This window comes from Triturus cristatus, chromosome 1_1, assembly GCF_964204655.1.
Source record: "Triturus cristatus chromosome 1_1, aTriCri1.1, whole genome shotgun sequence".
In the NCBI taxonomy this organism is placed as follows: domain Eukaryota; kingdom Metazoa; phylum Chordata; class Amphibia; order Caudata; family Salamandridae; genus Triturus; species Triturus cristatus.
Window position 1 is genome coordinate 775,047,825 of NC_140579.1, and position 144,179 is coordinate 775,192,003.

General features: G+C 44.3%; 1 long non-coding RNA gene across 1 annotated transcript; it reads left to right on the forward strand.

Moving 5' to 3' along the window:
• Positions 1-21,384: 21,384 nt before the first annotated feature.
• LOC146871059 (uncharacterized) lies at positions 21,385-116,401 on the forward strand. The gene is made up of 2 exons (XR_014959497.1): positions 21,385-21,523; positions 115,968-116,401. It is a non-coding gene; the product is annotated as an uncharacterized LOC146871059 (long non-coding RNA).
• The last annotated feature ends 27,778 nt before the right edge of the window (positions 116,402-144,179 follow it).

Consider the following 144,179-nt stretch of genomic DNA (forward strand, 5'->3'; position numbering starts at 1 on the left):
AACAGAGTGCGGCTCATCCTTGAGCCCTACTCTGTTTAATGTCTATGTCCAACCACTAGCAGATATCATAATAGGGCATGGTTTTTCAATGGTATCATAAGCCGGTCATACCCAGATAACCAACTCCCTAATAGCTCTTCCCATCCAGCTTAACGCATGTCTCAGAGATGTCGCTGACTGGATGACCAGCAATAGCCTTAAACTCAACGGAAATAAGACTGAGGTACTGGCGGTTGGCAACAATTCCTCCCTTTGGAATGAATTACAAATTCCCAGGATGCTTGTTTCCGGTTCAGGGAAGACCTGGCTTGGCAGTTTGGTCTGGACTGTTCCCATGAGGCACAGGGTCAAGACTGATTTGCATATGGCTGGGTCTGAACTAGGGTGGCAAAGTGAGCTAAAGAATGATGATGGATTCAACCCAGATCTGTGACCGGGGAGTGAGTGTCTGAAAAGTTTCAGTGCTCCGTCCATCATCTCCTTGTGTTTGCATTGTTCACCCTAAGTTTGCAGGGCACACCCAGACGTGGGTCCCTTGCTTACTTTGCCACTGGATTCAAGCTAGCCTGGCTGATGAGGAGTGTTACTCTGAAACCGGTCCCAGGATGCTTGTTTCCGGTCCAGGGAAGACCTGTCTTGGCAGTTCGGTCTGGACTGTTCCCATGAGGCACAGGTCAAGACTGATTTGCATGTGGCTGGGTCTGAACTAGGGTGGCAAAGTGAGCTAAAGAATGATGATGGATTCAACCCAGATCTGTGACCGGGGAGTGAGTGTCTGAAAAGTTTCAGTGCTCCGTCCATCATCTCCTTGTGTTCGCATGCATTACAATGCCCCAACTACTTCAGAGGTCTACCCCCATATTCTTATCTTGGAGATCCAAGCCAAGAAACACACAGCTTGCTGCTTTGGTTTACTCAGGAATCAATGGTATCAACTCCCAGTTTTATCAGCCTCCAGAGTTGCCAAATATAGATCGAACAGCCTCCTGCTACTTCATTGACTCTGATGACTTTGGATTCATCTGACCCACCACTACTCCCTACCTGAGGTAGACTGCGTGGAGTCTACTTTTGGCTGAAAAAGACATACTTCATCCCACCTTAGCTATACATTTAGATTATAATTTCATTACTTTCCCTCTTTATAAGGATTGGTTTTGTGACAGTCTTTTTCTTGATTCTGAATGGATACTATCTCCCAGACCGTTCTACTGTGAAACTGGTGAACTTGGTTTTAACCCCCCATTCTTCATCACACAAAATGTAAAGAGACCTTTCCCTGGTGAACATTTGTGCGGTTCCATTTACTGTGTTTGGGATAAGTTATCCTACTATATATTTGGACCAACTGAATTAATTCAAATTCCACATGCGTTGAAAATTTCTTTGTGTGACTTTATCACTCCTACTACCATCTATGATGATTGGGACATTGATACAGTGCATGAAATGCTAAATAATTTACAACATTCAACAGTTTTTGAAGAAAATTAAATGTATGAAGGCACAGCTAATTATGATTAAATGTTCTGCATTCATCCTTTTGGTCACCATTTCCTACATAACACAAGTACTCAATGTGCAGTATTTAGTTACACTCAGTAGGAGCCCTACACCTCTACAGGTTAGCTTGGTATTTTCAGAGAAGTTTGCATAATTTTCAAGTTATAATCTAGCTGACCCAGAGTCTTATAAACTTACACCCTCACGGTCTAAAAAACTATGCTAACTGACACTAAGTTGATTTATTCTGGATCTTTCATTTCCCAGCTGTAAGCACATGGGTTTGACGTTTGGAAAGACTGTTAATTTGAAATCCGTTTAGGGAACTAAAGATTGGCAGGTTCACGAGAATGATCTTTATTTAGAGCATGCCTCATACGACAACTAATGATTTTCCTGAACAAAACTGTGCACCAAACATCCTGTCTTGGCCTGGCCATGATAAACAAGTTAAGCATACCAAACATTCCCACATTTGCATGATTTGCAAAATGGCAACACAAATTAAATGGAGAAAACATTAGACACCATTCTTTGTAATGGCTCCTACAATTCTTAGGTACCAATCAAGAGGGATGGTTAATGTGTCTGTTAGAGACTAACGGATGTCGGGCTCGAATTCTAGGTGAAATCTATAGGTTTGTGATCAGGAGGCCCAACTCACGATTTGCGCAGACACAACACTCAGGTGTGGTAACAGCTTACAGTGTCGGATAGTTGTGCCTTGATCAGCTCAGCCAATCTAAACTGTCTCAGGTGAAACAACACTTTCCCCTTCTGTCTGATGACATGGAATTACAGGACTTTTTACTAGGTCCTCAAAGACCACATCAAAAGCGCTTTGGTTGTATGACGTTACAACACATTCCGTTGCAACGCATGCCTTTACCACGCATGCGTTGCAACGCGAATGCCATTACCACGTGTTACTTTTACCACGAAAATACCTTTACCACGCATACCTTTACAACGATTTACGTTGTAAAATCATGCATGGTAAGAGCGTATTCATGGTAATGGTTATCTCATACCCCTGCCCCTATTCCCATAACTGCCCCCCTTGCGCCCTCCCCCCTCAAAATATTTATTTTCAATTACCCCTCCCCTGTACCCCTGCGCGACCCCCAGCCCCCAATCCTTCTTGGAAATACCCATGCCCGGAACCCTAAAAATGTTGCCCTGCGTGATTCCCCCACCCCGAAACCCTTCTAACAAATACCCCTCCCCTTCCCTGAACCCTAAAAACGGACCGCTGCGTGACACAACCCCCTCAGCCCTGAAATTATTATGTTTTTTAAATTAAAAATCCCCTTACCTCTCCATGACTTCTCCTCTCCAAGCTCTTCCGAGGTGTGGTGCACGTCGTAAAGAGGAATCGGAAGTGTCTTTCCGTTTCCTCTAATGACACCGATAGCCTCCACATCTTTCATCAATAAATGTTTTGTGTCTGTGAAGGCAACGGAAAGAGGTGACAAGATCATATTGTGAGGATATGATTAGAAGGGATTATTTAAAAACGTATCTAGAATGCTGGTGAGTGCGTTTTTTTATTTGAAATTCTTTTTAATGATAATTTTGAAGTGAATGAAAGTCTGCATTTTTTTTCCATTAGCGTTAATCAGGAAGTGAAGGTTAGGGGTTACATTCCAAATGAGGGCGAGTTGATAATTAGAGGCAATCAATGATTTTGTGCTGGTAGGCACCATTCATTTGTTAAATGTCACGAGAGCTTGTACCTTTACCACACATGCCTTTACTACGTATCTCGTAGTAAAGGTGTGCGTGGTAAAGGCTATGCGTGATTTCACTGACTGACTGGCTATGCGTGGTAACCACGCATGCGTTGTAATGCATGCGTGGTTAAGGGTATGCATAGAAACGGTTGCGTTGTAGTGGCTGTTTACCAAGGGCATTCTGTATGCAATATACAATGAAGTGTGGAAGATTTCACAGCAGGAAACTGCTGAGAGACTGTGAAATTGACATTTGGAAAGGGCTCTGGTTGGAGTTGATAATGGTATCCACCAGAATTAACTGTCTGGGTAACATTGTTTTGTCTGCAATTGACATCATACAGAGTGACATGTCTTCTTTACAACATGGGCAGTCCAATCTTATTGCTATAGTGTTACTGAGTTGCACTCTACAGATATTCCGGGCTGGTTGCATTCCATGAAAACATCTTAATGCCACTATTTTGTTTCTACCATGCAATCTTATGAAACAACAAACCATCATGGCCAAGGACACAACATACACCATGTTACAAATAGAGAAGTTAGAGAAATTAACATTCACTGTTGAAAAAATACCTTCTGTGGATTGGATAATCCACAGATTTATTTATTTTCCAACTTCGACATTTTACTTCCAATACTGCCTACAACACAATCAGGTGGGCAGATAAGAGGTGCTAGGGAAGGGCTACGTACACAAATCATGGATCTTACCTTCCATATTCTTATGTTGGAGTAGGGAGACTGAGATTTTTTTTAGTGGGACTTACTGTGAGCATACCTTGGCACATTCCTTAGTTTGCCGGGAAGTTTCGCTTCATGGTGCAAGTAATGCGTCTAAGGCAAACATGTCATGGTTTTTTTTAGGGTTCTCCGGCCACTGTGATCCGTCAGGCTTTGAGATTACTCTTGAATGGGAGTTTCTCGATGCTGAATGATCAAGGCTGCTGTGGGATGACACCGGGCATTGCCTATCTGATAACAGTCTCTGTGGTCGTGACATGTTGTACACAAGTACTGTTTCCACCTGCCCGCACAGTTAGGAATGCAATGCTCTGGCCTTTAATAAAACTTACAAAAGTGCGCTTTGTTGCTTTGAGCACACTGAAACCTTTATTGTTACAGAAAGATATGACCTTAACATCTGCAAGGGAGATGTTTGATCTTCAAGTTGCAAGGTCCTCTTCTGAGATACAGTTGCTACTATGCACTGATTTCCCACACCATAAAAAGGAGCGTGTGCACTGCATTTTTAACATGTCTAGTACTACGGGGTAGCACACTTAAAGACAATGGCTCTAGGTTGGTTAGCAACTTCCAGATGGTCTTCTGAGTTATTCTATCATTCATACACTCCGTGCTTGGAATCATTTTTCAGAGGCTTACTGCTTGTCCTGTTCCTAGTTGTCGGGAATGTATATACATTTTTTCTGCTCGGCAATGGATGTCCCATCACAAGACCAAATGGGGATAGCACTATCACACGTGCTCCTTTGTTGTGAACACATGATACAGTACTTTGATGCACCCTTACATCAGGAACTTAATGAACACTGGTTCTTGTCCTTTTGACCTGTCTGGATAAACTGCATGCAGCCTGTATTCCTCTGTCTGCTGTGCACTTTCAAGTGTGCCCTGGACATACGCTTGTTAACGCAACTGGTTCAATCTCCACACATTGATCAACTGGTGGGTCCCCTAACAGCTCACTTGTACCGTTGTCCTTCACTCTTGCCATTGCTCCTAAATGCATATATGAGCCCTCCTGGGATGCTTCAGCTCCTGGTGATCTGGATTCTAGCTTGTCTTCTGCAGAACCAGCGCCAACTGTTCCTCACTTGGTGGATGCTGAGGGGGATGGACTGAAACATTTTTGCTTTATAGACCTGATGAGTTGGGTGCCTCTGGGAACATCGTCTGCGGTTGCCGGTAACAGCAATGTTTTGTTTACTCCTCGGAACACATAAACAATCTGTCAGTTTTGAGATGTGGGAACTTTTTAATTCAGACATGTTTTTAAACATCACAAATTGTTTTTTAAATTTGCACTGCTTTTTAAATTGCCTTTTAAATTAGCTTTTATATTTTAAAAAATGTGGCTTTATAAATGCTTTTAACTTCAAACTAGCATAGAGCCTTTTTATCCTTTTATGCCTTTATATATATGTTCAGTATTGTATTTAGGTAACTTTTTAATTGTCTCAGGTACAAGGAGTGAGTGGCACGTGGTTACACTAGTGCCGGTTAAAGCACAACATTTTCCATGCTCATGTTCTTAAGTTGCCTTTTCTCCCTAAATACACTACTATTTTGACTCACATTAGGTTATGTGCACATGCAGGATAATATTCTTCAAACTCAGTTTTATTTACAATACCACTTTGTAGGCAATTTGTCAAAACACCATTCTGTACAAGGGCTATGTTCATCACGCAAGATGTTATTTGTTTTGGCTACTCAGTCATGGAGCTATCACAATAGAATAAACAATAGAGGACTGGCTGGGGCTTCAGCATGGTAATGTGGGTGATATTATATATATGACCCCAAGCCTTTGTTTAGACAGAGGAACATTTGGCTGGCACTGAGAGTTCAATCCATGCCAGAATTACGGTTCAGATGATTCCTGTTTACCTCATGTGAGAGATGCTGTCCAGCTCTACACCAAGAAAGGCAGCTTGATGACACTAACCCCAGTGATGGGGAGTTAGATCACCCTTCAGGGATTTGGCAGATTCACTCACCCTAGACCTGATCGGTTAGGATGCACTAGGTAGGAGTACAATATATAACAGCACTTCTATGCAATATATATTCTCTGTAATCAGCAAAATGGTTGAATTGCTTATCTTTTTCACCATTCTAGTAATGCTACTCACATTATTCTGTTTCCTTCTATTTATTATTGTAACACAAGTATTTCACTCAAGAATCACAATGCTTCAATAAATATGGAAACGCTTTACTGTGTATTTCTTGTGTATCTCTTTGGGTATGCATAAGTAACTAAGCAAACGGGTTCTAGATTTATTACCACTATTTCCTTGGGGCGTCAGAGTTGTCATGTTCTGAGGTTGCACATCCATTTGTTACCCTGTAAGGTTGGGGGTACAGATGGCGCATTCTGAACTAGCAGGACTTCGATCAACATATTTGGATGGTGTGCGTGGAGTCAGTCTCACACAGTTCTGATGTTTATGTAGTCCAACAAATGCACAGTTTTACTTGAGGAAGTATAGGCAGTGGGACTGTGTGTATTCCTCCTAGACCATCACACACAATAGAGAGCTTAGGTGTGCCTAGATGAGCCATCACTGGCAGGATGGGAGTGCAAAGGTAGGCTCAGTCCCACTTACACATGACACATGAATAGGCTTTGTCCTGCCTTCACAAAAAGGATTGCATACACCATGTAGTTAATCTGGAGCCAGGGAAGGGGAGACAGGAAACCTCTGCACTTCAATGGGAAACCTCTAGCTGAGTTTCCCACTTCAAAGGAGGCACCAGTTATAAATATTGGACCTCGGACACCAACTCTTCAGTACACTCCTGCACCTGTAGATAGTACAAAAGAAGGACTGCTGTACTGCTTTGCTGCCCTGCCGAGAAGGAAGATTGGACTTTCACTCTTCATGCCAAGCTGAAGTGACTCCAAAAGTCAGCCAGCCGACCTCCTGTTCTGAGCTATAGGGACATAACAAGCTCCAGAGACTCCTTGCAACTTCCCAGCAGACCTACTACTTGGACCAGCAACTGGACTTGCCTGAACCCTGCTGGCCTTTCATGGAGTGAGTTCCTGACCCCCCCAACTGCTGCCCGTCAGGTCCTGGACCCTTGGGGTGGCCTCAGTTGAGCTCTTCCTAACTCCTTTGGCTCTTTATCAATGCAAATGTGCTAGTTTGCACCAAACCAAGTCACCCACGCCAAACACAAAAACCTGCAAACCAACTCTTCGCGTTCCAGCCCCAGACTTACAGTCCATGTAACAGGCTCTTTGTGCTACAGCAACAGCACCAGGGCGGTTCTTTGCGCTACTTCAAAGGAAACCTGCAAAGCTCTCCCTACTCCTCGCAGCCCCTTCCACAATGAGCATAACTCTTACTGTTGGAGCGAGAAAGAAATTCTTTTAGCAGGACTAACTTGTCCCCTGAACTTGTGGCTTTCTTCTGGTCTTGAGCTACCAGGTAGCTGCAAGGGGCGCTCTGGGCTTTTTGGTGCTTTTTTCACCTAAATCTTAAATAATTTATAACTTTGGTTCTACTCATTTGATTCTTGTCATTTTGGTATCAATCATTTACTAAATTCTACTCTATTTTTCAAAAATGACCTGGAATTTTCCTTGTGTTGTGTTTTCACTGTATTGCTGTTTGAAGTGCCACATAAATGCTTTACAAATTGCCGTTAAGTTAGACTGCTCTGTGCCAAGCTCCAGAGGTTTGGGCACAGGTTAATTTAGGGTTTGCTTGTGACTTCACCCTGACAAGGATTGTGGTGGCTGCTTCAGTAGGGTTTCACCCCCTCATCCAGTTACCCACTTCCTTACAGTCTGTCAGAGTGGCCGTTTTTCCTCAGGATCTGCACACTACACTACAAAGGCCAACCTCTTGGTACCTCCAACTCCAACTGCTATTATAGCACAGAGTATTAGAGTGGCCAAGCAGGGGGAAGGAAATGGGAAGGGAACAGCAGGGAAGGAGACCTGTAAAATAAAAGCATAACCACAAAACACTACATGAAATAACATTGATAACTTTAGACCTTAGGTATATTCCAAATTACTGTAGAATATCCGAAGATAAGAATCACCTTTCATAGAGTATAGTCTTATTAGTTGCAACACTAATAATCTTTGGAGATTCTAGCATCTCTAATAAAGTCAGCGTAAATCGGAGGGAATTCAGATGCCATTTATAAGAGGTACTCATTAAATCATGAGCATGAATAGTGCCTTTTTGCTTCTCTTCAAAATCAAAATTTCCAATATTACAACTATTCCTGAATACTTAATATTAGAATGGGTCCAGAACTGTTTCACACATGCTTATAATGCAATACACTCTCAGACTGCAATCACCCAAAAAAAAAATACTATCAACCTACAGCCACAAGATGGTATTTTACAGCACAGTCTTACCATACAGAGTAGGACTGTGAGAAGTTGGCCTGGTATATGATGCTCACTAGTTAAAGTGATCACCTTGTACCATGCCAAGCAACCCTTATGGTGTGGTTGTAAGTCAACCTTTTCGGACTAGCTGCCCTAGTGGTAGCGTAGGCTAAGCAGTCTTTGAGGCTAAACTCGTGAAGCGTGTTAAGCCAGCTGTTTTACCAAATGTAACCCCCTTTTATACCAATGAAAGGACACCACACAGATATATATGCAAAATATATATGTATTTATTTCTCAAAGTAACCCCTAGTCTCTTTATGAGCACAGGAGCACAAATCGTCAAACAAGATTATCACAGAATACACAGAAGTTGCACGTTATATGGATAGGCCCTGGTGGCCACTCAAACCATATACTAAAATAGTGGTATAAGTACCACGAACAGAAAAGGGAAAAGGCCTAGGGCCTCTAGAATCGCTGGGCCTACAAGGAGCTAACGTCAGTTAGTGACCAGGAGGTCCACGGGTGGCGTGTGCAGAGCAAATAGTCACACGCGTGCTCCCATAGGTTTCAATGGGTGCGTAAAAAGTACAAAGTTACTGCAAAGAGGATCTTCCGGATGGACTAGGAACTCAAGATTTTGAACACAGGCACTAGAGATGTAATACTACACTTGGGCACAGGTGTGCCAGCTTTACCTCACCCACAGGAAGCGGGTGCATAGGCCTCGAAGTGCGTCGGGTTGCTTCTATCTGTTCCGTGGAGCTTGAAGACAAAGATGCTGCAGGCGGTCGGTCCGGGAGAGATGCAGTGGATCCAAGAGTGGATCGGAGATGTTGAAGACCTGTAAGCAGAGGGGACAGTGTTCACAGTCACTAGCCAGTGACCAGCGTGGCACCAGGTGGGTACCAGGCGATGTCGGGTGCAAACAGGTGATGAGGGGTAGCTTGTCTCCGCAGCCGCGTGGTCCCTGAAGGTCGACGACGTCCAGGAGTCGGCTCACGAGCTGTCCCACGCAGGCTCTCGCTGTCGGCGGTGTCGGCGACTTGATCGAAGCAAACAAGCCTTGGCAAAAGCAATTGTAGGAGGATTCGGAAATCAGCTGTTGGTTCTGACCCGCAAGGTCAGAGGGATTGCTCCTTTGGCGGGGAGCAAGGGCCAGTCTGGAGCAACCAGACCAGCAGTGTATTTCGTAGAGTTCGTCGCCAAGATGGCCACTAGCCAGCGGGCCAGCAACCGGTTAGGCGCGTCGAGTGGCAAAATGCAGAAGGGCCCCACGCAGATCGTGGAGATGCTGGAGGGCTCACCTTTGGTGCAGATGCTGCTCGGGGGTTGGGCTTCTCAGATCCCAAAGCACAACTTGGAGGGAGCCTCGGTTGTTGCACTTGTCAGCTTGTCGTAGTCGTTCCAAGATGGCTGGCTCCACGTGTCTCGGTGCCTCCACGGGTCTCCTCTTTTCAGGGACTGTGGATCGGGCGGTGAGAGGTCTGGAGGTCCAGGTCTTGTCAGTCTCTGGGCTCGGGCTCCGGCGGGAGGCGGCGGCAAAGCAGACGGTGATTCGCTGGATGGTGCTTGCGTTAGCAAGGTGGTCACTCCCTGACCACAGGGGAGATTTTCTTCAGTCTTCTGTGCAGCAGAATGTCGAAGTTCCCGTCTTCTTCTTAGTTTCAAGTTGATTCCAGGATGTCTGAAGTCTTAGGACACAGCTCCTACCTTTAAGCGGATTCTAGGGGCCGGACTACCTGCTAGGTCCCTCCCTATGGGTGGGACCAGGAAGGGGGGTGGTTACACCCCCAATCCTTTGTCCAGCTCGCCCCAGGCCCGGGACTGGTGAGCCCCAGGACCGGTTTGAACTGGCATATGCACCGAGGCTCCTTGTGAGCCACAGGCATGTCTGGTTTCTTTCAAGCCCTACCTGACCAATACACAAAATCCTGTCTGGGGTGGTGCATGCACCTCCCCTGGCAGGAAACCCTTTGTCCACACCTCCCAAGCTGGAAGGACTCCCAGCAGCAGGAGGGCAGACTTGTGTCTGTGGTGGCAGCATCCATTTTGTGGAGCTGAGGCTATGTCTGATGTTACCCGGGTTTCAGGCACTGTACATGTCGTGTCCCTCTAGAAGGGTGGAATGCTAACCCCGTCGCCAGAATTGGCGAGGGGTTAGTATTCCAATTCGTATGACACCTTACTCGACATGTTTTGATAAAGCCAAACCAAAGATAGCATTTAACCGCGAGGTTCATAATGCACTTAAGAGTATATGGTATGACGCCATCTGGAAACAGTAGAAGGGAGTTGTTCCGACCACTGCAGACAGGCTCAGCTCATGCCAGAGCACCATCTCACATGGAACCAAGCACTCTGCCTTCAGGATTGTTAAGGCCTGCCATAGGAGTGACTTATAGGTTTCCAGGTGTCCCATTTAAGGTTAGGTATAGGTATACTACACCTAAGTAAGAGGTGATTACACCAACTTACCCCAGCTGAGTGATCAGCCAGTTGTGTCAGATTGTTAGGCCAAGCCTGGGGTGGCATAATACATGCTGCAGCCCTTGGCAGGCCTTGGGTACACCAATGCCCTGGGTACCTAGTGTACACTGGTACAGGGGCTGACAGGGTGATCCACTTCCAATTGGTTATGCACCTAGGGTGCATAGTTTTAATTTAGTAGAGAGAACAGCAGGCTGGGGGTCTGATTGGCAGGCCCACAGCCTCAATATGTCAAAAACCAGTGAAGCAAAAAGCAAAAATTTGGGGTGACCATAGGATAGCAGACCCTACTCTCCTACAAGGACCTACTCTGATTGGGCATTCCTGACTGAAGATAACCAAGAATGCAGATATCACCAAGAACTGTGGGAGCCAGCTGCTTTGCCAAAACACGGAATGTCATCGGAGACTTGCGGGAGTTGGCTGCTTTACAGGAACAAGAGACGTCACCAGAGGCTTGCGGGAGTCGGCTGCTTCTTCCAAGTAAACGATGCAGCAAAAGAACACCACAGAAGATCACGCTCCCAACCACGGGAGAGCCATGAAGCAGAACCTCAAGCACAAAACCAGTACATGAAAATGCTCCCCCTGGAAGATCTTCAGCGGAATAGTGAGTGCTATAGCTAGGGTGTGGCTTGCTTTATAGACCTGACACACCCAACATGGCTTCCACCGAGGACCATGGGAATTGGAGTCTAAGGTCTACAAATGTGAAGAAAAAAAAAAGAAAAGCAGACCAAACATAACTATGCATGAGAGCACAATGGGAGCACAGGCAGGCAATACAACACCACAGCAATGTACCTTGTAAGAACACAGTGTATCAGCATAAACTAATGTTGATACGAACATTGGGACCACCGAGTGGAGAGGGCCGCTACATGTGCCTTACCACACAGTGACTTGGCACAGAGTGGGAGGAGCATACAGGTACTCACCGTGGAGATGTGTTGTGCAGACCCTTTCCCCAGCATCACCTTTAGTCTGACACAGTCACATTCATTTTTTAGGCCTGGGGAGATTAAGTGATTTGCACAGAATTACAGAATGTTAAACGCATGCTGAGACTCGTACCTTATTCCCCAGGTCGAATGTCGGTAGCTCTGGCTGTAACGCTATAACCTCCCCAATTAAATTTGATTTTTAAGTTGGATTTTAAATTACTACTAAGTTGAGTCCTTGAACCATTTTTCTGCTATTCCCAAACTGGGTTTAGCATTCACTAAATGTAACAATGTAAACCAGTGTTAACCTATGGGTCAGCCAGCCGTTCCACAGTGAAAACGTCTTTGGAGGCATTTCACTGCTAGGACATGTATAGCATTAAATATACATGCCCAACTTTTAAACAATATGTACACTGAACTATTGGATATTTAAGGCCTAACTTGGAGGTGAATTATAGGCATTGAAATGGAAGGTTTAGGCCTGGCAAAAGTTTTTGTTGTTGCCAGGTCGAAATGGCAGTTTAAAACTTTATACCCAGACTGCAGTGGTCAGCCTAGAAACATGTTTTGCAGTGCTACTGTAGTGGGTGGCACAATGAGTGCTGCAGCCCTGGGGTAGCATTTAATTTACAGGCACTGGCTACACATTTTACCATATGCTAGGTATTTAAATTAACTGTGCCAATTAGTTTATACCAATTTTAAGAAAGGGCAAATTTCCAACCACAGCCATTATAGGATTCGGGAACATAGTCCCTATAGAAATTCATTGTAGTGAAATCCTTTTTTGAGGGTCACAAAAAGGAATGCGCAGGAAGGGTTATAACAGATTTTGTCCCAATGTAAAATGTTTGTTCGTGGTAACATGCTAATTTTAGAAATGTTTTGAGTTCTAAGGTGAGGTTTACCCTATGACAAATGCTGATACTCTGCTGAGATTTGAACAAACACAATTTCTCTCCTGATTTTCTTATAAACGTTAAGGTGATAATACATACTTCCTCAGTCATGTGAGAACAAACTAATTTTCTGAGTACAACATGAACTTCCATGAGCAGTAGCAGCATGTCAACTGATTTCTCAGTGTTCTACTGCAGCTTCACCGCAGTGTTCTAATGGACAACTAGAGTGATATCATTCTGTGTTTGAGAAAAGTCACATTCTGTGCTTGAAAAAAGTGTGGCACACTTAAACACCAGAATCAAAGCTCTAAAATTGAAATTGTTTCTTACAGAGGATACTTCAGTAAAGGAAGACATGAGGGGCTTATGTTTTTTATGGAAATTATGGTTAGTGCTCTAGAAGCCTACTAAGGGCTCATATTCTATGAGTTGCTAAATATCTTCCCCATTCATGTCAGTAAAAGATTTTGAGATGCAGAGGGAAACATACAACAGCAACAACAGTTCATAGAGATCAACTGTTGCTTCACCTCAAAGTTATAGAAAACAGAGTGATAACATTAAGCATTTAAGACAAAAGTGAAGCACTACTAAATGCAATTTCGTTGGAATAGCAACTAACAAATTCAAAGCCTCTCCTGAGGAGCAGGCTGAATTAAATGAGCATTGACCTATTAAGGAAAGTATGAAACTAGCAGGTTAAAAGTGTGAGGGGAGGTTTGGGTTTTAAGTAATGCAGATTTTAAAGGATCTTGAAAATAGTTAAAGAGGGAGATTTCTGCATGGGTACAGCATCCCCTTCCCACATCTGCTTACACGCCCTACCCATTTTCTCAGTCGCTTAACAGCTCCCTACTTTTAAAATAGTAAAACCTTTGGTACACAAACTTTGTGCGCAATTGTGAGGCCAGCCTCTACACCCAATCCTCAGTGCACATGGGCAAAGGACATGCCCAACACAGATCAGGTGCCAGCAGTGTGTTTTGGGCAGGGCCTGATCGTGAGGGCAGCAACTATGGCCAGCCTCTGCTGCGCACAGTCTAAGACCTTGCACAGCGAGGGTTGGGTGCTTGCAGAGCGTTGGGAACTGGGCTAATTTAGAGTATTATCCCACAAAAACTGAAAGTCATTGAAAAAAATCAATCGATAAAGTGGATTTTTGTTATGTGTTCAAAGACAAGAACTAACATTTAAAAACCCATACGCCAGTTACACTTTAAACTAAAACTTGTGCCACCATCATGGACTGCTTGTGACCTCATATAAGGTCCTCCCATTTAAATATAAATAATTTACTGCATGGAATACATTCTACAGTGTTTTCTTTCGAGTCACACTTGCATTACCTCACACTTGCTATAACCGGAAATGCCCTTAAATGGCTATCCTCATTTCTGAAAAATAGAACTTTTCAGGTTTCAGAGGATCTTCCTGCATTAAACAGAGTGCGGCTCATCCTTGAGCCCTACTCTGTTTAATGTCTATGTCCAACCACTAGCAGATATTATAATGGGGCATGGTTTTTCAATGGTATCATAAGCCGGTGATACCCAGATAACCAACTCCCTAACTCCTGACACAACATCTCTTCCCATCCAGCTTAACGCATGTCTCAGAGATGTCGCTTACTGGATGACCAGCAACAGCCTTAAACTCAATGGAAATAAGACTGAGGTACTGGCGGTTGGCAACCATTCCTCCCTTTGGAATGAATTACAAATTCCCAGGATGCTTGTTTCCGGTTCAGGGAAGACCTGGCTTGGCAGTTCGGTCTGGACTGTTCCCATGAGGCACACGGTCAAGACTGATTTGCATATGGCTGGGTCTGAACTGGGGTGGCATAGGTAGCCAAAGAATGATGACAGATTCAACCCAGAACAGTAACTGGGGGTGAGTGTCTGAAAAGTTTCAGCGCTCCTTCCATCATCTCCTTGTGTTTGCATTGTTCACCCTAAGTTTGCATGGTATGCCCAGACGTGGGTCCCTTGCTCACTTTGCCACTGGATTCAAGCTAGCCTGGCTGATGAGGAGTGTTACTCTGAAACCGGTCCCAGGATGCTTGTTTCCGGTCCATGGAAGACCTGTCTTGGCAACCCAGATCTGTGACCGGGGGGTGAGTGTCTGAAAAGTTTCAGCGCTCTGTCCATCATCTCCTTGTGTTTGCATGAATTACAATGGCCCAACTACTTCAGAGATCTACCCCCATATTCTTATCTTGGAGATCCAAGCCAAGAAACACACAGCTTGCTGCTTTGGTCTACTCAGGAATCAATGGAATCAACTCCCAGTTTTAACAGCCTCCAGAGTTGCCAAATATAGATCGAACAGCCTCCCGCTACTTCATTGACACTGATGACTTTGGATTCATCTGACCCACCACTACTCCCGCCCGAGGTAGACTGCATGAAGTCTACTTTTGGCTGAAAAAGACATACTTCATCCCACCTTTGCTATACATTTAGATTATAATTTCATTACTTTCCCTCTTTATATGGATTGGTTTTGTGACAGTCTTTTTCTTGATTCTGAATGGACACTATCTCCCAGAACGCTCTACTGTTGAACTGGTGAACTTGGTTTTAACCCCCCATTCTTCATCACACAAAATGTGAAGAGACCTTTCCCTGGTGAACATTTGTGCGGTTCCATTTACTCTGTTTGGGATTAGTTATTCTACAATATATTTGGACCAACTGAATTAATTCAAATTCCACATGTGTTGAAAATTTCTTTGTGTGACTATCACTCCTACTACCATCTATGATGATTGGGACATTGATACAGTGCATGAAATGCTAAATAATGTACAACATTCAACAGTTTTTGCAGAAAATTAAATGTATGAATGCACAGCTAATTATGATTAAATGTTCTGCATTCATCCTTTTGGACACCATTTCCTACATAACACAAGTACTCAATGTGCAGTATTTAGATACACTCAGTAGGAGCATTGCCCTACACCACCACAGGTTAGCTCGGTATTTTCAGAGAAGTTTGCATAATTTTCAAGTTATAATCCAGCTGACCCAGAGTCTTATTATAAACTTACACCCTCACGGTCTAAGAAACTATGCTAACTGACACTAAGTTGATTTATTCTGCATCTTTCATTTCCCAGCTGTCAGCACAAGGGTTTGACGTTTGGAAAGACTGTTAATTTGAAATCTGTTTAGGGAACTAAAGATTGGCAGGGTCACAAGAATGATCTTTATTTAGAGCATGCCTCATACTACAACTAATGATTTTCCTGAACAAAACTGTGCACCAAACATCTTGTCTTGGCCTGGCCATGATAAACAAGCTAAGCATACCAAACATTCCCACATTTCCATGATTTGCAAAATGACAACACAAATTAAATGGAGAAAACATTAGACACCATTCTTTGTAATGGCTCCTACAATTCTTAGGTACCAATCAAGAGGGATGGTTAATGTGTCTGTTAGAGACTATCGGATGTCGGGCTCGAATTCTAGGTGAAATTTACAGGTTTGCAATCAGGAGGCCAAACCCACGATTTGCGCAGGCACAACACTCAGGTGTGGTAACAGCTTACAGTGTCGGATAGTTGTGCCTTGATCAGCTCAGCCAATCTAAACTGTCTCAGGTGAAACAACACTTGCCCCTTTTTCTGATGACATGGAATTACAGGACTTTTTACTAGGTCCTCAAAGACCACATCAAAAGCGCTTTGGTTGCATGACGTTACAACGCATTCCGTTGAAACGCATGCCTTTACCACGCATGCGTTACAACGCGAATGCCATTACCACGTGTAGAAAAGTCCAAATTAAGTTAACAGGAACCAGGTTTGATGTAAGAAGAGTTGAGTTTATTGCTGAGGAAATAAGATCCCATCCATCCAGTCCATTGAGTCAGGTGCAACTGACTTTCCAAACCCCCAGAGTATTCCGTCTCCATGGAGCTATTCCAACCATTACAACTTCACAGTAGCTAATCCTTAAAGATGAACTAACAGTATGTACAAGATAGATTTATAACAAATATACACATTACTACACATCTTCCTCCTACATAACAAAGGACCAAAAACTAAAAAAACAAAAGGGAAACAACGAATTAACCTTTAACATAGTCTTTGAATTTTGATGGGAGTTTTATGATCCTTCTATCTCTTACTCTCACAGAACTAGGAAGGGACTTGCTATCTGAGACCACAGTGGTTTCATCCTTTTCTTTGCTTGCCCTTGTATCATTGATAACAACCACCCTATTGAGATTCCATATTCTGGAGTCTTCAGTCTTGATAGCGTTGGAAAAAACCTTTATCACTTTGTGGCTCTTATTGAAAATCTCAGAAGCCTTCCGTCCCGGAGGCGCCCTAATCATTACAGAATCTCCTACCTTGACACATGTTTTCTTTACAGCTTTCCTTTCATCAAACCTCACCTTGCTATCAATAATTTTGTCAGACTCACGTTTCCTCCAAGACTCAAAAGGAGACTTGACTTCATTCTTCCTTCCCACCTTTTGGTTCACCCAGAAAGGTGTGATGAAGGTATTAGGCTTTCTTTTTTTTAAGAGAACAAAAGGTGTGCACCCAGTGGTTGCATGAGGCGTTATCCTATACATTTCTACAATTTTATTGACTCCTTCTTTCCAATCTGTATTGTTTTGTTTCGATAAAGAAATGGATTCCTTGAGGACCCGAACAAACCTTTCCACCATTCCATTACTCTCCGGATGATATAAAGCGCAACGTTTATGTTTAATGGAACACTTCACTAGGAACCCTTCTATCTCCTTAGAGACAAATTGGACCCCATTATCTGTAAGAAGATACCCAGGGAGACCTTCTCTAGAGAAAACGTCCATAAGAAAAGATATAACAATGCTTTTAGTGATTCTAATTTCTGGCCACCTGGAAAATAAATCAATAAGAACGAACAAATAAGTTTCGCCTTCTTTACATTTGACAGGTCCTAGTATATCAAGGGCCAACTCCTCCCAAGGCGAATTGGGTCTATCCCTAATAACCATAGGTTGAACCCTCGGTTTGAAACATTTCTCACTTAAAGTGCAAGGAATACACTCACGCACTAACCTCTCAATATCTAGATCCATTCCAGCCCACCAATAGTTGAGTCTAACACTCTCTTTGGTTTTAGAAATGCCTTGATGGCCTTGACGAGCTAAAGTAATTAACTCTTCCTGAAAACACCTAGGGGGAATCAATCTGGTGCCACGAAACATCAAACCGTCAAACATGGATAATTCACCCCTCACATTCCAATACTTCTCTGACACACCTTGACTTTTTTAACCCATCCTTTATTAATGAGCGAGGATAACTCTTGAAGTTCCTTGTCAGTACTACATTCATCTCTCCACTTATCTTCTTTAATGCCACCACTCTCTATCACACACACCCATTCAAGCTCCTCCTCTTCTTCTTGATCTAGATAAACATTATCTTGTGTGACCAACCTGGACAAAGCATCAGCAGTATAATTGCGTACTCCTGGTAAATATTCCACCTTGAAATTATAGCCTTGCAAATCAACCACCCATCTAGAAATCCTGCTCGATATGGCATCAGTACCCTTCTTATTAAAGACTTCAACTAAGGGTTTGTGATCCGTGCGAACCACAAACTTAATTCCCCACAATAGATTCTTTACTTTCTTAATAGCCCAATGAACAGCTAGCGCTTCCTTTTCAATTACCGAGTAGCGAGATTCAGCTCCTCTGAGACTTCTTGACAGAAAAAGAATTACTTCAGTCTTACCACTACACTTTTGTTGTAAAACAGCACCCAAACCTTTCATGCTTGCATCTGTAACTAGAACTGTTTTAGCAGCAGGATCAAAACTCCCTAGTCTAGGTGTCTCCTTCAAATACCCCTTAATCTTGATAAATTCCTCCTCACACTCCTTGTCCATGATGAGTACGCATGTGCACACATTTTTCAGCAAACCTTTTAATGAACATGCTAAAGTACTCAGCCATTCCCAAAAATTTCATGAGTTCCTCTTTACATTTGGGTGATGCAAAATTTTCAATAGATCTAATTAAACCACTCTTAGGTTCTATACCCTTCCCAGAAATTGTGTGTCCTAAATAGTCAATAGATGGTTGCCTGAACTTGCATTTGTCAATCATAACTGTGAGATTGTGTAGACTAAATCTCTCCAAAACCTCCTTAACTCTTAAGTCATGCTCATCTTCAACTTTCCCATATATCAAAACATCATCCTGGTATATTTTCACTCCTTTCTGACCTTTTAAGACTTGTTCCAATGCCCTCTGAAAAACTGAGGCCGCAGAGACGAGTCCGAAAAGTAGCCGCCTGAATCTAAAAGTTCCAAAAGGAGTAATGAAAGAAGTGTAATCTTTAGAGGCCTCATCTAACTTGATCTGGTGGTAAGCCCATTTGAGGTCGACCGTGGAAAATATCTTAGCTCCTTTTAGGAGCATGAGCATGTCCGATATTTTAGGAAGCGGGTATTTATCTACCACAACTTGTTTATTGAGTTCTCTAAGATCAATGCATAGACGGAGACTTCCGTCTGATTTCCGGGCAGCAACGACCGGGGCCAACAACTGTGTTCCTTCAACTTCTTCTATTATGCCATCTATTTTTAACTTCTCTAGTTGATCCTTCATCTCCTCTCTAACTGACAAAGGAACCCCCCGTACTTTGCTGGCAAACGGAACAGCTCCAGGTTTGAGTTTGATCCTATGGATGTAATCATTCAAACAGCCTAAATCTTCCTTGAAAATTTTAGGAAACGCACTCTTCAATTTCAAGGTATACTCATCACTACAAGAATGCAAATCAACTTTGTTAATGTTGAAATTATCTTTCAATAAAATCGGTGGGTCACTATTTGGATCTAACATTACACCTAGATCCCTTTGATGCAACCAGCTTAATAAACTATCTCCCTTATGAGAAACGTAAACCTTGCCTGATATATATCTCCCTTTGTATTCAATTAAACCATTAAAGTAACCCATTGATTTTATGGGTTCTCCACCATAAGAATAGGGATTTATATCGGCTTTCAACAAACTTATTTTGTCCATCAAATGACATTCATAGAATTTTTTAGACACAATGGTCATTTTGGCACCGGAATCAAAAAGAACACTTTCTCCACAATGTTCTATCATAACCTCATCAATTGGACCTTTCCTTTTATCACTAAACTACTTGAGAGACAATTTGTCCACAATCAATGTCAGAATTAGATGCACTATCACTTTCATCATACTTGCATATCATATTGACCTTTGGAATACCCTTTTTGAATTTACAGCAAGATGAATAATGCCCAATCTTATTGCAAGTGTTACATTTCGCTTTGAGGGCAGGACACTTCCTGTCATTGGCTAAATGGTTTGGGTTCCCACACCTATAGCATTTAAAATTAAATTCTTGATTCTTGGTCGCGAGCAAGGGTTTCCTATCGGAACTAGAACTTTTAGGTTTTTTATCATTCTTATCTTTAATACTTAACCCTTCCTTTCCACGTACCTTTACTACCTGAACATTTTCATTTTTATTCTCATTCTTGGTTATAACCTCAACACATTTAACAGAGTGTTCAATTTGTTTTGCAATAATCAACACCTCTTCAAGAGTAGGATCATCCTTTTGCCATATGTCATCTCTTACTTTTTGAACATCGCAGCCTAACATAAACTGATCCCTTATTCTTTCTTCTAAGAGGCCTCCAAATTTACAGGATGAACCTAACTTCCTGAGAGCAGTGACGTAATTTTCTACAGATTCACCTTCATTTTGAGTACGCCTACCAAAATGATACCGCTCTAAGATGGTGCTGACTTTAGGTAAGTAATGACGATCTAGTTTAAGTATGCATATCTCGTATTCATTTAAGCTAGAGTCATCTAAGTCAGGTAGATGGTCAAAAACCTCTTGGCCCTCAGACCCTAGGCAGTGAAGAAGTAAAGCAGTTCTTTTTTCTGCGCTTAAATTAGTTCCACAAACCTTAGCATATCTCTCAAAAACTTTTTTCCATTTTTGCCACCTAATCGGTGAGTCACCAGGATTAGACAGAAAGAAAGGAGGAGTAGCAACGTTCTGCATGTTGAATGATGTGAGATAAAGGAAAAAGAGATACTCACAAAATTAAAGAGCTAGCTACCTTTGAATTAGCAACAAAGTGGGGTATAAATCATAACGTTATTTAAACTTCCTCCTCTATTATTATTATTATTATTTTTTTTTTTTAAAACAATGAGTATAATAGAATGTACCTGCAATTGAAAAGTTCAAGTCTATACCCACTTTGAATGCATAAAGTTAACTATCACATCCATGCCAATCCCCCAAAACCAACACACCCCATAATAATCACAAATGATAGATAAAATGTTTTTCAATATATCAAACACCTCTTAATTAACACTGAAGTGTTGTATTAATAATCCCCTAGATGGCGCTGTTGTGAGAAAATCACTTGCCCAGAGAAAACGCAAAATGAAAGTACCTTCGTTGTAGTATGAAATTGTAGAAGTCACGTATAGAATCTTCACTAACTAATATAAAGATAGAAATATTCAACAATACTTTTTTTTTTCATTTAAATAAACCGCAACCAAAATTGAAAGTCATCGTAATGCGTTTAAATGCTGAAATCCTGAAGTAAATATTGAAGTGTAAATTCAAAATGGCCGTGTTGTGACGTTCTTTTGCGTGAGGACGTCAGGAACAGCTATGGAATCCGGAGTTGTCCAAACACGGGCAGAGCCTTCGAAGAGGAATGAAGCTGAGGAAGATCCCTGTAGAGCGAGGCTTCTCGGTGTCATACAAAGCTGAAGCGTCAGCAGAAATAACGCGAGGTAAGGTTCGAAAGGCAACAATTTTTTAAAAGAGAACAAATGATGAAACCAGCCAACTGCAAACTTCGCTCGATGTCAATGAGTCAGTCGAGAGCCCACACTAGATGAGCACAGCCAAATCACTTGCACTTTAGCACGTCACCGCTCCATGCATGAAAACTTTCGCAGAAACAAAACAACTTGACACAAAAAAAATTGAGTACACGCATCCAACAGCATTATAAAACTGCGAGGGCTCCTCAACGGAGAAATATCAAAACCGAAGAGTGATCAGACGTACTTAAAGTAGCGGTACGCTTCTTTTAAAATAAACTACTTGATATCCAGTTCAGAGTTTTAAAGAAACAACCAAAATATGAATACTTACTTCGTGGACAACATGTATTCCTCACATAAAGTATAATACATGTGTACAGAGCGAAGTTTACAGGATAAAGTTAAGCCCACATTGAGATTCTCCCAGCCCTCGATTAAATTTCTTGATGTTAAAAGGGGTGAGAAATGTGGCGAAGCTTAAGTTTAATGTAGATTATAAAAGCACTTACACAAAGGTCCAGTGCAGATCTAATAACAGATGTTGGGATCTGTTTCAAAGTTTCAAAGTTCCTCATATGAAGAAAAAAAATATGTAGAAATTACACCACTGTGTAAGGATGAGTCCCACGCTAGTCGCCAGTGTAGAAAAGTCCAAATTAAGTTAACAGGAACCAGGTTTGATGTAAGAAGAGTTGAGTTTATTGCTGAGGAAATAAGATCCCATCCATCCAGTCCATTCAGTCAGGTGCAACTGACTTTCCAAACCCCCAGAGTATTCCATCTCCATGGAGCTATTCCAACCATTACAACTTCACAGTAGCTAATCCTTAAAGAGGAACTCACAGTATGTACAAGATAGATTTATAAATAATATACACATTACTACACCACGCATAACCTTTACCACGAAAATGCCTTTACCACGCATACCTTTACAACGATTTTCGTTGTAAAATCATGCATGGTAAGAGCATATTAAGTGGTAAAGGTTATCTCAGACCCCTGCCCCAATTCCTATAACTGCACCCGTGCGCCCTCCCCCCTCCAGGCCTCAAAATATTTATTTTAAATTACCCATCCCCTGTACCCCTGCATGACCCCCAGCCCCCAGTCCTTCTTGGAAATACCCCTGCCCGGAACCCTAAAAATGTTGCCCTGCGCGATTCCCCCACCCCCAAACACTTTTAACAAATACCCCTCCCCTTCCCTGAACCCTAAAAACGGACCCCTGCGTGACACAACCCCCTCAACCCTGAATTTTTTTTTTTTTTAAACTAAAAATCCCCTTACCTCTCCACGACTTCTCTCTAATCTCCTACGAGGTGTGGTGCACGTCGTAAAGAAGAAGCGGAAGTGTCTTTCCGTTTCCTCTAATGACACCAATATCCTCCACATCTTTCATCAATAAATGTTTTGTGTCTGTGAAGGTGACGGAAAGAGGTGACATGATCATATTGTGAGGATATGATTAGAAGGGATTATTTTAAAACGTATCTAGAATGCTGGTGAGTGCGTTTTTTTATTTGAAATTCTTTTTAATGATGATTTTGAAGTGAATGAAAGTCCGCATTTTTTTTCCATTAGCGTTGTTCAGGCAGTGAAGGTTGAGGGTTAGGGGTTACATTCCAAATGAGGGCGAGCTGATAATTAGAGGCAATCAATGATTTTGTGCTGGTAGGCACCATTCCTTTGTAAAATGTCACGAGAGCGTGTACCTTTACCACACATGCCTTTACTAAAGATGTGCGTGGTAAAGGCTATGCGTGGTAACCACGCATGCGTTGTAATGCATGCGTGGTTAAGGGTATGCATAGAAACGGTTGCGTTGTAGTGGCTGTTTACCAAGGGCATTCTGTATGCAATATACAATGAAGTGTGGAAGATTTCACAGCAGGAAACTGCTGAGAGACTGTGAAATTGACATTTGGAAAGGGCTCTGGTTGGAGTTGATAATGGTATCCACCAGAATTAACTGTCTGGGTAACATTGTTTTGTCTGCAATTGACATCATACAGAGTGACATGTCTTCTTTACAACATGGGCAGTCCAATCTTATTGCTATAGTGTTACTGAGTTGCACTCTACAGATATTCCGGGCTGGTTGCATTCCATGAAAACATCTTAATGCCACTATTTTGTTTCTACCATGCAATCTTATGAAACAACAAACCATCATGGCCAAGGACACAACATACACCATGTTACAAATAGAGAAGTTAGAGAAATTAACATTCACTGTTGAAAAAATACCTTCTGTGGATTGGATAATCCACAGATTTATTTATTTTCCAACTTCGACATTTTACTTCCAATACTGCCTACAACACAATCAGGTGGGCAGATAAGAGGTGCTAGGGAAGGGCTACGTACACAAATCATGGATCTTACCTTCCATATTCTTATGTTGGAGTAGGGAGACTGAGATTTTTTTTAGTGGGACTTACTGTGAGCATACCTTGGCACATTCCTTAGTTTGCCGGGAAGTTTCGCTTCATGGTGCAAGTAATGCGTCTAAGGCAAACATGTCATGGTTTTTTTTAGGGTTCTCCGGCCACTGTGATCCGTCAGGCTTTGAGATTACTCTTGAATGGGAGTTTCTCGATGCTGAATGATCAAGGCTGCTGTGGGATGACACCGGGCATTGCCTATCTGATAACAGTCTCTGTGGTCGTGACATGTTGTACACAAGTACTGTTTCCACCTGCCCGCACAGTTAGGAATGCAATGCTCTGGCCTTTAATAAAACTTACAAAAGTGCGCTTTGTTGCTTTGAGCACACTGAAACCTTTATTGTTACAGAAAGATATGACCTTAACATCTGCAAGGGAGATGTTTGATCTTCAAGTTGCAAGGTCCTCTTCTGAGATACAGTTGCTACTATGCACTGATTTCCCACACCATAAAAAGGAGCGTGTGCACTGCATTTTTAACATGTCTAGTACTACGGGGTAGCACACTTAAAGACAATGGCTCTAGGTTGGTTAGCAACTTCCAGATGGTCTTCTGAGTTATTCTATCATTCATACACTCCGTGCTTGGAATCATTTTTCAGAGGCTTACTGCTTGTCCTGTTCCTAGTTGTCGGGAATGTATATACATTTTTTCTGCTCGGCAATGGATGTCCCATCACAAGACCAAATGGGGATAGCACTATCACACGTGCTCCTTTGTTGTGAACACATGATACAGTACTTTGATGCACCCTTACATCAGGAACTTAATGAACACTGGTTCTTGTCCTTTTGACCTGTCTGGATAAACTGCATGCAGCCTGTATTCCTCTGTCTGCTGTGCACTTTCAAGTGTGCCCTGGACATACGCTTGTTAACGCAACTGGTTCAATCTCCACACATTGATCAACTGGTGGGTCCCCTAACAGCTCACTTGTACCGTTGTCCTTCACTCTTGCCATTGCTCCTAAATGCATATATGAGCCCTCCTGGGATGCTTCAGCTCCTGGTGATCTGGATTCTAGCTTGTCTTCTGCAGAACCAGCGCCAACTGTTCCTCACTTGGTGGATGCTGAGGGGGATGGACTGAAACATTTTTGCTTTATAGACCTGATGAGTTGGGTGCCTCTGGGAACATCGTCTGCGGTTGCCGGTAACAGCAATGTTTTGTTTACTCCTCGGAACACATAAACAATCTGTCAGTTTTGAGATGTGGGAACTTTTTAATTCAGACATGTTTTTAAACATCACAAATGTTTATTTAAATTTGCACTGTTTTTTAAATTGCCTTTTAAATTAGCTTTTAGATTTAAAAATAGTGGCTTTAGGAATGCTTTTAACTTCAAACTAGCATAGTGCCTTTTTATCCTTTTATGCCTTTATGTAAATGTTCAGTATTGTATTTAGGTAGCTTTTTAATTGTCTCAGGTCCAAGGAGTGAGTGTCACGTGGTTACACTAGTGCCGGTTAAAACACACCATTTTCCATGCTCATGTGCTTAAGTTGCCTTTTCTCCCTAAATACACTACTATTTTGACATACATTAGGTTATGTGCACATGCAGGATAATATTCTTCAAACTCAGTTTTATTTACAATGCCACTTTGTAGGTAATTTGTCAAAACACCTTGAACATTCTGTACAAGGGCTATGCTCATCACGCAAGATGTTATTTGTTTTGGCTACTCAGTGATAGAGCTATCACAATAGAATAAACAATAGAGGACTGGCTGGGGCTTCAGCATGGTAATGTGGGTGATGTTATTATATATATGGCCCCAAGCCTTTGTTTAGACAGAGGAACATTTGGCTGGCACTGAGAGGTCGATCCATGCCAGAATTACGGTTCATATGATTTCTGTTTACCTCATGCGAGAGATGCTGTCCAGCTCTACACCAAGAAAGGCAGCTTGATGACATAACCCCAGTGATGGGGAGTTAGATCACCCTTCAGGGATTTGGCAGATTCACTCACCCTAGACTTGATCGGTTAGGATGCGCTAGGAAGGAGTACAATATATAACAGCACTTCTATGCAATATATATTCTCTGTAATCAGCAAAATGGTTGAACTGCTTATCTTTTTCACCATTCTAGTAATGCTACTCACATTATTCTGTTTCCTTCTATTGATTATTGTAGCACAAGTATTTCACTCAAGAATCACAATGCTTCAATAAATATGGAAACACTTTACTGTGTATTTCTTGTGTATCTCTTTGGGTATGCATAAGTAACTAAGCAAACGGGTTCTAGATTTGTTACCAATATTTCCTTGGGGCGTCAGAGTTGTCATGTTCTGAGGTTGCACATCCATTTGTTACCCTGTAAGGTTGGGGGTACAGATGGTGCATTCTGAACTAGCAGGACTTCGAGCAACATGTTTGGATGGTGTGCGTGGAGTCAGTCTCACACAGTTCTGATTTTTATGTAGTCTAACAAATGCACAGTTTTACTTGCGGAAGTATAAGCCGTACGACAGGGTGTAGTTGGCAGTGGGACTGTGTGTATTCCTCCTAGACCGTCACACACAATAGAGAGCTTAGGTGTGCCTAGATGGGCCATCACTGGCAGGATGGGAGTGCAGAGGTAGGCTCAGTCCCACTTACACATGACACATGAATAGGCTGTGTCCTGCCTTCACACAAAGGATTGCATACACCATGTCGTTAATCTGGCGCCAGGGAAGGGGAGGCAGGAAACCTCTGCACTTCAATGGGAAACCTCTAGCTGAGTTTCCCACTTCAAAGGAGGCACCAGTTATAATTATTGGACCTCGGACACCAACTCTTCAGTACACTCCTTCACCTGTAGATAGTACAAAAGAAGGACTGCTGTACTGCTTTGCTGCCCTGCCGAGAAGGAAGATTGGACCTTCACTCTTCATGCCAAGCTGAAGTGACTCCAAGGGTTAGCCAGCTGACCTCCTGTTCTGAGCTATGGGGACATAACAAGCTCCACAGGCTCCTTGGAACTTCCCAGCTGACCTACTGCTTGGACCAGCAACTGGACTTGCCTGAACCCTGCTGGCCTTTCATGGAGTGAGTTCCTGACCCCCCCAACTGCTGCCCGTCAGGTCCTGGACCCTTGGGGTGGCCTCAGTTGAACTCCTCCTAGCTTCTTTGGCTCTTTATCAACGCAAATGTGCTAGTTTGCACCAAACCAAGTCACCCACGCCAAACGCAAAGTTCCTGCAAACCAACTCTTCGCGTTCCAGCTCCAGACTTACAGTCCATGTAACAGGATCTTTGTGCTACAGCAACAGCACCCGGGCGGCTGTTTGCGCTACTTCAAAGAAAACCTGCAAAGCTCTCCCTGCTCCTCGCGGCCCTTTCCACAATGAGCAGAACTCTTGCTGTTGGAGTGAGAAGGTAATTCTTTCAGCCGGACTAACTTGGCACCTGAACTTGTGGCTTTCTTCTGGTCTTGAGCAACCAGGTAGCTGCTTTGGGCTTTTTGGTGCTATTTTCGTCTAAATCTTAAATAATTCATAACTTCGGTTCTACTCATTTGATTCTTGTCATTTTGGTATCAATAATTTATTAAATTCTACTCTATTTTTCAAAAATGACCTGGAATTTTCCTTGTGATGTATTTTCACTGTATTGCTGTTTGAAGTGCCACATAAATGCTTTACAAATTGCCGTTAAGTTAGACTGCTCTGTGCCAAGCTCCAGAGGTTTGAGGACAGGTTAATTTAGGGTTTGCTTGTGACTTCACCCTGACAAGGATTGTGGTGGCTGCTTCAGTAGGGTTTCACCCCCTCATCCAGTAACCCAATTCCTTACAGTCTGTCAGAGTGGCCGTTCTTCCTCAGGATCTGCACATTACACTACAAAGGCCAACCTCTTGGCACCTCCAACTCCGACTGCTATTATAGCACAGAGTATTAGAGTGGCCAAGCAGGGGGAATCGAATGGGAAGGGAACAGCAGGGAAGGAGACCTGTAAAAGAAAAGTATAACCACAAAACACTACATGACATAACACTGATAACTTTAGACCTTAGGTATATTCCAAATTACTGTAGAATATCCGAAGATAAGAATCACCTTTCATAGAGTATAGTCTTATAAGTTGCAACACTAATAATCTTTGGTGATTCTAGCATCTCTAATAAAGTCAGCGTACATCTTAGGATATTCAGATGCCATTTATAAGAGGTACTCATTAAATCATGAGCATGAATAGTGTCTTTTTGCTTCTCTTCAAAATCAAAATTTCCAATATTCCAACTATTCCTGAATACCTAATATTAGAATGGGTCCAGAACTGTTTCACACATGCTTATAATGCAATACACACTCAGACTGCAATCACCAAAAGAAAGAATCATATCAACCTACAGCCACAAGATGGTATTTTACAGCACAGTCTTACCATACAGAGTTGGATCTACTCTGATTGGGCATTCCTGACTGAAGATCAGCAAGAATGCAGATATCACCAAGAACTGCGGGAGCCAGCTGCTTTACCAAGACTCAGAATCTCATCGGAAACTTGCGGGAGCTGGCTGCTTTACAGGAACAAGAGACGTCACCATAGACTTGCGGGAGCCGGCTGCTTCATCCAAGTAAACGATGCAGCAAAAGAACACCACAGAAGATCACGCTCCCAACCACGGGAGAGCCATGACGCAGAACCTTAAGCACCCAAACCAGTACATGAAAATGCTCCCCCTGCAAGAGCTTCAGTGGAATAGTGAGTGCTATAGCTAGGGTGTTGCTTCCTTTATAGACCTGACACACCCAACATGGATTCCAACGAGGACCATGGGAATTGGAGTCTAAGGTCTAGAAATGTAAAAAAAAAAGAAAAGCTGACCGAACATAACTATGCATGAGGGCACAATGGGAGCACAGGCAGGCAATACAACACCACAGTAATGAACCTTGTAAGAACAAAGTGTATCAGCATAAACTAATGGTGATACGAACATTGGGACCACTGAGTGGAGAGGGCCGCTACATGCGCCTTACCACACAGCGACTTGTTACAGAGTGGGAGAAGCATACAGGTACTCACCGTGGAGATGTGTTGTGCAGACCCTTTCCCCAGCATCACCTTTAGTCTGACACAGTCACATTCATTTTTTAGGCCTGGGGAGATTAAGTGATTTGCCCAGAATTACAGGATGTTAAACGCATGCTAAGACTCGTACCTTGTTCCCCAGGTCCAATGTCGGTAGCTCTGGTTGTAACGCTATAACCTCCCCAATTAAATTGGATTTTTAAGTTGGATTTTAAATTACTACTAAGTTGAGTCCTTGAACCATTTTTCTAGCTATTCCCAAACTGGATTTAGCATTCATTAAATGTAACAATGTAAACCAGTGTTAACCTATTGGAGAGTGAGCCGTTCCACAGTGAAAACGACTTTGGAGGTATTTCACTGCTAGGACATGTAAAGCATTAAATATACATGCCCAACTTTTAAACAATATGTACACTGACCTATTGGACATTTAAGGCCTAACTTAGAGGTGAATTATAGGCATTAAAATGGAAGGTTTAGGCCTGGCATAAGTTTTTGTTTTTGCCAGGTCGAAATGGCAGTTTAAAACTTTACACCCAGACTGCAGTGGTGAGCCTAGAAACATGTTTTGCAGTCCTACTGTAGTGGGTGGCACAATGAGTGCTGCAGCCCTGGGGTAGCATTTAATTTACAGGGACTGGCTACACATTTTACCATATGCTAGGTATTTAAATTAACTGTGCCAATTAGTTTATACTGATTTTACCATGTTTAACAGGGAGAGCACAATCACTTTACCACTGTTTAGCAGAACTCAATAGCCCAAAAATATGGTGCAATACAAAGCCAAAAAAAAACAGAGTGACCCTTAAGAAAGGGCAAATTTCCAACCACAGCCATTATAGGATTCGGGAACATAGTCCCTATAGAAATTCATTGTAGTGAAATCCTTTTTTGAGGGTCACAAAAAGGAATGCGCAGGAAGGGTTATAACAGATTTTGTCCCAATGTAAAATGTTTGTTCGTGGTAACAGGCTAATTTTAGATATGTTTTGAGTTCTAAGGTGAGGTTTACCCTATGACAAAATGCTGATACTCTGCTGAGATTTGAACAAACACAATTTCTCTCCTGATTTTCTTATAAACGTTAAGGTGATAATACATTTTCTATAAGTTCACACTATCTTCCTCAGTCATGTGAGAACAAACTAATTTTCTGAGTACAACATGAACTTCCATGAGCAGTAGCAGCATGTCAATTGATTTCTCAGTGTTCTACTGCAGCTTCACCACAGTGTTCTAATGGACAACTAGAGTGATAACATTCTGTGTTTGAGAAAAGTCACATTCTGTGCTTGAGAAAAGTGTGGCACACTTAAACACCAGAATCAAAGCTCTAAAACTGAAAGTGTTTCTTACAGAGGATACTTCAGTAAAGGAAGACATGAGGAGCTTATGTTTTTATTGAAATTATGGTTAGTGCTCTAGAAGCCTACTAAGGGCACATATTCTATGAGTTGCTAAATATCTTCCCCATTCATGTCAGTAAAACATTCTGAGATGCAGAGGGAAACATACAACAGCAACAACAGTTCCTAGAGATCAACGGTTGCTTCACCACAAAGTTATAGAAAACAAATAGAGTGATAACATTAAGCATTTAAGGCAAAAGTGAAGCACTACTGAATGCAATTTCGTTAGAATAGCAACTAACGAATTCAAAGCCTTTCCTGAGGAGGAGCAGGCTGAATTAAATGAGCATTGACCTATTAAGGCAGGTATGAAACTAGCAGGTTAAAAGTGTGAGGGGGGGTATGGGTTTTAAGTAATGCAGATTTGAAAGGATCTTAAAAATAGTTAAAGAGGGAGATTTCTGCATGGTACAGCATCCCCTTCCCACATCTGCTTACACACCCTACCCATTTTCTCAGTCGCTTAACAGCTCCCTATCTTTAAAATAGTAAAACCTTTGGTACACATACTTTGTGCGCAATTGTGAGGCCAGCCTCTGCACCCAATCCTCAGTGCACATGGGCAAAGGACATGCCCAACACAGATCGGGTGCCAGCACAGTCTAAGACCTTGCACAGCGAGGGTTGGGTGCTTGCAGAGCGTTGGGAACTGGGCTAATTTAGAGTATTATCCCACAAAAACTGAAAGTCATTGAAAAAAATCAATCGATAAAGTGGATTTTTGTTATGTGTTCAAAGACAAGAACTAACATTTAAAAACCCATACGCCAGTTACACTTTAAACTAAAACTTGTGCCACCATCATGGACTGCTTGTGACCTCATATAAGGTCCTCCCATTTAAATATAAATAATTTAGTGCATGGAATACATTCTACAGTGTTTTCTTTCGAGTCACACTTGCATTACCTCACTCTTGGTATAGTCGGAAATGCCCTTAAATGGCTATCCTCATTTCTGAAAAATAGAACTATTCAGGTTTGAGAGGATCTTCCTGCATTAAACAGAGTGCGGCTCATCCTTGAGCCCTAAACTGTTTAATGTCTATGTCCAACCACTAGCAGATATCATAATGGGGCATGGTTTTTCAATGGTATCCTAAGCCGGTGATACCCAGATAACCATCCAGCTTAACGCATGTCTCAGAGAGTCTGAAAAGTTTCAGCGCTCCGTCCATCATCTCCTTGTGTTTGCATGAATTACAATGGCCCAACTACTTCAGAGATCTACCCCCATATTCTTATCTTGGAGATCCAAGCCAAGAAACACACAGCTTACTGCTTTGGTCTACTTAGGACCCCAAGAATAATTGTCCAAGGCTTAGTGCTTTCTTGTTTTGATTATGGCAATTCAGTGTATCTGGGATATGTGATGAAGCAGCTTCAACCAGGCATACACACCACCAGACATCAGTGCACACTTTCACCAGGCACACACACCACCAGCCGTCAGTGCACGCTTTCACCGGGCACACACACCACCAGCCGTCAGTGCACGCTTCCCCCAGGCACACACACCACCAGCCGTCAGTGCACGCTTCCACCAGGCACACACACCACCAGCCATCAGTGCAGCAGGCAGGCTCTTCTCAGAGTTTCTTGGTAAATATGTGTTCGATGCCTGGGAGGGAGTGGGTCGAATTTCCTTAAACCATGCTGAGTATGCAGGTGCAGTGCATGAACTCCTGTGTGAGTGAGTCACGCTGCCTGGGGCTCACTCACTCCACACTAGTAAATTGCACCTGCACCAGGCTTTTTCTCATTTGCAAAGTTCGGCGCATGGGCAGCCCCCACACCCCCGGGAATGACTGTTTCCTACAACCAGAATGGAAACAACATTCAGAGCAATGAAAACAAGTTCATTTGATGTAAAGAACTGTTAACAAAAACCATGTCCAGCTATTGTAGATCTGGCAACTTAAACAAAACAGCAACAAAAAACAAACAAGCATTGGCATAGCCAATATGTCTCGCTTTTTGTACCTTATAAATATTTAGTTATGCAGCAGAATATCCTTGGTGCAACAACACCAACTGTTGCATGGCTAAACACTTATAAGGTCCCAAATGCGAGACCTATTGGCTATGCCAATGCTTATTCAAAAAGTGACTTGTGCTGCCTTCTGTGACGCATATTGAGCTAATTTCTGATTACTGAGGGTCTTTGATGCAAAGTGACCCCGTGAACCATCCAGCACAGCGTTAAAATACGAGCCGCCATTTTGTGCTTGAGACACTTTGTTACTGGTTGGCAATGCTTTATACTGTGTTTTTTCCAACCATTCTGCCAACCACGTTTCTATTTGGCAACTTGAACTTTGTCTTCATGCAGCATGCGGCACTGTATATTTTGATTTATGATGCCTTCTGAGTCTCACAGTTTTTTTTTAAGTTCATAAGGCACAGCCTCAACCTTCTTCAAGAGCAACCAACTAAACTTCAAGGTCAGCATTTCATGGATGATTTGTTTCGTGTTTCACTCTGTATTTTCTTCTTTCGCATAGACTTAAATGGAGGGCATAATTAATTCAACAGTGCAATCTAGTGGTTTCCAGCGCTAATATACATTAACATTCAGCAATGCTTAAAATACATGAGAGCACCGTAAATTATCAAATACTGTTATTGTTTCATCCCTGCTGATTTTAATGTCATGACAAGATTTGCTATTAATGTTTACACTGCTGGGTCCTCTTCAAAGTCCTCTTCAAGTTTCCTGCTCTATTCCGGACAACGGTGACTACATTAATTTTATTTTATTGTTTTTGTGAGACTTATTTTAGTATAAATGGTCATTATAATTTCTAATCTGATTTCTAATGTTTTTTAAATACATCTGCATGATAACTTTTACGTTCATGTATTAATGTTCATGTATTATTATCATTTTATCACCTTATTTACGGCAGGAATAATTCACATAGTGTTATCAATTGAAATCACTATTATATTATGACCTTAATTTTAATAAGTTTTTCATTATTCACTGTTTATTTAATAACTTGGCATATTGTATTGATTCTACATTCCAGTTGTTCAACTCTTAATGTGCAGTTTCTATGTAATTTAGTTTCATAATGCTCTATATTGACATGTAATAGATGTGAGTAGATTTACAGTTTCTACATTTACCGGTTTCATATTTTATTTCCTGACGTCAGTTTTCAAGGTATCTATTGTTTTCCTTACATTGCGCATTGTATTATTTTCTGAATTCAGTTATGCTATTTTCAGTTTCATAATGCTGCATGTTTCCATATGTACATATGTTAACTTCTTCTAAACATTTTCTTGTGCGTAGACGTAGGCTACATGAAATTTCATTATTATTGAAGTTATTACTCATGAGTTTTGATGTTCTGTGCATGGAACGCTTTTAATTGATGATTTGAATACTATGCCAGATTTTCACGTTTCATTCATAATTAATTATTCTTTCTGGCAATGGAGCTTTTCCTCTGTTCGTGCTCCTGTTAATTTTCACCTTTCTTCTTAATTTTATTGGAAATTCTATTTGTTTTCTCTTGTGGAGCATTTCCTTTCTGCATGTATATTTCTTTGCATAGTTATACCTTTCACTTCTTTGTTTGTTGGTTCACAATTTCACCAGTCTGGTCAATTGTTGTATTTTGCTTTACTTTGTGGAAAATATGGATTTTTCTGATCAGTTATGTCCCCTATCTTGGACCCCAACGGTTTCATGTATAAATCACAAGTACATGTATGTTCCCTCCAGTTCCAGTTATGAAGACGCAAACACATGTGCGTCCACCGCCAACATGTCCTCTTTCAGATCCGCCATGAATGGGCCGGATATTCCATTCCTAAGTATGAAAGGCCACCGGCTTTATATGGTTCACTTATGCCATTTTACAGTCCAGGCAAGTAGGCCCTGATTGTGCCATCAAGCTTTTCCTGCCTTCTGCCTCTGAAAGCTTCAGTCTGAGCTCGCATCTGTATCCATGAACTTTGTCCTCATTCTCTGCGCAGCTAACGATGCCTGACATCAGCCTGTTGCCTGCCAAAAACTGTATTTCACCTTCGAAATTATCTGCTCCGCTCCCTACCCAATGCATTCCTGTCTAGTAGTTTAAGTAAACATTCTTCCAGCTACCGAGCAAAAGGCCCGGCTTCTCTGTCTTTATGCAAGTAATTCATAGCCCTGTTACTATGGAAGATTTCGGCCCTCGCATCTAGTGTAGACACTTAGACGCTTGTACACGCACTAACAGTCAGTATAGTCAGTATAGAATAAGATTCTACTCTAAGAGACCTCTCTTTTGGATAACATAGTTCTCTAAACATAGGATGTTAGATATGATTTGGGATTAGGTTGACTTGACCCTCCAGACTTCTGTCGCCACATGTAGAGCTAAATGTCAAGTCCCCTTCACCCCCTAGTTGCACGTCAATCACACGTCATGCTGCTGCGTGCGCATTTCTGCCAAGTATTTCTGCTGACATTGCGAAATTCTTTCATGGTACCACCCTATTATGACATCATACTTGATGACGTTCTCTAGTTACACCCAGTTACACCCACTTTTGCTACGCATGTATGTTTTATCTTTACTATCAATTGTTACGCCTCCTGCATTTGCTTCACTGTAATGCCTATTGTATAAAAATGATTACTTATCAATAAAGTACGGTCTTCACTTCCTGAACCTTCGTGGTGATGGAATATGGAGCTCATCGATTTAAATTGATTCTGGAATAAAGCCCGTTCCGAACCTCTAATACCACGGATTCTGCCTCTTATTTTACTGAGCTATTGTTATAGATTTTCCGCATCAAATTAAGTCCCGGTAATTAAATTATTTACCACATAAATGGCGCCCGAACAGGGACACTTTCTCATCTCACGCGCCGGCGGTGCGTTGCAGGCCCGGTCTCCTGTCACAGCTGGACGGACAACAACGCGTACCCACAGGATTTCCTGTATCTCCCTCCTGCCGAGCGGGGGTAACTGAGGCTGCGATCAACACCCAGACGAGGCGGTGAGAAGTGCGAAGTATCCCGACCAGAGCCTAGCTGAGAGCAAGATCCGAGGTATACAGAGGCCCACCAGTTCCGAAGTTCCGAGTCGAGTCCAGTCCGGTTCAAGTTCAGTTCAGTTCCGAGGCCTTCCGTTCCGAGCTACCCGGTGAGTACCATTATCGGGGAGGCGTTCTGACGTGCACATAGGTTGTGCCGGTCAAGACGGGTTTGGGTACACAAATCCGGTCTGCACTGTTTCAGCAGTGTATCTGTACTGTTTAGCAGTATATCAAGTATGTCTAGTATATAATTCAGATTTACCTAGTTAGTATCGAGTATTATGCTTAGTGACTAGTTCCCTAAATGACCATCATTGTTTATTCATTAAATGTTAAATGTTAAAATGTTTTAAATACGTTCTGTATATTGTGGTGTGAATGACTGTTCATTATTGTGTTTTATGGTATTAAACGTGTTCAAAATTAGGTATCAGATCAGTTCTCAATATGCCGCTCTTTTCGAAATTAAGACAGATCAAAACCAGAAAAGGGGTACTCGAAGAAGCTGTTCCCATTCCTTCTAGGGACACTCCAGGGTACTTCATGTATCATAAACATGGCCTAGACGCCATATTATTTCTTGATCTATGGGTAGACTACACCAAGGAATTACCAGAAAGTCAGAGGTGGCCCGCAGCTGGGACCTGGGATGCAGGTTGCATTATGAAAGTAGAAGAAGAATTATGGAAAAGGAAAGCTAGACAGTCACAGAAAGATGCCATTGAATTATGGCGTAAAGAATCATACAGACGTACAGAAAAAGCGCTCAGACAGGAAGAGAAAAGTAAGGAAAATTCAAATAAAGTTCGAGAAAGTGTATTAATTGAAGAAGGTACTCGAGTAAAGTCAGAACAAACAGACAGACAAAGAAATGCCCTTGTGAATGGTATGTATCCTCTTCTGGCCGAAGGACTACCTAAGGCTACCCCGGAGATACCAAGAGACTTGCCACCCCCATTGTTTCCGATAAAAGCACATCCCAAAGGGCATCCCAGAACCGCAGAAGATGTTTTTCTTTCCTCTTATTTAGATGACGCAGCTCCCGCGTATGCTAATGCTGCGCCACATAGACCGCCTGCCGAGGGGGTTCAACGCCAAGACCCTCCTTCGTCTGTACCTCTGCAACAGCAAACTCCGACACAAGTTCCGGCAAGCACATCTGTTTCTACATCCGCATCCACACCTATGGTTGCTATATCCCGTTCAACGAATCCTTTCACATCCAGCACCCCAGGTGGTGCTACCGGAGGTACATCAAGCATTTTTTCTACGCCACCGAGAACAAACAAATTTTCCTTTCAAGAATTAGCCCACCAACGTACGCCCAAACTAGTAACTCCCAACACGCTCAAGGAACTTCTAATAGACTGTAGATATGACCCTGTGCCCGGAAAAGGGGACGAAATGATGCTGGCATCATTACGTATCCGACGAGCTGCAATATACTTAGGGAAGCTACCAGGAATGACTGCACATTTAGAAAATATATATCATTTTGTTCAATCAGGGCGAGATCCTGAGAGTATTAACAGAGCCATGGAGTACCAAAAGGTGGAAATACAGGGGGAACTGTTACGTTTCCTCATAAACTGTGTGATCAGAAATCAAGATCAACCAGGGGTAAATCCGGAAGAAATGCAGATTCTTACCACATGGGGTAAAAATATATCAGAGGGGAGACACGATAAACGATCATGTATAGTAGCTATGAGCCGAAAGATCCGCAAAGAAATAGAACGAATACACGAGGAAAGATTAGCAGTAGACGAACCAGAACAAATCGAGGACGAGGAAGAATTAGAACTGCCCACAGGACAGTTAGAAACCATGGCCTATGTAGGTAGAGGAAGAGCTTGCAATAATGCTAGATGCTTTACTGATCCGATATGTCCGATACGTCCAGATAATAACAGAAAATTCCAAACTCCTATAATAAATATAAGGTCCTCCGAACATTCATTCCAAGCCGCTGACAAATTACTCCGAGAACGAAGGGGTTATCATATACTCGATTCTATGGACGAACAAGAATTAGCCAGGTCAGCCGTTCACTGGGTTGATAGTCCTGGAAAATATGGTGATGATACACTAGCACATACGTTTTTGAACCTCGCCCCAGATGAACAGCGTTTAGCTGGTATCTATATGATTCAACAACTCCTTATATTATATAAAAGCCAACACTCCGATCCTGGCCCCTTACCTGATATATTGACTGAATTACTCACGAATAAATGGAGAGGTTCCGGTACTAAGTTAATTAGAGAAATACTAGAATCCAGAAAGCAGTACATCCTTTTTGTATGTCCTGAACATGTCTCACTGCCCATCAAGGAAAGAACGACGCATTACATGGATAGACAGAATCCCTTACGCGAAGTGCACCCGATAAAGGGTGATGACAATGAGTTTAAACGTGTGTTTGTATACACACCCATATCTAAAATAGAACTATTAGAAATGAAGAAAGTGGTACCCAGTCATGATAAAGACCCAGCAGGTTTCCATCGTGAAATTAAAGATATGTTACTCATGGGAGAATATACCTACCCCGACATTATGACAATATTGAAGGTATTAATGCCTGCGGGCATTTACGAAAAACTCAAGGAAAAGGATTGGGAGGTGGGAGACCAGAAGATAGATTGGACAGCATTAGAAAACGAAGAAAAAGCTTGAGGTCCAGGTTCAGGGCTCGGGGACAAGATCAAAGCACTACCAGGTCTACTAGTACAGGTACTGCCACGTTTATTAACTACGAAAAAGGAAGACTGGGGTGCAATCTCAGCCTGTAAACAGAAATCAGATGAAGACACTAGTGATTTCTATTCCCGATTTGAAAAATGTTTTGGTATAAATAGTGGAATAAAAGCAAGTAGCGAGTCGTATCCACATCTGTTTGTGACAAAATTGGTTGAAAATGCCTTGCCCCAAGTTAAGAATAGAGTATTGAAGTTCGAGAGTACCTGGCAAGGTAACACTCCGTCACAAATGTTACAAATGCTACAGTACCATCACAATAGAATTAGAGAAGAACAAGAACATGAACATAGACGCATGAAAGACACGAAAATGAAAATGCTAGTTTCCCAGACAGTGCCAGTTGACGGTCATAAGAAGGGTATAACACAGTCCAGTGTTTCAACAGGTCCTGTTAAAGGGACGTGCAACTATTGTAAACAGCCAGGTCATTATGTACACGATTGTCCCGTTTTAAAACATAATATCGCCATAGGTAACACAAAAGAAAGACCAAGACCACTTAGACAGGATCAGAATGAACAAGGAACTCCGCAGCATGCACAGTCCATGCCAGCTCCGCAACAGTCTATGCCAGCTCCACCACCGCAGCCTATTGCTGCCACACAAACAACGACCCGACAGATGTATCAGACCGCACAGTATGACTATCCTGATTATCAACGATACTCATGAAACAGCCTAGAGAGGGAAGTTGGCTTACCCCTTATTGAGGTCCCTGTAGATCAAGAAGGACCTTATGTACACAGTGAACTATTAGGTCAAGATAGAAAATTCTTACTTGATACAGGGGCAAGCCGAACAACAATAAAACGTAGTGAAGTTCCAGGGGCACCCCTCTCAGGCACACAGAATATTTCCCTTGGCTTTTCAGGAAAACCTATCATTAACGAAGTAACACAGCCTCTTCCACTTACGATCGGTCCCTTGACACGAACTACAGATTTATTACTTACTAAATCATGTCCAGAAAACTTGTTAGGCATAAAAACTTTGAAAGCTCTAGGAGCTATTATATGTTGTTCTCCAGAAGGAGTAAGATTATTTTTACGTGATTTCAAAGGGCACTACGTGTCCCGAGACATGGATCACCGACTACAGACTTTACCGACACATTTATGGGCACAAGGCCCTACAGATGTTGGTTGCATGAACATTACACCATATCGAGTCACACTAAAGGCAGGAGTGGTACTTCCACGAATGCGACAATACAAGTTACCCCCAGATGCTGTAGTGGCTTTACTACAAATCATTGACGAGCTGATTACCCAAGGAGTGGTTGTGGAAACTGACTCCAATGTATGTAATTCCCCGATAATTCCGATTCTTAAACGAACCGATCCAACAGCCCCGCCAGTATATCGATTGGTTATTGATCTGCGCGAATTAAATAAATGCATAGTACCACAATACCCCGTAGTCCCAGACATTTCTTCATTACTGACAGCCATTGATTCCGAAGCAACATTCTTTACTGTAATTGATCTCAAGAATGCCTTCTTCAGCGTCCCAATAGATCCGGAAAGCCAATACTTGTTCGGATTTAGTTTAAATGGACGAAGCTTTAAATTCACACGCGCACCTCAAGGATTTACAGAAAGCCCCAGCATTTATAGCCAAGCACTGAAACGAGAACTCGACAGTATCCACATGCCAGTCAACACTGCCCTGCTTCAATATGTTGATGATCTGCTGATCACCGCTAGAAGCGAACCTGAATGTGAGAAAGCCTCACTGACGGTATTACAATTTTTGGCCGAAAAGGGGCACAAGGTGTCCCCTTCTAAGCTGCAATTCTGTGTCCAGCGAGTTGTTTACCTTGGTCACTCGCTGTCCAAGGAGGGAAGGCAGCTTACACCAGATCGCATCCAGCTAATTGCAAATATGCCGATACCCAAGACACAAAAGGAGGTGCGGGCTTTCATAGGCCTCACTTCATATTGTAGGCAGTGGATCCCTCAGTATGCATTTCTAGCAAAACCCCTCATTCAATTGACAACACAGGAGGCAGCCACATCGACTGTTCTCCCTTGGACTCAGGAACATACACAAGCTTTTGAAAGCCTAAAGAAAGCCTTATGCCAAGCACCTGTTTTAGCAACACCATGTTACAATAAACAGTTTACACTCTTCCTTACAGAACGCGAAGGTACTGCCTTGTCAGTACTCACACAGGAACAAGCAGGATCACACAAACCATGTGCTTATTTTTCTAGTACATTAGACCCAGTAGCACAGGCTTTGCCTGCGTGCCTGAAATCAGTGGCAGCAACAGCTTTAGCAATCAGACAAAGCGATGCCATAGTATTAGGACATCCATTAACAGTACAAGTACCACATGCAGTAGAGGTTCTCTTGAACCGCACACAAACACAACACTTGACTATAGCACGACTCACTGGTTACGAATTAACATTGTTTCAGCCACATATAGAAATCAGACGTTGTAGTACATTGAATCCTGCCACACTGTTACCTATAAATGGAACAGACCCACTTGCACATGATTGTATTGAAGTTATCACTATCACGACGAAACCCAGACAAGATTTGACAGACGTCCCATTGTCAGACCCAGACCTGACATTGTATGTAGATGGTTCATGTATGAGAACAGGTACAGGAGAGCTAGTGGCCGCTTACGCAGTCACAACAGACACTGAAATCGTTGAAACAAATTGCATAAATACCTTGTCCGCTCAAGCAGCAGAGCTCATCGCTCTGACACAAGCCTGTATTCAAGCCACAAATAAAAAAGTCAACATATACACTGATTCACGTTATGCATTCGGAGTTGTACATGACTTCGGCGTGCTGTGGCGAGAGAGAGGTTATTTAACTTCTCACGGTGCCCACATTCAGCACGGACCCCTTATTCATGCCTTATTAGATGCAATACATCTACCCACTGCAATATCAATTATGAAATGTAAAGCTCATACGAAAGTTACTGATATCATTTCTCAAGGCAATGATTTAGCTGACAGAACAGCTAAACAGACTGCTCAAACTCAAACATCCGACATGACAAAGACAATAGTCCCGAGACCAACACATTGCATGATGGTTAAGGATCCCGCTCTTGACGTAATCGACATACAGACACATGCTACACCAGACGAAATAAAGAAATGGACTGAATTAGGAGGGATCCAAACGGATCAAGGATGGATGACGAAGGAAAAATCTGTGTGGTTCCTTCCTGATTCAATGGTCCAAGTCGTTATTAACACTGTACATAGTCCAGCACATCTAGGAGAAAAAGCTATGCTAGACAGCATTCAACACATTTGGTTCAACAAACATTTACGAGCAGCAGCTAAACAAAAAGTCCGTACCTGTATGATCTGTTGTCAGTTTAACCCAGGTAAAAGCATTCCCGTAGAACAGGGTGGATTTCAGCCTCCTGATCACCCTTTTGAAGTCCTCCAGATGGATTATATCCAGATGGAACGATGTCGAGGATTCAAATATGTTCTCGTAGTTGTCTGTGCTCTTTCCCGTTGGACAGAGGCATACCCGGTTTCAGATTACACTGCCCCGACTACTGCCAAACAGTTAGTTCGAGAATTCTTCCCACGGTACGGTTTACCACGTGTTGTCTACTCAGATAACGGCCAGCCGTTCGCATCCGAATTAATGAAACACGTTTCACTTTTGTTAGGCTATCAGTGGAAATTTCACTGTGTCCGACACCCCGAGGCAGCAGGTCTCGTGGAAAGACATAACCAGACCCTGAAAATTAGGTTGTCCAAAATATGCAGGGAGAAAGGTGTCGACTGGGTAGTAGCCTTACCCGTTGCACTTTTTTACATGAGAATGGTAGCACACTCTCGAACAGGGCTATCCCCTTATGAAGTGATCTTCGGTAGACCACCAAATATGTGGGGGGCGCCTATACCACGCAAAATAACTGATATTGACTGTAATATGCTGACAGATTACTTGGCTTCCTTGATGTCTGCACTACAATCTTGTCGTTCACAGGTAGCTGCAGCCTTTCCCGACAACACCGAGGTGAAATCCCATGACGTAATTCCAGGGGATTTGGTTTTAGTGAGGAACTTTGATCGGAAGTCTCAGCTGGATCCTAGGTGGAAGTCGCCTCAACTCGTATTGCTAACGACGAGGACAGCCGTAAAGATCGAAGGACGAAAAGGCTGGATACATTCAAGTCATATCAAGAAATTTCATGGACTACCGTCAGATGTAAACGACACACCTTGCGTGTCTTCCCCGAGTGACTCAAAACTTCCTTTGGTTGAATTGAATAACCATGAACAATACAAACTAAAACTTAGGTCTAACAAGTCAGGCAATTTGATTGTTTAAGTCCTCTCCAAGGTGAATCGGTCGAATTTGTCTCTGACATGTATCCCTTAGACCTGTATAGAGAAAGAAACAGAAGGATAAAATTGAAACGACATGCGTACTGTAAATCACTGCGTAGTCATTGCACAGTGACGTTATTAATTTTGTTTTTCTTAAGTCTTTTAATAATTACTGCAAGTATATTGTTGCACACATATTATCCTATTTCTAGACATGTTTACAATATTACTGCTGAACATTCTTTTAGTGAATTACCTCCGCATGAATTGTCTTATAGATTTGCACTGCGCAATAACACTTTTATTAGTATGTTACATCATTCCCATCAGGTTAGCAATGCTACAAATTGTTGGATATGTGGTCGACTCCCTCCCTATCAGAACTATAAAGGAATTCTACCTCTCTTTCCATACCCGTTCACACACAATGGCTCCTGTGGAGCATGGTTTAGTTTAATTAATTCCCTGGATTCGAATTCTGCAGTTTATCAGAATAACTGGGTATGGGGAAATTTGAACTTAGTTTTACTCAAAGTCTGTCACCCTAACAAGGAGGGACTTCCCAAAAGAACAGGAACTGATCTAGAAAATGAAGTATATGGATTAGGTAATTTTACGCTTAATCTCATGATCCTGAATGTCGAATCCGAAGCTACTCCAATTTTGCCCGCCATGTCAGTATTTCCAGTTAAAGGTGAATTATGTGTAAGAAAGAATGGTTCCATACATATGGGCCATAGTAGATGCACCACTGTAATAGAATTTAGTGATCAAGGCAAGTCTACATTTAGAGCTTCCCGCCATTCCTACTTCATATGTGGTCAGACGGCATACATACGTTTGCCACTAGATTGGGATGGTACCTGCTACATCGGATTCCTTTTGCCACCTGTTTTCCTAGCTCCTCCTGATTATCACAGAAATACTCATTTAGTACACAATAGAGAAAGGAGAGATCTCCCAATAGTCGATTACACTGAGACAGCATGGGAAAAATATACAGATTTCAATAAAGGTCTCTTTCCCTATATAGGTACAGTTACCAATAGTAAGCTGATACGTAGATTAACCAGAACTCTTGAAGCAGTAGTGAACAAAACTATTTCCGCCCTAGGCAATTTAACAGAAGAGCAGTCTGCTATGCGGATTGTTGTGCTTCAAAATCGTCTTGTCCTTGACGTCATCCTGGCCGATAGGATCGGATCAAGTTGTTGCATTTTCATACCAGAAAATTCGCCATCTGTATATAAAGCCATAACTCGCCTTCATAAGATTGTAAGCCAGATACACCAGAATCCAGGCACCTGGACTTGGTCCGGTTGGTTTTGGAGCGTATTATCTACCTTTGGATGGAAGGTCCTATCCTTCCTAGGTATTGGCTTCCTCATATTATTCAGTTGCTGTCTATGTCTACAATGTGGACCAGCGATCTGTGGTCTGTGTGCCACATCGTGTATTCCACCACCAAGATTTCATTCATCACGGAAGAAGAAAGAAGAACAAATGATGCTATATGAACAGATCGATGGATTAATGAAGATTGATATCTCTTGACGGGCAAGTAGGGGACAAGGAGGGAATGTGGAAAATATGGATTTTTCTGGTCAGTTATGTCCCCTATCTTGGACCCCAACGGTTTCATGTATAAATCACAAGTACATGTATGTTCCCTCCAGTTCCAGTTATGAAGACGCAAACACATGTGCGTCCACCGCCAACATGTCCTCTTTCAGATCCGCCATGAATGGGCCGGATATTCCATTCCTAAGTATGAAAGGCCACCGGCTTTATATGGTTCACTTATGCCATTTTACAGTCCAGGCAAGTAGGCCCTGATTGTGCCATCAAGCTTTTCCTGCCTTCTGCCTCTGAAAGCTTCAGTCTGAGCTCGCATCTGTATCCATGAACTTTGTCCTCATTCTCTGCGCAGCTAACGATGCCTGACATCAGCCTGTTGCCTGCCAAAAACTGTATTTCACCTTCGAAATTATCTGCTCCGCTCCCTACCCAATGCATTCCTGTCTAGTAGTTTAAGTAAACATTCTTCCAGCTACCGAGCAAAAGGCCCGGCTTCTCTGTCTTTATGCAAGTAATTCATAGCCCTGTTACTATGGAAGATTTCGGCCCTCGCATCTAGTGTAGACACTTAGACGCTTGTACACGCACTAACAGTCAGTATAGTCAGTATAGAATAAGATTCTACTCTAAGAGACCTCTCTTTTGGATAACATAGTTCTCTAAACATAGGATGTTAGATATGATTTGGGATTAGGTTGACTTGACCCTCCAGACTTCTGTCGCCACATGTAGAGCTAAATGTCAAGTCCCCTTCACCCCCTAGTTGCACGTCAATCACACGTCATGCTGCTGCGTGCGCATTTCTGCCAAGTATTTCTGCTGACATTGCGAAATTCTTTCATGGTACCACCCTATTATGACATCATACTTGATGACGTTCTCTAGTTACACCCAGTTACACCCACTTTTGCTACGCATGTATGTTTTATCTTTACTATCAATTGTTACGCCTCCTGCATTTGCTTCACTGTAATGCCTATTGTATAAAAATGATTACTTATCAATAAAGTACGGTCTTCACTTCCTGAACCTTCGTGGTGATGGAATATGGAGCTCATCGATTTAAATTGATTCTGGAATAAAGCCCGTTCCGAACCTCTAATACCACGGATTCTGCCTCTTATTTTACTGAGCTATTGTTATAGATTTTCCGCATCAAATTAAGTCCCGGTAATTAAATTATTTACCACAACTTTCAACTTGGTGTTCTTTCTCATTCTCCTTCCTTTTTGTTTGCATTCCTTCCATTCCTTCTCTTATCCTTATGTGCTTAAACCCGTGCTTCATAATTTACCACTTTTTCATTTTTACTCTTTTCTTACTTCTTTTACTACTTTCATAATTTACCTCCTTTTCTCTTTTTTCACTATTACTCGTTTCTCACTTCTTTTATTTCCTTTTGTATTTAATTGTAATGTTTCTCCTTCCGCATAAAGGTTCCGTTCTCGGAGGAGGAGCCTAGCGCGCAACCAAGATGGCCGCGTAGGTGCGAAGCTCCCGAGGACCTCCGCGACCTCCTGAATTAATCCTGAGTATATCCTGTCTTTGATGAGGGGACTGTGTCTGTGTACCCGAGCTGAGGCGGCACCCGTTTTCCGTTTTCGAATCGGACCCCGGACACCGGTGGGAGCACCGATCGAAGATTGCGGCCTTCTCCGCGCCGGCCCCCCGGATTGGAGTTGTGGGGCGATCCGGGGACAAAGCGAACAACAGCGGCGGGCAGGGCTGGGCGACTCGCGTACCCCGCGCTTTCACTTTCGCTTTTGCGCCCTCCTTGCCCTCAAGCGAGGTAGGGTTGCGGAGCCGGGTGCGGTGGTGTGGCCTTGTCCCGGTGCCCGGCTGACCCGCCGGCTGTGAGTTGTCCTGCGGTCCAGTGGTCAACCCCCCCCCGGAACCCGTGAACTGGTTTATCGGCCCTTTCGAGGAGATTGGCACGACTTTGGGAGTGCGACATGTCCACAAAGCAAGATGGCGACCGGGCAAAGGTGAAATCGACCCGCCGTGGCCCGGCACATCAGTCTAACAGCATGGACCGCTACACCCTCCAGAAGGGATCTCCAGAGGCACCGCGTACATCCCCCGCGGGCCCGACTGAGGCGTCTGCTCAGCCCGCGGATCTGACCCTCCGGGACGTCATGGGCGCCATTGCCGAGATGAAGGCCTCGGTGGACCAGCGCTTTGATACTCTGGCGCAGAAGATAGACTCGGCCCTGGTGGATGTGGGCCTGGTGAGAGCCGACTTGTCTAAAACAAATGACCGGGTCGATTCCCTGGCCCACACTACCTCGAGTCTCACTACAGACGTGGCGGCCCTTCAAAAGGAGGTGCACCGGCTTGGCCAGGCGAGCGCCCTGATGGACCGTCGATTGGAGGACTCCGAGGGTCGGGCCCGGAGGAACAACGTTCGCATTGTCGGGGTGCCGGAGGGACGGGAGGAGGAGGCGGCAGATTTGTTTGTGGAAGACCTGATCCTCACCCGTCTCCAGCCCCGGGGGCTGAGTAAGCTTTTTGCGGTGGAACGTGCTCACAGGGTCCCCGGCGGATGACCTAAGGCCGGAGCCCCGCCGCGGCCTCTCATTGCCCGGATTTTTAACTTTCGGGACAGAGACGCTATCCTGCAGACTTCCAGGCTACAGGGACCGGTCAAGCTCGATAATATGGACGTGAATTTCTACCCTGACTTTACTCCGACGGTCCAAAAGCAGAGACTAAGTTTTCTCGGAGTTAAATGTCGCCTACGGGACCTGAACCTTAAGTACTCAATGCTTTTTCCAGCTAAGCTGAGGGTGGAGGTGGATGGTCGCACGCACTTTTTTGACCGTCCCGAGGCGGCTGGGGACTGGTTGGATACTCTGCCTGGGGATCGGGGCCGGGGGGGTGGGGGGGGGGTGCGGTTGGCGGGGAGGGCTCGCCGGATCAGAACTGAGGGGTGAATAGTAGGCCTTGCTCTGGACAACATTCCGGTTACCATTCACTGATCGTGTATGTTCCCCTCCTATGGAGGTCGTACGGGGTCCATTGGGGGCTTTCCCTCCTCCTCTGGGGGACTAGTTAGTTTTTCGTCTATGGGGCGACAGGCACACTGCACTTTGGGGGGGCTGTCTGGGCTCATGCAGGGGTGCAGGGAGGGGGGAGTTCTGTTGGGATGGGTGGGCGGGGGTGGAGTGTTGTTTGTTTGCACCGCAAGGCGAACCCTTTACTGTATTGTTGTTTTCGAGATGCTCTTTGGGGGACGACTGATGGCTTCCATGTATGATGGGGGTAGGGATTTGACTGTGTTATCATGGAACGTTAACGGACTGGGGGATAGGATTAAGCGTGGTGTGGTCCTGCAGTATCTGAAACGAATTTCACCAGATGTGGTCTTTCTGCAGGAGACACACCTTCTAGGCAATTCCTTTCATGCCATGAATCGGCGAGGCTATCGCTTGGTGGCCCATTCGGGCTTCACTTCGGGCTCGCGGGGGGTGGGCATCATGATTAAGAACTCGCTCCCATTGGAGATTGATGAGGTGCGCCATGATGAGAGGGGACGTTACACTGTCTTGGTGGGTAGAATGGAGGGCAGAGTGGTCGTTTTTGTATCAGTGTACGTTCCGCCGGGGTTGCAATCTACCACGTTTGCGGACCTGGGGCGCCTCCTCCTTGACCTCCCGGGTGGGCTCCTGGTAGTTGGGAGGACTTCAATGCGGTGGCTTCTGGGTCTATGGATCGTCATCCCCCCAGGGACCTCCCCCGGGCACAGGCGTGGCTGTCCGGCCTTTTAGATACACTAGGATTGGTGGATTGCTGGCGACTAAAGCATCCCGCGCAGCTGCAATACACCTTCCACTCGGGTGCCCATGGTAGCCTCTCGCGGCTTGATTATGTCCTTGTCCCTGCGGCCTATGCTGGGAGAGTGGGAGAGGTGCGCCATTTGGCGCGGGGTATTTCAGATCACTCCCCACTACTGTTGCACTTTGATGTCTTCCCGAGGGGGGAGGGCAGGGTAGCCCCAATCAATGCCTGGTACCTGCGCGACCCCACTATTCGAGCCGAATTGATCAAATCCTTGCAGCGGTACTTTGAGGAGAATGTGGGGTCTGTCCCTTCGGCTATCTCCCTGTGGGAGGCTTTTAAGGTAGTTCTCAGAGGGGAGGCCCTCTCCTTTATCTCCCATGCCCGGAGGCGCGAGCGGGAGGAGGTAACCCGGGTGGAGGCCGAAATTACTGAACTAGAGGGTGACCTGGGGAGCGGGGTGACGGATGCCACATTGCATGTTCTACACCTCAAGCAGGCGGCCTATAGGGCCCTCGTCACGGAGGCGGCCAGGGGCCTCAGTAGAGAGCAACAGGGGCGACTGTATGATGTGGGTGATAAGGCTGGTAAATTGATTGCGTGGTTGGACAAAAAGGAGAGAGCGAGTCGTGTGGTTCCGTTGATCGAGAGGATGGATGGTGTGTGTGTCACCGAGCCGGACGCCATTGTCTCCTGCTTCGCGGATTATTTCCGCGAGGTGTATTCCCCGGTTTCTCCCTGCTCGGAGGAGGATTCCCATGCCCTGCTTCGGGACATCGCGCTGCCCTCCCTTTCGGTAGAGGACAGGGATTCGCTGGACGCTCCTCCCACCTCGGACGAAATTGCCCTTGCTATCCGCTCGGTCGCATCTGGCAAGGCCATGGGCCCCAATGGCATCCCTATCGAGCTGTATAAGCTGCGACCGGATGTACTGGCGCCCCACCTGCGCGCGATGTTCCTGGCGGCCCGCTCGCGGGGTTCCCTTCCGCCGGACCAGCGTCTGGCCACGATCGTGGTGATCCACAAGGAGGGGAGACCCCGTGAGCGGGTCACATCCTATAGGCCTATCTCGCTCTTGAACGCGGAGCCCAAAATCCTCGCCAAGGTGCTGGCCAACCGGCTGGTCGGCGTGGTGGGCGATTTGGTCCACCAAGACCAGTCCGGCTTCATACCCCATCGCAACACGGCCCTTAATCTGCGACGCTTGCACGGGGTGCTCGCGCGTGTCCCGTTCGTGCGGGAACCGGCCATCTTGGCGTCCTTGGACGCCACCATGGCGTTTGATACGCTCGAGTGGCCATACATTTGGGCGATGCTGGCGAAGTTTGGCTTCGGACCGGGCTTCATCAGCTGGGTCAAGTTGTTGTATTCCGGCCCATTGGCGCAGGTGGTGGTGAATGGACGAGTCTCGGCCCCATTCGCACTGGGACGGGGCACGCGACAGGGTTGCCCCCTGTCGCCTCTCCTGTTTGCATTGGCCCTGGAGCCCCTGGCGGAGTGGCTGCGGTGGCACCCTTCCATCCGTGGTCTCCGCTGGACCCCCGAGCATGAGGACCGTGTGTCCCTCTACGCTGATGATATCCTTCTATATCTTGCCTCCCCGCGTAAATCACTGATCGTCCTAGTTGATGTTTTGCGCTCATTCGGTCGCAACTCAGGCCTCGTCATCAACTGGGCGAAATCCTGTGTATATGTGCTTGCCGGGGAGGCTCCGGTCCTACCACGGGACTGTCCGATCCAGATTGCCTCCCAGGGGTTTCGGTACCTGGGTATATACATTACTCTGGACCCGGAGGCCCGCTACGAGCGGAATTTGCTGCCCCCCCTCCAGCGCTTGAAGGAGGACGTGGTGCGTTGGCGGCGTCTGCCGCTTTCGCCGCTCGGCCGAGCGGCCTTGTTCAAGATGATGTCGTTGCCGCGCTTTCTGTACGCTCTCCAGAACACTATGGACTTGGTCCCGGCGCGCTACTTCCGTGAGGTGGAGAGTTTGCAGCGTCGCCTGTTCTGGGACGGGAGGCCACGTATTGCCTTGGCTAAATTGACGCTCCCGTGGTACGACGGTGGGGTTGCCCTCCCGGATATTAAACGGTATTACTGGGCCTCCCAGCTAGCTGCGATTAATCATGGCCTTTACGGGCCCGCCCTGAACCCGGCATTTGAAATGGACAAGATGCTCCTGCCCGGTGGCGACTACAATCGAGCGCTCTACTCTGGCGCGCCGGACCCTCGCCTGACGGGACCGACGCGTGTCATGGTGCGTGTATGGCACGCGGCTAACGCAGCTATGGGGTGGAAGGACCGTTTGACCCGGGCGTCACCGCTATATGCGTCTGCGAGGTTGGGCTCCCTGTGGACCTCGAAGGGCTTCGAGAAGTGGGACACGATCGGCATCAGCACAGTGGGAGATCTCTGGACGAGGGGGGGATTCAAAACTTTCGAGACGCTGCAGACGGAGTTTCAGTTGCAAGGCAGTGAGTACTTTCGGTACTTACAAGTCCGCCACGCGCTGGGCTCCGTCTTCCCGGATGTCGCGTCCATTCCGGAGTCTTCCCCCCTGGAGGACAGAGTGCTGGATGGCCATGTCCCAGACAGCACGATCTCCCTTATATATAAAAAACTGATCAACGACCGATCGGGCCTGCTGACTGGCCTCCGCGAGGCCTGGGTTGCCGATGGGCTGGAATTGGACGACGAGGACTGGACTTCCGCGGTGGCCTCTCCGAAGGAGGTGGCCATCCCGGCTCGCCTTCGCTTCGTCCAGCTTAAGATCCTCCACCGGGTTTACGTGACGGGGCCAAGGCTTCTACGTATGGGCTTCGCTGAGGATGGACTGTGTAAGCGTGGCTGTGGTGCTTTGGCAACTTTCTTGCATATTCTGTGGGAATGCCCAAAGGTGGAGCGATTCTGGCGTGGTGTGCACGAGGTCCTGCGAGTGGTTACGCGTGTCGCGCTGTTGCCTGAAGCAAGGAGATGCTTGCTGAATGTGTGGGAGCCAACTGACTACTCGGTTCCGCAGACGCGGTGGGTGACTCTGGGATACATGATAGCCAAGCGTGACATTGCTCAATTGTGGGGATCCCAGAGGCCCCCGGCGGTGTCGGCCTGGAAAGAACACATGGATTGGTGTATGTTTCGTGAAAAGGTGGTGTATGTTGCGAGGGGCAAGCCTGGGGCGTGGGTGAAAATCTGGGGCCCCTGGAACGCCTATCGCGGGGGTATTTGCGAGCCGCCATTGCTGCCGGCTGCCTCACCAGCTCCGTCCCCCTAGCCGACCCCCTCCCCCAGCCACGGGCACGTGGTTCCCCAGTCCCTGATCTGTTCTCATTCCCCTCTTCAGAGTTTGGCGATTGGTTGGGGTCCCCCACTTAAGGAGCGCGTGCTGTCACTTGGGATTGCGGGTTGCCTTGCGGGTGTGGTTTTTTTGTGTTGTTGTGTTTCGACAAAAGGAAACCGTATTGTGGGTTTGGAGTTATGTGGCCTGCACTACTGATATCTCCTGATTTACCTTTTTGCACCGCCAAGAGATTTTTCTGTATATACGTCATATGCTTCTGCCACTCTAGCGGCCGGCCAGACGGTTGTAGGCCCATACCTGTAACTATTTGAGATTGCAATAAACGGTTTCAAAAAAAAAAAAAAAAGGTTCCGTTCTCTTCTTTTTCTTACTTACCTGGTTGCTACTCTTCCTTAATTGTTCATTGTTATTTTATTGTTATTTATATGTTTCCACCTGATACTTCTTTTTAATACTGTTGTAAAAAAGGGAGATGTGTAGTGTCTTTACTGCTTCCTTCACTGCCTCTGACGTGTCCCTGTAGAATGTTCATATTGTTGTGATGCATTAGAATGTTCTCTGACTCCCTGAAGTCAGTTGAGATCTGAGGCTGAGTGGGTAGGAACCTGCTCCTAGTGGGGTTCATTGGTTTTCAGTGAATTCTTATCTATTCATCTTCTTCTAATGTACTTACCTGGAATAAACCTGATTATCTACCACTCGGACTGACTACGTGATCCTTTATCCACCACTACACTTTCTTTATGTCTTGGCTGGTGACTGTATCATCAAAGTTTTTGGGTGCAGTGGAAAAGTTATTTAGATAATTTGTGGTAAACCTGACTTTGGGATTACTTTAGAATCACCCCTCTCTGATACGGAGCATCTTTTTGTGAACTTATTCTCAGAATGTAGATTTTGGAGCAATCAATACTGCTTTTCCTCATTAACAAAGGTACTGTGGTGCATGCTGTGAATAGGAAAGGTCTGTCCCTGACCAGAAGATAAACAGTATTTATACTGTAAAAAATTATTGTTTGCTGCAATGCAAGTGTATATGGTGCTGACCCTGGTTCAGATTCAAACTGGACATAAAAATATAAGCATACGACTCACCTTGACTAAACCAGTGTGGATCCTGGGGCTGCTAGTTTTCTCTATGCATGGGCTATGTCTGATGCCTTGGTGAAGTCATTGTTTTAGAACAGTAAGGATCCCTCCCACCAGAAATTGTAAGAGGGGTTTCCTAGAAGCATTTTTACAAGTCCAGATTCGCGGAGTAGTGACTGTCTGATAAACACACCACTGTTTAATCTTGGTGGAAACATCTCCCACTCAGCATGCCTTCCTAGTTACCCACTAGTGATAACCTTCCTTGGTATTGAGCATATATACCTATGTCCAGTATCTTAATTGCCTTCTGGCTAGCCAGGTTCAAAGCCAGAAGAGGGTCCTTTGTGGATCAAGTGTGTGTGCGAGCATTTTGTCTTTATGGGTTTACTCGATAATCTATCTGATCCCCTTCTTTGGCAATATCGATCATTCCTAGACTTCCAAGCATTGACCAGGTGTTTGTAACTTTTTGCTACAAGTTATCCAGACGGTACAACAAAACCTTGACTTCTAAACCAGTAGGCAAAGCAGGTTACCAAGACAAAAAAGACTCTGCAAATGTATTATCTGTTGTAATTTTACTAATGATTATTGGTTAGTAATTGCCAACAGTATTATTCCTGGACCTAGTCTGTCTTTAGTTTCCTCATTTCCGTGCCCTGGTTCTTCCTCTCTTTCCGTCACCTGCATTAATTGGCATGTGGCCCTCTCACATTCCCCCTTGATAACTCATGGTCCCAAAAGGACTCCATGCTCCCAGTCAGCATTTTTGGCGCATCTCCTTTTTTGGGCTGATTCAAGCCCCATTAAGGAATCTGGCACTCAACCTTAAAATACAGACCCCTACACGCTGAATGTGCTTCCCACTGCAGGCTGATTGGAGTCCCTAATGGGTATCCAGCTTATTTCTAGCTCTGGTCAGTTCCTCTCATACTACTTCACGCTCTCTCCTTCACCAGTATAACCAGTGGCGGTGTCTCATTAGGGCTCTGAAGCTGCGTCTCACTGAAACTCCTACACATTCCTGCATAAATATTAAATAGATCAATTTATTTAGAGATAGAATCATATCTCTAAACAAATCTATGTATTTAAGTCTGGGCTGTCTGTCCCAAGCTGCCGCCCTGCCTTGCTCTGAAGCAGGAGATGGAAGCCAGGCAGGCAAGTCAATATTCTGAACTGTGATGCACAATGCAGTGCTTACCATTCTAAAGCCCTTCTCTGCATTGGAGTTTATGGTAGTATCCACTGTAGGCCAGTGACGCTTTTAACATCACTGTTTTGGGCATCGGAGTCTCCATCCCTGTGTGGGGGGAGCAATCCATCATTTACAGGCATACATCCCACCCTTTCCCATTCGTCACACGCAAAAGTGGATGCAAGCACATGTGATTTGGTGCCTTGTTCTCCATAATGGTAAGTGTTATAATACTGATCTTGTATTATGTATATTGTGCTGAGACCCCTGGTCACGCTAACCTCCCCCCGTGACACCCCATGCCCCGTCAGCATGTTGCTGGCCCTGTTAGTACGATGCTGACCACGTTAGCACGACGCTGACCACGTTAACACGTCGCTGACCACTTTAGCACGTCGCTGGCCCTGTTAGCAGTGGAGCTGATGTATTTGTTCCCCTGCAAAAGTGATCGAAAAGACAAGCAGGATTTTTGTTCCCTTGCAAAGTTGATCCAAATATCCAAGTCAAGCGAAAAGGGAGCAATATGTTCTTACAGTAAAGCCAGTTGTCTGCTGGATGGTGATAAAACTGTCCCTATCTTCATGCTCTTAACATTAATGCCAAAAACATGGGATTGTTTTACGAACAATGAATGCTAAAAACATTAAGGCAATGCATGTCAGCAATTGTATTCCTTTCTAATTTCACGTTTTACTCAATATTGCATTCACCAAGAGTTAGCTATTTGTTCATATTGTATTTCTGTATTTTGCCAGGAGTGTATGAGGGGCTTTCATTGTGAGCTGTGATGCTGTGGCTGAAGCCAAAGCAAACTGCCTCTCAGATGGTTGGTCTCTCTGCAGAGCACCCAGAACAATGGCCATGTATTCGAGCTGCAGTTGAAATTCTGTGGAAATGTGGGTGAAGAGGGTACACAGATGTCAACATATTTACAAGGCAAAAGCAAACAGAAATGAATTGCTTAACCCCTTCGCTACTAGGCCTTCTCCCCCCTTGTGGTAAGCATTTTTTTGGCTAATTGGGGTAGTTTGCGCTTAGGTCCCTGTAACTTTTTGACCACATAAGATATCCACACCAAATTTGCGTCCTTTTCTTCCAACATCATGGGGATTCTAAAGATACCCAGGGTTTGTGGATTCCCCTGGAGAGGACCCAGAAATTAGCCAAAATAGAGCTACATTTAGTTTTTTTTGTTTTTTTAAATGGGGAAAAAGTGCTGCAAATGAAAGCGGCTGTTTTTTCTCTGCAAATGGTATCAACAAAGGGTTTGTGGGGCTGAAATCACCATTTTCCCAGCTTTTAGCGACTGACAGACTTTTGTCAGAAAACCAACATTTTTTACACAGTTTTGGCATTTTACTGGGAAATAGCCTATTTTTGCTATTTTTTGTGCTTTCAACCTTCTTCCAGCTAATGGTAGAAATGGGTATGAAAGCAATAATGGATCCTGGAAAGCTAGTAAAGTAGACAAAATTCTGAATCCAGCAAGGGGCCATTTGTGTAGATCCTTCAAGGATTCTTTATAGAATCTAACAGTTAAATATTGGAAAAATTGAAAATTAGTTGAAAGAAACAGCCATTTGTGCCAATGTTTTCACTTGTAACTTCTAATTGTGACAGCTGTTTGAAAGCAATATACCATTACATCCGCTGGACCTTTCTGGTTGTGTGGATATATAGGACTTGTAGGTTCATCAAGAACCCGACGAACCCAGAGCCAATAACTGAGCAGGTTCTTGCAATGGTTTTTCATTATATACCGGGTATATAGCAATTTATTGCTATAAATAAATGGAAAAATCGGTATGAAAGACACCTATGTACTTCTGAAATTGGAACAAAATATAGAGTTTAGAAACAGTAGTTATTTGCACATTTCCAAAATTGTGAGTACCCATACTAGCATGAGAATTACAGGTCATTTTTCAAAATGACTTCTTTTTTACACATTGTCTTTCATTTGGAAAGGCAGAAATGCATCAAAAGTCAATAGGTAATAACAGTTGCTTTTCAATTCTGTCTTACCCTAAGTCTTCCGATAAAAATGGTACCTCACTTGTGTGGGTAGGCCTAGTGCCCGTGACAGGAAACTGCCCAAAACGCAACGTGGACACACCACATTTTCACAGTGAAAACGGACCCTTTTTTTGCAAAGTGCCTAGCTGGAGATTTTGAACCCTAGCTCTGCCGGCACCAAGGGAAACCTAGCAAACCTATACATTTTTGAAAAGTAAACACCCAGGGAAATCCAGGCAAGGGTGACTTGACTGGCTTTTACCAGTTTCTGTTACCGAGAATCCCTTGCAAACCTAAAAATGTGTCCAAAAAACACATTTTCCTCATATTTCTGTGGTGGAAAGTTCTAGAATCTGCGTGGATCCACAAAATTGCACCCACCTCACTTTCCCCAAAGTCTGCCACGTAAAATGGTACCTCACTTGTGTGTGTAGGCCTAGTGACCGCGACAGGAAACGGCCCAAAACGCAACGTGGATACACCACATTTTCACAGTAAAAACGGACCCTTTTTTTGCAAGTGCCTAGCTGTAGATTTTGAACCCTAGCTCTGCCGGCACCTAGGGAAACCTAGCAAACCTATACATTTTTTAAAACTAGACACGCAGGGGAATCCAGGATGGGGTGACTTGACTGGCTCTGACCAGGTTCTGGTACCCAGAATCCATTGTAAACCTAAAGATTTGTAAAAAAAAGAAACAAAAAAATTTCCTCACATTTCTGTGGTGGCAAGTTGTAGAATCCACGTGGATCTACAAAATTCCACCCACCCCACACTCCCCAAAGTCTTTTGAGAAAATTTTTACCTCACTTGTGTGGGTAGGCCTAGGGCCCATGACAGGAAATGGCCAAAAACACAACGTGGACACACCACATTTTGACAGTGAAAACTGACCCTTTTTTGCAAAGTGCCTAGCTGTAGATTTCGAACCCTAGATCTGCCGGCACCTAGAAAAACCTAGCAAACCTATACATTTTTAAAAAATAGGCACCTAGGGGAATCTAGGATGGGGTGACATGACTGGCTCTCACCAGGTTCTGTTACCCAGAATCCCTTGCAAACCTAAAAGTTTGTAAAAAAAAAAAAAAACATTTTCCTCACATTTCTGTGGTGGAAAGTTCTGGAATCTGCGTGTATCCACAAAATTCCATGCGCCCTGCGTTCCCCAAAGTCTTCTGAGAAAAATGGTACCTCAGTTGTGTGGGTAGGCCTAGTGCCCGTGACAGGAAACGGCCCAAAACGCAACATGGATACACCATATTTTCACAGTGAAAACTGACCCTTTTTTTGCAAAGTGCCTAGCTGTAGATTTTGAACCCTAGCTCTGCCGGCACCTAGGGAAGCCCATGAAACCTATACATTTTTGCAAAGTAGACACCCAGGGGAATCCAAGATGAGGTTACTTGACTGGCTCTCACCAGGTTCTGTTACCCAGAATCCCTTGCAAACCTAAAATTATGTTAAAAAAAACACATTTTCCTCACATTTCTGTGGTGGAAAGTTCTGGTATCTGCGTGGATCTGCAAATTTCCTCCCACCCAGCGTTCCCCCAGGTCTCCCGATAAAAATGGTCTCTCACTCCTATTGGTGGGTCAAGTACCCCTGACAGGCAAGGGTCCAAAACCTTTTGAGGCGACATCAAAATGACCTATCGCAAAACAACCTGGTTTTGCAAGAGGGGTCCCATGAGTTTTTGGCCACGGGCTCGGCGGCCATCTAGGGAAACCTACCACACCCACACATTCCTGAAAACTAGACACCCGGGGGAGTCCAGCGAGGTATGGCTTGCATGGGTCCCCCAACATTTTCCTACCCAGAATTCCCTGCAAACCTCAAATTTAGCTGGCAAAATCACTTTTTTCTCAAATTTCTGTGTGGGAAAGTTCTGGAATCTGCGTGGATGCACAAATTTCCTCCCACCCAGCGTTCCCCCAGGTCTCTTGATAAAAATGGTACCTCACTTGTGTGGGTAGGCATAGTGGCTGCAACAGGAAATGGCCCAAATCGTACTGTGGAGACTTCAAAATTACCATTTTACTCGGGAGACTGAGGGGAACGCTGTGGGGTAGGACATTTGTGCCGGCACGGTGATTCCACCCAAATATATGTGGAACATTTGTTTTTTTCAGCTAAATTTGAGGTTTGTCTAGTTTTCAGAAATGTGTGGGTTTGGTAGGTTTTCCTAGATGGCGGCGAACCCGGGGCCAAAACCCCAGGTGCCCCCCCAAAACCAGGTAGTTTTGTTATAGGTAATTTTGAAGTCTTCACAGTACGATTTGGGCCATTTCCTGTTGCAGCCACTATGCCTACCCACACAAGTGAGGTACCATTTTTATCGGGAGACCTGAGGAAATGCTGGGTGGGAGGAAATTTGTGGATCCACGCAGATTCCAGAACTTTTCTACACAGAAATTTTAGAAAAAGTGATTTTTTTTTCAGCTAAATTTGAGGTTTGCAGGGGATTCTGGGTAGGAAAATGTTGGGGGACCCACTTAAGCCATACCTCGCTGGACTCCCCCGGGTGTTTAGTTTTCCGAAATGTGTGAGTTTGGTAGATTTCCCTAGATGGCCGCTCAGCCCGGGCCAAAAACTCATGGGACCCCCCTTGCAAAACCAGGTTGCTTTGCGATTGGTCATTTTGATGTCACTTCAATAGGTTTTGGGCCCTTGCCTGTCGCAGGTACTTGACCCACCCACGCAGGTGAGGTACTATTTTATCGGTAGAGCTGGGGGAACGCTGGATGGGAGGAAATTTGTAGATCCACGCAGATTCCAGAAATTTCCCACACAGAAATTTGAAGAAAAAGTGCTTTTTTTCAGCTAAATTTGAGGTTTGCAGGGGATGCTGGGTAGGAAAACTGTGGGGGACCCATGCAAGCCATAACTTGCTGGACTCCCCCGGGTGACTAGTTTTCAGAAATGTGTGGGTTTGGTAGGATTCCCTTGATGGCCGCCAAGCCCATGGCCAAAAACTCATGGGATCCCCCTTGCAAAACCAGGTTGTTTTGCGATAGGTCATTTTGATGAAACCGCAATAGGTTTTGGGCCCTTGCCTGTCACGCGTACTTGTTCCACCCACGCGAGTGAGGTATCATTTTTATCTAAGACCTGGGGGGAATGCAGGGTGGGAGGAAAATTGTGGTTTTTCTGACAATAGAATATTATGACACAGTAATACAAGGAAAATGAGTGACTATAGTCACATTTTGGGGTTTGCATGGCGCGAGTAAAAAAACATGTTGGTTTCCATGAGAGGCACACCACCCAGCACTCCCCATTTTTTTTTTACTTTACAGAAATATGTAAAGTTGATAAATTTTCCGTAGAGACAGACTACACCTTAGCACAGAAAGACAACAGAAACAAATATGCCTATGTTCCTCAAGTACACACACATGCTGGTTGGATTTGGCACGAGGGTGAGTGAAAGGTTCAAAATTTATATTTTATCAACAAGAGATTTCACATAAACGAAATGCACTGTTAATAATTAATAGGTTTAAAACCAAAACCAATGACACAGCTTGTGAGCTGTAAAGCCACGGGAAGGCACCAACCTCTTTACAGGCCATTCATACCCCTTCATACTTGACACACACTTTCACCCCACCAACTGCGGCCCCAGCACATTACAACACTCACATTCACAGGCAATGTGGAGACAATGTACACCCTGGCAGAAAGACAAAAAAAGACAAATATTCCTTCAAAATGAACAGTTCCTTAAGTACTTATACATATTGGTTGGATTTGGCACAAGGGTGAGTGAAGGTTCAGAGCATAAAATTTATTAACCAGAGATTTCACAAAAACTAAATGCACTGTTGATATTTAAAAGGTTAAAAACCTGAACCAATAACTCACAGCTCATGAGCTGTAAAGCCACGGCAAGGCACCAACCTCTTTACAGGCCATTCACACACCTTTCATACGTGACACACAAGACCATTCACACCGTCAGCCGCGGGCCCAGCACATTATAACATTCACATCAACAGACAGCGCCATTCAAGGGCCCATCACTTTCATACTCCCACATGACTGACACAGCAATCACACCGGCTGGTGGTTGACAGTGTTGGCAGTGGCTTGACTAGCAGAGTGTGTAATGACCAGCAGCAAGTCACTACTCACACACTGCCAGCCCCATGCCAGCCCATGAACACTGCCAGCCAAGCACAATCCCACCCACACTGCCAGCCAAGCACCAGCCCACGCACACTGCCAGCCAAGCACCAGCCCACGCACACTGCCAGCCAAGCGCCAGCCCACACACACTGCCTGCCAAGTGCCAGCCCAAGCGCACCACCAGCCAAGTGCCAGTCCATGCACACCACCAGCCAAGTGCCAGTCCACACACACCGCCAGCCAAGCACAAGTCCATGCACACCGCCAGCCAAGTGCCAGTCCACACACACTGCCAGCCAAGCACCAGTCCACACACACCGCCAGTCAAGTGCCAGTCCACACACACCGCCAACCAAGCGCCAGTCCATGCACACCGCCAGCCAAGCACCAGTCCATGCACACAGCCAGCCAAACGCCAGTCCACTCAAACCACCAGCCAAGCGCCAGTCCAAGCACACCGCCAGCCAAGCGCCAGTCCACGCACACCGCCAGCCAAGTGCCAGTCCACTCACACCAAACAGTTTAGTCAGTAGAATAGACATAGACTTGAATCAGTACTATATTGCGAGTGTCCACCCAGACAATCAATTTAATAAATAAAAAATGTCAGAGAACACAAATACAAACGCATCAATACAGTGGGACACAATGTGGCGATGCATGTAATGCTGTGGGATACGAGGCTCGATAGCAATTACTGTTTCTCTAAGCTTGTCAGAAATTGTGTTCAATATTCCACAAGCTACCCTGTCTTGCCTGATATGTTTCTGTCTTAAATGTACTTGTCATGTGTTTATGTAGGATGCAGGATTGTGCATCATTGTATTGATGTGTTTGTATTTGTGTTCTTTGACATTTTTGATTTATTAAATTGATTGTCCGGGTGGACACCCGCAATATAGTACTGATTCAAATCTATATTTATTCTACTGACTAATCTGTTCTGTTTAAGGACCACTGTTCTAATACTAAACTGTTACCAAAAGGCCCTTATCTACCTTATGGGTTCCCTTGTGTTTTTGAAAATATAGTCCACTCACACCGTCATTAATTTTTTTTCAGCAAGAAAGAAAACACATACCAATTGCAAATAGATACAGAACTATAACTACAAAAACAACAGCAGTAACTAATGACATCATTCTATTGCCAAACGTGAAACTGAACAACAACTATATAAAACCATACAGACCAAGCAGTACACTATTAGACTCACGGTTGCTCCCAAAAACACTTTTGAGTGTGATACAATCTGAAACATGTGGGCACACACAGCCCAGGATTAGAAGGACAATCGGCACAGTGCATACGACTCTCCTTCCGCATACCTCTTCGCAAGCCGACTTTACATTTCTTACAGGGATTGTTTTTTGGGGCTGCAAATATAATGGTGAAGATATTCTGGCGTTTGGAAAACGCAGTTAGAATTTCAATATAGCAGCATGTGGCGATACCCGTAATGTTGTGGGATCCGAGGTTCGATAGCTATCGAGCCTTGGATCCCACAGCATTACGTGCATTGCCACATGCTGCTATATTGAAATTCTAACTGCGTATTCCAAACGCCAGAATATCTTCGTTATATTCACAGAACCGTCCTAATTGCGGCTTCGCCTCTTCCTTCCGAGCCCGCGTGCGGTTATACTTTTTCCGCAAGCCATACCAAGGCAATTTTCATAAATTCAGGCCTGTCCTGATGATGATCCTATTATTGTTCTAAAATGATCGGAACGTCGTCGACTAATGTAAACAGTTTGCACATTAATCGATTATGATAAAAGAAGTGCCATTACTGTTTCTCTAAGCTTGTCAGAAATTGTGTTCAATATTCCACAAGCTACCCTGTCTTGCCTGATATGTTTCTGTCTTAAATGTACTTGTCATGTGTTTATGTAGGATGCAGGATTGTGTTTGTGTTCTTTACCATTTTTGATTTATTAAATTGATTGTCTGTGTGGACACTCGCAATATAGTACTGATTCAAGTCTATATTTATTATACTGACTAAACTGTTATGTGTAAGGACCACTGTTCTAATACTAAACTGTTATCCAAGGTCCTTATCTACCTTTTGGGTTCCCTTGTGTTTTTGAAAATATAGTCCGCTCACACCGTCGTTAATTTTTTTTAGCAAGAAAGAAAACACAAACCAATTGCAAATAGATACAAAACTATAACTACAAAAACAACAGCAGTAACTAAAGACATCATTCTATTGGCAAACGTGAAACTGAACAACAACTATATAAAACTATACAGACCAGGCAGTACACTATTAGACTCACGGTTGCTCCCAAAAACTCTTTTGAGTGTGATACAATCTGAAACATGTGGGCACACACAGCCCAGGATTAGAAGGACAATCGGCACAGTGCATACGACTCTCCTTCCGCATACCTCTTTGCAAGCAAACTCTATATCTCCTACAGGGATTGTTTTTTGGGGGCGTGGGAGGAATTTAATCAGGAAAGTGTGATCTTTCAATCTAGCTACATCCTCCACCACTCCAAATCTAGGAACACTTGCCTGTTCCTCAACAACAAGACTGCCTATCACAGACTCCTGAAACTGAACAAAAGTAATCTTTTACACAGGAGAACACTCCTTGAACACAACAAAAGCATTGAAAGTTGCTAAATTAAAGAGATGGATGGCCAACTTCTTATGCCAAATATAAGCCTTACGAACAGCAGTTTAAGGTTGCAACCTGTGATCTACTCTATCAACACCACTCATGTGCCTTTTGTAGTCTGCAATGCACACAGGTTTGCGCACTTCAGCAACCTGACCCCAAACAGTCACATGTGAAGTACTCTCATTATGAATATTAGTCAGCATGTACACATCCCTCCTGTCCACAAATTTCACAGCTAGCGGTTCCTCACTACTCAAGGCACTGCTCTGTCCCCTCTGAAGCTTTTTGCAGACAAGCTCTTTTGGGTAACCTTTACGGTTAGGGGAGATTGTGCCACAAGCAAAAGTGTCCACTTTGAACAATTCCTTAAACAATTGCACAGCAGTGTAGAAGTTATCATGGTACGAATGGTGACCTCTGTTAAACAGTCCTCTAGCAAGATCCCGCACAATTTTCTCAGAAACTCCAAAAGTCGACGGACAACCTGGGGGGGTCAATAGTGGAATCCCTACCAGTGTAGACCCAGAAATTATAGACATATCCTGTCGTACTCTCAGACAATATATACATCTTAATTCCATAAAGTGCCCTCATGCTAGGAATGTACTGCCTAAAAACCAAATGGCCCTTGCACAGGACCAAAGACTCATCAACAGCTATTTCTTTCCCTGGAGTATAGATCTCTGAAAATCGATCTACAAAGTGATCAAGAACAGGCCGAATCTTAAAAAGATGGTCACAGTCAGTGTGATCTCGTGGCAACGCCAAAGCATTATCAACAAAATGCAGCATCCTCCTATATGCCATTGTTACTCCAGCCAATCTTAAACGTCACCATTTCTTCGCCATTCATAGGCTATATTGGACACTGCATAGACTATCGAAATTTGTGCAACAGCCGGTGCCAAGATGTAAAAGGTGCAACTACCTCAAGGCAAATGATCTTTTTTACATGTCCAGTGTTAAAGGATTTTTGGAGGTCTGTGGAAAATATCATAAGGGCCATGCTGGGACAAAACATAACTTTAACAGAAACTATGGTACTTCTAGGAGTGGACTATGTATCCCAACAGGCCCTAAGATTTAAACAGCGGGGCTTACTGTTATATTTAATTCTCCTGGCTAGGAGGGAAATTTGCAAACATTGGTTAGATCCTCAACCGCCCAATGTTATAACTTGGTTGAATGTGGTTAAATGGACATGTAGTTTAGATATCAAAAGGGACAAAAGTACCCCTGCAGAGGTGTGGGAACCTTTTTTGAATTGGTTAGATTGAAAGGCAATCATCGGCAACAAATTCGGAAAACTTGTCCAATGATTACATCAAGCCACTGATTTGGGAAAGCATGGAGGCTATGTCACTTCCCCCCCTTGTTCTTCCAAGAAAGACAGTTGGGCGCAGTGGAAGGTGCTGTACATAACTGCTTGGACCATAGAAGGACCGAGGGTGTTTTTTCCAAACCGGCCCAGTTTTGCAGTAACCATGGTGTAATGAGGACAAAATAAAATGCAGCATCTGAAGCAAGAGTAAATACCGATCACGACTCATAATTGCAGGAAATATGGCCGTTGCCATCAAGGGACTGGTAGACCAATATGAAGCAATGGACGGCTTCCTTATCAAGCCCATCAAAAAAGTAAAACCCAAAAACCTCTTCATCTCATCCAGATTTGTGGGAGTCCACCGGGTAGCTCTAGACCGGGCCTATGTCTGGCACTGCTGGCCCTCAAAAACTGTTTAGCATACAAATTAGTCTGCTCAACAATCTCAGCCAAAAATACATCATCCATAAACAACTGAAAAAACTGTATAGGCAAATAAATTTCATAATACACTCTACACCCTGCATCCCCACTAAAGGCAGACAACACCGGCTGCACCATGTTTGGATCAACCCAGAGTCCAGCACTTCCAGTAGGAAGCCTTGCAGCCTCAGGCTGCAATACCGATGTCTCTTGCTGCACCATCGGCACTTCAGCGTCCTCCTCTAAAACAGGCACTTCATCTGCACTAAGATTAGCTTCATCTGCACTGAGAGTAGCTTCATCATCAGATGATTCCTCATGGACAGAAAACTCACTGCCAGAATCTTGCACTCCCTCCTCTCCCTCAGACGCACTGTCAGTCTCATAATCCTGCTCAGATGAAGATTCAAAAAGCATACCAACCACCTGCTGAGCAGTAATTCTACGGCTAGTAATAATCCTTACTAATAAAGGTAACTTGTCGAACAACATCAAACACTTTGTAAAATAAGTAATAAACAAAATGTGTCTTTATCACAAAGAGCTATATACTCCAAAACTATACCACTCACTTGCCAGAAGCAGCTAGACTCACCACCACCTACTCTGCACAGACACAGTAAGGATCAACAATACCCCACTAAAAATTACACATAAGACAATGCAAAACACACCGCAAAGAATTTCATGCTCAAAACACTAAGTAAATATGCTGCCATTATGACACCACTTACAAAAAAATTCATTCATGCATGACAATAATACTAATTTGGAATAAATACAACAAAAATGTTTTTCTTACCAAAAAAATGCAACTACGCAAAACTGCAGTACAACCACTGCCGAAACCGCAAACAGAAATCAAAAGCTTTACACTAGAATAAAAAGGAGAAAAAAACATTACAATCACATATGCAAATAATGCACCAGTCCACACACAATCCACTAGCCAAGCTAAGGGGTAGGTGGGCCTAAGAGTATAAATAAAATATTCACCCCCGTAAAAGGGGAGCAACCATTGCCCTTGAGGCCACTCCCCAAACAAAATTTTAAAAACCCCTGTTGTCTAATGGCTTCTACCCCCCATTGGGGCAGATGGGCCTAAAAACATACTGCTAATCTGCCACCCAAAGAGGTCAGAAATGGCCACAATCATCCTCCCATAAAGGGAAGCGACCCTTGTTCAAGGGGCCACTCCCCAACATAAAAAAAACCCTGGTGGCCATACAAAAAAAGAAATCAGCTGATCTGCCCCTCAGGGAGGCAGAAACGGCCAAATTAATGTTCCCCAAAGTGGAGCGACCCTTGCCCAAGGGGCCACTCCCCCAAACAAATCCGTGGTAGTCTAGTGGGCCTGATTAAAAAAAAAAGGCTAGATCTGCCCCCCCTGAGGGCAGACACAGCCAAAAAGATTGCCCCCAAAGGGGAGCGAACCTTGCCCAAGTGGCCACTCCCCACAAATAAATCCCTGGTGGCCTAGTGGCCTTACAAAAAAAAAACAATCAGCCGATCTGCGGCAGAAACGGCCAAATTAATGCTCTCCAAAGGGGAGCGACCCTTGCCCAAGGGGCCACTCCCCACAAACAAATCCCTGGTGATCAAGTTGGCCCAATCTTATAAAAACATGGCGACAAACATTGCCCCCAAAGGAGAGCGACCCTTGCCCAAGGGGTCACTCTCCACAAATAAATCCCTGGTGGTCCAGTGGGCCACTTAAAAAACAAAATGCTGAAATCTGCCCCCCAGCTGGGCAGACAAAGCCAAAAAAATACTGTCCCCATAAGGGGAGCGACCCTCCCCTAAGGGGCTGCTCCCCCCAAACAGTAATTCAATTTTAAATAGAGAAATTAAAAAATTCCCTGGTGTCTAGTGGGCATTCCTGCTGCACGATCGCACAATCGTGCAGCAGGATTGCACAAAAGAGGCGTCAGGGGAAAGGAAAACCCTTTCCTTTCCCCCGATGCCCCGATACCCAACTCGCCTCAGGAGAAACTCACCTCCTCTCTTCCCAACGTGCTGGAAGCAAATGGCTTCCACCACATTGGGAATCTTCTAAATGACGTCAGCGCGCTGTCATCATTAGATGACGTGGAGGAGGCGAGGGCTTCTCCTGCCTTCCCCGCTGGGGGCACCTAAAAGGGCGGCCCACGGGGGGAGCGCCAGTGCTTCCCCCGTGGGTGGGTGCTAGGACATCCGGGAGCTGTCCGATGCACACGCCGACCGTGACGTCAGGCAGCTCCCGGCCGTCTGATGCACAGAGTGGGTTAAAGGTGAGTCACTACAGTGTATGTTTAGAAGTGGTGAATTGAAGGAGATGCAAGGAAGTGCCTTCGGGGAAGAGTGACAGGAGGGTGCTGAAGAGGAAAGAGAGGTGGTTGAAGATGTGCAGAAGAACAAGATATGCAGAGAAAAAGATGATACATATCTAACATAAAGCGCACATAACTGAAAGCCAAAACCCCTTCCATAGGCCTCAATATTATTTAACTCACAATTTCAGAATTGAAACATTTCCAATGTTAATTTTATATAACAAATTACAACCATTCCTAAAGCCAATCATACTGATAGGTTATAGGTGTATGTCAGTTTTTGTGTTATATATCTGGATGCAGTTGCATCTCAGCGAGAAACCAAAATACTGGTTGGTTGGCACACTATGAGAATCACAGAATTTAATTTTTCATATTTCCTTTTAGAGAACCCCCACTTTTTTCATCCCACTCAAAGATCTGCCTACACATATTTCTATATGACAGATGGCAGCCAGCAGCTGTGGGTGTTTACTGAAGCCACAGTTAAAACATTTTCTTCCAAAGTTGATGCTGCATGAGTGCAAATCACAAGAAAAGCACACACTTTAAAGAGCTGAAGTTGTCACACTATACATTTTGCACATTACAGTAACTGTTGAACACATTAATGCAGTAAGATATGGGGCGGTTTTTAATGGGTTTATTATTTCAAGACTGTACTGCTTTATAAGCCTTGCTTTATCACTCAATTCATTTGCTTTAAAATGCCAATATTTTTTCTATTTTTTTCTTGGGAGGAGGACCCGCCCTGGATGCCACATCTGTCCATTAAGCTTGCTCACATTGCTCGCTAAATAAAAGTCAGACCAAATTAAAAAGCCTCACCACTTTCAAATGTCACCAGCCACCACTGAGTATTACCCATTACGATGATATTAAGCAGCCCCTCTTTCAATTTCTTTTATGTAGGCCATTTTCAGCTATCATGTTCTTGTTCTTGAGGCTTTTCATCAGAGACTCCTTCCTTTAACAACTGTTTTATCCTTTATAATGTAAGTGCAGTCCCGTTATTATTACCTGTGCTTTGTACTGGCTCACATTTTCTTTTTCTTACCTTCACTCTGGCCACCTTTTCTCTATCATAGTTTAAGCTCTCTCATGGGCTCGTTGTATCCCCCTGAGTTGACTTTAAAAACACAGATCTCATATGATTGTTGAGAACTTGTTGTAATGGGCCGTGCTGTTCATGTGTTTGTTGTTACACTTGTTGATCACGATTTATCACTTGAGTGTATCGTCTCATAAGAGAGCACCGAGCACGGGTTAGCTACGATGAGACATGTAAACTGATGTACAAATAGGTGCTAAAAATGTATCAATATGCCAATAGGAAAGCCAGGATGGATGACCTGGCCCTGAGAATTGATAGTTCTCCAGTTCTTAGAAGGAACTTCATAAAATCATCAACTCATTTCTGAAACCTCAGAGTTTGGGCTCACACCGCCCACCCACAGAGGCTCGATGCAACGTATTGGCTAATTATTTTCTCACTAAAGCCAATCTCATTTACAATCAGTTACTGATGAACTCTGATCATAATATGTGTAATGAGATTTCTGGCAAAAGTAACAAGGAAGAAATAACATTCCCTCAGGTTAGCGAGACAGAAATCATCAACATAGCCAGAACCAGAAAGTCAGGCTCTCCATTGGATCCAGCCCCTCTGGACATTTTACTGAAAGATGGGGAAACCTTTGTCCCAGCTCTCACTGATCTTTCCAATCTATCTTTGAATAGTGGCAGGGTACCTGATGCATGGAAGCACACAATTGTCAGAGCCTTGTTAAAAAGCCATTACTGAATGCAGAGTTAGCTAAAAATTACAGACCTATCTCTCCTCTCACTGGAGTCAGCAAAATCAGGACAAACTAATAAACAAGCAGCTATCAATTTTTTTGTAACCTCACGACATTCTGAATCCCACTCAAACCGGATTTAGACCAGGATGCAGTACAGAAACTGCACTTCTGGCAGCAACAGAAGAGCTTAAAATGTTTCTGGATAGGGGAGTGTGGTTGTGAGCACAGTGCCAGGCACATTGGGGTGTACTTGTGTACTTGATATAGCATCCGTTAAATGCAGGATAGTCGTATCCTGAACCTGCTGGTTAGTTGCCATAAGGGATGCTTGGTCTTTCAGGGCTGAGTGTAGGGCTTCCTGCTCTTGCTGGGCCACCCTAGTTTGCTGTTCGAAGATAAGTGGTAAGTGGCTTTGGCCTTAAACTAACTGGCTTATCATAGACTCAATGGTGAGGGGTTGTGTCATAATGGGATAGACACTCATCCAACTTCTGACACCATTGTGGTCGTGAGGCCGCGCCTGGTGCCCCTCACCTCCCTTGCTCCGTGACACAGGAGTCTCTGGTGGTAACAAGGTCTTTTATTATAGCCTCTTTTATGCCTTTATATATATGTCCCAGTGCTTCCTGGGTTAGGCTTTTGCTGTTGGGGGTTCGGGAGATATGGGGACAACTGAAGATAAAGGAGAAAAAGAAAGGAGAATGAGTCTATATCATCAGGGATGCTGTCCTTGTGGTGGGGGTTTCGTCCTGGCTCTGTCTCTTCTTCCTCAAAGGGAGGAGGTCCGTTCTTCTCCACAGGAGGGAACCAGATGGAACAAAGAAAAGAAATAGGCCGCTATCGTAGCAGTGTTTCAGGGGAAGAGTGCTCCCGCCACCCATGCTCCATTTATGTGTGGTGCCTAAGTGCAAGGGGTATAATGGTATTTTAGGGTAGAGTGGCCAGTAATCTCACCCACCAACCCCTTAATGAAAAAAACTGTGCTTGGAGCACTTGCCTGAACCCAGAGTCCTCTTGGGCCCCGGGGAGGGGGGTCCCAGCTTCCGCTTACCTCTTTGGAGTGCCTGACTCATCCGTTGCTCTTTGAGCGGTTTCCTGCAAGGTGGTCTTCCTCTTCCTGGGGTGATCCTCCGGTCTATGGCGGCTCCTCGGCTCCTTCGTGGTCTGAGTGAGTTTCCTCTTCCTTGGTCGCAAGCTCCACAACTTCCTTCTTCTCCCACGCTTTCTCTCCCTGACCTCTGGTCATTGGCATCTTGATTCACTTAAATGGTTGCCCTCTTTCTTAGACAGCTGCACCTTCCAAGTCAGTGGAGGCCTTTTTTTCTAAGCCAAGTACAATTTGAAATGCAGGGCTCTTCCAGGCTTCTCATTGAGCCCGACGCTGTTTAATGTGAACGTCAGTCCTCTATCAAGCATAATCTGCTCCTTGGATTTCTCTATGGTGTTCTATGCTGATGACACAGATATCTTTGTTTCATTAACTCCAAATACAGCAATGGTCTCTCAGCAACTCAATGTATTTCTACAGCAAGTTGCTGACTGGATGGCTGTGAGCTTTCTGAAGCTCAATAATGACAAAACGGAGGTTGTGGTGGTCTGCAACAGCCCTTCACTCTAGGACGCGCTCAACTGGACCCCTTCCCTGGGCGACCGTCCAACTCCCAAGGTGGAAGTAAAGAGCCTGGGAGTTATTCTTGACAGCAGTCTCACCCAGGCGAAGAAGCTGTCTTCCAGATGCTTTGGCCTATTGCACACTCTCAGAAGACTCTTAGATGGTTAACGGTTGCAGTTCGGAGAGTGGTGGTTCAAGGCCTGATTTTATCTCACCTTCACTACGGGAACTCCCTCTATTTAGGGTGCCAATTTTAAATCATTAAAAACTGCAGGTAATTCAGAACACCGCAGCCCAGATCCTCTTGGGTATCCCCAAGTCTCAGGCTGCCTCTACAGTACTCACTGCATTGCACTGGTTACCCATCAACAAGAGTATTAAGTTCAAAGTACTGTGTATGACTCATCGTTCAAAACACAAGACTGGCACTCACATCCTTCATCAACCGATTAATCCTTAGCCAAACAGAGCACTCAGGTCAACCAGCTCTGTATCCCTAGGGTGTGGCAGGTGTTCCTTTGCCTTCATTGCTCCCAAGCCCTGGAATGCTCTGCCTCTCTCCCTCAGATCAAATGACAACCTTCTCAGCTTCAGACAACAACTTAAAACTCACCTATTTGATTAGGAATTCTTATCTGAGCTTAAATTCTTATCTGATATTTACCTTCCTAGCGAAGGGAAGCCTGTCGGGTAGAATTGTGCTCTATAAATACCCTGAATTGAATTGTTTAGCACCAATAGTCACTGCACAGCTCTGTGTCTTCAAACTGTTTTTCATAAACTCCTTTGAATAAATTAAATGAGCCATTTGGTGCTGACCATTAAAGGTATTGTTACTTGTAACCAGAATGTTTTTGTTATAGTTATTACCTTAGTTCCCCAGTTATCCTTGGGTCTCCCTTGTAGAAATATTATTACCAGTATTGTAAAGGACAAACGGCACCCAGTATTCAGATCTACTCCTATACATGTATAGACTTATTTAGTACAGATCAAACAACAAAGTAATAGAGCATTGCTCAATAGATAAGTCAACAGGGCATGAAGAGAAAGTATGGGGCAGGACAGTCACCATAAGGTGGGTTTTTAGCAAAAGTGAGGACAGGGTGTTCCAGGGCAAACAGGTGGTCCTAGGTAAGGAAGGGAAGAGCTGCCCAATGTGTGTGAGAAATTTGCCATGGTAGGGTGGGTAGAGTGGCAGCAAGTGTTAGGGAGGAACAATTTTCCAATGTGCCCTGTAACCATTATGCTACAAAGCAACAAGGATAATATTAGCCATTTGTTACTAGTGTAAGAAGATTGCATATGATGACTTAGATGAGGACTTATTAATGAGATGGAAAAGGAATTAACCATTAGCTCAATAAACACAATGGGTATTTAGATTGAGAATGCTGAAAGGAAGGTTTCTATTGCTAAATATATTGAGGTATTGGAATCTGAAATTTAGGATATGAACCTTCCTGAACCTACAAGTAAGAATTATGAGATTTTAAATGAGGTTCTGAATAAACACCATATTCACAAACACAAAGGACCTAGCCTGGCAATTCGGGCTGGATTGCTCCCATGGGGAACAGGGTCAGGACTGATTTGCATATGGCTGTGTTTAAACTGGAATGGCATGGGGAGCAAAAAAAACAATAGATTTAGGCTCAAATCTGTACTGGGGTGAACGTTTGACATTGTTTAACATTCTGTCCAGCAGTTGTTCTTTTTGCATCTGATTTAACACCAACAGGATATTAAATAGAGCAAAGCTAGGACATTAAGTAGTGATGAAATAGATTAATCGAAATGGGAGGGTCTTCACCTTTCCCAAAAGTTTAGACCATTTAGTTCAAAAGGACTGGTTTATTAATTTAGATAAGGATTCTTAAGTAGAAAGTAGGAGCTCTCCCTCTTTCAGAAATATGTCTAGCAGTAAAGGCAAGGCGGTAGATGCAGGGAAGGGTAAGTCTAAACAGAATACCAATAGTAGTACTTTTTTAAAAGAAGTTATAAGAATCAGAATGGGTGTTCAATATCAGAATACCATAATCAGGACAGACAACTCATGAAAACAAGAAGGGGAAAAAGAGGGAGGAGAACAGATCAGCAAAAGGAGAGGCATGCAGACACGGTCTTGGAATAAGAAGAAGTAAGGTCTTGAGAAAAACATTATCTACTGGTACTTTGGATGTTACCATTATCAATTCATCAAACAAGGGACTAAGGCCCAGATGTACAACTGTTCTGTTTTTTACGGTTGCAGAGGGGTTTCAGACCCCTTTGCGACCGCAAAAAACGAGTTGGCCATGTACTATTCCCATTTTGCGACTCGCAAATTATTTCTGACTCGCAAAACAGGAATAGCGAGTCGCTATTAAGAAGGGGCATTCTGAAGGTGCCCCTTCCTAATAGCGAGTCCTCCAGGTATGTATGACTCTTTTGCGACCGCAATTGCGGTCGCAAAACAGTCGCAGTTCACCACCCTTCTCAGAAGGGTGATAAAAGACTCGCAAATGGCAAGTGGTTCCCAGGGGACCCCTTCCCCTATGGGAATGCAGGGGAAAATATTTTTTAAGGGCAGGCAGTGGTCCCAGGGACCACTACCTGCCCTTAAAAAAAAAATTCTTTTTTAAATGCATCCCATTTTCCTTCAAGGAAAACGGGATAGATTTTTTAAAAACACCTGCTTTTTTGAAAAGCAGTCACAGACATGGTGGTGTGCTGACCCCAGCAGGCCACCATCCCTGTGAGGCTCTCATGAATATTGATGAGCCTCGCATTTTGCGACCCCATTGGGAATCGCTAACAGTGTCTCTGACACTGTTGTACATTGGATTTAGCGCATCGCAATTTGCGACTTGCAATTTGTCGCAAATTGCAAGATGCTAAATCCAATGGTCGTACATCTGGCCCTAAGTAGTGACATGCAGTCATTACTTAGAAAAGGTATGAGTTTTTGCCCAGGATAAAGTGGCAATGTTTTGGATTTAAAAATAGATTTGTTCACATTTGTTAGAAAATTGAAACTTAGAAGGTATTGTTGTCTGAACTCAATGAAGAATAAAGCAGATGCTACCAAAACAACTTATAGTGATTTGACTATCCAGGATATTTATTACACCTAGACACTTTTGTCGATATCAGAATGTGAAAAAGAGCCAGTCACTATTACCAAGGTACTCAATGATTTAGATCTTTGCACAAATTTGAGTATTGATAGTTGACTAAAACCAAAATCTGGATCGACACCACAAATGGCTAGTGGTAACCATTTGAAGCTATTTTTATAAAGTTATCTGCACAGATTTGGACAGTTGGAACAAAAGGACAAAGACTTGACTACAAGGGTATAGGGATAAGTTGACCGAAGAAGAATGTATTGCCTTGACACAACTGCAACAAGATAAAGATTTGATGATTAGAGAAGCAGATAAAGGTGGCAATATTGTGGTTATGAATTGAGTGGACTATGATCATGAGATTTATGAACAACTGGGTAAACCCTTGTGCTATGAAAGGTTGAGTTCTAATCCTATTTTGGAACTAACTAAACTGGTCAATGGTAATTTGATAAAAATGGCACAAATGAATAACTACTCGATGATGAATATTACTATCTATCAGTTGATCGTCCTCAATTTCCCTGTTTGTACACACTTCAAAAAGGTGCTCAAAGATTTACCTTTTCCGCCAGGCAGACCTGTTACTTCAGGAATTGGAGGACTTACAGAATGGAATTCTGAGTTAGTTTTATACAACCTTATGCGGTAAATCTTCCTTCTCATATCAGAGATCCAAAACATATTTTGAATTTTCTTAGTGATGTAGCATGGGAACCAGGTATGAGGATGGTTACACTTGACATTGTTTCATTGTATGCAGATATTACACCTGATAATAGTATTGTGGCATTGAAACATTTTGAGTACAAGATCTATAGATTTATTTGATCATATAAACATGTTAATTTTAATGACTCAATATATATTGGAAAATAATGTTTTTTGTTTGATGAATGGTTCAGACAGTTACGGGGTACCGCGGTGGGCTCCAGGTTTGCTCCTTCATATGCCAACCTGTTTATAAGTTGGTTTGAGGAGGGGCAGATCTGGAGTCCACGCTGTTCAGTGTGAATGAATCATATCTACTACTTGGGTAGGTTTATCGATGACTATTTTATGCCTTGGAAAGGTAATGAACATGAACTTAAGAGCTTTTTGGAATATCTCAATAGGAAGGATTTTAACAAATGCTATACTTATAAATCAAATCAAGGGAGTTTATAACGTGCATGGCTACTCTAAGAGTGTCCCAGCACCACAGGTTCATTAGCTACTGCTGTCACAATGAAGGGGTGATAATCTAAAAGGCCTCGTTAAAAAGCCAGGTTTTCAGGCTACACTTGAAAGAGCTTGCATTCTTAGTTGCACAGAAGTACACGGGAAGAGCATTTCAACTAGTGACCGCTAACGCAGAAAATTAAGTACCTCCCAATTTCTTCCTCCATGTCTTAGGCACTACTGCCAGCAGTGCATCAGTAGACCGTAAAGTTCTAGATGGATTTGAGTATTCCTACATACTAGAAGAATGCTAGGTTGATTCCTCTACTTGAAAAACCCTCAGCAGACAAGACTATCCTGGCCTATTACAGGCCGACCTCTTTACTGCCTGCATTTTCTAAGATTCTAAAAATTTCAGTCAACTTTCCAGTAATCTTGATGCTAACTAGTTTCTGCATCCTTCGCAGTCTGGCTTCTGCTCTGGATACAGCACCAAATCTGCTTTGGTAGAAGTCGTAGAGGTTATTAAAATGGCTGTGGACGTTGGGAAGAAGGCAGCTTGGCTTGGCTGCGTTCCTTTCTAAAGAACAGATGTCAGTCGGTGTACATGCCGTATTTGCATTTGCCCCATATCCATTGAGTACGGGGGCTCCCTAGGGCTCTGCCTTGAGCACAACATTGTTTAATGTCTATATGTCTCCCTTAGGGTGAAAAAAGCAAAAGACACACAAATGATGGATGGAATGCAGAGCACATAAAAAAATTCACCCCGAGTCAACAGATCTGGGTTAATTCCACTGTTCTTTTGCTCACCATGCCACCCCAGTTTAGACCCAGCCATATGCAAATCGGTTTTGATCCAGTTCCTCAAGGAAACAGTCCAGCCCGAACTGCTAAACAAGGTCCTCGCTGTACCTGAAACAAGCATCCTGGGACCAGTTTTGGGTGTTACCCCTCATCAGCCAGGCTAGCTTGAATCCAGTGACACAGTGAGCCCAGGACCCATGTCTCGATATTGTTCAACATTTTGTCCATCAATTGTTCTTTTTGCATTTTTTCACCAGAGTAGGACGGGTATGCCCAGACATGGGTCCCGTGCTCTGCATGCCACTGGAGTCAAGCTAGCCTGGCTTATGAGGGGTGAAACCCTGAAACCAGTGTCAGGATGCTTGTTTCCGGTCCAGGTAGGACCTGGTCTGGCAGTTTGGGCTGGACTGTTCCCATGGGGAACAGGGCCAAGACTGATTTGCATATGGCTGGGTTTAAACTGAAATGGCATATGGAGCAAATAAACTATGGATTTAGGCCCAGATCACTATCCTGGGGTGAATGTTTGACATTCTTCAACATTCTGTCCATCAATTGATCTTTTTGCATTTGTCACCCTAAGTGGGACAGGTATGCTCATGTGTGGGTACCGTGCTCTCCATGCCAGTGGAACCAAGCTAGCCTGGCTGATGTGGGGTGAAACCCCAAAACCGGTCTCAGGATGCTTGTTTCCGGTCCAGGTAAGACCTGGCCTGACACTTCGGACTGGACTGTTCCCATGGGGCACAGGGTGAAGACTGCTTTGCATTTGGCTGGCTTTAAACTGAAATTGAATGGGGAGCAAAAAATGATGGATTTTGGTCCAAATCTCTGTACTGGGGTATATGTTTCATATTTTTCAATATTCTGTCCATCAATTGTTCTTTTTGTATATGTCTCCCTTGGCATCCCTGGTGCAATCCTTTGGAGTGCAGTCATCTCTAATGCTGACAACACACAGATTATTCTAACATGAGAAGGGAACATCTCTAGTGCACAAAGTGGATTTAAAGCATGTCTCTCAACAGTGTTCCAGTGGATGGGCTGAAACAACCTCCAGTCCAGTACGAGTAGGACGGAGATTCTGGTCTTTGGTTCACCCACCCCTCTGTGGGGTGGTGTGGTTTGGCCTAGCTCTGAGTGCAGTTTAACAACAATCTGTCCTTCAAATCACAGGTGGAGAGCTTAGTTGGGACTTGTTTTGGCCTTCTCCAGTTCTAGAGAAAGTTTTTGCTCCTGCTTCCTGCCAGAAGATAGTAGTCCATTCATTTATAACATCTTGGCTGAACTATGCCAATGCACTATACTGAAGTCTCCCTTTATGTCTACTTACGAGACTCCAGTTGGTGCAGAATGCTGCAGCCCGGCTCCTGCTAAACATCCAGAGGGATATGTCAGTTCAGGTCAATCTTAAGGAGTTGCATTAGCTTCCCATCCGGGCAAGAGTGAAGTTTAAGGGACTCCTGCTAGCCCATAGAGTTTTCTATGGACTAGACCCTAAAAATATCTATCAGTACAGTTCTCAACATTGAGTTTTTTTTAGATGTCATACTTTACAGTAATGACAATAAGATTAACAGCAGGATGTTTCAGAAAACAACATCTTGTAATTTGTTATTACATTCCACTATCTCGCATCCTGAATTTCAAATTAGTTTTATATAGCTTGGTGAGATGACCAGGGCGAGGTGCAATTGCAGTGAGGATAATGAATTTCAAGAATGTTTACAGTATGTAGAAAAAAGATTAATCAAAGTTATGATGCACATGTGATTAGATCTGCTTAGGCGAAGATTCAGAGGTTAGATAGAAACTCTACTTTATGCACCAATAGGGTTCAAAAGAGTATTCGTAACACTAATAAAGTAAGACTGATTACAAACTATAAAATTGGAATTCCGGAAAATCTTGGAGATGTTTATGGAAACATTGGCATTTCTTTGAAATGGGTAAGTCTTTGAATTAATTTATCTCTGATCGATCTTATATTACTTATCGTAAATCAAGCTCTTTAAAAAGTGTCCTTAGTCCCAGTTATCTAGGCCACAAGAACAGACTGGTTTGTTGTACATTGTAGCTACACGATTTTATACATTTCATCACTGTATCGTGTAGATGGGCTATGGATAAGACTAAACATTTCAGCTATGGTACAGATCAGGAATATACGATTTGTACGAATATTAATAGTGGACCAAATTTGTGGTATAAATACTTGTTTGTAAGTGCCATAAAATGTATGTGGGGAGCATTATCAGACCACTACGAGATAGGATTGGTGAACACTTTAAAGCTTTGAAACAGGGTGATATTAAATATCCCATGGCTTCAATGGCGATGGAATGTGAAGCCCAGGATCATAACCAGAGTTTTAGATTCAATGGTATAGATCATGTGAGTAGGAACCCTAGAGTTGGCAATCATGAACTAAATCTTAGACAATGTGAAGCTATCTACATTAAAAGCGGTGGAAAAGGGTTTGAATATGCACCAGGAATTACGATATTTCCAGGAGAGCAATGTGTTTTGTTACATAGCAGATTCCACATTGTCTTTCCATCAATTTATAGTATAATAAAGCAGCTATTTTGCCCTTTTTTCTAGTTTTTGGATGTAATGCAGCAAAACTATGGGGCCGATTCCGACCCTGGAAAAAATTTCCCCGTACGAATCTTATCCGGATTTTTTTCCGTACGAATCGTACAAGTACCGTACAAACTGGCAAGTAGGATTCGTATGGGAAAAAGTCCATACGAATCATATTGGGAAAATTCCCCCACACATCCTCGGGTCGGAAAACGTTTCCGACACGTCCCCGGGGGCGATTTTACGTACAAATGTGAAAACTCAAGTCCGAGCGCGCAAGTACGATCCGTACCGGGCGTCCGATGTTACAACTGCATGGAAAAAACACCGTACGGACCGAACTCCCATAGCAACCATGGAGACATGTGCCCGCATACGCGCCGAACCCCACCCAAAAAGTGCCGGAAAAGCTAAGTAGGCCGCGATGCCAGAGGAATAGGGGGCCCGGTACGCGCCGTACCCCCCCCCCAGCCCCCGTATGTACGTGCCGTACCCCCACCTGCCCCCGTAGGCACGCCCCGAACCCCCCCCAGCCCCCGTATGTACGCGCCGAACCCCCAGCCCCCCCGTGTAAGTACGGACTGTACCACTAGCCCCCCGTGTAAGTACGGACCATACCCCCACCCGTGTATGTACGGACCGTACCCCCAGCCCCCGTGTATGTATGGACTGTACCCCCAGCCCCCCGTGTATGTACGGACCGTACCCCCAGCCCCCCCGTGTAAGTACGGACCGTACCCCCACCCGTGTATGCTACGCGCTGGGGGTCCGCTCCGTACTTACACGGGTGGGGGTACGGTCCGTACTTACACGGGGGGCTGGGGGTACGGTCCGTACATATACGGGGGCTGGGGGTACGGTCCGTACAAACACGGGTGGGGGTACGGTCCGTACTTACACGGGGGGCTGGGGGTACGGTCCGTACATACACGGGGGGCTGGGGGTTCGGCGCGTACATACGGGGGCTGGGGGGGGTGTTCGGGGCGTGCATACGGGGGCAGGGGGGGTACGGCACGTACATACGGGGGCTGGGGGGGGGTTACGGCGCGTACCGGGCCCCCTATTCCTCTGGCATCGCGGCGTACTTAGCTTTTCTGGCACTTTTTGGGTGCCGTAAAAATATTGCCGTCCGGACTGCTGTGGGTACGAATCGTACTTGCTGGTACGTAAAAACAAGCCTACCTCCGTCCGGATATCACGTCCGGATCTCATTCGTATCTATTTTTCAGTCAGTCGGTGTTTTTTCTGACTCGTACGGAAATGGTGTTTCCGTACGAATCGTACTTGCAAGTTTGTAGGGTTTTTTTCCCGGGTATGAGTCGGACGGAGAAAACGCTCCGACCGACGGTTCGTACCCGGTTTTTCCAGGATCGGAATCGGCACCTATATCTTCAGTTCAATTGGGCACTGGTTGCTTAGTTGGTTGGAGTCCTGTGGCGATGTTGTGTACAATAGGACTGTATAAACCAAGCGTGGTGATTTACTGATTTGTGAATTGTGGTTTGAATTTACTCACAGTAACTGATAAGATTAATATATAATTTATTGAAGGATAGGTGTTAAGATTAAGGGCACCCTTGATTTGGATATCATGAGATGGCCACTACGCTTATTGTATGCAGTGGCACAACATAAACTGGCACCTGACCAAGTCTCTGTGGTCGACAGAATTATGTTGGATGTATTTCCTGGCAAGTTAGTTTCATGACTAATCATATTTTGGTTTTGCAATATAATTTTTACAAGTGTACTTTTACACTTCTTGAAAGATATGTGTGAGGACTGCAGGGTGTTTGTAATATGGATACTTCAAGATGGCCGGTATGTTTGGAAACGTGTAAAGCTCTTGTGCCAAATAATGCTGGAGTGGGATACTATAGTTGATGGTTTTGTTAGTATCGGATGTGTTTCCTGGCTAACATACTCATGGGGCTTCCAATAGCATATTTGAATTTTTTTTAATTAAAACAGTGTGGCTTCATAAGTGATATCAGAATTGACTAGGTCTTATCATGAGTATACTTATGTATGCACTTCACTCAATCAAACCGTTTTTAAAGCACAACATTGTCACCCCTAGGGGTTTCTGGCTGCTGTGTCTCCCTTGAAGAGACAGGTCTTTCTGAAGTCTGACAGCGAGGGGGCTATATGGAGCTAGAGGGGAAAGTCGTTCCAGGTCTTGGCAGCAATGTAGGAGAGGGAGTGACCACCACTGCAGCTGTGATGGATGCAGGAGGTGTATGCGTGAGGGTGCAGGAAGAGGAGCGCAGGTTTCCAGAGGGTTGATCGAAATTTAGTTGATGTAGGCAGGGCCCTAGGTTGAGGAGGAGTTTGTAGGAGTGTGTTAGGATCCTGAACTGGCATCTTGTCTTGATGGTGAGCAAATGGAAGTCTCACAGGTTGGGGGCGATGTGGATTCGTTTTAGGAGGTCCAGAATGAGTCTAGCTGCAGCATTCTGTAAGGTCTGAAGTCTTCTGAGGAGCTGGGTGGATATGCCGACGTAGAGGGCATTGCCATTGTTGAGGCAGCTGGTGACGAGAGCCTGAGTGACGGTCTTTCTGGTGTTGGTTGGAATCCATCTGAAGATTCTGCAGAGCATGCAGTGTATGGAAGTAGGAGGCGGCAACTGCATTGACTTGCCATTTCATTGTCAGTTGGCTGTCGAGGATGATGCTGAGATTGTGTGCATAGTTGGTTGGTCTGGGTGTAGATCAGAGTTCTGCAGGCCACCAGCTGTGGTCCCATGCAGACGTGTTCTTCCCGAAGATCAGTCCTTCAGTTTTGTTGAAGTTGAGTTGGAGGCAGTTGTCTTTCATCCATTTAGCTTTGTTGATTATGGCACCGCAGAAGTTGGTTTTGGCGATGGAGGGTTCCTTGATGAGCGAGAAGATCAGTTGAATGTTGTCTGCATCGGAGCATATGTTGATACTTGTAATTATAGTTTAATATCTATTATTAGTATTCTTTTGTTTGTTTATGTTTAATGTTTTAATAGGTTTTTATATGCTTGATTTTGTCTTAGATCGATATTGATTGTTGGCGCGCTGACTTTAGCGATTATAAGATGGCGGCCATACCTCTAGCAATGTAGCAGTCCGTTTTCAGACAGATTACATCATATTATGGAGAATGATGTTTTATTGAGATTTGTTTTATATTGTTGACATAAGTTTATACTTTGTGTGATTTCAGACGTTAATGGATAAATGCCTTCTATGATTTGGTAAACAGTCAAAATATCGAGAAAAAAAATATCGACTGGACAGAATATCGAGTTTTTAATATAGAATGGACAGAATATCGAATTGCCAAAATATAGTGGTGAAGAATATCGAAAATCAGGTAAGAAATATCGATTTACATAATATCGAAGTAAGTAATATCGACAGTCAAAATATAGTTGTTAAAAATATCGAATTTTTTTATGGTGTTTTAAGTGTTAGTATATGTGTTAAAAGTATGTATTAATTTTGGAATGTATGTTTGAATATTTTTAAAGTAATGAATTTTATGTTATTTAATTTTTTTGTAATTTAATTCCGTAGCGGGTTGTGGGTTTATAGGGGATTAGGGTGGGAAGTAATTTAATTATAGTACAATAAATAATAATTTTTAGGAATAATTAATTATTTGTAATTTAATTTTGCGTTTTACTTCTGTAGCGGGTTGTGGGTTTATAGGGGAATAGGGTGGGAAGTAATTTAATTGTTATTAAGTAATTATTAATTGGTAATAACTCATTTATTGTAATTAATTATTCATTTGTAATTAATTTGTAATAATTGGTAATTATTTTTTATTAATTGGTAATTAATTTGTATTAATTGGTTAATTGATAATTATGTTAATTGTACTAATTTATTATTCGGAGCGGGTTGTGGGTTTATAGGGTAATAGGGTGGGTAATTTAATTATAATTAAGTAATTATTGAAAATATTTTTGTGTATTGATAATTAATTTACTGTTAATTATTAATTGGTATTTTTTATTATTTATCAATTTTTGGTATTTAAAATTGGTTGTTGATTAATTATTAATTGGTAATTAATGTGTATTAATTGGTAATTAATTTCTATTAATTGTTTAATTGCTAATTATGTTAATTGTATTAATTTATTATTTGTAGTGGGTTGTGGGTTTATAGGGGAATATGGTGGGAAGTAATTTAATTGTAAATAATTTTTTTTATTATTTTTGTATAGTGATAATTAATTTATTATTAATTAATTATTAATTTGTATTTGTATTTATTAATTTTTTTGTATTGAAAATTAATTGGTTGTTAAATAATTATTAATAGGTAATTAATTAAAAAAATATTTATTGGTATTTATAAATAATTAATTATTAAAGGTTGTGTGATTGGTAAATAATTTTAATACATTTTTTAATAATAATTAATTTATTTTTAATAAAATATTAAATTATTATTTTTCCTACTATTGCACTCACTGGAGTGGGAATAGTAATTGTTACCCCTACGCTATCCAACGCTTTCCCTACTATTGCACTCACTGGAGTGGGAATAGTAATTTTTACCCCTACGCTATCCAACGCATTCCCTACTGTTGAACTCTTTGGAGTGGGAATAGTAATTTGTACCCCTATGCTATCCAATGCTTTTCCTACTGTTGCACTCACTGGAGTGGGAATATTTTTTTTTACCCTCCCGCTATCCAATGCTTTCCCTACTGTTGCACTCTCTGGAGTGGAATAGTATTTTTTACCCCTACCCTATCCAACGCTTTCCCTACTGTTGCACTCTTTGGAGTGGGAATAGTAATTTTTACCCCTACGCTATCCAACACTTTCCCTACTGTTGCACTCACTGGAGTGGGAATAGTAAATTTTACCCTCCCGCTATCCAACGCTTTCCCTACTGTTGCACTCTCTGGAGTGGGAATAGTAATTTTTACCCATACGCTAGCCAACGCTTTCCCTACTGTTGCACTCTGTGCAGTGGGAATAGTAATTTTTACCCCTACGCTATCCAATGTTTTCCCTACTGTTGCACTCTCTGGAGTGGGAATAGTAATTTTTACCCTCCCGCTATCCAGCGCTTTCCCTACTGTTGCACTCACTGGAGTGGGAATAGTAATTTTTACCCCTACGCTATCCAACGCTTTCCCTAATGTTGCACTCTTTGGAGTGGGAATAGTAATTTTTACCCTCCCGCTATCCAGCGCTTTCCCTACTGTTGCACTCTCTGGAGTGGGAATAGTAATTTTTACCATCCCGCTATCCAATGCTTTCCCTACTGTTGGACTTACTGGAGTGGTAATAGTAAATTTGACCCGCCCGCTATCCTACGCTAAAAATATAGAATATGTTTTATTAATATTACGTTAATATATATAGGTATTAAAAAAAAATGTTTTACTTACATTAATTATTTATTAATTGTAAAGTTATTTAAGTATTTGTAAGTATGTTTTAGTTAATTATATGTATTTCATTAATTTTACATTACTTTTAAGACATTTAAAAAATTCGATATTTTGACCAACTATATTTTTTACAACGATATTTTGGAAACGATATTTTTGTACTTACCGGTTTGTAGATAGGGATTCGATATTTTGGCATTCTATATTTTTTCCTCGATATTTTTGTAGGTCGATATTCTTCTCCTCGATATTCTGTCAGTGATCCCTATGATTTAGTCTTAGATTGGATTGTCTATGGTGATTGTTATGTTAGCTGATTTTCACAATTATAAGATGCTATACCTGAAGTAATGTAGTAGTCCATTTTCGGACAGATTACATGATAGAATGGAGACACGATGGCACGTGAGTAGAACGCCATACTATTACATGTTACGAAGAAAGGAGAATTCTCCATTTAGTAAGAGTTGAGCTTATCTTATTTGTAAGTAGCAAAGCTGGGCAACCAGGTGAATTTCGACATACTGATATTGTGTTATGCTTGAATTAGATGACGCCTTGATTAATTGTTGTTTTATTGAGTTTTGCTTTATATTGTTGACATGTTGTTTGTACCTTGTGTGATTCTCAGACGTTAAAGGATATATGAGAAATGTAATTCTGCCTATGTGGTATATACTTTAAATAGGGTGAGTGAGCATTATTTTGATTATTGAACCAATAATTATTTGTCTCAAATTGATAAGATCCTTACTTATGATCTTGTTTTGTTTGGTTTCTTTACTACAGTAACAGTTATTTTCCGTTATTAAGTTAGTCGGTTGTGTTTATTTTAATATACAGAGTAGGCTTGCGTTTACATCAATTTTCTATATTGAACTTCACACTTGGTGATGGACAGGCGATTTGCCACACTTTGGTGATAGTGTGATATTTTGTATTATTGGATTGCTTCATTTGGTTTTGATCAGCCATGTTCTCTATATTCGCTTTGTTGATGTATTGTTAAGTTTCCACACATGGTGCATTTACTTGATTATTATTATTTTATAAATATGAGTATCAAGTTTACGAGGTCATGGGTAACTTTGCAATTGGATTGCAGTTTATTGGGGAGATTATTACTTGCAAAATAGTAATTTTCATTTACTTTCAGCCTGATGAAGTCGCTGGCGTTGCGACACTTCAAAAAATACTTGTTGGCCAAAATCTAGGAAGCTGGATACTTGAAGCTCAAGGATCACATCACATTAAAGGATGGCTTGTTGATATAACTGCAGTGGACTCTTTAAACTTGTATGCTGAAAGGTGAATTTACACCCTCAATTGAATTGGGGAGTACACATAGAGCATCTCTGGTCAACAGCAGTGAAAAAGATGGCGTTCTTCCAGAGCGTTTACATCATTGTTAACCTACTAGGGGAAAACAAAGGGATGGATAGAAAAATTAACACAGCACTAATGCACACCTTTTCTACGCTATGCAACAGACCTTCATTCTAGAGACTGTGGGGCATATTATCAAGCACGGCGTTAAAATTACCGCCGCTTTAGCGGCATAAAACTGCCGCTAAAGCGGCGATAATGGGCTTGATAATATGCCGCAGAGAATTCCAATAGAAGCCCATGTTGACACCAGAACATGGGCTTCTATGGGAATTCTCAAGGGCATATTATCAAGCCCATTATCGCCGCTTTAGCGGCAGTTTTCTGCTGCTAAAACGGCGATAATTTTAACACCGTTTCTTGATAATATGCCCCTATATATCTAAAATTGACACTGTCTTTTGAGGGGGCTTGGGGAAGAGAAACAAGATGCCAAGCATATGGGTCGCTGGGGATAGCTGTGGGCAGCCGGATGTCTGAAATGGTCTTTTGGGAGGATAAAGCCGCTGTTAACAGCACCAGGAACCCCGCAAAAACACCCCATGCAGCAGCGGCCCATACCAGTCATACAGCAATGGCTGACCCGACAGCTGCATTGGCTGGGGGACTCCACGCATGGTGCAGCAAATGGAAAGGAAGCTAATTAATACATTAGGCAATCTCCAGGTGATCCGCCTTTAATTGCTCATGAAACGGGGCTAGCAAGCCTTCTTCCCCTAGCTATAAAGGAGAGGAATTGGTGGAAGGAATTTATTAACATATTTTCACTGTTAAACTTAGGCAGGTGGGCTTGGATGTAGGCACTCAGGACAAAAAAGCTGACGAGAGGAAGTAGAGGCGCAGGCCCAGATTGATAAGGTCTGTAGACAACTGGCTGCAGGCATTCAGGACACTAGTCTGTTTGTTTGTTGAAAGGTTTCCCCAAAGTGCAGCTGCCCTTTTTCTGTATGAAGCACAGCATAATTATTTAGGTGAAGCCTGGTTAAGAGATGATGAAGGCTTCAGGGCAAAAACGCAAACAAGGCCCATTATAGATTGGGATCACCAGGATGTTGCAGGATTTACTGATCGCATGGTCGCTATGTGCAAGGGGATGGACACACATGAACCTGCATTTTCATCCTAATGGTAAAGCTTACTCAGGAGGGAGGTCTGCAAAGTCCAAATCTACAACAAATGCAAGAGGGGAAAAGCCCGCAAATTTACACACAGGTTGTAGTAGTTGTGGGGGTTCAAAAGGGGGAAAGCTGCAAAAAGGGGAAAGGTGGCAGTGACAAGAGGCATCCCCCCAGGAAATAGCGCCCCATCCCATATCAATCAGGTAGCTTATACAGTTGCTCAATCGATATCACAAAGAGGATGATGCATGGGTGCTGATAAAAGGTTTTGAAGAAGGTTTTCCTATTCTCTATAATGGTCCCAAGTTAAGGCACCCAGTAGGACTCTCAGGTTGGTCTCTGAAAATATAGAGGTTGCAAGGTATAAAGTGGCTAAGGAACTCAAGCTAGGCTGTGTGGTAGGCCCATTTCAGGAACCACCTTTGCAGAACGTTGTGGTTTTCCCACTAGTAGTAGTCCCCAAGAAAGAGCCAGGCCATTTTAGGCTTATCCACCTCCTTTATTACTACAAGGGAGGGTCAGTGAACAATGGGCTGGACCAGACCAGTGTTCAGTATCCTATGCCATGCTGGAAGAAGCAGTGAATGTTCTGAGGGCTGTGGGAAAGAGGCCTTAATGGTCAAGGTGGACATTGAATCTGCCTTCCGCCCCCTTCCTATGCACCCGAACAGTGATCACTAGTTAGACTTTCATCTGGATTGACTCTTCTACTATGATAGATGCCTCCTCATGGGCTGCACAATGTCATGCACATACTTTGAAGCTTCTAGCACCTTTCTGGAGGGGGCACTGGGAGAAGGAATGAGGTTGCACCACATCGACAATTTAGTTGACATTTCTGGGCATAGAACTAGACTCTGTTGAAGGGGTGTGTAGATTACCAGTCCAAAAGACTGTGGATCTGAAACAGACTATTGAAGGACTAATATACAAAAAGAAAGCTACCATAGGGGAGATTCAGCAGCTACTGGACAAACTCAACTTTGCATGAATTTCATCCCCTCAAGGAGAACAGGCGCGGCTGAAAAAGGGTATCAGCAAAAAGCACCATAGAGTAGGTGTTAGAAATGTAGTTACTGGTTGACTGGGGTGTGAGCCCTGGTCAAGCAGCAACCACAGTCCTAGTCAGGCACACACACATCCCCAAATTAACCTGTGCTCAACTTCCTGGTAGCTTGACACAGAGCAGTCAGGCTAAATTTAGAGTCAATGAGTAAGTGTGCAAAACTTAAAACAAGAAAACAATCAAAACACCACACAAAAAGATCCCACCCAAGGTTAGAAAAATAGAGCCTAATTTAATAAATAAAAGAACACAAAAATGTCAAAAACATCATTCAGTAAAACTGGAGGTATGAATTTTTAAAGAATAAACTGCAATAAAGAAGCAAAAAGCAGATCTTGCCAACCACGGCACTCAGGTCGTGCTGGACCGGGACAAAGCTTTGTGCCAAGAGTCTGTTTGTGTTGAAGAGAGTCACAAGGAGCAAGGAGAGCATCGCAGGTGGCAGTCAGCGTGGTGCAATAAGCAGGCTGGGTGTCGCGAACGAGCAGGCTAGAGCTTTGCTTTGGCAGTCCCCTGTGGGTTGTCGATATTGCTGTGCGGAAAGACGGGCTGACTATGGCTCGTGCAGGATTTCAGTGTGAGGGGTGTGGTTCTGGATCAGACAGGACCGTTTGTGGTTGCAAAGCGCTCAAACGCTTGAGTTCAAGAACACAGGAATCACATCATGGGTCCAGAACCTGAAAGTCTCCACTTGGGGGTCAGGAACTCACTGAAGACTGCTCCAGGATCTGTTGCGGAGCCTTTTATGTCCCTGAGACTCAGATCAGGAGGCCATCAGACTAGCCCTTCAAATCACTCTTGGGTCCTGGGTTTAAGATGAAGTTGCAGGTCCAGTTCTTGTTCTCCAGGCAAGAGGACAGAAGGGCACCATAGGAGGGCAGTGGTTCTTTTAGAGTAGCAGTCCAGCAGAGTGACAGTCCTTGTAGCAACACAGCAGTCCTCCTTCCTTGTAGAGTACCCACAAGTCCAGAAGTGTACTAAAGAGTTGGTGTCTGAGGTGCTTCATATTATACTTTGAAGTGGGGAGAAGCTTCTAGAGGTACACCTTTGAAGTGCACAGATGCCCTGCCTTCCCTGCCCATGCTCCAGACTTACTACAGGGGCATGCAGTCCTTTGTGTGGAGACAGGACACAGCATATTCAAGTGGAAGTGAGGCTGTGCCCAGCACCTCCTTCCCACCCTGCCTGTGATGGCCCACCCAGTCACACCTAGGCTCCCATTGTATGTGGCTGTCTAGGAGGAATACACAAGCCCAAATGTGACCCATACCCAGCCATGTGACCCAGAGACAGACTGCAGGCAGCAAACGACAAGAAAATGCAGACGTTTCTAAAAGTGGCATTTTCAGAATTGTGTAATTCAAAATCTGATTTCACCATAAGTTACAATTTTAAATTTGGACTCCAGAGACACTCAACATGAACTGATAATCTCTTTCCATTTGGAAATTGGACTTATAAAATGTAATAAAGCAACTCTACTGTTATCCTATGGGAGGGATAGGCCTTGCAGTAATGGAAAACAAATATGAGTTTTTCACTATTAGGACATGTAAAACTTAGGAGTACATGTCCTACTTTTTAAATACTCTGCACCTTCCCCTTAGGCTGTCCAGTCCCTGCCTGAGGGGTGACTTAAATGTATGGAAAAGAATGTTTGTGTCTGGCAAGAGGAATAACTTTCCAGGTCGACACAGCAGTCTAAAACTGCACACAGGCTCTGCAGCGGCAGGCCTGAGAGATGATTAGAGGACTATTTTAGTGGTGGCAAAAACAGTGCTGCAGGCCCACTAGTAGCATTTAATGTACAGGTACTAGGGACTTACAAGTCAATTAATTGTGCAATTTGGGTCTAAGGTAATTTCACCACGTTTAAAGGAGAGCACAAGCAATTTAGCACTGGTTAGCAGAGTTTTAAGGCCAACAAAATCAAATTCAGCAAAAATAGGAGGAAGGCAAAATGTTTGGGGATGATCCTGCAGAAAGGGCCAAGTTCAACAGTCAGGCTGACAGTCAGGGTCAAACAGTGGTAAGCCTTACTCACCCACTTAAACAGAATGCTGGTGTGGTGTGAACCTTGAGTGACAGCAGAACAGCTGAGACTTTTACTGATGCTGCAGGAGGCCAGGGCTTCTGGGCTATTCTGGGCTTTGCCTGATGCGTGGCGTGGTGCCTGGGCAAGTGGTATGAGACAAGTTTGACAAAAAATATACCACTGCTGGAGCAATTCCCCATTGTGGCGGCATTCTCACTTTAGAGTGAGAAGCTCGCTAACAAGCAAGTTACGATTTGGTCGGACAACCACGCAGTGGTGCACCTACTGAACCTGGGCATAGCAACTTGCACTGAGGTTTTGGGTTTGTTATGCCACTTAGTCAGCTTCCGGCTGAGCATGGACATAACCATAAAAGCCAGACATGTGTCAGGATGTGATATTGTCAATCAATGGGCAAGGGTCCGGCAGTTGACACTGCAAGCAGAGCAGATGACACCATTCATCGGTGGGTTATGGGACCTGGTAGAGCAGATCCAGCAATCCTTGTTAATAAGGCTCTCACACCCAAGACTGCCATCACATACCATAAGTGTGGGATGCGCTTTCAGAGAGTGACAGGCGGAATTGTCACACGTGGGGAGAGTACCAGTAGCGAGGTCGGGAGATTCATACGCTGGGGATTTACCACCAGTAAATCCAAAGTGTGGGCCCAGACCCATTTAAGCCAGGGGTCTTGATTTTCCAAGCTTTACACAGAAACGGACAGGACCAACTCTTTCTGTTGCCGCACAGCAATGTGGGGGTGGGATTGTATCCAGGCAAAGCATAAAGATGATTTGGTAGAATGAATGAATATATAAATTAACTTATATTATAAAGCACAGCTGTTGCTTCATGAGAAGAGTCCTGGCACCGAAATACAACAAGAAAAAGAGAGATACTAAGGTTCACAGAATAAGAACGTTTTCAGCTGGGCTGTAAATACACTTTCACTATAAATTTTGCGGAAATGCAATTGAAGAATTCAAATAGTGAGAGCAAGAAAGGAAAAAGATCTGCCACCAGATTTAGCTTTACACACGTTTGGTACAAGAAGCAGGTTTTGATTTGCAGAGCGAAGAGCCACAGAGGGAACATATTCTAAACTATTCTGAATATAGGGCGGACCGTTCTGATGGAAAGCTCTGTGAGTGATTAAGAGAGCTTTAAGCTTAATTCTGGATTTATTAGTAACCAGTGGAAGGATTTTAGTCCAGAAATGATGGAATGTCTTTTAGAAGTGTTTGGTACGAGGCAAGCAGCTGCGTTCTGAACATGTTGAAGGCTTGTGAGCAGACCTTAAGAGATGCCCAGATAAAGGATATTTGCATAGTCCAGTCTCGAGGTAATTAGGGTGTGAATAATCCCCTGCGGAGTAGTTTAAGAAGATATTTTAAGAACTTTTTCAAAAATTTCAACAAGCCAAAACAAGTAGCAAGTGTGGCCCTTACTTGAGGTTTGAAGGATAAAATAGAATTCAAAAGAACTCCCAGATTTCTGGACACAGAGGTTGGAGAAGGAAATTAGTCCAGTTTGGAAGGTCATAGCAAAGATTAATCAATAGAAGATGGTGTCCCAACCAGAAGAATCCCAGTTTTTCCAGCATTAAGCTGTAAACAGCTGTTCTACATTCAGTCCGCGACCGCAGTAAGACAGCCCTGGAAATCACTATTCAGTCAGGTGTAATCGGCATATGATACAATGTTCACGCACCATTTTTGCACTGCAAGGGCCAGGGTTGCTATATAGATGTTAAATAGAATAGGTGCTTAAAGTTGAGCCATGTGGGACACCGCAACCGATGAACTGAGACATAAAAGGAGATAGAAATACAGCTTGTTGTCTTTCCAGAAGAAAGGAATGCAGCCAGTCAAAAGCTTTGCCCACTATTCCAATCTTCTCCAATCTCTGGAGTAAACTTTTGTGGGTAACAGTGTTGAAGGTGGCGGACAGATTTAATACAAACAGCCTTCCAACCCTGATCTAGATTGGTTATGATGTATTTGGAAAGCTTCAAAAGAGCATTTTCCGTGCTGAACCTATTACAAAACGGGACTAAGAAGAGAGAAGGATAATATTGTGCTCAACAAAAACAGTTAATTTGGCTGGTCACTAGAGGTTCCAACATCTTTCTTAAAATAGGATGAAGGTAGAAAGGTCTATAATTGTTAAGCATGAGCAAATCAGCATTGACCTTTTTTAAAAGGTGTACAATAAGTGCCCTTTTCCATGAGGAAGGTACTACAATCTGTTCAAGGGGTGAATTAAAAAGAAGGTTAATCAGTGGATTAATGCTGAAACCTGCCTTTCATACTAAAAAAGGGGGGGGGGGCATGAGTCAAAAGGCGATCCAGATTTTATTTTATGCAGAATTTAAACTCATTATTCCAGAGAGATCGTTTGGAATAATTCCAACAACAAACCCTCCTGTGTAAGAGAGGGACGTTAGGAAGGCATAAGTAAAGAGGTACATCTGACCGAACAAAATGTGCGCAGATTTATTCCACTTTGGCATGGAAGAAGTATGATAGAGCTTCTGCAAACTGCTGGGAGGCAGGAGTACTTTGTCTACATGACTCAGGATTTAAATATGACTTCACAATTTTGAATACTGCTCTAGGAGCGTTTTCAGAAGTGGCAATTTGTTGGGCGAAAAAATCTTTTTTTCCTAAATAATTTTAAAGCTGCACCGTAGGCTTGCTTTTTTCGCTATCGTAGCTCAACCTCCACTTTCTTTGCAATGTTTTGCTAATCTGTTTTTCTGCATAGAGACACTGTGAAACCCAACAGGCAGGGACAGATCTTTTCCCTGTGCTAGTTTTTAGCAGTGCCAGTTTTTCAAAATCTGACACTAAAGAATGGTTAAAGTCAGCCACTGCAGCATCGATTACCATTGACTAATCAATTTTGATATCCGAGAACATTTTCATTAAGCTCTTTTCATAAATAGAAATCCAGGCTCTAAATGTTCCAGCAGAGCTCCTGGTAACCATTTTAGTTGAGGCCTGGTTGACAGTAATGAGGATAAGAAAATAGTCAGTCCAAGTGACTTGAATCAGGGAACCTGACCACAATGATAGACAACCAGAATAGATAAGATCAAGTGTATGGCCATCAATATGGGTGGCATCTTTGACGTGTTGTATAAGCTTTAAGTCAGACTTAGAGTCCACAAAACGCTCTGCGACATTGTCATGAGGAACATCCTTGTGAATATTAAAGTCTCTCAGGAATACATATTGAGATTACTGTAAATAGTAGGGGGCACAGGCATTTATAAAAGCCTTCATAGACTGAGTAGGGATTTTAGGAGGACCATAAACGAGCCCCAGAAAAGGAAACATTTTGGATGTTTCTACTGAGAAAACCTGGCATTCAACAAGTCGCAACCCCTCCAATTTTGAAACAGTGTGTAGGACCTGGGGTCTCCAGGCCCTATGGGGCGGTAACGTGACACGAGCGGTCGGGCCACCAAAGGTCTGTGTGTAAAGCAACCATACAACACGCACCTCACATGGGACAAGGAACACACACAATAAGTGACGCCACACGGTAGGAGTTAAGTAAATACTCAAGTTTATCCAAGCAGATCAAGTTAGATGCAGTTCATGAGGTAGCAGTACATTTCATAAGCTGGTAATACCACAAATGACATTCATTATATTTCAGTACTGCCTGAGGTACAATTACCCTTCACCTAGAGGTACACGCGCGCTTCACTTTCCTGTAGCGCCTTAGGGAGGTGACGATGGCGCTAGGCGCGCTAACTGGTGACGACCTCGGAACGGGGCATCTAGCATAGAGCTACTCGTAATAGATGTCATTTAGCATTTCATCATGGAACATGAATAACAGTGCGCTACTCTTAATCAATACCACGTGGTACTTCAATATGGCACATGGATAACGGAGCGCTACTCGTAATCACCAACACGGAGCACTTCAATATGGCACATGGATAACAGAGCGCTACTCGTAATCACCAACACGTAGCACTTCAATATGGCACATGGATAACCGAGCGCTACTCGTAATCGTGGGCGCTGAGTACTTCAATGTGGGGTAGGACAGTCAATGCGCCTCACGGAGCTTTTAGCGGGAAGTGCCTGGGACGGGAGGAGCGAGTCTCTCGGCTCTGGTGCAGTCCTCGCTTCAGAGTAGTCACGGGGGCACAAGGAGAGGATCCCTCGGCGGGGTCTCTCCGCCGCGCTGGCAGGGGGGAACTCCCACGGAGAGGGGACCCGGGCTGAGGGTGCAGTGTGGCTCCCGACCAGTAGGGAGCGCACCGGGGACAATCCCAGCCTCCGGGCTTACCTCGTTCTCGGCGTCCGACGGCGTCCGCTCCAGCGACGATGGGGAACTCTGCCCCAGGCCTCGCGCACCTTCTCACACAGCTGCGACGGCAGCAGCGGGGCCCCGGGCTTCGCACGGGCCTCGCGACTCTGCAGGGCACTTCTTCCGGCCTCCGGGCCGCGGCGGTGAGCGCGCTGGCTTCCACGACACAGGGGGGTGCTCAAGTTAAGGATGGGGGTTCCGCGCTCAGCGGAGCACGCTGCCGGGGGTCCCAGGCCAGGTCAGGGAGCGCAGGGGTCACAGCGCTAATACCTGGTCGATCCCCGGTGGCTCTTCAATCTGCTTTGCATACGGCTTCAGGGGTCAGTCTGTACACGCAGTCTCAGCGCTTGGCATATCAGTTTTAGAGTTCAATCTGGACACGCAGTGTCAGCGCTTGGCATATAAGCTTTAGAGTTCAATCTGGACACGCAGTCTCAGTGCTTGGCATATAAGCTTTAGTTCTCAGATGTCAGATGAAGTCTTGTTGGCGCAGATGTATCTGGCGCCCTTAAGGGGTTCTGTTACAGGGGGGTAGGGATGGAGAAGGCGACTAGGTCCTTCCTAGTCAGGCTGGGCAGAGGTTCTCTGGGTCCTCCTACTGCTGGGCAAGATCAGTGGGTTTCACAGGGTCCCTCACTCACTTAAGAGGCAGCACCTAAATCCTGTCACTCTCAGAGGCATAAGTCCCTGGCTAGGCCCTACCGCCTACACTCCTGGTGGATTCTTCCAGCTCTGCTTCACCCCAATGGCCAACTCACCACAAAAAGTTCCCTCCCTCTCTTAAGTAGCCCTAGGTCAGGTGATCTCTAGCCAAGGCGGCAAAAGAAAAACCACACCTCCCTTCTAGAAGGTTCCAGCACATTCCAGGAGCTTCCCCACTCTACCTATGGGACAAAAAGGCGGGCTGGAGTCGCAACATTGTTGTGGGGTTCCAGCCAGCTCCTGGCAGCTAGGGTGCTACTAGAACAGGCCACTCTGCAGTAGCAGGGGCCTGTGGCAGCCATCTTGGGTGAAGGGAGCACCTGCACCTTAACACTACAAAAACGAAAAAATTCAGGGAAAAAGGGCCAAGTCCAACACAGTGCATACAAATTGAAAGTGGTAGACAACGGCAATGCCCCATCCAGGTCCACTGATCTATCCATGTGGGCAAATGAATAGGCCTCCGCAAATGGCAAGGAGATATCCAGGCCCGAACTTACGTTGAGCCATGTCTCAGTTAAACAACGAAATGTCCCACTCATTGTCATGTTGTAAGTTCCAAATATAGATTTTATGCTTATGAAGAGGCCAAACATTAATAAGGTATGCCTTCAAATCCGTGTGGTTAGATTGTGTGTCTCCCAAACTAAGCTTGTGGAGAGACAAAAACTCATTGTGCACAGTTGTGAGGGGAGTATTAGACACAGTACAACATTCAGAAATACACCTAGAGCATTGAGAACTATATGGCGGCTGTAAGGAGCAGGTCAAAATTCCTCCATAGACTCGAGCCCGATGAGACAATAGAGTTTCTCTACCATACCTAAATTGAGGCATATGATACAACAAAAACGTATGCTGGTCCAGGTGGTGGACGGGCGTAGACCAGCTTGCCTCTGATGTACTGGTGGCACGCCCGCTGCGGGTCCATGCAGCTGTCTGCATAGATCAGAGCAGCCTTTTGACTTCATTAGACAGAGGGCTCTGTTATAATCTCTCCCCAATGTCTGTTTTATGCCCAGGGAAAAGTGTCTATACAAGGCCCTCTTTTCATTAGCACTTTTGGAGCCTACAGAGTCAGTGAACTGGTTGCACACTCCAGGTGCAACCCAGGGAATGCATGTCTGTGGATAGAGGCCATATGCATGGAGAAAAGTTACATGCTGAAACTGAAGCAGCCTAAGACTGTCCTGGTGGGTAATGGCAAGTTCACTCGGCTGGATTGCATTGCACCCCTCGAGTGCTGCCCTGTCTTCTTGACACGAGATTACTTGTGGAAAAGACCACAAGGGGACACTCCCATTATTCGTGCACCACTATGGATCATGTCTTAGCAAGTTCCATTTCACGGGAGTCTCCTGTGCAAAACCGAACAGGTTTCGCACAAGAGATTTACTGGTCGCATTCTTTCTGCACTGGGGCTGCCACGACTGCTGCAGTGTGCACTTTCTTTGAGGAAGTGATCAAGCGGCTCGGCAGGTGAAAATCTCAAGCATTCACGGCCTACGTTAGACCAGAATGTAATTAAGTTGCCCTAGTTTCTGGTCAAAGGGGGTTGGGGTGGATGACGAATGGTCTGGATACTAGGCAACTCTTACATCGTGAGGGCCCAGCACTGGACTGCCTCACAGAAGCATTGTGCAAAAACAAAACACTCATGACCCGTGATTAGCGTAAAAGGCCATTTATTAGTACATGATGGCATATCTTAACTTTATTAACAATAATATCAACTTTATAACTAAGGCATCTTCCCCCATTCATCACGTGGCCACTCAGATCTCACACAAACTTAAATTCCCCAAACGTCATTCCTTGTTCCATCCGTCCCAGGTCCAATCCTTATGTTCTTGCCGTCTCCCCAGGCTCTCTTTCTTTATCTCCCAAACACCATACCATGAACTCACTCCTCACTCTACAAGGTACCGCACACTGCTTATTGACCTGTGCTTTGTTCTTCTTCCCACCCAAATGTGTGGAAGAGCCTGCATGTGACTCTCCACCCCCAAAGACTTCCGCTACCCAGAATAAAGCCATAGGGTGTTTTTCTGCCCCCCGCGCATTCACAACCAGAATGCCACTCAGAGGTGATCACTCCTGCGCCATATGTTCTCATGCCACAATCGGCTCACCATCTCCCACACTTCCATCATGTAGTACGCATTCCCTATTTGTGACGAGTGTACCCCATCGTCCTGAAACAGACATGCTTCTTCCTCTCAAATGCCCCCATGTGGGATCACTTTAATTCCCCTCCCCATGCAGAAAACTCTCATCGCTCTGTTCAGCTTATGACGCATGCCGTACCACCCCTCTAACCCCCCACCACCAGCTGCACCGCTGCACAAATTCAGTCCATATAATGCAAATCCCAGCAAAATTCCGCTTGATGATTTCAAGATCCTGTTGCATGTGTTCAGTGCTTAATTTGAACCGCCAGTGCTTTCTGGTGCACAGCACCCTCACGTAATTGGTTTCCGATGCTCGCACCGGCACCTAATTGTCAACACCATACTTGGAACAGTCTACCACATGGTGGTGCTGCACATCTAATTTAGAGATGAGCAGAACAACGTTTGTTTATGAATACAATATACATTAAAATATTGCTAATACCTACCTCTCCAGCCATTCCTTTAGCTTTGGGGACCTGGAATAATATCAACTGTCGCATTTACATGCAAAAGAGATGGTTAGTAGTTGTTTTGGCAGTGATGACAAGGGCGATGGGTGGTGCAAGCTGCAGTGGCCTCCTGGTCAGAGCCTTGGCACTTAATATTTTACAAATTAAGCACTGCATGTGTTATAAAAGTGTGAAACCAGACAACTGTACCAGATCATTTCCCCAAAAATGAATCTACATCATATCCTGACAATCCGTTTGCGGAACCAGCTTTGTTAAACAGGGCAGCAAATTTCCTCATCGCATTCCACTTTTTCCCCACCATAACACTTAATGTCAGCTGGTGTGTAATCCCAAATTCCTGCTGCATATCTGTTAGTCTGCATGCTTGCCTGCCCAGTGCACAAATGAATGTTTATGTTTAGGGAATTTGTAAAGCGCACGTATACCAACGGTCTCTTGGCGCTGTGGAGAGAGGGAAGTTGTCCTCCAGGGCTCTAGCAGAAGGCTTGAGTAAATAGCCATGTTTTAAGTTTTTTTCCTAAACCTGGTGTATTCCGGAATTTGTCTTATTTCTGTTGGTAGGGAATTCCAGAGTGTGGGGCCCAGTACCGAAAAGCGCAAGCCGCCTGTTCTCTTTCACTTAAATCTCGGGATGTCAGCATATTCATGGTAGCTGATCTAAGATTCCTTCTGGGTAAATATCTTGAGATCTTAGTGGAGATGAACTTAGGGCCTGTTTCGTGAAGTGCATTAAAGACCATGCAACCGGTCTTGAACATAGACCTCTGGATCACAGGCAGCCAATGGAGCTGTTTCATGAGAGGTTTAGTGTCGCAGTGTCTTGGTTGCCGAAAGACTAGCCTGGCAGCTTGATTTTGGATGAGCTGTATGATCCAGGTCACCATCTTTGTCCCTGGACCATACACACAACCTGAATGGAAAGAGAAACAGCATTAGGCCTGGCGTCCGCAGAAACCCCCTTCAATACTTCCCCTTCCCCTTCCCTTTCTGCCAAGTAGAGTAGCAAGTGCATCTATTTTCTGACATAGGATCCACAACAACGTGATGTCCACTTGCCGATCCTATGTATCTGAACCCAGTCCCAACCCACATTTGCCACTGCCATCGCTGGCCTTATCTGAAAGGAGTATGTCCCAAAGGGCCGCTGGATCTTTCCATAGCTGACGCACACCCATACGCAGCACCACCAAAAGTTGAGAAGTCGACATCGGACTCCCACCCTTGTGACAAAAATTTCCTTGTAATACTTCCCCGGCCAGGCCTGAAAATATTGACACTCCTGCATCGGGAACACTGCCTCGTTCCCTCCTTCACATAACCAGACCCATCTGTCCCTACCCTGTTGATCTGTTTTTGATCAGCGCAACCATATTCCCAGCCACCCTGGATCTGTGCGCACTTCCTCATTCAACAAACCCGCCAACCTTGTTGACCCCAACAACTCTGAAACTCTGAAAGCCCCAAAAAACATCCACACCATTCAAAGCGGAAAAATAGCTGCTTTGAACTCATTGGAACAGCAGGGAGGTAGATCCGCCAACAGTTCACCCAAAAATCCAAATGCGATGGCCTCCCTTGGTGCCACCCTCGCCCCACCCCTTTGTCCGCCCCAATCTTTCAACATCCGGCCTAGAATCTCATCCCCGGCAGGGCCAAAGCCCCAATGCAGCTTGCCGTAGACTGAAACGCCAGCCAACTTGCACCCAATGGTGGTAGGCGAAAACGTCCTGTCAATACAAACAAGCATTGGCATAGCCAATAGGTCTCGCCTTTGGGACCTTATAAGTGTTTAGCCATGCAACAGTTGCGTAACTAAATACTTATAAGGTCCCAAAAGCGAGACCAATTGGCTATGCAAAGCGGCCCTGAGGCCGCGAAAGGGAAAGTGATCGCGATCAAACATCAAAGCGGCCGTGCGGCCGAAAGTGAAAGTAATCACGGTAAAACGCGCCGCGCGCGCGCACATGCACTGTAGCTCTAGGCTGGCCTGGTAGCACTTTTTGGAGCCCTCTCAATAAGTCTCGCCAGACCAGACAAAACGTAACACTCTCCTTTTGACCTCATCCTAATCCTGGTCCCATTCCTGTGGCACATTTACTCCGAACGCTCAGAACTCGCTCAACGCAAACCTGTATTCCTTGTGGATGCAGCTAACGATCCCTCAACCAGACCGATGACCCTCATTCACCCATCTCCCAGACATCGTCCGGTAACGGCATCTTGACAGCATCCACCCCTGATGCCAGTGTTCAGAAGCGTTGACACTGCGAATGAGATAAAGCATCTGCAATGCCATTCTGCACTCCAAGTACATGTCGAGCTTTGAAAACAATGTTCAAACGCAGGCAGGTCAGCATAAAGCGTCTCAACAACCTCAGCACCTGCAGGTCCCTGGCCTTCTGTCTGTTAACTAACTCCACCACTGTCATGTTGTCACCTTCTCTCTTCCCCACAATTGTAACGCAACCAGAAAAGGAAAGAATTCTAAAAAGGCAATGATGCACCCCTGCTGTCTCCAATGGTCTGGCCAGTTCCTAGCGCATCAGCGACCTTCCCAAAAGAGCCCAAAACCATGTGCGCCCGCCGCATCAGAAAATATTTGAATCTGCCATTGTGAATTCTCATCCAAAAAGTTCATGGGTACACCATTAAAGTCCTCCAAAAATGTCATCCACACCCCCAAATCAGCCCTGACTGCCATGGAAATCCTGACCCTGTGGGGCGACAAGGTTGCTCAGGACATGGCCATGCCCTGCCGCCTGCAAAACGTTCACCCTGCTCACAGCACGCGGCATGCAAAGTTCAAAAACCCAATCAGCTTCTGTACTTTATGGTGCTTAATCCTGCGCTCTCCCAATACTTCCAACGAGAAAGTCTGTCTCTCCTTCACTTTGGCCTGTGCCATCATAAAAACTGTGTCAAATTCAATGCCCAGAAACTTCAACACCACCAGTGGACTCTCTGACTTCTCCGGCGCCAGGGGCACCCCAAAAACCTCTGCCATCTGTTGGAAATGTTGCAGTGCCATTAAGCACTCACCTGAATCTTTCCTGCCAACAAACAGAAAATTGTCTAGATAGTCAAACACTTCCCTATGGCCACTAGATTTTGTGTTAGACCCATTGTAGGAAGGTACTGAAAATTTCAAACAGTGCACAAGAGATAGCACAGCCCATCTGCAAAACTTTGTCCACATAGAGAAATCCTCCAAACGACATGCCTAGCAATTGAAAGTCCTCACACACTTCGCAAACTTGGTCCCATGACTACAGCTCCGCACCAGCACCACTACATTGTCTACTGACACATACATTACTCTGGAATCCTCCTCAGTGATGTAGTCATTCACTGATGCACCTTCCGGCCTGACAAATGAGGAATGAGCTGGAATTCCCCTTCCACTTTTTTCGGCACTGACCCCAGTGGAGACACAATCATATCTGCCATGGACCACTCAATATAAGATCCTGCTATTCTGCTTTCTGCTACCTCCTTGGCCAGCTTGGTTGCCACAATTTCTGGGAACTCATTTGCTGACCGCAAGTTGTCAGCACACCTGCGTCTCCAAGGACTCTGATAACCCATCCGAAAGCCTTCCGTAAAGCGCCATTCAAGCCACAAACCATCCCCCTCCCCGGATAAATTGCCAGCCAAGGCTGCAAGGCTTCGACTTTAGTGGGAGTAGTTGCCTTTCGTTCCAAGGTGCCCCTGCTGACCCCTCCCCCGGGACTTCTTCCATTGGTCGGCTGGGCTGTCCAGTGTAAAAGATAAGTAATGGGGTGTCTGCCCCCACAGTTGGAACACTCATGTTTAAACTTGCATGGATGTCGGGATTAGAACCCATTGTTATAATTCCACAATACCCCAACATTGGTTCCTGTAGTTTCAGAGTGTAACCCGCCCCCTGTGGGACGGGCTTGGGCTGAAAAGGCCGATACGTGACTGGCAAACTGCTAGCAGTGTGTTGAAGCGGCGGACTGAGTTGACGACATCCACTGCATCCAGAGTTCAACCTCTCCCCAGGGCTTGTGCGGATTCAGGCTCACTGTGTCAGAAACTCCTCATAATAGCTAAGCCATGCAAAACCTCCGAAATGCATCTTGGCCTTCCTGATTATATCCATATATTTGAGGAATGCTATTGCCCTGTCCCAATGCTTCTCAAAGTAAATACCCAAATATATCAGAAATGCAGATGTTCAATTCTCCATATTAATTGGCACTCTCAGGGCACCATGTGAGTTCTCATTCCTCTTCCTCAGAACCGTCTTTTGCCTGGATATCTCTATGCAAGAATTTAAAGACGTGTGCATATTCGTGTTTCCATATTCTGTTCTTAGTCTTGTCAGACAGGTGGGACCCAAGCGGCATTGCCAGCTTCATATAAGGGAGTCTCTTCTCATGCTTATCTTCCTCTGAATCCGTATTGCCCTTATCTTTATGAGACTCTGTAGAACTATCTGACTTGCACCTCTTCTTTTTAGCTGCCTTTTTCTATCTCACATGTTTGCGCGATTCCTTTCCACGTGCAGGTCCGTCCCTTCTGTGAGCACCCTGTCGCCAACCCCTACATACCTCAGTTTTGGTGCTCCCTTCTGAGACTCCCCGGAGCCCCACACCAACCACCATTACCCCGTATCTGAAGGCAATGGTTCCGCCCTTCTTCCTTCTCTCGGCTGGTCGCCCTTGGTGTTTTTCATCTTGTTCTTGACAGCCCTCTGGTCCGCACTTTACTGGCGTAAGACATCAATTGAGGTACAGGTTGTGCGTAACCCTGGGCGGAGTATGTGGAGTGGTGCTCCGCGTAGTTCCACGGAGTTTAAAAAAAACTCAGTGGAACTACGCTCCGTGTCCTTCACCCTCCCAAAGTTATTAAAAATAATTAAAAAGGCACTTACCTGCTGTGTCTGCCTCCTCCTCGCAATGACTGCTCTTTCCTGCCTCCTCCTCGCACTGAATAACCCCTACTTTGTACATCTTGCGTGTGCACATGTGCATTCGCAAGACATACAACGTAGGGGTTATTCAGTGCCTTGGGGAGGCAGGAGAGAGCAGCCATTGCGAGGAGGAGGCAGCCGAGGCAGACACTGCAGGTAAGTACCTTTCTAATTATTTTTAATAACTTTGGGACGGTGGAGGGGCCGGCTAACTACGCTACGCCACAGAGTCGTAGTTTTGCTTGAACTCTGTGTTTGCAGTGGAACGCGGTGTAGACAAAACTACACAAATTCCGCTGACGGAGCATAGTTACCCGCCCAGTGACGCGAGATATCTGCCTGCCCATCTCCTCTTTCTCACGCAACTCACCCTCTTCCCATTCATCACTCTTACAGTCCAAAACAAGGGCATTCTCACAAGCACCCTCCTCATGCTCCGCCTGGCATACTCCTTTCGATCTGTCTCGCTCGCACACATCCATATTCAATGAGGACTCCTTGACCTGACTAAATCAGGCTGCGCGCTCCTTAGGAGTAGGGTTGGCCACCGCAAACCCCCGATATCTTCTGGCCAGCATCTTGTGGCCATAGTGTGCCCTGCTGGTGCTGCCCCCCCATCTGTCATAATCCGTCGCCGACCTTCCTAGAGAACCCCCGGCTGCACAAACCAGGAGGGCCTGTGCATCACCGGGCCCACTAGCCATGAAAGATGGCCACCTATCCTCCCTCAGGGGCCTCCCTGCCGAAACCCTTATATATTGCCACACTCCCATGCCCTTGGTACCGGTCCTGTCATTAACTGACCCCTGTACCAGTTTTGTCCACCTGTGCCTGCTCCCTGGCCAAGTAGTCCTCTTCCTCGCATGCCCTGCCTATTGCTATTCAGCGTACTTTGGTCTCCTGGACCAAACGGCACTGTTCTCTGATCTGGGCCTCTATGTCTACAGATGCCCATCTGTTAATGTGGGCCCCAAGGCCCCTTATCCCCAGGGTCTGGTATGCCCCCAGCGTTGGCTGTCTCTGTCTTACCCCCTTCCCACTCCTGAGTGTCAACCCATGTGCCCTTTGATTTTTTAAGGGCCGGGCCCTTGGCTCTTTGCTGTCTCTCACGTGTTAGTAGTGCAGGGGGACCCATACTCTGGCTCCTCCCCTCCCTCACACCTGAGTTGGAGGCCTGGTTGGCTCACAACCTCGCAGTGCTGGGCATCCTTTGCTGCCATGAAGCCTTGTTCATGGTGAGGCCCGGCCCCACCCAAGGCGTCCTCAGCGCCCCCAGTGCCCTGGGCTGTGCAATCTCTTGCAATCTGGCTAGGAGGCTCAAGAGCCTCCCGCCCTTGCCTGCGTACCCTCTCCGCTAACTTACTTTAAACTTGCCTCACCCAGAATCTGGGAGGTATGCCGCAACGGTGGCCATATCTCCCACGCCACTGATCACTGTCTTTATTTCCACTATACCTCCCCCCTGGTGATGCACAGAGTCCAGGATAGGCAGTTCACACCTCTCCGGACCCTAATAAGACTTCCCCATGACGCGCCCCTTCCCCCAAACCACCTATCCCCACCCTTGTGCACGAATCCCGAAGCAAAAGACTAGTCTGCGACATGCTTTTCCCCGGGGGCTGTCATAACAGAGGGATATGACTGCACAACACCACAGTGGTTTGGTTGGGCAGGCCTGCCATGAAGTGGGTGCTGCTGTTGCCAAGAGGGCAGGAGGCACTGTAAACCTGATTCAGTAATGATACCCTTGGGTGAATGTTAGAAATGGGGGTCTCTAGTAGTCAGGGTAAGGGGGAAACACACTGTAGATAACCCCTGCTCACCCCCTTGGTAGCTTGGCACAAGCAGACAGACTTATCCCCAAGGCAATGTGTAAAGTGTTTGCACCAACACCCACAGTAACACAGTGAAACACCACAAATGAACACCACACAGGTTGTTTATAAAAATAAAGTTATTTTTATCTAAATTTAGGCAAGACCTAAACGACAGGAATCCAACATATGCATATACTTGTAATTGACTTTTCAAGATGGTATGGAAATCACTTGTAGGTTCTTGTTTCTCTGTGTAATTACTTAATAAACTATCAAGAGTACAGTTCAACACGGTGCTCGTTACGGGCTCTTCGCCACATGCAGCTGACTCGCGGTCAGCGATTGCCAAAATATGCCCCAAATGCTTTTGGAGTGAAAAAGAAGCTCAAACTCCAGCCCCGGTACCACCGATCCTCATGTGGCAGGTAAGGCCCACTGTGATTGCTCGAGCGGAGTCTCGCACTCGGAAGGGGGAAGAGGCCGAGAGGAGTCTCTCAAAATACGCACCCCGCCTCAGGCGGCGACACACGCACGCTCACTGGACTTGGTCCAAGCGTTACCTGGGTGGGTGCAGTCTCTTTCTCTCCTCGCGGCTTGGCGTCCCACTGGGAGGCTTCTCATTGACGGCGGCTGTTCCTCGCAGGGAGAGTTGTGTTGCTAGGCGACGCCTCGCCGCTGATCGGCTCCCGGCGCAGCTCCTTGATCTTGGGCAGATGAACTCACAGATATCTCTTTGGCAATAAAAGGCTCGGGCCGGCGGCAGGGAATTCTCGCAGCTCCTTGTCGATGACGGCCCGGGCCGGTGGCGGTGATGATCGCAGCACTTCGTTGGTCATGCTGCTGATTGTAGAAGGGCGCAGGACTGTTTCTAGACACACAGTCACAGTATAGGTCCCACAAAGGTCTCAGGCTGAAGAAAGCACACGCACACAGCGTCGCTGAAACGGCAGGGGAACTTTGATGTTCCCGAGTTCCCAAAACAGGAGGTCTCAGGCCCTCTGAGACTTTCTCTTCAGGACACAGCACATAGCAAAGTCCTTTTGCCAGCAGGGGGGACACAGCACACAGCAAAATCCCTTGTCCTCTCCTTAGTTGAATCAGCAAACTGCAGTCCAGCCCCAGACACACAGCAAGGGCAGCACTTCTCCTCAGTCTCTTCAGCTGTTCTTCTTTTGGCAGAGGTTCCTCTTGATCACGAAGTAGTCTAATTTTACAGAGGTTTCAGCTCTTACTTTTATACCCCAAAGGTCTTTGTTTTCTATGTGCTAGGGTCCTGGACCCAGTTCAAACCAGTTATGGGTGCACTCTGTCAGTGCACAACTTCTTCCTTTGTGAATGTGGGTCAGGGTCTTCAGACGCACCGCAGGAGGTGGAGCCAGCATTGTGGAAGGTAGGCACAGCCCTATTCAGGCCCAGGTGCTACTCCTCCCACCACTCCAAATGCAGATAGGTCTATTCAGCCAAGTGCTGACTCACCCAGACTCCTGGAGCCACCCCAGGCCCTGTCACTCTCAAACCAGACAGTCAATCAACAAACAAGAAGAGGCACACAGAAAGGATGAACAAGAAAATAGCCACTTTCTAAAAGTACTATTTTCAAACACAGAATTTAAAAAACATCTTTCCTAAAAGATGTGTTATTAAATTCTGAGTTCAGGGATACCAGACTCCAATTTTCTATCTCACTCCTATGGGAAGATATGCAGGTGAACATGTTACACAGCATTCCCCATTCTGGCCTATGGGCAAAATAGCCTTTCAATAGTGAAAAACAAAATTGGCAGTATTTCACTATCAGGACATGGTACGCACATCAGTACATGTCCTTCCTTTCATTTACACTGCACCCTGCCCAGGGGGGTACCTTGGGCCTGCTATAGGGGTGTCCTATGTGCACCGAAAGGGAAGGGTATGGCCTGGCAAGTGGTTGCACTTGTCAGGGAGACATGGCAGTTAGCAAACTGCGTGCAGGCACTGCGGTGGCAGGCCTGAGACCCCTTTTTAGGGCTACTCATGTGGGTGGCACAACCAGTGCTGCAGGCCCACTAGTAGCATTTGATTTACCAGCCCTGGCACACTTGGTGCACTGTACTAGGGACATACTAGTAGATCAAATATGCTGATCAGGGATAACCAATTAAATAACAATTTACACAGGGAGCACTTGCACTTTGGCACTGATCAGCAGTGGCAAAGTGCCCAAAGCATCTAAAGCAGCAAAAACGAAATCCAGCACAGGGTCAAAAATACAGGAGGTAGAGGGAAACAGACAGGGGTAACTACGCCAAGGATGCCAGGTCTAACAGGTGTAAGTGAAGGAGTGCCTACAAGGGATTTTGTTCGCAATTGTAGTTAAATAGTTGTTTACAACACAATCATTTTTTGTTCAACCTGATCAGTGATGAACTTGTGATTTAAACACAGAAAAAGGACAATTGCTTTTCTTATAAATTAACCAATTTTGATGTAGATATCAATTGTATGACAACAGGGCAATCTTTTCTTCAAAAAGACAAATATTTAATATGTACAAAAATGAAACCAAGGGAATTATATTCGGAATCAACCAAGCATAATGTTAAAAGTTTTACAACTTAACCTATAAAACACATATGCAAACATCTATTCCAAGAACTCAAAGAGGTAAACGGTCTGAAAAAACAGAAAACGGTTCCTCCAAATCAAAAGATGGTAAAGGAAATAGATGTACTGTTGACGTTTCGGTCTGTGTTGGCAGTGAGACCGTCAGATCATCTTCAGGGCTCGAAGTTGATTGTAAAGCCAAAATGTATCCCTGTGTACACAACATGTAAAAACGTAATACATTGTCACTTGAACCATAAATTCTCAATTTAAAAAGAAGAGAAAGACGCACCCGTGAAAAGAGAGAAAAAAGGGCAATCAAATATGCCCAGTGTATATCTCTAGTACCTTAGCCCCAGGTTTTGGGAAAGGAGATGACCAAATCCATGTTTTTAAGGGCGTTCATTCTTTGCAGAGAAAGGAAAGAACAGGAGTTAACTTATCAGCTATTAATGCTTAAAAACTACTGATTTCAAACAATTGCTTACTTCTACGATTTCTTTGAAGGAAGTGGGCTCAATAGAGTCACGGCGCCAAGGGAATTTCTCCAAGTTGTTAAAAAACTGTCCTCATGGAGAAAAAAGTTTGGAACATATATTTTAGGATACCTGATCAATGAATAGTGATCAGCTGTAATTTAGACGGTCTCTATGTATTTAGAAGGTTTATTTAAATAAGTTAAAGGTATATTTTGTATAGCCAAAATAATCAGTACGGTCAGTCACCCTAACAAACGGTCTATGTTATCGTTATCTACTGGGTGGTATTAAAACAGATATTGAAAAGACAGTGGGTAATATTGCAAACATAAACAAATTGAAATCACTCAGCGTAGGGCCTGCATGTGGGCGACTATCGGTTAGGATCGAAGCATTAAGTGTAAGGGGCCGATGAACGCTACTCTGTCTTGGATAGAGTCCCATTTGCGGTTCATATATAAAGATGGAGTCCAATTTAAATGCGGTTATGGCAAAAGCAGATTAATATTTTCTTTTTATATCAAGCGATGCTAAATTATCTGCGAAACCTTGTATCTCATATTGATTGTTTTCCACAACATACATAGTCAATTTGTCTATCGCGTGCAAAAATAACTCAGAAGCTCTAACGGTAACTGCACCTGCGGTTATTCTATGTCAATTTGCATGTTACATATTCGAAAAAGAAGGCTTACCTATAGCCAAATACTTTTGAGGTAAAGTTGAAAGAGTACGCTGCCAGAAACGCGGTCTTGTGCAGCCTCTAGAGGAATCTAAAGGACCGGCAAAGGAATGTAGTGGATATGAGACAATTCAAATTTAAGGATATCTCATTCCGTATGTGGTCATACTAAAAACAAAGGGGGGCTTACCAAATCACATTCGATAGGTCTTCGAAAATGCGCTAACCGTCGCGTTGTAGGTCGCAAACAAGCATGGTGTTATGGAGCCGGCGTTTAAAGAAAAGTGCTTCCGAGGACCGAGCTTTCGAAGACGGACTAAAAGCTGGCTATCAGATGGTTCAGCAAGTGCATCGGCCATCTTGAAAGGTGTTTATAATCAGTCTTTTCAAATAAATGTTAGTGCAAAATTGTTTCTCACAGAGTAAAAGTCCTGGAGATTATGGTTTGCATATAAAGAAGTAATTAAAAAATTTCTGGTAGTAGCCAATTGCTTGACTGATCACAATTGTTTAGAGCTTGTGTGTAAAGAGCCAGGGAAAGTGCCGGTATTTGTTCAAGGACAGCAAAAGTAACGTGTAAAAAATATAGATTCTGAAAAAGGGAGGAAGGTGAATAAAGAGCAAAAGGACAATATGAATACTCTTATAAATCATATTTAAAAACTTACATATTGACATTCCTAATACATATAAATACATTTATCATGAATAAGGCTCATTATTTACAGCACAATTATGATGTATTGTGCTTGAAAACATATTTGTAATTTTAGTATTGCATGTGAACCAATATGGATAGAAAAAATATGGGTAACACCATAAATACAAATTGAAAATACCAGAGCTGCAAACATAGAGTTGAAAACAGTAAGATGGTACAGTAACAGTGACTTCAGTTGTTTACAGTTAGCAAGAAGAAACAGTCAATTATCTAAGTAGCAATTTAAATTAAATAAACAGTAAGGACTAATTCAATCAGCAATCAGGTTCAATGTACAGAGATCATAATTCAGTGATTACATTAACATATGCATGCAAGGGTATTTCAGTGGCAGAATTCAGACCTTTGTTGATACTATCAGTCCGACAAATCCATTGGTTCTCTTTCAGAATAAGGGAGCGGGCAACATTAGAATATCTAATTGAAGGTTTTACCACTGTGATGACCCACCAGAGCATATCTTTCTCGGTATGTTTTGCCTGACTGTAGTGGTCGACTAATGGGGCATTATCGACTTTACAGCGAATCCTAGACTGGTGTTGAAGGATTCTTTTCTTGACCATTTGTGTAGTTTTCCCTATACAGTGAAGACCACATGGGCATTGAATACAGTAAACAACATTACTGGTGTTGCAGTTCGAGAAGCTCCGGATTGTAGTAGTTCTTCCATTAAGATCAAAAGATTTGATATTTTTAGTAGTGCTACATGCAGCGCATTTGGTACATTTATAATGACCTAGGAGTGGAACAATCTGTCTCATATTGTCCACAACGTGATTGTCCTGTGGTTCATATGTATGCACCAAACGATCTTTTATATTTGGACCCCCTTTGAAAGAGAACATGGGTCTTTCATCAAGTCCGGGAATGCCATCGAGTAATGGCCAATGTTTCTTAACTATCTTTTTGATGTTATTAGTTGATGTTCCAAATGTGGTCACACAGACAAGTTGTGGTTGTGTAGCTTTACTCTGAACCTCTAGCAGCACTTCACGGTTTTTATACCACGCGCGCTTCAAAGATCTTTTAAGAAGCTTGTTGGGGTAACCACGTGCGTGTAGTTTCTCTTTAAGTTTCCTTGCCTCCAAGAAATAGTCCTCCCTCCTAGAGCAATTCCTGCGAAGATGCAAGAGCTGCCCGAAGGGGAGTCCATCCCTTAACGCCGGTGGATGGTGACTATTATATTTGAGCAGCGTATTCCTAGCAGTTGGTTTAGTAAAAAGGGTCGTATAGAGTGAGTTGTTCTCATCAGATACAATCGAGATGTCTAGAAAGTTCATGCATTTGTTGTCACATTCTAGTGAAAATTTTAAAATGTGGATTCCGGGTGTTATTCCAAGTATGGAATTCAAGTAACAATTATTTGTTCCCTCTCCATATAAAGAAGACATTGTCTATGTATTTTAACACATGATGTTGGACATGTAGGGATTCAAGGTACCATAAATGAACTTGTTTTCAAAGTCCGCAACATAGATGTTAGCAATGTCTGGGGCGTAAACAGCACCCATTGCAACACCTTTAAGTTGCTGGAAAAAACTGTTCTCAAATAAGAAGAAATTCTCACACATGGAGATTCTTATGCATTCAATAATGAATTCTGTAGGGACATTATGGGATCTAGGACGTTCATCTAAAAGAAGTTCAATGATGTTAAGGGCATCAAGCTGTGGAATGTTGGTAAAAAGACTTTCTATGTCCATGGTAACAAGCAGTTCGCAAGTGGTGTCAAAGCTATGATTCTCAACTACATTGATTACTGCTGTTGTATCTCTTATGTAGGTTGCCACCTCTGTAGCAAAGGGTCGACTAAAGAAATCTGCGTACTGGGCTAATGGCTTAAGGATTGAATTGCACCAGAGACAATAGGTCTCCCTGGAGGTTCATTGATGTTTTTATGCACTTTAGGCAAAATATAAAGTGTGGGTACCGTTGGTGATGTATTGATCAAAAAAGAGACCTCTTTTTCGCTCAGCCAACCTCCTTCGAAGCCCTGTTGACTTAGTAGAGCAATCAATTTAGCAAGACGGTTAGTGGGGTTACCTGTCAGTTTCTTGTAGTGTGTTTGAATAGATAGTTGTTTTAGGACCTCAGATCTATAGGCCTCCCTGTCCCAAAGAACTATACCACCACCCTTGTCTGCTGGCTTGATTATTGTTCCTGGGAGGGTCTGGAGATTTTGCAATGATTTCTGTTCATCTTTGGTCAGATTGTATCTGATTGATGATTTCTTTTTGAACATATTATCAATCAATTTGTATTTGTGGTGCTACCCATATTTTTTCTATCCATTTTGGTTCACAAGGAATACTAAAATTACAAATATGTTTTCAAACATAAAACATCATAATTGTGTTGTAAATAATGAGCCTTATTCATGATAAATGCACTTATATGTATTAGGAATGTCAATATGTAAGTTTTTAAATATGATTTATAAGAGTATTCATATTGTCCTTTTGCTCTTTATTCACTTTCCTCCCTTTTTCAGAATCTATATTTTTTACACGTTACTTTTGCTGTCCTTGAACAAATACCGGCACTTTCCCTGGCTCTTTACACACAAGCTCTAAACAATTGTGATCAGTCAAGCAATTGGCTACTACCAGAAATATTTTAATTATTTCTTTATAAGCAAACCATCATCTCCAGGACTTTAACTCTGTGAGAAACAATTTTATGGCAAGACCGGAGGCTCCTATTATGTTTTCTTATCTTGCATTTATTCCAATAGCAGCTCAGATAAGAACTAAGACTACAGTTCCCAGAGGGCCAAGCAGAACAACTGGTCAATGGGAACGCAATAAAACAGAACCTTATAACCAATCAGAGTGTAATAGCATGAATAACGTCACAACTGACTGCGAACAGTCCTCTTTTCTTGCTGCTCGCAGTCAGATAATTGACTTATCTTTGTTGCTCTTCTCATTTCTTGTTATTTGGGTGTAATTGTATTATTTTTAATGTATTTTGTTCTGTATTTGGTTAATTGGTTCATGCGGAGCTTACCGCTCCATTTCTAATGTCTTTTGCCGCTTCTTTCCCTGTTCCGCTCCGTTTCCCCCCGCTCGCGGTTGGTTCCAACCGTTGCGCTGTGGCAGTTAACTTTCTCTTCCTCCCACCCCTCACCCCGTAAATTGATTACGCGAATCTACAGCATAACGCAAAAAAAGTCACCTATAATTATATGCACTACAAGAGCAGAATGGGAGAATGACTCCAACCTCAGGAAAAACAATGGCAATATTGCTGTTCACAATTAGAAAGCCTCTCCCCCAATTATAGACTAAGACTGATTCGTTTTAACTTTCTACACAGACTATACCGGACGCCCTCCCAGCTGCATCGTATGGGAATTTACGCGGACACGAAATGTTGGAGATGTGGGGCCCAGGGGGCCACATTCTCCCATCTAGCATGGAACTGCAGATCTATTGAGTGCTTTTGGATGGCAGTTTTGGGGCATATCAGGCAAATAACTAATAACGAGGTAAGGGCATCCCCGCTGACGGCACTCCTGGGCTACGTGGCCGAAGTAGTCCCGGAAACTTATGTCCATGCTACTCTTATTAGCTAAAAGGCAGGTTGTGCTCAATTGGAAGAAGCGACGAGCCCCTACAATAGCAGCATGGTTGAATAATGTAATATACTGCAAGGACCAGTTGTCCGATTATTGTGAATTAATGCCTAGCAGATCCAGACCTTTGGATATTTGGCAACCATTCGTTACCTGGCTAGACGCGGGAGGTTCAGACTTATGCAGGAACTAAGCGGATATGCTGGTGTGGAGCGGCTGGGGCTGGGGGTAATCACTAAACATCTCGGACTGGGATCTAGGGTATGGGGAACAAGATGTGAGGATCCAGAAAAGTGACATGAAAGGGTATGGAAGATCGGACCAACTATATCACTCATATACATCACACGACATACAGGATGGCACTACAGTCCATTCGAATTTGGCAGGTGGGAGGAGGCAGAGGGGGGTTACTGTTAAGTTAAGTTCAGATTTATTGAATATAAACTCATGACATATGCTGTGACAGTCTCATCAGAAGACAATGGGGATGCTGCTACACGAATGTTTGACTTCGCTGCCGGCCCGTTGGGTTGTAGGCATGAAAGCTGTGTCCTGAGAGTCAAGTAACAGTACATTCTGTGCTGCCGGCCTCCGGGTTGTGTGCATTCTCTTCCTCCCTCATGGAGTGCGCGCGTCTCCTGTCTTTGCTGCCTCTCAATTCCAGAGCTTCTGTTAGCTCGTATTTCCTCACACCCCTGAGGGGAGTGGCCCAGTTGTGTTCCTCCCTCTCTTTTCGTCCTTTTCAGCCTTATTGAACCCATGCCTGCCCTTGTTTATCTCCTTCGCTGGGTCCATGGAGATTGACAGTTCCCCCGGTTCGAACCGGCAGCATGAGGAAGGCGAGGCCTTCAAGCATGATTTGAATACATTTATAAATAACTCTGTGGAGACTGCGGTGGAAACGTCTATGAAGCATTTTGCAACGGGCATGGAAAATTCTATGATTAGCCTGTTGTCCAAAGCTTTGGCCCAGACTGCGGGGGATAGCAGAAAAAGAAAGGTGGTTCCCTCCGTTTCTATATCTGTTCCTAATACTGTGTCACGTTTGAATAGCGACGTCTCCTCGCATTTGACTGAGGACTATGTGCCTCCCAGGCCTCCTTCTAAGGAGGGGTTGTTAAGTTCAGATGGTAAACGCAAAAATAAATCAAAGCATACAGAGGCACCCAAAAATTTGGTCATTTCCACCATTATGGACACAGACAATGACATGGATGACGCAGATGATGATTTATTTGACCTCTTTGATATGTCTGATCCTCCCTCCCCTCCTGCAAAAGAATCAAAGTCCGAGTCCTTTACTTTTGAACCTCTCTTGGACTCTGAAGGGGTTCCCATGTTTGACCCTTCCTCTCACCTTGGTGATCACATTTCCGACAGACTTCGTCTTCCCTTGGACACTTCCGCTAGATCTAGGTTAAAGTCTGAGTGTCCTAAACCCTCTTTAGCTGCGAAAGTTACCGTCGTCCCTTCCATTGACCAACCTTTGCTCACCTTTTTCTCAAAGTTTGGCAAAGGTCCTTGCAAAGGGGTGAAAAAAGCCTGGTCCACCGGCCAGGATAAACTTCTCGATGTGTTGGGTCCTTTGGCTCGCTTTTGTGACTTAGCAGAATCTGCTCGTCTGGAGGGAACTGATTTGTCTGCAGAAGATATCTCACTGTGGGTCCAGCGAGCCTTTTGTCTTTTAGGGAATGCCAATGCCGCGATTACACACGAACGCCGCAAGGGGCTTCTTATTAAACTTGACCCCAAATTGGCTAATCTAGCCCCACAGGACCCAGTTATTAAGGCGAATGGTCTTCTCTTTGGAGATTCTCTTGTTAAAGATCTCAGCAGGTTTGTCACTACCTTCGCCTCCTTGGATAAGGCGCAACAGTCAATCAAAAAAGGTTTTTTCCCTCGGGTTTTTGGACGGGCTGGCAGAGGCAGGGGTCGCTCTTCCGGCTGCTCCTATCCCAACCAAGGCTCCAGGGGTTCCTTCAACTCCAGTTTCCAAGAGTACAAGCCTCATTTCTACCCACAAAGAGGTCGTGGATTCAGAGGTCGAGGTCAGAAATCTTCCGCAACAACAACCAACAAGGTAGGTCTCTCACCTCCTCCCCGGTGGGGGTCATCTAAAACTGTTTCTGCAGAAGTGGCAAACTCTCAACGCAGATCCTTGGTTCCTAAATACAGTCCAAGGTTATCTTATAGAGCTTTATGCGCTGCCTTCCCAAACTGTGTTCCCTCCTCCTCCTGGTTTTTTCAGCGGAAATGTCTCCGCTCATTTCTCTGGAGGTCCAATGCCTTCTCCAAAAACAGGCCATTCAAATCACTCCTTTAGATCCAACAGGGTTTCACAGTTCTATTTTCCTGGTTCAGAAAAAGAACAAAAAGAAGCATTCAGTTATAAATCTGAAATGGTTCAATCAATTTGTGGTGTGTCGCCACTTCAAAATGGAGACCATCATTCATTTACGAGATACCCTTCGGCCAAACGATTGGATGATCCGGTTAGATTTGCAAGACGCATACCTCACCATTTCGATTCACCCTTCTCATACCAAGTTTCTTCAATTCCAATGGTTAGGCGTAACCTATAGTTTCTGTTCTCTTCCTTTCGGTCTGTCTTCAGCACCATGGTGCTTTACAAAAGTCATGAAACCAGTGGTGGCTTACCTGCGATCCCTCGGGATCAGGCTTATAATATACTTAGACGACATTTTGATCATGAACATAGACAAACAACATCTTCTGTCCGATCTCCACACCACTAAATCTTTACTCCTAGATCTTGGTTTCCTTATCAATCACGAAAAGTCTATGCTCCTTCCTTCTCGAAGTATCGATTTCTTGGGCTTCCTCATGGACTTTTCCACGGCGTCTCTCCTGCTTCCACAGTCAAAGGTCTCTACCAACAAGTCAGAGATTTCTCACATCCTTCGGACCTCTCTTATATCTCTCAGCTCTCTCGCAAGAATCGTCGGCCTACACTCTGCTTCCATTCAAGCCATATTTCCAGGTCCCCTCCATTATCGTGCCCTTCAATGTCTAAAAATCAGACATCTCCATCAAGGCTTAGCCTACGCCGACCTTATCGCTTTGGCTCAAGAGTCTCCCATCGAGCTTCAATGGTGGATCGACCATTTAGATGTTTGGAATGGGCGAACTATCTTCGCTCCTGCCCCAGATATTGTATTAGAATCAGATTCAAGCCTGTTGGGTTGGGGTGCCCGTTGTGGGCCAATATAGACTGGCGGTACATGGTCTCGCGAGGAGTCGAAATTGCACATCAATTGTTTCGAGATGCTTGCAGGCTCCTTTGCGATTCAAAGCCTCACAAAGAACAGAGTTCGGTGTTCCATTCTCCTTCGTATGGACAATGTTTCTGCGGTTTGTTACATCAACCATCTAGGTGACACCAAATCCAAGCCCCTCGCAGAGTTAGCAAAGATCCTTTGGGAGTATTTCCTGTCAAACAAACTTTCGCTGACAGCAGAGTATCTTCCGGGAGATCTCAATTCTGTAGCAGATTGGCACTCGCGCTACCTTCGGGACTCCAGCGATTGGAAGATGCTTCCATCCGTCTTCCGATCTATATCTCAAAAATGGGGCCCTTTTCGTGACGATCTTTTTGCTTCTCGCCTCAACACACAATTGCCTCTTTTCTTCAGTTGGCGCCCGGATCCTTCGACCCTAGCTACGGATGCTTTCCTTCAGGATTGGTCCCTTAACCTCAACTATGCCTTTCCTCCTTTCCTCATGATCAACAGAGTGCTTTTCCAAGTACGGCGCCAGTCGACTTCCTTGGTCATAGTGGTTCCATTCTGGCAATCTCAGGTTTGGTTTCCTTCCCTTCTGGAGATGGTGGTGGACTTCCCGGTTCTCCTCCCTGCACGCAAAGACTTACTTCTGAACCCCTTAGGGTATCCACACAGTCTTATCCTGGACAATTCTCTGGTTCTGTCAGCATGGAAAGTGTCCAGCCTGTCCCTCCTGATTTCCTCATTTCGCAAGAGGCTTCTCTTTTTATCAGCAAAGCCTGGGCCCCTGGGACCTCCAAAGCATATAAGTCTGTTTGGTCTTTATGGGCAAGCTGGTGTCTGGAAAGACATATCGATCCCTTTTCAGCTCCTCTGAATTTTGTGGTCAATTTCTTGGCTTCTGAAGCCAGCGCAGGTAAGTCCTACAGAAAGGTCAATTTGTATAGATCTGCCATTTCCCTTAATCATACCCCGATTGACGGCAAGCCAGTTGGCGTTTACCCTTTGATCTGCCGCCTTCTGCGAGGAGTTCGGTTTTCCAAACCTCCGTTGGCTAAGTATTCTAACTTATGGGATGTTAATGTAGTGCTTAAGCTGTTTTCTGATTGGCCAGACAATTCTGCCCTTTCTCTAAAAATGTTGTCTGCTAAGCTTACCATGTTATTGTGTCTTGTTTTTATCAAACCTGTTTCAGATGTTAAAGCATTGGATATTTCCTCTCGTCAGTTTTCTCCTACAGGTGTTTTGTTTCAGATTAATAGACGGACAAAGACAAATTTAAAGTCTGGTTTTTATCCTTATTTCCCTTCCCATCCCAAATTATGTGTAGGACAATGTCTCAAAGTGTATGAGCAAAGAACTTTTGATCTCAGAACGTCCTCTCACTCCCAACTTCTCATTTCTTTTTGTAAGCCCCATCTTCCCGTTTCCTCTGCTACTCTGGCCCGTTGGGTTTGTTGGGTCATGTCCCTTGCGGGCATCAAGGTCTCTGTTTTCGGAGCCCATTCCACCAGGGGAGCCATGGCCTCCAAAGCTTTTTGGGCAGGCTCTCGTTTGGAGGACATTTTGAGATCTGCAGATTGGTCTAATGACAATGTTTTCCAAATGTTTTATTGCAAACCTGTTGTTACCGCTGCTTCTTTGTTGGTTGATATGCTTTGAACAAGCATAATAGGGGCCTCCGGTCTTGCCATAAAATGTAGATTTTCATAATAGATTATGACGGAAAGTCTTAATTTTATTGAAGACACGGAGGCGGGTGTTATCCCACTTCAACACTTCTAATCTGTGTTTCTCCCTCCCTACAGCGACTCCAGAGTTGCCTCCTGCATCTTCGTGATTGGACTAATAATCTGCAAGAGCGGTCACCACCTCGTCTTGATGACTCTCCCTCCTGTTTGGCTTCAAGTGACAATGTATTAAGTGTTTACATGTTTTGTACACAGGGATACATTTTGGCTTTACAGTCAACTTCAAGTCCTGAAGATGGTCTGACGGTCTCACTGCCAACACAGACCGAAACGTCGACAGTACATCTATTTCCTTTACCATCGTTTGATTTGGAGGAACCGTTTTCTGTTTTGTCAGACCGTTTGCCTCTTTGAATTCTTGAAATAGATGTTTGCATATGTGTTTTATAGGTTAAGTTGTAATACCTTTAACATTTTGCTTGTTTGATTCTGAATATAATTCCCTTCGTTTCATTTTTGTACATATTAAATATTTGTGTTTTTGAAGAAAAGATTGCCCCGTTGTCATACAATTGATATCTACATCAACATTGGTTTATTTATAAGAAAGGCAATTGTCCTTTTTCTGTGTTTAAATCACAAGTTCATCACTGATCAGGTTGAACAAAAAATGATTGTTTTATAAACAACTATTTAACTACGATTGCGAACAAAATCCCTTGTAGGCACTCCTTTACTTACTCTTGATTTCATTGTCCAAGCCTCCAAGGGTTTATTGGGTTTGCCCGTTCTTCCACTAGGTCTAACAGGTGGCAACTGTCTCACGCAGCTAGAGCAACAAGAGCTTTTGTATAGGATGAAGGCTGGTTTCACAACCGTCGCCAGACTGCTCCGTCTCACCAATGTCCTGTTGTCTGAGGTGATAGCAAGATTCAAATGGAAGGGGGCTGTAAACCGTTGCACAGTTAAAAGGTCCAGAAGGAAGCTGAGCATTTTAAAGAGTAAATTGTGCAGGAGCATAGGCTGGGAGTTTGTCAGGCACAGCCTGTTTTACCTCAAGATGATTGGTTACTACGAAGACGACAAGGTTAGCTCATCCGGGGTCGGGATGGACATGTTCCTCTGAACATCGTAGGGGCGCTCAAGCTGTTAGGTTTTTCTCAGAAGTAGAGGGTGTGGTGACTGGGGAGAGGTGGCTGACGGCAGTCTTGGAACCACAGGCAGCGCGGCAGAGGCAGCAATAATAACACAGAAGATCAGAAAGAGTAACTGCCCGTACAGGGTCCTTGGGGATGCTTTACGGCAGGTACACTGGAGGGCAAACAAAGGGCCACCAGATGGTCAGCACATGGCAGACATAGCACTTGCAGCCCAGGCATGATCAGAGGGCTGTGAATGCCAGACATAATTAGCAAGAGAAGCCGCGGCGCTCAATACTAAACTGGCCTTAGAGAAGAAGTGCTGTCATAGGATAAGTTATGGTAATGGACGAAGTGATTTAAGACCCCCCCCCCCCAAATAGTGATTTACGACTATTAGATAATTAATTACTACTGAATTGCATGTTTATGATATGCTAATCGTTTGATGTTCAAGATATTTTCTTGCTTGGTGCATATCGATGATGATGTATGCATGATCTGGAATGGTGAAAGAGTTGTAATAAACTGGGCTGCTTACATATCAAAGAAGGTCTTTGCTTTCCTGTGTTGACAAAGGTGAAACAGGAGGATGTGGAACGGCTAGAAGGCCCTGAAGAGAAGCTCACCCGGCTGGAGTCATGTGTTAAGCAGTTGGCATATCTGATCGAAAGTAAACAAATCTGCGATGAACCTGGCTCTTGTAATTGCTATGGTGTTGCCTACAAAGGAATTTAAAGGGAACTCTTAATGAGGCCCTAAGTACCTAGGAACAACATTTCCTTTAAAATAATACTACAGCGTCCCAGGAGGGGTAAAGCAGTCTCATGGAAAATTATTTAATCCCTGGATCAGAGGAGAGTCCCTCTGTTTAGAGAAAGAGATAAACAACGCGGAGATTGTGCCTTTGGAAACTGTTCCAGCTATTTGGCATCCGTGTTCAGGCTGCAGTCAGCTCTCTCTTGGCCCTGCCCTGAGCATTCCTTTCGCATCACAGACTAGGGGTACAAACAGCAGTTAGAGAATGGGCAGCTTCCAAGTCGGTTTGGTTTTCTCCTGATTTGGTTAGGGACCATACTTACACACCCAAGAGGCATGCAAAACACTCTTTCGGAATGAATAATCCAGGCAACATAATACCTTTAGACTCCTCTCTCTGACGGATGCAGCCTCGGATCTAATGACGAAATGTGCAGTGTGCCAAGTTATAATCTCGTGTACTTAGACATGAGAGCGGGGCTTAATTTGAGCTGGTGATTTCAGGTGGGGCCCAATGCCAGTCATTTTGGGGGGCCACTTATTTTTCATCATCAGCCTTTGATCCAGAACACAAGAGAGAAAGACTGAAAATGCGGGAAAAAAAAGACGGAAGAAAGAGACAGAAAACAGACAAAGGGAGAAAGCAGATATGGAAAAAATGCAAATGAGAAATAACGGGAGGGAGCCTGTGGTGATGGATTAAAGAGACATGAGTGAAATCAGGATTAGACAGCCCTTGTATTAGACACCGCAGGCCGCGGGTTTATGAGAAAAACCTTGGGCCCAGGTACTTACTGTTTTACAAATTAGGCACTGTACAAGAGTACCATCGTGACAAGAGGGACTCAAGAAGGTGTCTCTTTCAACTTTTAAACTGCATTCTTTGCTCCCCCTCACTTTATGACATTTAGTTTTAGCAAGTCAGAAAAAAACAGAAAGAGCAGGATTACAAGTTAGGAGGAATCCTCCCCGTTATTTCCCTTCCACCGATGTTAGTCATGTTGAGGTACTTGGAATTCAAGACGAGGGTAGGAATACTCCTGTTTATGGATTTAGGTGTTTCCGCCTGATTCCAGCATGTTGTTTGACTACTTTGCCTATGTTTAAGGATCTGTTTAAATCCCCAATAAAAATCGCTTAATAGATTAAACAAACTTTATCAAAATGTTCAAGTTTTTGTGCATGTATATTTCTATGATTTATTAATAGCACGTGGAGTGTAGTTTCACTCCGGATTACTCATATACACATTGATTGTGGGACCTAGCCCTCTCTGCAGGGTCACCCCCAAATGTTTTTGCCTTTCCCCTCAATTGTTTTGCTGACATTCGTTTTTGTTTGCCATAGGACCTGGTGCACCATACATCATCTAACCAGTGCTAAAGTCCTTGTGCTCACTTCCCTAAATATGGTAAAATTGTTTTACACCCTATTGGCATGTTTAATTTACTTATAAGTCCCTTGTAGAGTGGTATAAGGTGTACCCAGGGCCTGTAAATGAAATGCTACTAGTGGTGCTGCAACACTTATTGTGCCACCCACTTAACCAGCCCCTTAAAACATGTCCCAGGTCTGCCTCTGCAACCTGAATACAGTGCTTCAACTGGCCATGGGATCGGCAGCAGCAGGAATTGACCATTGAGCACCCAAAAAAACTTGGTGTTTAAGTATTAAGAGCACCCCCAAATGCTACTGCTTAGCATCACGTGTGATGTTAAAGATGCCATTCATACAGTGTTTTTAAAAATGTATAAGTGTTCTATTACTTTTACAGTGTCACCTGATTTTGATTCACGCTTGCTTCTTGGTTCTTCTAAAAGGCAAAAAAAAAAGGAGATTTAGTAGTGCTGATTAATGAAATTGTTACCCAACATCCAATGATACCACATTCTTTTACAAACTCTTAGGTGACACAGTTATTTCCTCCCGCTCCCTATATTTTTCCATCCTCCTCTACTCCTACCCCCACTTCATCCCTGCATCTTCATTTCCTCTCCTTTTTTCTCCTGGCCCTTGTTCCATAATTCATGCATTTACATATCTGTGCATTATTAATAACATGTGGAATGCAGTTTAACACTCGATTAGCTATGTACACAATTGTTTGACCTGGCCCTTTCTGAAGGATCACCCCCAAATGTTTTTACCTTTTATCCTCAATTTATTTGTTGAAATTCATTTTGGTTGCATAAGGACTTTTTTGTGCACCGTACCTCTTTTCACCAGTAGCGGCTGCCACAAACAAAAACTGGTGAGGTGGGTGGAGGGGGAGCGCAGGAGCAGGATAGTGGGTGAAGTTTAATAATAATAAAAAAAGGAAAACTTATCTGAAACTGCCGGCAACCTTGCCCGACCTTGTGTTCTTATTCCTTCTTCCTTGTCCCAACAGGCACTGTGGCAGCATCACAGACTCCCTGTGCAATCAGCGCGCTGCTCTCATGCTATGAAATCAGTGCGGGGATTGACCCAACAGGAGTCTGTGCTGTTTCTCCAACCCAACTGTTCAATACAGCCCGGTTGGAGAAACCTAAGTGCGCATGTGTGTTTGGCCAACCCAAGATAGCCGGCCAAACACACATGCGTACTTATAAGGGCACAAACCAGTCCTCCTCCCCCTCCCATAGCCCCGATGCCACCCCTCCCTGCACATGCTGGTTTAGAGCCGTCAAATGAAAAATAAAACGTATATAGTATTGTGTGTTTAATTTTTCGGGTGCTGGCTCTTAGCCAGTGGGGCAACGCTCCCCTGCCATTGCGGAAAAGCCACCCCTGCTTCTAACCAATGCTAAAGTGCTTGTGCTCACTCCCCTAAACATGGTAAGAGTGGTTTACACCTGATTGGCATATTTAATAAACGTATAAGTCCCTTGTAGAGTGGTATACCGTACATTGATATTGAGTGCATTTATAAAGCGCAGCGTATACCCGGAGGCATCTTGGCACTGACTGTAATCCAAGTGCTAAGCGGTTCAGTTGGTGAAATGCCAGGTTTTTAGCAAATTCCTAAATGGTAAAAGCTCAGATGTGGAGTTTAAAGAGTGGGGGAGGCCATTCCATCTGGTTGCAGTATGTCTAATAAAGCCCCTACCACCCCATGGCTTCTGCTTGTATGGTGGAACCGCCAAGTTCTTGTGAGAACTAGAGCGTAGGGATCTTGTTGGAACATACCAAGTCAGGTTCCTTTTTAGATAGTCTGGCCCGGTTCCATATAGAGTTTTGTGAGCAAGTCACAGTGCTTAAATGCAATACGCTTATCCATTGGAAGCCAGTGCAGTTTGTTTAAGGCTAGAGATGCAGATTCCAACCTAAGGATATTAAAAAGCATCATTGCTGCCGTGTTCTGCACTGTTTGGAGTTTTCACAGAGCGTTTTTGGAGACCTTGGAGTACTCCATTACAGTAATCCAATCGGGCCAGTACTAGCGCGGTGACTACCCTTTTAACAAGTCAAAGGAGAGCAGACGGGCAATCTTCTTGATAGTTTTTAGGGTATAAAAGGAGGATGAGACCAAAGAATTAACTTGATCATTGAAAAGTAATTTATCGTCTATCATTACCTCCTAGGTTTTTCACCTTACTCTTCAGTTTAGGTAGATACCCCAACTCTTTTGGCCACCATAGGGGGACCAGAATGACGCATCATTCACTGAGCATGACCTCTGTTTTGGTAGAATTTAACTTTAGGCAGTTCCTGTTCATCCAGTCACTGATCTCCTTCATACAATTGCTAGATTTTCCTGCCGTCGTTTGGATGTCATTGGTAACTGACACAATAATCTGGGTGTCATCTGCTTAGGTTACCAATGAAAAACCAAAAGATTTTATTAAATTGGCAAGGGAGGAAACCTAAACATTGAATAGGGTCAGGCTCAAAGGTGGGCCCTGACGGACCCCACATGGCAGCATAAAGGGCAAAGACGTAAAGCCTTTGAAGGCTACAGATTGGGATTTGTCACTCAGAAAAGACTGAATGAGGGCAAATGCACTGCCTTTTACCCGAACAGCCTTCAACTGGTCAATAAAACAACTGTGATTGACCTTGTCGAAGGCCACAGACAGGTCCCGTAGAATCAGCACTGCTCTGCCCACTGCATCGAGCGAGGATCGAATCACTTCCACAGTTACAATGAGTACTGATTCGGTGCTAAAACCGCTCCTAAATCCAAACTGTGATTTATTAAGATGATGGTTGGCCTCTATGTGTGCAGACAGTTGCATATTCAAAGCTTTTTCGGACAGCTTAGCTGGAAAGGGAAGCCTAGATATTGGTCCATAATTTGAGGGATCTTTGGGGTCCAACGTAGCTTTCTTCAATAAAGGGAGAACCATCGCCTTTTTCCATGATTCTGGGAACATCCCCCAGAAAAACATAGAATTAATTACATTAGTCAGAATAGTTGCAATAGTGTCTGGAGCAAGATGCATTATGTGCGGTGGGCAGGGATCAGATTGGGAGCCAGACTTAGTAGAGGCAATCATCTGGGCAACCTGCTCGGTGGATAGTTGTCTAAAACTATTAAGAGAAGATTGACTGTGTTCTGGTGGCGATGTTAGTATCTGGGCATTAGCATCAAATGTAGCAAAAATGTCCCTGACTTTGTTCTGAAAGAAGGAAGTCAAGGACTCAGAGAGTTCCTGGCTTCCCGCCATAGAATCGGACGCCGGGGTAGTGGTCAGTTTGGTCACAGTCTAGAAAAGTTTCTTAATGGAGTTTTTTGCGGACTCAATTTGTTTGGTAAAAAAAGATGCTTTTTCTTTCTTTATTCATTTTTTGTAATCGAAAATACATTTCCTGTACTTTTTTCCCTTGTCTTTATAATCATTTCTCCAGACTGTTCTTGTATACCCAGGGCCTGTAAATTAAATGCTACTAGTTGGCCTGCAACACTTATTGTGTCACCCACTTAAGCAGCCCCTTATAACAAGTCCCAGTCCTACCACTGCAGCCTGAATGTAGTTTGAAACTGCCAATTCGACTTTACAAAATAACCCCCTTGCCAAGCCTTAAATTCCACTTCTATTACATATAAGTCACCCCTAAGGTAGGTCCTAGGTAGCCCATAGGGAAGGATGCATTGTATTTATAAGGTTGAACATTTACTTTTTAGTTTTGCATGTCCTGGTAGTGAAAAACTCCTAAATTTGTTATTTCACTATTGTGACACCTACTTGTCCCATTCAATAACACTGGGATGCCTTATTACATTTAAAATGTGCTAACTTGATTGGGGACTGATAAGAACTTCATGTTTGGTACCTATGAAATTGTGATTAAAAATCCTCTTACTCATCTCGTGCTCATCACTGTCGCACTGCGAAAATCGGGAACTGGTCCCCTAAAAGGTATCCAAATAATGCTGGCATTCCATAGTAGACCTATACTGTCATATTTTCACCATCTATTATTGCGTTTCATTCTGTATACTTCATCACAACAGAGACAGTGGAATTCAATCCATAAACTTTATTCAACATTTCAAATACCAACTGTATGCCATTCTAGGCTTCGTACAACGGTATGTACAGATTGAAATCAATGTGGTTGAAAAAATAAGATTATGGATTGAATTCCACTGTCTCCGTTGTGATGAAGTATAAAAAGTGCAACGCAATAATGGATGGTGAAAATATGAAAGCATAGGTCTACTATGGAATACCAGGATTATTTGGATACCATTTGGGGAACCAGTTCCCGATTTTCGCAGTGCGACAGTGATGAGCACGAGATGAGTGCTCTGTTTTGTATACTATGTAGTATTTGTTGCGGGGGCGATCCACAGCACTGAACGCACGCACCTTTGAAGTTCATAAAGCATGGTGTATCAAGGAAAGGAGTGCATGCTCAATTATGTTTGATGCCTAGCAATGCAATCACATCAAGAGGAGTTTTGCACCCTAAGGATTAAGGACCTGTTTCGAATAATTCGCATAAGGATTACAAGACAAGTTTATCACCGCGGAGACAGCACAAGCATGAAATGGAACGGAGTGTATAATTACCAGACATTTATCATAACCAGTTTTTCCGATTCGCGGGAGTTGCACGTAGAGTTGTTTTTTGTATTGTTTATGCAATTGTTGAGTTTTTAATTAGCATAGTTCATTTGCGAACAGTTGCTTCGGTTTGGGGTCACAGAAATGCAAGTGGTCACGTCAGGATGTTACATTCAAGGATTTAGTTTCTCCTTTTTACAAGCATATTTGTATGCAATGCACATAATACTTTTGTTGTTTTTCAGCTGTTAGGGCACACACAAGGATTTAAGTTATATGACAGGGTGTAAAGGTTCACCTTTTAGTGGGGAAAGCAGGTGCATCATGGGAGTTAGAGTCTCGAGGTGTAGTTTTGAAAAAAACGAGCGTAGTTAGTGAGAGAGGTCAGGTGGTAGTAATTACCGACATGTTTCCAGGTTACTTATGAGTGAGTTTGAGCAGCAGGAAACATGGCTCGATGGTCAAGCAGCACGAGGGGGAGAAGGGTTAATGGAGAGAAGCAAGAGTAGGTAAGACTGTTGTAGGTGGTCTTCAAGTTGAAAGAACATGAGAAATGGTGACGGAGGGGCAGTGGATAGTAGAGGGTGTGGGTTCATGGAAAAGAGGAGAAAGGTTCAGTTAGATGTATGAGACTTTGTTTCATTGAACTACAAGGGGGAGTGGGGGGATGAAGGCAGTGATTAAGGAAGAGGGAATGGGAGCACAATGTAGTGTGAGCATAAGCTTTAGAGTAAGGTTGGTTTGACTTGGGTAACAAGGGTGTGCTTGGGATAAGAGCAGGGGTTAGCTTTTAGGTTAATGATTTTTCTGATTGTGGGAGAGGATGGGGGAATGTAGAGAGTTATGTGTTTATATATTCACTGTTTTGTATAATATGCAAGTAGCATTGTGGATCAGGCAGTTAAGCTGTTTATTTTATTTGTTTTCGAATTCCCTGACAAAGAGCCTTATGAGCTCTAAATGCATTGGACAGATCAACTTTGTGCTTATTTTTCCAACCACATTGGTTTCAATCTGTACATACTGTTGTACGAAGCCTAGAACGGCATACAGTTGGTATTTGAAATGTTGAATAAAGATTATGGATTGAATTCCACTGTCTCCGTTGTGATGAAGTATAAAAAGTGAAACGCAATAATGGATAGTGAAAATATGAGAGTATAGGTCTACTATGGAATACCAGGATTATTTGGATACCATTTGGGGAACCAGTTCCCGATTTTCGCAGTGCGACAGTGATGAGCACGAGATGAGTGCTCTGTTTTGTATACTATGTAGTATTTGTTGTGGGGGCGATCCACAGCACTGAACGCACGCACCTTTGAAGTTCGTAAAGCATGGTGTCGTATCAAGGAAAGGAGTGCATGCTCAATTATGTTTGATGACTTTTAGAAAGTTGCCATTTTCTTGCCTTCTGTGATTACGTGCCTGCAGCCTCCCCTGGGTCACATAATTGGGTGTAGCTGGCAGTTAGCACTTTGTGAATTCCTCCAAGACAGGCACACAAATGAGGCATCAGGTGTGCCTGAATGGGCAAACTGCTGGCAGGATTGAAGGGTGGGGGTCAGAGCTGGCCACAGCCCCACTTGAAATTGAATAGGCTGTGCTCTACCTTCACACAAAGGGCTTGTCACTCCTGCATTGTCTCTGCAGCCAACTTCGAGCCAAGGCAGAGAAGTGAGGAAATTCTAAACACTTCAAAGAGAAATCGCTAGAAACTTCTCCTGCATCAGAGAAGGCACTAGGTATAAAAATAGGGCCTGCAGACCAACTCTTCAGTTCACTTTGGATGGCCTCTCAGAGGACTGGCTGCTGCTGTGGCCTGCTGTGTACTGATTGATTTGCTGTAACTGTAAGGACTGTTTTGCTGCCTGGATCCTGCCTTGAACCCTCATAGGCCTGCCCTGCTGCTTGAGCCCAGCTTCTTCATCTAAAACCAGGACTACAAGAGTGGCTCCCAGAGCTAGTTGGCTGTCCTCCTGTTTAGAGCCACAGGACCATAACAGCCTCCCTCCACCTTGAACGTGCACATGGACCTATCCTGAGTGAGTCCTAATCCACCAAGTGGTGTCCTTCTGTCCTTGACTCTTGGTGGCGGTGATAAAAGTGTCTGGGTAGGCAAAATCCAAAACTTGGGACTTAAAACTTGAGAACCAAGGATAGGCTGGGACCAACCTGCTTGTTGCTTCACCTAAAGTGCATCACCGGTCTTCCTGACTTTGCAGTAGCTCCAGTTAACTTGTTATCCACAGCAGCAAATCATGATCAGCGGTGCTTTACAAAAGGCGTATCTAGCCTCCTGGAACTCTTGTTGACTAAAGCCTCCAGTCCTTTCCCGCTAGAGATTTTTGACATCCAAAAAAGTGACTACGCCCGAACGTAGAAATCATCAGCCCAACTCCGTCCAGCAGCTCCCCGATGACACACTCCTTCCTCGGATACCGCCTGCAGCCTTGCCCCACTGAACTTTGCCTTCTCAGAATATTTTTATTGTAAATTCTTCATAGTCTGCAGGTAAGTGCAGATTGGGCCCAATCCACTTCTTGTATATCGTGGTCTGCCATATTTTTTTTACTTTGACCGGCCTCATGCGACTAGATATCCGCATTGGTGCTATGATCTTTTAGGCACTACTTTTACTAAATAATGTAAAAATTCATACCTCAAGTTTTACTGATTTTATTTTTGTGGTTTTGGTGTCACGTCGAAGCAATGGAGATAATTCATTATATTTCTGTTCAGGCATTATATTTATCGATGCACCACTGTCGATGAAAGGTATTGAGCAACCATTTATTTTCAATGTAATCTTCAGACAATGTTTAAATGACTTTGGTGCTTTGGCATGTCGACTTTTCTTTGACTGACATTTTTCTTCACATGTAGCCAGTCCAACATGCACACGTTTTTCTGAGATAAACAACAACGTGGCACAACCATCTTCCTGACTTTCACTTGACATTGAGACAGAAGAACTGTTTGATGATGATTTAGATGATGATCGACTTCATTCAGTGTCAATTTGCCTCAATCCATGTCACCGCTTGGCCTTGTAGGAGTGCATCTAACGTTGCTTCTGGAATGTGCTGTTGTCCATTTTGTATTTGCGCCTTGACGCATTTACATTATCCTAAACTTTACAAACCGTCACACAATGGTTCTCTTTTCCACAGCCATTGCATATCTGTTTAAGGGCGGCACATTTACCTGCATGTGAAAAAGAAAATCCACATCTAAAACAGAACTTATTTTTATGTGTAGACATAAATTTGCGATCTTAAGTCTATTGCTGTGGCTTACTTTGTATACTGATGACTTATTCACTCAGAGCACCTCCAGGCTCCGTGTCAGCAGATTGTCTTTCAGAACATTCCTTAGCTCTGGCAGCTATCAACACTCACTCCAGACTAAGAGTTTCTCTCAGCATTCATCGTCTGAATGAATCTGACAAGAATCCATCAATAACTTCAAAACACATAGCTTCTTCATCAAAACATTCATTGAACTTAAAGTGTTTGATGAGTATATCGTGTCTCTCCACAAATGTATCAATGGTTTCACAAACATTTTGGAATTCTTGACTGAAAATGTATCTTTCGTAATAAACATTTGGTATTGGTTTGAATTTGAGATTCAGTATTTGTTTAACCTGACAGTATGTAATTTCTGTGTCAGTTTGCAGCATTTTTTAATGACTTCTTTTACAACATCACCAGCAAGATTTTTGAGATACTTGATAATCATCCGTCTCATCAAAAGTGCATCAATGAAATGATCAAATGTCTTTATCCATGTAGTCCATCTATCACCAATATTTTTGCCTTTTGATGGTATCGGAAGGTTGTGGTAGTTTCAGGAACGCAGCAGCATTGTAGACCTGTGTGGAACTAAAAGACCCCGCTGATGGATTACTGTGACTTGGTTTAGATAACTCATCTGTGAGAACTTGCAATGTTATGGCCTTCGAGTCATCTTCAATGATAGCTGGAAATGTGACTTTCCTCGCTCCCATTTGAAAAATGTCACTATTCCAAGAGTTGCTCTCGGCTCTTTTCTCTTCAAAGACCTGTGAAGTTGTTCAAAGCTCCACTCGGCCACTTTGTGAATGAACTGCTTCAGATATGGATGGCTCTGTGAGCAACACTCAGAGCACTCCTTGAGCCACATTCACCGAGTGCTGTGGTACGATGAATCTTTTCAGTGTATTCAGTAAATCATTTATTTATTTTCCTCCAAATGTCAATTTTGCATTTTCTCACACTTGGTTGATCTCTGCCTTGCAGCACTTCTGTTCACATTGTTAATTTGCAAGTTATGATTATCAGCGGCGGTGCTTCATAAACCAAGTTCAATCTGCCTTAAGCATTAGCACTCTGTATAATGTACAACTTTATCTTGTGTGGCAGCGCAATAACTCTAGGTAGTGCCTGACGATCAGGTTTTCAACCATCGATGTGTAGATTATTTTCAATGCTTCCGTTGTCTTGACCTACTTTACAGCGGCTGGAGTTGCGCTTTATCTCCACATGTATGAAGCATTGATTTCGTACTTCAACAGCGAAATGTGGAAAACAAGAGAAGCCTGCTTGGACCACGGCAAACTCCAGGAGAGCATGGTCATTCTTTGGGCCACTTATCCCATCTACGTCTCCATTTGTAGCGTCCTCCCCAGCCTGGGTACCCGCCAATGACTATGCCACAAACGGAGCTTAGTATTACATTTCTTTATTCTGCTGCGTGTCACTTTGAACTCAACATTCTAAAGCAAGCCTTCATTGCATTCCGCTCTGACACCTACGTCACAGCTCTATGGAGTCCGTAAGGAGACAAAAGGGTTCAGTCATAAAACTCACAAGACACTACATCACAGACAGTGGGACAGTATGTTGTGTTCATGAAATGAAGTATACTTTATGTGCACCGTCATCCACAGCACAGATTTGAATGCTGCTGGGAAACAAGATAGCAACGTCACTGGTGGGACCCATCAAGAGATTTGTCACACAAGTGTGTTGAGCAGGACGATATACGAAATGGTCAGAACCACTAAAACGGAAACAGGGCAGCACAAGGGCACTCTGCCTATGACCTTACATCCTCCTATGGCCATAATCATCTGCTGATTCTACTTCAACATAACAGATTCTGCTATTTGGGATAATAGATGGTACTTTTTATGCAGAAAGGTTCAAGTTAGTTGTTTAAAATGCTTTGTGAACAAGCCCTCTAATCTTCAGATGCTCTGCCATCACTAAGATGCATCCTTAACTATGGAAATATATTTTGGGCACTAAACACGCAACAAGGGAAAGTCATGGTCTTTCAAAAATTTACGCCACAAATGGGCAGCAAAGCTTATCTAATCCCCTTAGTTTAATTAATACACTGGTTCATCCTAGTTACTCATAATACAACATTATTTTAATCTGATAGTTGATAAAAGAATCAGAGATTGTTATACCATTGAGTGTCTGGGTTTTTAACTTCATCAACAAAAACACACAGATAACAATAAATGAAAATGCTCCTTGAAATTGATTACAAGCAGGAACACCTATTTAGTCCTAATGTTTAAATGCATGTCATTTACATTACAACTATTGATACCTTTTACTAATAATTAGCTAATCCTTCAAACAGTGCAAAAGATATACATGGTAGAAACAGACAAAAAAATATGTTTGGAAATTGGGAAAAAATATTGAACTTAATATTTGTCAACAGTGCTAAATGTGACACTGAATTTCTTGTAAGTGTTTCGAAAAGGAAGAGACAAGGGATACAAAATTAAAATATCAGTTTTAGACTGATGATGACAATTATCACATTACTTCCCATTTCTTTAACACTCACATATCCACCACCCATTTATCTTTCTAGTTCAACATACCTCAAAAATGCACAGGGAAACAAAGGATGCATTATCGTTTTATAAAATACATTTTTATTGGCTGTTAACTGGAACATACAATATTAAATTAAAAAATATCATAGCAGGATTTAAAGAAACCAACTTACGATCTCATGTAATTCCAAATATACCCAACCAGATAAGTCTGCATATCAATTTATATTATTGCAGGATTTAAAGAAACCAAGCTTACAGTCTCATGCTGTTTCAAATATACCTAACCAGACAACAGTCTGCATATCAATTTATATCAGACCTTAATTTTTTCACCAGTTCACTTTTCATTTTTGAAGGTAGGCCAGGCTGGTTTCTGATATCACCCGCGACTATGAGGTTCATTCAGAGAATGGTGGGCTATGGCCTCTGCTGCCCGTGCTGAGGACATCTCATCATATTGTCAGATCCCCATATTCCTTATAGGATCTCCCAATCTAATGTGCAACTGCAGGTGTGGGTATTGCACAAAAAGCAGAGAGGTTTACTGAGCCCAGCTCGACAAAAGTTATTGTTCTTCAGAAAAAGCCAGTTTCCTGAAAAACAAATGGCCCTTGAGCACTGGGAGTTTCCGGGGGGAGGGGGGGCTTTCAGACTTGTATGTATTAGACATATGATGAGAATAGTTGCAAACAATCTAGGGATGCCGCAATATGAAACCTTAAGCGCCAGTATGATCCTTCACGATAATTAAAGTAGTTTATGTAAAAGGCCTTGATATCTTTACGGAATGCTGTGGGTGCCTGTTTTAGCCAGCATGCTTCTCTTAGAGGCATGCTGGCATTTTATTACAGATTTTTCCAGTCTAGTTCTCCTTGCAGTCAGAGACAGATGAAGCAGCAATGCAACAGGAGCGAGTTGGAGAGCAGCCTATCAACAGATAATGAAGCTGCATGTCAAGAGATAAGACAAGACACACATGCACACAGACAGGTTCTCTGAGCCACATGGAGTAAAGACAAAGAGGGGATGAAAGGTTTAACTGCCATTCAGCATCACCTAATGTCTTCGCAAATGGATTTGAAGATGCAAATCCTAATCAATAAAGTACTGCAATGTTTTAAATTCATATGCTCATTCCTCTTCTTTGCTGCAGCCAGAATCCACTCTTGAAGTATTGTACTTTGTTTCCTAATTGTGACCTTCCTAATACAGGGTTGGAACTTTCACTACAGGATCACAGTCATGCACTGTCTTCGTGACTTAAAATCTGGCTATCCCTTGGAGACCTTTTCTCTCCAAAAACAACTTAGAATTAGTGAAGAATTCCAGATTTTTACATGGAAAAAGCACAAGCAGAACATTTCAAGAACTACATGTAATAAATAATTACAGTATTCATGACAATCACAAAACGTTCGAAACAGGAATCTTTGTAGTTTAGCACACCCCTACTTGGTACCAACAAGACAGGATGCAAAGAAGCTGAGGCTCATTTCACAAAGGGCAATTGTGGGTGCTCCCTTTGTATCCAAAGTGAAGCACTACCCTAATGGGGGTGACTTTTTCAGACCGTTGCTGAAGCTGCCATACAGCCTACCTGCTCCCTGTGCCACGCTGTCCCTGTAACAACGGAGGACGCCCACACCAGCACATCACAGCGTTTCCCTGCCGCTGCTGTATCTACCACCCACACGGCCGCTGTGCGCAGGGAGACTACTGCTCCCAGCAACCCTTGCGGGACGAACCCGCCCACGTAATCACAGCGCGCTTGAAGGCGCATAAAGCCAGCGGGAGCCCCGGCAGAGCGGGGGTGACTTTTTCAGACCGTTGCTGAAGCTGCCATACAGCCTACCTGCTCCCTGTGCCACGCTGTCCCTGTAACAACGGAGGACGCCCACACCAGCACATCACAGCGTTTCCCTGCCGCTGCCGTATCTACCACCCACACGGCCGCTGTGCGCAGGGAGACTACTGCTCCCAGCAACCCTTGCGGGACGAACCCGCCCACGTAATCACAGCGCGCTTGAAGGCGCATAAAGCCAGCGGGAGCCCCCGCGACGCGGGATCACGCGCGGGTCGGCGCCGGGAGAAGCCCGGGACAAGGGCGGGACCGTTTGTGGCCGTCCGGGGCCGGAGGAGGCCGGGCCGGGCCACCCCTCGTACGTGCTAGTCGGCACACCAAGGTACTGTACTGCTGAGACTCTCCCACCCCCAGAGAAAAACTGTGCCTATAATATATTATGCAGCACCACCCTCTGTGAGAGCCTGAACTAAGTATTGTTGTAGTATACTGCCCCTTGATTTTATATTGTCCCTAGGTTTGTGGTATTGTTGATATCCTTCATCCCCCTTGTGTTTGTAACATGGCCAAAAGGAAATCCATGGAAGGAGGTGGGGGTAATGTCTTGAAAAAGGGAAAGAAAGCAAAAAAAGTTAACCACGCTGCAGGTAACTGCATTCTAGATAGGATTGAAGCTATTGTCGACAATTGCCAAGTCATACTAGAGGATTCTAGCTCTGTTTCTTCTATCACTGGGGTCTTGACAAAAGATTTGTCAACTAGTATCTGCACTCGCAAGATCCCTAGTATGTTTACTAAAGCCAGGGAAGCCCCTCCCAATGCACCGACTTCCCTCACACCTATAGTTCATGATCACGAGCCCTATCAGGAAGATAAACAGGCTACACAGGACCCCATACCAGTCATCGAATCTCCCTCTTCCATTATCCAGCTCGACCTCACTTGCTCTAATAGGTTTGCTATCCTGGAAGACCTAGAGGAGGATACATCTGCATGCCAAGTGGTTGGTTCCTCGCCCTCTGAAGTAGCTCAGACTCCTAGCTCGCATGGGGTCTCGTTGGAACAAAAAATTGACCAGCTATTGTCCGAGATAGTATCCCTGAAGAACATAGTCATGGAACTGAGCAAGAGGGTTTTATTAATTCCTATGCAGTCTACAACACATAGTAGCCCTGCGGTGCCAACATCACTTGCACCTCTAATCCCCGTCCAAACCGGCCCCTTGCCAATCATTCACAGGGCTAAAGATCTACCTTATGTCACAACCAATTCCACTAGAAAGCCAACTTTGCCCCCCACTAGACGGAGTATACCACCAAATAGGGATACTGTTAATAATCAGAGAACTGATAAAGTTACCACCCCTACTCCACACCCAGCTGTAGGAACTGGATCTTTGAGACCCAGTAGCCAGAGGTCTGTGCCATGTCCCGGAGACAACATCGCACTTAATCCTACTCTCGCTGGCTCGTTGTCTAATCCAACCGTAGTTTATATGGCTGGGGTACCAAGACTTACTAACAATCAATTTTACGAAAATGCGGATTCCCTTACAAACAAAGCTATACACTGGGTCAGGCATGTCAGGGGCTGTAGGTCCATTATTCGGGAAGACATTACCAAGGTCAGAAGACTGTCTCATTACACTAGCCAATTTGACTGTATTGAGCTTACTCTCTCTAACAGCACCCTGGCCGAGAACTTGGTACTCCTCGAGTACCGTACCTCAGCCTCGGACCATTCCGGTATCCAGATAAGGCGTACTCCGCTTTGGATCCCAAGTAATGCTCTACCAGTGGGTAGACAGAGGATTCTTAGTAATGACTCCAACTTGAATAGGGTTGATTGACTGGCCCAAAATCCTTCTCCCAAGGTTTGTTTTATGGAGCCGGTTACTGTTGTTCCTAATCACATTATCACAGCCCCTGAAAGTTTGTCCCCCCTCTTGTTGCCCTCCCTGATCTGTGAGATGCCACCTGTCGCTCAGTCCACCATTACACTTGCAAAGCCTATGCCCCTTCTTAATCTTGTGTCATGGAATGTTGCGGGGCTCACCAAAAAGCTTTTGATCCCGGAATGGCATGATTTTATCGGCGCATTCGATGTATGTGCATTTCAAGAGACATGGAGTACAACCCCGCTATATAAATCAGGGTATTCCACTTATTTTCTACCGGCCATAAGCTCAGGGAAAGGTCGCCCTTCGGGGGGACTACATGTGTGGCTAAGTATTAAGCACAACTGGCAGGTTCAGTGCCATAATAATGTTTCCCCCGATCTGCTTCATTTGACAATAAAAGGTCCACACGGCGGCCCCACCCTAGATCTCTTTAACATTTACGCCAGAGGTTCTACGGGTGGACAAATCTCTCAGACAGTGGCTGCTTTGGAACATGAACTGACCCATATCGACCGGAACTCCACTATTATCATCTGTGGAGATTTCAACTGCACTTTTGAACCCCTAGCCACAGAAGATCTACTCGGGCTTAGTGATTCAGATCTTACTTGGGGAATTCCGCCCTTGGAGCTCGCTCCGATTAAGAAATGGTCACAAAGGGCCATTCAATTGAATGCACTTACTCAAGAATTTAATCTACGTGCAGTGAATGGCAGATCCATATCTGACAAGGGTGGTGCCTTTACTTTTAACAGGTTAATCTCGCCATCACGCATCGATTATATCCTTGTCGATATCTATTCCTGGGGGCTTATCATAGATATGGTTGTCAAAAACACAATAGATAGCGATCACAACCCACTATGTTTACAAACCAAAGACCTTTGGATGACAATACCTAATGTGGCCAACGAACCCCCCCTAATGGCAACCAAGGAGGTATCACTGGCAGGGTGCTGTCGACGCCTTAAATGGCATGGGATCTCCCAACATGAGGAGAAGCTCGCTTTGATCAAAGAGCTTTTAGCTAGAAAACACACCGAACTCTGCGATGCCAGCACCAAAATGGATGATCCCCACCTCATAGCTTCTGTCTATCTTGACACCATCAGTAAAATAGGGGACTTCTTTATTCTGGGGGAGAAAGCCCGTCCCAAGGTGGACTCCTCAAGGAGCGGAAACCCTTGGTACTCTAAAGGTTGTAAAAGGGCCAGAGTTACCCTGTCCCAAGCCCTAAGGAAACAGGATAGAAATCAAATCAGTAAGGCAAGACAAGACTATTCAAGATCCCTGAAAGACGCCAAACGGGATTGGGAAGAAAATCATTGGCAGGAACTCAAGGAGGCGGCTCTAAATCGGAATTCTACAGCCTTCTGGGACATTTTGAACAGAGCCAAAAGGGCCAAAACAATAAGCATCCCAAATCATATAGCGGAGCTGCAATGGTTCGACCATTTCTCTGCTATATATGAGGGTGATATTGTCTCTGACACACTGGTGGCGGATGATTTGCCACCCATTGTTGAGTTCCCAGCGGAGACTAACTTTGGGACCCACGAAACTATTTTGGCCATAAAAAGTATTGCCCCCGGTAAGGCGGCTGGACCTGATGGCATACCAGGTGATCTTCTTCTACACGACCCAATTCCCTGGGCCTCATTTATTGCTGTTGTCATGAACGCCATAGCTAAGGGTTCCATAGTACCTGAGTCCTGGAAAGCCGCGGTGGTGGTACCAATTTTCAAAAAAGGCAACAAGGAGGACCCTGCCAACTATAGACCCATCAGTCTAATTGACGTAATACAGAAAGTGGTTGGCAGGGTTCTCCTAATGAGACTGAGATGCTGGATTGAGAATGGGGATGTTTTATCACACTTCCAGGCAGGTTTTAGACAAAAGGTAGGCACTATGGATCAAGTTTTTAGATTTTTTATGATATATTGGAAAACGGTAGTTCTAGGCAAGGGAACCCTATATTTAGCTTTTATTGATTTAAAGTCGGCTTTCGACTTAATTCCCCGCCAACGCTTGTGGCAGGTTTTATTTCAACTAGGTGTTCCCCATGAGATTCTTGCCTTTTTAAAGCTTTTACATGAAAATAATCATGCCAATATTAGATGGGGGGCCCAGAGCCAGCTTACAGGGAGTGTCGCGGTGAATAGGGGGGTACGCCAGGGCTGTGTGCTGGCTCCCACCCTGTTTTCTCTATACATTAACGGGGTGGTGGACTTCCTCAGAGAGGTCCCTGCCGACGCGCCAGTCCTGGCTGGCGAAAAGATCCCCACCCTCCTGTTCGCCGACGACACTCTCCTGATTTCAAAATCCCCGGCTGGCCTACAAAGAAACCTAGACAGATTTGCCTCCTTTTGCAAATCCTATGGGCTCATTATTAATACCGAAAAAACTAAACTAATGGTTATAAACCCTCCGAGACGTTTTAGCTATACTTTTACTCTTGATGGCACTCCCCTAGACATTGTAGATTCTTTTGATTATCTAGGGATACGTATTGCAAAAGGGATGAAGTGGAGTGCACATCTGACTAAGATGCTTCTGTGCCACAAGAGGGTTTCCGGTGCCATTATAAGAGAACAACATCTCTCTACTAGTCGACCTGTGGCACCGGCTCTTGTGGTATATGAGGCTCAGGCACTGTCTAGCTCTATGTATGGGGCTGAAATCTGGGGCCATGAAAACATTCACGATTTGGTTGTCTCGGAGAACAAATTTATGAGGAACCTCATCTCTGTCCCAACATCATCCCCCCTAAAACCTTTGCTGCATGACCTGGGGAGACACTCTATTCAGGACATTGCACGTCTACGACCCTTATTATTCTGGGCAAGACTGCGGAGGACCCATGAACTTGCTAAATATGCAGCAGGTTTAAATGATCTCTTATTAGCAGACACTGGGCGGAGGTTAAAATGGATCACTCACATAAAGCAAACACTGAAATTTATTGGCTATGAAGACTCCTGGGTATCCCAGGTACCCCCTCCGAAACAGGATCTTAAGGAAGCTTATTGGAGTTGGGTAAATACAAGAGATCTGAATAATCCCAAATTGGGGAAGCTGAGTGAGGCCTTCTTCGAACATAAGCCCTTTTGTAAACTGGAGGCATACCTTGACTTCATCCAGTCCCCACTGGACAGATCCCTGTATGTACGTTTCAGATTAGGGTCCCTCCCCCTTAATTGTGTGACTGCTGGCTGGAAGGGATCCTTACCTTCATCTGCTGGTTGTCCGAGCTGCACAGCACCTAGTGAGTCTACTCCTCACTTCTTATTTGCTTGCTACCATTATCGAAGGCCAAGAGCCAAATGGTTGCGTCCGATCTGTAGAATGTTGGGATGCCGTGACTATCGTACTGTGCTACGCATTCTGCAGACTGATACCTCGTCCCTTACTATTGTCTGCGGCATTGCCAAGTACTTGGGCTGTGCTTGGCTATTGCGTAAGAAAAAAAATTTCAGCGCAACTGCTTTGATCCACTTTTGTGATCGACCACTATCTGCACTTTAACGAACCCTAAGTCACTAAGCACTTTGTCTCTGTTTCCTATATGCTGTTCTTAACCGTTTTTATAACTTTTTAAGATGTTCACGATCATTGTTGTTGTTTTTATGTCTATCTTGATCCTTTTTTTATCATTGTATGTTGTGCTTTTATGATATTTTATATCGAATAAAGCTTTACCTACCTACCTACCCTAATGTATATCGCCACTAAAATTACATTTCTTTGATTTTCAAGTGCAACGCATCACATATTTTTAAAGCTAGTCTCACACATGACAGTACGTGACAAACACAGTAAATCAAAGGGAGTCTATTTTGATAATAATTAGTGGTCCTTTCAAATAAATCTGATAATTTCACATGTTTTTATTGAAATTAGTGCCAAAACAGTGAGCCACATTAAAAGTATTTCAGAAGTAAGGTAATCCTTCATAAGTGTTTGCTACAATATCTTTAGCCTTAAGTAAAACATGGAACTTTAGCCAGATCTGCACAAAACCACATAGTTTTGGGAACACAGTGAAAAGCCAATACTTTTCAAGATATTCCAAAACAGTAATGAGGTTTTACGTAACACCAAACATCTGTGTGCCATGAATGAAACGATTTAGATACTGTGTGCAACATTGTGCTCCTTTCCTTAAGCTTTTCAATACTGTTGATTTTTTACATCATGAACAGAAATCTAAACAGATCTTGACATTTTAGCAAGCTTAGAAATCTTTCAACCACTTCAACAAATAACAGTCAGACACAGGATTAAAACAATTGCTCATAAAGTGCACTTTTACATTTCTCAGAGGATCACCATAACTAGTCAGTCATTCTCTTGTTTTCCTGTACTATTTTCCCCAATGGATCATTCAATGTGTGCTGCTCTAGCAATACAACTTGGTTTCTCAAATTCTTGTACAAACACATTTGCTCTACAATTATAGGGTGCTGTAAACCAGGTTTCAAAAACACCATGGAACACAATAGAAGACACACAGGTGGTACACAAAGTCAAATGCTTTCAGAAAGACAAGCATTCTAGGAGTTTGCTTGTGTGAGGCAGTGGGTGAAATGTGCCGGTGTCACAGAAATAAATAAGAGCATCTACCATTCCAGCTTATTAATTATATACTACATTAATAGAATTACTACAGGTTTATTAACAGTCATCAAAGAATTGTCTTGTACTTTTTGATGTTAGATAATGTAACACTTCCCATCTAACACACACACAAACATATGTATCTAAATATTATAAATATATTATTTATCATCACAGTATGGGACAATTTAATATATAAACAGAAAAAAACAGACACTTCATTTAATAGACACAAATCAAGTGGAAAAAACATTGAATGCCATCAAGATAGAAAAAGTCAAAGACCTGCCTCTATAATCTTCACAACACGAAACCTAGGGATGTAAAGAAAGAAGGGCTGATGCCAAGTAAAGCGGTGTGGTAAAGCAACAAGAGATAAAAGGACACTGTAAATTCCAGGAAGAAAGGTGGTAAACTGCAGGTTGGTAACAAAGAACCTTAAGTAAGCCAAGCATTTGACTAGGAAGCCATATACGTTCAAATATGTGGTAAACTAGGTGTGCTTGTGGAAATTTAGCGTGCAAACTGAACATTATCTGCGCCATCTTGCCTCTCCCCAGCGCCACGCATAGCAAATGCACGGCCGCCATTTTAGGCACCCCACTCTCTCTCCCCGCTCACTCTCGATCGCCAGCGCTTTCCCCCGGCGCTGCGAGCATCCGCTCTCTCATACAGGCCATAAACCCTCTCCTTCTGCGCGACCCTGCTACGGAACCACATCCGACCGACATCCCATACATGGTCATGCCTCTCCTTTGATAACCCCCTTCCTCTGCGCCCCATTGTCCGAACTGGTCCCAGGCCATCACCTAGCCCTGCGGATGCAGTTTATTGCCCCTACTGTAAGGGAAACACCCCGCATCAAAGGGATTACAGTAGATCAAAGCCCCTACCCCCTGAGACCCGGCCGGTTGCACACACCCCCGGGAATTAGCGGAATTCCCTGCTGCGCGATAGCCATCTCCCACTGCGGGTAGGGTGGGAACCTCTACTGTAACTATGTGTGGGATCGGATCTGAGCCGGGGCTTCAGGGGATGTTCTTTCAGGCATCAAGAGAATCTCAAGAATGTACTATATGTAATAAAGCAATAAACCGGTGTATAAGAGACCAGGTCTCAGAGATGCGGTAGAGCACCTCGTGACGATACCTTGCTGTCTGATCTGATGTGTTCTGCTCCGACGGAATAAAACTTTGTTTCCTGCCTTCCAGTCTCCGGCGCCTGCCTCTTTCATTGGTAAATTATCGAGTGGTATAAGAGGCGATTACCGCCGGGCAAATACTTGAAAGGTTATCGACTGAAACTGCCGCTACCATTTAACAATTGGCGTCCCAAACGTGGGGCCCATCAGCGACACGTGGATCCAGTGGGAGAGGTCCCGACGACAGAGTGAACGACTGCAACGATCGGGAGAGCTCCTGCCCAATAGACCCTCGTCTGGCAGCCGATCATCCGAACTTCACTGGTTCCGAGCAGACCTCTCTCGAGTGATCTACGGTCCTGACTGGGAACCATCAGGAGTGCCGCGGCAAATACGGAGAGTAGAGGACGATCGGGCGCTGGAGGCGGAAGACGAGAAACTGTCCACGCGGTCCGGGTAAGGTCGTGATACACGACAAAATGCGAAATAATTGATTGATTGTTTAAAGCTTTGGAAATACTAGTATTGCTCATTGATTGTGCTCATTGATTGTTCTCTTTGAGATATTCGCTGTCTACAAACGGGGAGGAGTAGAAATACTCTCTCTCTCTCCCTTTGCAGATAGTGAAGGGTAGGTAACGCAGACTTTTGTCCCCGTTGAAACCCGTCGTGCCTATCTTTATCTCCCCATTGATTGATTGTCCGAACATTGATTGTTTTGGAGAATAGTGCTTTTTGAGATATTCTCTGTTTGCAAATAACGTAGAATAGGAATATTCTGTCTAGTCTTTGCAAATAGTGAAGGGTAGGTAATGCTGACTTTTGTCCCCGTTGAAACCCGTCATGCCTATCTTTATCTCCCATTGATTGATTGATTGATTGATTGATTGTCCGAACACTAGTTGTTCGATATTGGTTCTTTGGAGGTATTCTCTGCTTGCAAATAACGAAGAATAGAGATATTCTGTCTAGTCTTTGCAAGCAGTGAAAAGATAGGTAGTGCTGACTTTTGTCCCCGTTGAAACCCGTCATGCCTATCTTCTCCCCACTGATTGGTAGTTGGTTCTGCCCGGACCGCTTATTAGAGGTGAACCATCCGGCTCCACTGGAGGGCACCCCTAATAAGGACATGTTCACTAAATATGGACTAGTCGCCGTAGCTTATACCAAGCTATGGCATAAATATACAAAGAAGGACCCCGAGAGTCAGTGGCCACTGATGGGATCCTTCGACGACCATAAGATAGAAGCGCTAGAAATAGCTCTGCGTAGCAATAAGACGACGCCTACTATGCTTGACAGTATTGGCATGTGGCGCAAAGAAGCAACGCAACGGAAAAAGAGGGAAGAAGTAAAAGCAGAAAAGGAATTACGAAAGGCAGCTCACCTTGCCGCTAGAAAGTTAGAAGAAGAAATAAAGGAGAGAAGGGAAACTAAATTAAGACAGGAACCCGAAACATCAGGACAGTACGCTGTTAGGACCCCTTCTTTGCTCTACCCTGAGTTGTCCTCCAAGCAACGAACGAATGATGAACTACTGTTAGGTCCCCCGATCATTTACATGCCCCCTCCATATGCACCCTCCCAGTCAGTAGTGCAACACCTACAACCCCCGAACACGAGCGAAAGCAGTACAGGGGCCTCGGTCCTCACGGCCTCCGCGCCGGCTGAGCCTCTTGTACTGAACCCAATGTCGGTTACAACGCTAGATGACCATGAGATGGGAAAGAAAGAGTCCACCAGACTGAATCGATTAACAAAGGATGAACGAGCAGGAATTGATAAGATAGTAGGGACACTGGTGGAGCGAAAAGAAAGTGAGGAGTATATAACAGACGTGTGTAGGAGAGTAGGGTCTGCAATCCTATGATCACCCAGATTTTTTTGCTTTTGCTTCATTGGTTTACGACTTTCTCCGGCTGTGGGCCTGCCAATCAGACCCACAGCCTAGCTGTTCTCTCTCGAAATTAACACACCTGTACGTTAGGTGCATCCACTAATTGGAACTGGGCCGCCTTGTCAGTCCCTGTCTCAGCATACCACAGGTATCCAGGGCATCGGTGTACCCAGGGCCTACCAGGGGCTGAAGCATGTATTATGCCACCCCTGGAATGGCCGCCCAAATCTGACACAACTGACTGCACGACAGCTGGGGCCACGTGGTGTAGTCACCCATTGCTGTAGGTGTAGTATTCCTACACCTAAACCCTAAAATGGACACATGGATTCCTATCAGTCACTCCTATAGCAGGCCTTATCAATCCTGAAGGCAGAGTGCAGGGGATCATGTGGGACGGTGCTCTGGCGCGAGCTGAGCCCGTCGACGGCTTGCGGAACCAAGTCCTAATAGCCGTTCCATGGTGACGCGGGCCAACTACTTTTAATGCAATTGCTAACTTTGGCCTCAACTCACCTATACATGTCGAGTAAGGTGTCATACGAATGGGAATACGAACCCCTCGCCAGTCCTGGTGACGGGGTTAGCATTCCCCCCCTTTTAGAGGGACACGACATGGAAGTAACCTTGAACCCCGGTTAAAGTTGACTCAAGCCTCAGCATCACAAAATGGATGCTGCCACCAGACACAAGTCTGACCTCCTGCTGCTGGGGGACCTTCCAGCAAGGGGAGCTTGGACAAAGGGTTTCCTGTCGAGGGCGGTGTTAGCACCGTCCCAGACAGGGTTTGTGTATCCCAGGTAGGCAGGGCTGAAAGGAAGGTGATTGCAAGTGGCACCCCGGTGCTCACTGTGCATAGCCCGGCTCAAACCAGTTTCGGGGGCACACCAGCCCCTGAGCTGGCGCGAAGCCGGACAAAGGTTAGGGGTGTAACCACCCCCCTCCTGGCTCCACCCATAGGTAGAACCTAGTCACGGGCCAGCCCCTTTTCTTAGAATAAAGGTAGGAGCGAGTCCCCTTCCCAAATTGGATAATCAGATAATCGGATAACTCCGAATCACGAACCACTTTCCACGAAAGGAACTCTTGACTATTTCTGAAGACTCTCCCTTGTGGCTAAGGAGTAGCCACCCTGCACCAGCAGGCACCACCTAAGCGCTTGCGGTTTGCTGTAAGTCTCTCCTACGGATCAAGACTGCCCAGCTCGACGAGACCCGAGTACCCTGCCATCTCTGACCTTTTACCTACCTCATCAGCCCAGCTGAGAGACGTAGGTGTGACGAGACCTGCGGGACCGGCTATCTTCAGAACCTGCACGACGCTTATCTAGCACGCCCACCGAGGGACCCTCGAGTGAGTGCACCTAGGGTTTGAGAAGCCCTAAACCCTGAGCAGCTCCAGCATCGAAGTCTGCCTCCCCAGCATCCCCGAGATCTGCGTGGGGGCCCTTCCGCTCCTTGTTGTTCACAGCGTTGTTCGACCACTTGCCGACCGGCTTGTGGCCCTCTTCACGACGCACCACGATTGTTTCATCACTAGTCTGGTTGCTCCAGACTGGCTCTTGCTCCCCTTCAACAGAGGAGTACCACGGACCCTCCTGGTCCACTCCCGACGCCATCTTGACTCCCCCGCTTGGGTTGCCACTGCCAAGATCCGCTGCCCCTGCCTGGGCCCAGCATCATCGACAGCAGACACCTTCGTGGGACAGCTCGCCCTCCATCCTGGTCGCCGCCGCGCCTCCTGGCCCGAGGAACAGCCGAGTCCGACGTCACCCACTCACCTGGTCGAGGTGACTTCAGCCGGTACCCTCCTGGTACCCACACGATCGCTGGCTAGCGGTTGAGAACTGAGTCCCCTCTGCTTTCAGGTTTCCTTCATCACCGATCCAGGCGTGGATCGCTCTGAACATCGTCACTGGTCGCCTGCCAGCAACTGCTTTTTTCAGGCTCCTGAGACTACACGAGGACTCCCGACATCTTGCCGAACTTCACGCAGCCGCAGCCTCCGGGCTAGGTAACTCGAGCATCTCGGTGCTCCATCGCAGGTTCGCTCTACAAGTGTCCAGTTCCTTTTTCGTTTAGTCCCACTGATCGGATCACTCCGGAATCAGTACCTCCAGACTCTAACCATTCGCATTTCACTGTTAGTGTAGATGGTTTCTCGTGCCCCTCGGGCATTTGTGTAAATTGTGCAACTGAAGTATTTTCCTAAGAGTTTTGTAGTGTGCTTAGCTCCCTGACTCATAAGGAGCCAGGGTAGTCTTGTTATAAATAAATATCCTTTTATTTTCATAACAACTTGTGTGGTGTCCTTTCACTTGGTGTTCAAGGGGTATATGTGATGGTAAACAGCTGGCTTAACACGCCCTCTAGAGTTTAGCCTAAAGACTGCTCGTATCCACGCTACTAGGATAGCTGGTCTAAAAGGTTGACTTACAACCAATCATCAATAAGGGTCGTTTGGAATGATACACAGTGATCACTAGAATAGTGAGCACTACATATCAGGCCAACTTCTCACATTGGTGGCAGCGGTGGGATTTGAGCTTGCTGTTGTTTTACCACACACGTATCCTAAGAATATCGCAGTGAAAGATCACATAAGTACCCAGGTACATATAACTTAACTTAGAATACTCCGAGTTCTACTGAACCGGCTGTTGTAGTGTAACAGGGCTTAGCACACCCTGACTACAACTCTTAGCAAGGGATCAGTAGGTAAACCCATAGTGTAGGTAGGTGCAACACTTACACCTCACTAGAAAAGCATGTCGATCCACGGAGAGTCTTCGCAGACTCCCTTAGTGGTCAGTGACCCTCCACAGGTCGTGTCACGATATGCAACTCTTAGCTTCAAGGAGATGCGACAACTGTGTGCCTCCAGGAAGCTAAACCAGGGTTCTAACCCTACCATCGCAATTCTGATAGGTCTCTTAGAGGCGTACGATGCTAGGAGGTCCTCTAACACAGGTCCCCCCAGTGCAGATGGGAACATGGCGCCCTTAGAGGGAACCCTCGGTGACCCAGACCTCGACCTCCGCACAGAGGACGAGGACGAGTTGTCGGGAGACGAGGCAGACAAAGGTCCAGTGGTAGTCGGCAGGCTTACAAGGACCAACTTAAGCAGGCATGAGAATGGAGCTGGGGGAGCCCCGGGCCCACGCTCAAGCAGGCTTAACCTTGGGAACGGACGAGCTAGGTCTCTCTCCAGAGGCTCTGGCAGATCGGTTCATAC